This window comes from Dermochelys coriacea, chromosome 3 (genome assembly GCF_009764565.3).
Source record: "Dermochelys coriacea isolate rDerCor1 chromosome 3, rDerCor1.pri.v4, whole genome shotgun sequence".
In the NCBI taxonomy this organism is placed as follows: Eukaryota; Metazoa; Chordata; order Testudines; family Dermochelyidae; genus Dermochelys; species Dermochelys coriacea.
In genome coordinates, this window is record NC_050070.1 from 164824299 (window position 1) to 164926798 (window position 102500).

Genomic DNA, 102500 nt, shown 5'->3' on the forward strand with positions numbered 1-102500 from the left:
CCTGGCAGTTGGTTTAGAGCAGTGGTTCTCAAAGTCGGTCCACCGCTTGTTCAAGGAAAGCCCCTGGCGCGCTGGACCGGTTTATTTACCTGCTGTGTCCGCAGGTTTGGCCGATCGTGGCTCCCACTGGCTGCAGTTCACCGCTCCAGGCCAATGGGGGCTGCGGGAAGGGTGGCCAGCAGATCCCTTGGCCCGCGCTGCTTCCCGCAGACCCCATTGGCCTGGAGTGGTGAACCGCGGCTAGTGGGAGCTGCGATCGGCTGAACCTGTGGATGCAGCAGGTAAAAAAACCGGTCCGGCGCGCCAGGGGCTTTCCCTGAACAAGTGGCGGACCGGCTTTGAGAACCACTGATTTAGAGCATCACTATACCTTCAGAAGAAGCTCCCTACCCCCTTGGCCATAAGGGTATGTTTCAATATAGGTGCTGAGAAATTGGAAAGATGGATGAAGCTCATCTGGGAAAAAACAGTAGCCCAGAAGGAATTATTCACCACCTTAGCCCTATAGCCCCCTCTAAGACAGATCTAATAGTTGTTAAGACACTTCATTGGGATCCCTTATCCAAATGCACTTGCCAGTAGTGTGGATCAGCAAGTGGGAAACCCAGGGTTAGATCCCTGGAAGTTGCTAGAAAATAAAATCTTTAATTTATACCTAAATTATCTAAGTATTAGAGAACATCCATATCATTTCAGAATGACCTTGATGTTAGGACACATTGATATTTTAGGTGATGTTCTTTTAATTTTTGCAAATTTGTGACATTAGTTACGGTTCAGTACCAGTATCAAGATCATTAGTATTAAGTTAAATACTTCTGGATCCACAGGACAGTAATTGCAGTAGATTTTCTAACTAACTATTTATCTGCAAGTTTTATCTTTAGTTTGCCATCATTTAGACTCCTTTGGCCAAATTTTGTCTTTACTTACACTGTGACAACTCCGCTGCTAAGACAAAATTTGTTCACTCTCTCGCTGACCCCTACATGACCCCTAAGTGAAGCAGACCCATCATGAACCATCTAAACTTTTGTTTCCTGGTCTTTAAAAGGCATTCGTTTGGCTATGTCCCGATGTGTATGCAATCACAAAATAAATCTAAGGAGAAGATTTAAGGCCAGAGTCTGTTGAAATAAAGGTACAGATCTTGCAACAGTTCTAAAAATAGTATATTTCCTGAAAAAGGAAGAGAGGGAAGGGTGAAATAGTAAACTTGGGTAGATTAAACCACCACAATATATTGGTAATAACTGGCATACCATAATTTTAGAGTTACTATCATCCAAAAAAAAGATAGTGTATACTGAAGATCTTCACAGATAAACACATATAAACAGCAGCTTTCATGTAATGTAAAATACTCAAAATACATCTGTATTCACCGGAAATAATATGCACTGTTTTCATATTTTCAAAAAGAAAAGGAGTACTTGTGGCACCTTAGAGACTAACAAATTTATTAGAGCATAAGCTTTCGTGAGCTACAACTCACTTTTTTCCACCAAATGCATCCGATGAAGTGAGTTGTAGCTCACGAAAGCTTATGCTCTAATAAATTTGTTAGTCTCTAAGGTGCCACAAGTACTCCTTTTCTTTTTGAGAATACAGACTAACACGGCTGCTACTCTGAAACCTGTTTTCATATTTGTAACCTAACATCTCTCTCTCTCTCTCTCTCTCTCTCTATATATATATATATATATATACACACACACACACATTTTAGACAAAGAAAATGTGCTTAAAAAAGCAGAGAAAAGAGGATGGAGTTCTTTTAGTAATGCTGATTGCTGAAGAGAAAATAGAGAATCCATTAGGAATGCTTTCATATTCTTTAATTCTCTCCCTCCCCCTGCCCCAATCCCTCGACCTAACCTAGGCTATTACACACATGAGGACACACATCTTCAATCATTTCATATCCTCTACAGCACTTCAGAAGCCATACTTTACCCTCTTGCCTTTCAGCACCATGTATAAACAGCACACATATTCCCTCCGGGCAGTGCAGAACTCTCTCTCTCTCTCTCTCTCCTTTCTCAACAAGAATCACACACAGCAGCCACATGCTATCAGCTAGAGGGTTCAGTCAAGGTCACTTACATGACCTTAGGGCTACTTCCTTTTATCTGCCTCAGGAAATGTGCCATTGTATTTAGTTGGGGAAACAGCCTTCCTAGGCATTCTTCTGCCTCTTGGAGATGTCTTCTTCTGAAGGGGGCAGACAGAAGAGAAGATCTCAAGGAAAGAGAATTCTCTGTTAATTATGTATTTCCCCCCACTTCTATGTCAAATAATTATCATACATCTAGTACTTTGCCCGAAAATTCAAATCACATTCAACTTCATGTATCTTAATAATATTATTCACTTTATCTATTGCATGGTTATATATAAAAGGAGTCACTGGCTTGTTTTGTAACATGTCCAATGTGTTATATTAAGCTACTGTCTTCAGGGGTTGTCTGAAAAACATGACTTCAAAGGGAATACAAAATAAATACAGTCCTGGTTGTGACAAGGTTTTCTCTCTTTAATTTGAGAGTGAAATTAGCCCTCATGAAAGTTATGAACTAATAGCACTGATGAACCAAGTGCTGTGAAAGTTTCTCAATAGAAGCTTTACCAGTATGTCTTTATCCAGTGACCGGCAACACCCCTGCATAACAGGTTATGCTGGCCTTTAAGGACAGGCCACAAATCCAGCACTATCCCATTACAGTTTCAGCACAGAACCAAGCATTTATATGGGATTAATTCTCTGAGGGACCACAGGAATTGCTATAGTAAGGCTATAGTAAGGAATGCTGGGAAAGGATGAAGGGAAATATAGATATGTAGATACACACACACGCTTTTCTGATAACAGGGAGGGAAAAGGATGTGTTGTGATTCTCTCTGCTAAGTGGAAGACTGGAAAAGCAAAAGCTCAGGATCTCACTAGTCAAAAAGCTGGGGAAAGAGCCCAGGAGGTGTTTTGGGAAGAAGTCTGTGAAAGGGTTTGTGGGGAGGCCTAAGAAACAGGCAGACAGAAGATGAAGGAACCCTGGGGAAGTAGAAGTTCTGTGCATGTTGTTACAGAGCTCTGGGCTGGACTGAACTGTGGGGCTGGCAAGAAAGGGTTTCTTGAAGTAACCAAGGAGGTATATTGTTAGGTTAGAGAGTAAGACACAGCCAAATCCCCAGCGGGAAGCTAAGATATTGGCAGAGTGAAGGAAGAGGCATTGAGGAAAGAGAGCATAGGGGGCATAAGTTGCAAACTCAGCTGTGGCTTCTGAGACATGGCAGGTGGAGGCTTCCCTTTACTCCCTGAGATGTGAAACTGGGTAACGCATGAGCAGGGGCGGTGGCTGCCTCCACACAATGTCAGGTAAGAAATGCCCTTAAACATGTTTACTAGGCTCTCTGTACTTGGACAACAATGGAGAAGGTGCCCTGCTTCTGGGAACAGACACAGATTCCTTGCCTCAAACAGCACTTAGTATTTTTAAACGACTGAGAAAGAGGAGGGCAGTGTGGGCGAAGTAGCTAGCCTGTCGGAGGTTAACAGAGAAGATGCGCATTGTCTGCATTCCGTTGCCTACTGGTTGGCGGTCAGAATGGGCTTTCAAACTACATACACACAGTCAGATGTAAAGTCCTGAAGGAGACCTGAAAGCAAAAAAGGAAAGCTGAAAAGAAAAATATCTGATGAGTGGGATGGCAATGCTACCAAAGACTCGGCAATATTATTTACTAATGAAATTTCTTAATTTCCCTTCAATCGATTCACAATTTCAGTTTCTCTCTGTACCTTTCTGAAATCTGTCTTTGTTTGTTTGTTTTTAGGTATGGCAAAGGCAAAACAGCAGCAGCAGACTAGGCTGCCCTCCTTCAAATCATACAGGACCACTAAAGGCAACAGGAAGCACAGCTGGCTTCTGAAGAGCAGCAGTAGACGTTACCGCCAGCAGCAGAGGATAGGATACATGAAACCTACCAACACCAGCACAAGGTGTTCTGGGACAAGCTAGAGAGAAATCACCAGGTCCAGAGGCTTTCCTGACATGAGGGTGACCAAATCGCAAGAGTGAAGTATCAGGACACATTGGTCGAGCTGGGGGGAGGGGAGAGACAGACACAGGTGCATAGCCCCAACCAGAGCTGGAGGCACACTGGTCTGCCTGGCCCTGTGCTACCAGCTTGCCCCTCCCTGTGGGGTGGGCCCATGCTGCGCCACACAGCTCCCCTGCCCAGTGCCCCCTGGATCCACTATGCCCAGAGCCCCCCTACAACCCTTCCACCACAAATGCACAGTGCTGTGCACACACACACCCCACCCAGTGCCCCCCTGCCCACAGCCCCACCACAGCTGCCCAGCACCCCACACAGAACCCCCCATTTGCTAGTTTCCCAAGACACACAAATTTCTCCTCCCGCCCTTCCAGTGCCCTTCTCCACAGCCCCACCACCACAACTACACAATGCCCCACATAGACCCCCACTGCCCAGATCTCCCCCACTGCCCAGCACCCTCCAACAGGCCCCCACTGTCTAGCACCCCCAAACACACAAACCTCCCCCACTGCCCAGCACCCTCCACACACCTCCCAGACACTCACGATTACACCCTGCCCCCTTCCCTGGCCACACTCACCAGCCGTGCTGGAAGGTCTCTGGCTCCTAGGGTGAGAGTGGCGAGGGGAGTCTCCAGACTCTCCACGTGCTGTGCCCACCACAAGCGTGAGCTCCGTGGCTCCCATTGGCTGGGAAAAGCACCAATGGGAGCTGCCGGAGCCATGAAGAGGGGCTTGCAGGTGCTGGCAGCACGCAGAGCCCCCCACCCAAAAAGCCAGAGGGACCTGCCAGGGGGTGAGATGGGGAATCCCAGCGGTGCTTACTTGGGGCAGCTCCTGTCCAGGAAGCATCCGGCAGGCAGATCCCTCTGGCTTCTAGGGTCGCGGGTCGGGTGGGAGTGGGGGGGCGGAAGGCTCTCTGCCCGCTCCCAGCACCTGCAAGCCCCACCCCTGCAGCACACAGCGCTCCTACCGGCGGGCAGACACCAGGAGCTGCCCCAGGAGGCAGTGAGCAGCAGTGCTGCGGCTGCGGTCCAGACGGTCCCGATATTGGGACAAAGGGTGTCCCGACTGATGTAAGGTTGTGACACGGGACAAGTCCCCTAAAATCAGTCTGTCCCGATAAAATCAGGACATCTGGTCACCCTACCTGAAATGGTCCCCTAAGTGGTCCTGGGATGGCAGTCTCTGGGCCTGCAAATGGCAACTTGAGCTGTCTGAATCCCAGGCAAGTTCAAGGACACTGGTCAGGAAAAATGATAGGACATTCTTGAAAGAGGTATTCTTGGTACAAGTTCCAGCCCACTGAATATGGTTTTGAAAGACTTAATCCACCCCTTACCAGGACAGAAATTCACCAAAGGCCAGGAGGAGGGTCCTGGTAGTCTGCTTCTGGTGTGGAAGACCTGGGCACATAAGAGACACCATTCACTGTTTAAAGTCAAGGGCTTCATCTGAAAATCTGCCAGTCATGAGATAACCTTCTGATGTGTTAATGTATGAACTCATATGACTATCAAAACCATTTTCTCTTGTTATCTGAGCAAAGGTTTTACTGACATCACAAGGAATGAAAGAGTAGTGCACCCTCCAAACACCATTTTAAGAATCAAAAGGGTTTAGTTTAGTAATCGTTAGATACATAATTGTGTGAAAAACACATTTCTAAAGCTTTATTTCTGAAGTGTCTACTTACTAATTTTTTTTTCCACTTCGGAGCTCTGTGTTATGAACAAATTTCCAGCTACAACTTGTCCTAAGAGGAATGTCTGCACTATGGACATCCCACAATTTCTCTACTTTAGAGGAAGAGGAGAGAATTGGAAGAGTTTTTTCCTCAGAATAAAAAAAATAATAATAAAAATAAACCAACTGGATTTTATATCATACTATTTATTTAGAAACAATGTAATCTTCTTTCTTTCAAAGGGACACTTTGGTTTCCTGAATTCAGGTTTTGCTATAATATCCACACACACCATGATTAACACAGGCTTTCCATCTACTATTGAAGGAATGGGACTGTGTCCTTCACAAACATATTCACTGGCTTCCCTGGGTCATCAAAGATTTGAAAACTCATTAATGACCTCTGTGAAGTCAGATCAAGTGGTTGCTATATGAAGGTCATCACTGTTGCTTGACTAAAACAAATGGGTAAACTGTGTGATTGCTCAGAGTCAGACCCACCATTATTGGTACATATTTTAACCACGTGGATTTACCAAAAATGGGTTACTTTCTCCATCTTGTCATCGTGTTGATGCTCAGTTGTAGCTGAAAAGCTAATGGATTGGCAGTGTCCTCGCCATAGTGTTTGATTTAAAGTTCAAGCCTTTTAAAGTACTGTACATTGTCATTAAAATAAAATATTGGGTAGTGCTATCTCCTGGACACCGTATTTTTACAATATGTTTCATGCCTCATTTACCAGAAATGTATTGAGATTTTTCTGAGCCAATGTTCAAAGAATAACTTGACATTTTTCATAACCAAATGCCCTGTTTTTGTTAGTTTTTTTTCTTCCATGAGCACGTGCGACTGCTGTCATGAATGGTAATTTAGGTTTCTTCTATAGGTACATATAATGCATATACAAATACATAATCTATATGTTTACATATAACATATAATTTGAAACTGAAAATGTATTTCTGGATTTATTAAATGCACCCCCATTACTAGTGAAACAGGATTTTAATCGTTTTTTTTTAAAAGAGCAAGCAGGTGTTACAACTATTGGGTAAGTAATATAATGTGAACATAAAAATATAAAAATGGCCATATTGGGTCATACCAATGGTCCATCTAGTCCAGTATCCTGTCTTCCAAAAGTGGCCAATGCCAGATGCATCAGAGGGAATCAACAGAACATGCAATCATAAAATGATCCATCCCCTGTTGTCCATTCCCAGCTCCTGGCAATCAGAGGCTGGGGACACTCAGAGCATTGGGTTGCATCATCCCTGACTATCTTGGCTAATAAGCCATTGATACACCTATTCTCCAGGAACCTAGATAGTTCTTTTTTTAACCCTGTTATGGTTTTGGCCTTCTCAATATCTGCTAGCAATGAATTCCACAGGTTGACTATGTGCTGTGTGAAGAAGTACTTCCTTTTGTTTGCTGCCTATTAATTTCATCGGGTGACCCCCAGTTCTTGTGTTATGTGAAGAAGTAAATAACACTTCCTTATTCACTTTCTCCACACCAGTCACAATTTTATAGACCTCTGTCATATCCCCTCTTAGTTATCTCTTTTTCAAACTGAAAAGTTCCAGTCGTTCTAATCTGTCATTATACAGAAGCTGTTCCATACCTCAAATCATTTTAGTTGCCTTTCTCTGTACTTTTCCCAATTCTAATATATCTTTTTTGAGATGGAGTGACCAGAACTGCACACAGTATTCAAGGTGTGTGCATACCATGGATTTATATAGTGACATTATCATATTTTCTATTTTATTACTCATCCCTTTCCTAATGGTTGCTAATATGCTGTTAGCTTTTTTGACTGCTGCTGCACATTGAGCAGTTTTTTTCAGAGAACTATCCACGATGACTCCAAGATCTCTTTCTTGAGTGATAACAGCTAATTTAGACCCCATCATTTTATATGTATAGTTGGGATTATGTGTTCCAATGTGCACTACTTTGCATTTATGTGTATTTTTGCAGTAGTTATTAGGCACATAATATACCCACATATATAAAATGAAATACACACAGTGGTTAGTACAGTTAGTACTATTACATTTTATAGGGAGACCAATGTTTGACGACTGGCTATGAAAGCAATGTCAGGCTAAGTGGAAGCCTGGCATCTGGTGCTGGAATTTCCTAGCAATAATAGCTACCCTAAAGCCCCATTTCTACTTCGGTGGCAATTAGCACTAGGAAAGTTCACTGACTGCATCATTGGTAACTTAAAAGGAAAAAGCAGCAAGCAGTGGTTGTGGGACAGTGGAATCAGAGGTGACTACTTGAAGCAAAGGGATATAGATTCATAGATACTAAGGTCAGAAGGGACCATTATGATCATCTAGTCTGACCTTCTGCACAATGCAGACCACAGAATCTCACCCACCCACTCCTGCGAAAAACCTCTTACCTATATCTGAGCTACTGAAGTCCTCAAATCATGGTTTAAAGACTTCAAGGAGCAGAGAATCCTCCAGCAAGTGACCCATGCCCCATGCTTCAGAGGAAGGCAAAAAACCTCCAGGGCCTCTTCCAATCTGCCCTGGAGGAAAATTTCTTCCCGACCCCAAATATGGCGATCAGCTAAACCCTGAGCATATGGGCAAGATTCATCAGCCAGATACCCAGGAAAGAATTCTCTGTAGTAACTCAGATCCCACCCCATTTAGCATCCCATCACAGGCCATTGGGCCTATTTACCATGAATAATTAAAGATCAATTAATTGCCAAAATCATGTTATCCCATCATACCATTTCCTCCATAAACTTATCGAGTCTAATCTTAAAGCCAGATAGGTCTTTTACCCCCACTGCTTCCCTTTGAAGGCTATTCCAAAACTTCACTCCTCTGATGGTTAGAAACCTTCGTCTAATTTCAAGTCTAAACTTCCCAATGACCAGTTTATATCCATTTGTTCTTGTGTCTACATATATACCCTGCTAACCAGTCACATCCCAGCAGGGTATGGTTGAATTGTTTGAGGGTATTAGGATTGCTTCTCTCCCACAGTCATGGCATTAGACCACACATCAAGTCCCATAGGACACAGCACAAAATATTAGACTGAAATTTAGCCTAAAATATTGCTGTAGTAAAGTAGTAAAAGATGAAAGGAAAATTATTTCTTGAATTGAAATCAGTATAGTGCAAACTTGTTCATTTTCCTATACCTCAGGCATATTTTTAGTTGCTCTAGTTGCAAATTGTTTGTATATTTATGCCTGAATGAACTTCACTTTAATGTTATATTTTCAGGTTGGTTGAAAGGTCCTGTGTAGGCTGGTGTTGTGATGGTCATAAACTATATATTCAACAGACCATTATTGCACAGTTTATTTAACACTTCTGCCTTAGTGGCAGAACAGTGAACTGTAAAACTTGGGTATAAGTGCAACTCCTTCCCTCCTATACCTTCACTATATAAGACCTGGTCTACACCTAATACTTAGGTCAAAAGGAAAAGTTTCACACCCTGTGCAACGCAGTTAGGTTGTAAGTGTCTACACTACAAGCTCTATAACGGCACATCAGCTGCTTCGCCCATCCACCTAGTGGTCTCTACAGTGGGGGTTAGGTCAACGTAACTCTGTTGCTCAGGATGTGAAACTTTTCACAGCCCTACGCAATGCAGCGAGTTTGACCTAAACTTTAGGTGTAGACAAGGCCTAAATTGCTTGAGCCACAGATTGGAAGGAGGGAGAGATGTGAAAAGTCCAAGCTCTTTAAAAAGTCCAAGTTGTTGCTCGGACTTTGAAGTGAGAACCTATATTTTATAGTAGTGGTTCTCAACTCTGGTCCACTGCTTGTTCAGGGAAAGCCCCTGGTGCACCGGGTCGGTTTGTTTACCTGCTGCGTCCGCAGGTTCGGCCGATCACGGCTCCCACTGGCCGCAGTTCACTGCTCCAGGCCAATGGGGGCTGCGGGAAGGGTGGCCAGCACATCCCTCGGCCCGCGTCACTTCCCGCAGCTCCCATTGGCCTGGAGCAGTGAACCGTGGCCAGTGGGAGTCGCGATCAGCCAAACCTGTTGAGACGGGGCAAGGCCAGATGGCTATAGAAAAGTAGTGGGAGATAGATATATTAGCTCCAGGCTAAACAAATCCCGGGTATCAGGTTAAGTGAAATGGAAGCTGCTCCAGGTCAATTAAGACATCTGGGGCCAATTAAGAACTTTCCAGAAGGCAGGGAGAATGCTATGTTGATTGGGACACTTGAAGTCAATCAAGGGCTGGCTGAAACTAGTTAAAAGCCTCCCAGTTAGTCAGGTGGGTGTGCATGTCAGGAGCTGTGGGAAGAAGCTGTGCAGTTGGAGAGGCTGAGTAGTACACACCCTATCAGGCACAAGGAAGGAGGCCCTGAGGTAAGGGTGAAGTGGAGCTTGAGGAAGTGAGGGCTGCTGTGGGGGACATAGCCAGGGAATTGTACATGTCATGTTTCTAAAAGGTCAGCTACCATAGCTGATACTATTAGGGTCCCTGGGCTGGAGCCCGCAGTAGAGGGCAGGCCGGGCTTCACCCCCCCCCCACTTTTGCCCCCTGTTTAATCACTGAGACCAGGAGACAACAGAGACTGTGCAAGGAAGGATAACTTCTCCTCACCTCCCTCACTGGCTTATGATGAAAATGTCTCAGTAGACTGTGACACTTGTCTCTAGAGAAAGAAGGGTTACATGGAGGGTCACAGTGAGTCTCTGGGGCTAGCGAAATCTGCCAGGAAATGCGGGACCCACGGAGGGAAGGACAGAGCTTTGTCACACTGTGGACACGGCAGGTAGACAAACCGGCCCCGGCACACCAGGGGCTTTCCCTGAACAAGCGGTGGACCAGAGTTGAGAACCACTGTTTTACAGAGAATTGTTATCAACCCTAAGTATTATATGTTCAAAGTGCTGTACTGCTCCCTTTACTTCAACTGACTATTGATGTGCAGTCTGGAGTCTAACACATAGACTTACGTGTTTTGACAGCTCTGCTATCTTTCTTGCCTTAAGTTTTCAGTCAGTTACCACTGATGCAGCCTATGCAATTAATTAAATGACATATTTTGTTTGACTTTTCTCTGAAAAGTGCCAGAATATTGTCTAGGATATGATGCAAAGAAGAAAGATTGAGGAAACAGGTGGACAGAGTGGAGTGCCCAAGAAGCAGAAGTTCTTAAGGGAACAAATACATAAACAGGAATAGAATAAAAGATAGAATAAGAGAAATCCAGAGCATGATATGTGTATCACCTACTACATTTATTAAGAGAACAATGAGACTACTGCTCTACAGTACATCAATTTAGATTTACACACAAACAGGTTGTGTGAAGCTGATGAAACTACTCATGTGAGTAAGGCAAGCAGGATTTTGTTCTTTATCAATTCCTGTAGGACCAATAAAGAAAGCCCAGAAGAAAGAAGAAAAGCAAAAAAGTTGGAATAAATTGTCTGAGAATTTTAATCAATTCATAATTAAATAGTTCACGTTCAAGTCAGCAATCCCCAAGACAACATAGTTTTTTGATCCCGAAAGATCTGTGTTCAAGATTGGAGAGGTGATCCCAAGGCCTCTCTCGCACTATTTAAAGCGCTAGTTCATACTGTCTAAACTGCCACAAATATCCCATGCACACCAGAGGAGAATAAATAGCAACAGGTATTTTAAGCAAAAGAAATAGCTAGTATTAATTCAATATCATAGTGGGCTTTGATCTGAATTAAAAATATGTCTCAAATGCAAATAGAGAAAAATGATGGGCCTTCAAATGATTGACAGCCTTTCAAAATAGAAGTGTTGCTATAATTAAGCTATAATGTATGACTGAGTGTGCACTATGACAAATTGGAAGCTTGGTTGATTAGATTGAGCATATAAGATGTCAGTATAATTATCACATTTTAATCATTTTCCTCCATTTTTTATAACAGCATTGTCTTCAGCCTCATTTGGTGCTTATTAGATTGATATTCTAAGAGGAATTGTACAACATAAAACATGTCCTTTAACAGGATGAACTTTAGATAAGACTTTAGGTATGTCTATAAACATTTATAATGATGGCTGTTGTGTCTCTACTTTCTTCCTCATCCTATGTGTCATTTAATGTCAAGCTGGAGCTTCCTTTATCACGATCAAATATTTTAAACTGAACATGTACTATCTCACTAAGCAGTCACTATGTTTGTTGAACTGTAATAGACAAAACATTTCACATAGCTAGACTGAAGGATGAACTAATGATACCCATTACAATGATTAACAATATGCTGAATTAATCATTGATAGAGCTGGGTTTCACTGTTTTAATGTGGCTATACTGAAGTGTATGGCAGTTTTTAACAAGATGATATTCTGGATTAGTACCTCAGGAAACAATGACGTTTTTTAAAGAGCTGTTTTAAAAGATTAAATTTGATACAAATCACATTTCTAAAACTTATACAACACATGGAATAGCCTCTTAATAAATTACACTGTTGCAAGAAACTTAGTTTCAACCTGAAGTTATTAACACTGGCATGCTCTCACACCCTCACTCTCTCTCAAATTAAATCTGAGCATCTCTTCACCTTTATCAAAATAAGAAAGTGATATGTGGTCTAGTTGTGGAAGCACAAGACTGTCAAGCAGGACTCTGATGGTATGTTAAGATGAAATGGGCTACTAGGCTTGCCAACCCTCCAGGAATTAAAGATTAATCTTTAATTAATGATTATGTCATGTGATGAAACCTCCAGGAATATGTCCAACCAAAACTAGCAACCCTTTGGGCTATACCAGTGCAATTTATTATTCTAACTTTAAAAAAGAATTGATTATGAGCACTTCGCCAAAGATCCACTCAAAAAAAATCAATACATCAGAAATAATAACTCCCTTATCATCTTTAGTACATATTCAGTGAATTGGGACCATTCTCTCATGCCAAGGTATCTCGGTATAGTAAAGTTCATGCTGAAAAGCATAAAACAAGGGGATAATATCTATTTGCCTCAAACACTGTTCCACCTGGTGATATTCCAAAAGCCACAGCCTTACTCATAAACTCATAATTTGGTTTTACCTATAAATAGGTGGCTATTACAAAAATAAGTCCCACATTTTCATTTGAATTTTTAAGTTAACTTGTTTTCACTGCTTTTAGTTGCTTTCTAGAACAAATGTTCTAGAGCAGGAGTTTACAGACAGGGCTGTTCACATAACAAATGATTTTTAAGCACATTTTGGAAAACATTCACAGAAAGTAAATTTTGAATGCAGAAATGCAAGATTTCACACCATAAACCTGATTCTGAGATATATGCTTTTCCATCCTTGGAACAGAAATGTACCTTCTGACCTCACTTATACACCTCATAGAACCCCAAGAGTATATGTCAAAATGTCTATAATCTTCTTTAAGTTCAAGGTGAAGATGTTATTTCCAGTCTCGGATAATGCTGCCTGTGCAGAATGATCCTGTGCAATTTTTAATACTACTGTTACTACAGCTAATGACCCAGTTACCAGTAAAATGCATAAACGCAAGATTTTAGCATTGATTTTTGTCTTGGTCTTCTCTATAGCTTTTACAAACCTGAATTTAACATGCGTTTATCATACTTATAAGGGCATGATGTTGGCTCTTACCAGAGATGCCCTAGGTTTATTTAATATTTCAAAAGACTTGATAAAGTCCCTTCCCTGAGCCTCTTAAGGAACCTTAGTAATCACAGGGTGAGAGAGAAAGTCCTGTTGGGTTTTAAAAACTGGGTAACAGATAGGGAGGAAAAGTAGGAATAAATGGCCAGGTTCCAACATATAAGCAAGTTAACAGTCGAGTGCTACTGAGTTTAATATTAATACCAATGTTGTTCTATAGATTTACTGAATTATCAGTCTAAGGAATGAAGGAACAGTGAGGTGGGAATAAAGGCTGACCACACATATTATTTAGGTTAGTCATGACTAAGGTCATGTCTACACTACAGGCACTGTAATGGCACGTCTACAGTGCCGTAGCTATGCTGTTGTAACCCCATGATGTCGACGCAGACTATAGTGACAGAAGGGATATTTCTGTCACCATAGGAACACCTCCTCCTTGAGTGAAGGTCACTAGCTTGATGGAAGCATTCTTCCATTGACCTAGTTGCATCTACACTGGGGATTAGGTTGGCATAGCTCTACTGCTTAGCGATGTGAATTTTTCACACCCCTGAGCAGCATAGCGAATGCTGACCTAAGTTTTAAGTGTAGATCAGGCCTTAGGAACTCTGCCACTTGCAGCTCTCATCAGAGGACTCAGCAATGGGTGTTTTCCCTCCGGCAAACACAGCAGCTCCAATGTCCATTTGAAGTTTCTTCAGACTGCTGTACTGTAAAATGGTGGCAGTTAAGATAGACTGCTGTGTGTCAACAGTGCTATCCCTGCTATGCAATTCTATAGGCTGGTTTAAAAAAGGTTATTATTCTCTATTATATTCTCCAGGACTTTCTCATAGGTGAGCTGTTTCACTTTAGAGGGAAGATGTTGATTTTTCAACATGTAGGGTTAAATGAGGAAATGCTGTGATGAGGAAAACGTTAACAGGTTAGGAAGTTCAATACATTTTAGATAACCACCCCCTCCATCCTTAAGCCCTCAAAAGTTTATTTATTTGTACTCAGGTGCAGCACGGTTTAGTGGTTATAGCACATAGCTAGAAGTCACGACCAGAGACAAAGTCACAGTTCTGCCAAAGACTTAGTGTGTGACCTTGCACAAGCCATTTAACCTCTCTGGGCCTTATTTTCTGTAAAATGGGGTTAATAATAATGCACTTTTCTAAAACACTTCAACTAAAAAGTCCCAGGGCTTGAAAAACATATCCAACACCTACTAGTCCAAGGACTAAGCCTGTTCACCAGGCCAAAATACAGCTTTGCTCCAAACTGCATCTCCTCCCAAACCATACATTTGATCTTCCCTGGTCAGCGTTGACACATGCAAAGTAATGCACATTGGAAAACATAATCCCAACTAAATATATAAAATGATGGGGTCTAAATTAGTTTTACCACTCAAGAAAGAGATCTTGGAGTCATTGTGGATAGTTCTCTGAAAACATCCACTTAATATGCAGCGGCAGTCAAAAACGCAAACAGAATGTTGGGAATCATTAAGAAAGGGATAGACAATAAGACCGAAAATATCATATTGCCTCTATATAAATCCATAGTTTGCCCACATCTTGAATACTGTGTGCGTATGTGGTCGCCCAATCTCAAAAAAGATATATTGGAATTGGAAAAGGTTTAGAAAAGGTCAACAAAAATTATTAAGTGTATGGAATGGCTGCCATATGAGGAGAGATTAATAAAACTGGGACTTTTCATCTTGGAAAAAAGATGACTAAGTGGGGTTATGATAGAGGTCTATAAAATCATGTCTGGTGTGGAGAAAGTAAATAAGGAAGTGTTATTTTCTCCTTCTCATAACACAAGAATTAAGGATCACCAAATGAAATTAATAGGCAGCAGGTTTAAAACAAACAAAAGGGAGTATTTTTTTTTCTACACAACGCATAGTCAATCTACGGAACTCCTTGCCAGAGGATATTGTGAAGGCTAAGACTATAACAGGGTTCAAAAAAGAACAAGATAAATTCATGGAGGACAGGTCCATCAATGTCTGTTAGTCAGGATGGGCAGAGATGATGTCCCTAGCCTCTGTTTGCCAAAAGCTGGGAATGGGTGACAGGGGATGGATCATTTGATGAATACATGTTCTGTTCATTCCCTCTGGGGCACCTGGCATTGTCCACCACTGAAAGACAGGATACGGAGCTAGATGGACCTTTGGTCTGACCCAGTATGGCCATTCTTATGTCTCCTTGTAGTCATCTACACCCTAATGCTTGGGACTGAAGACACCAGTCTCCCACTACCTGAACTCTCAGATCTCATTTAGTGCCAGCCTGATACCACACAATCATTTATTAATGCTGCCTTCTCACAAAATAAATCAACTAATGCTGCCACCCCAATACATTAATGCTAGGCCACCTGCTCCATGCCTCAGTACAATTAACAATGCCATTCATAAATCAATTGCATGGGTAGATCCCACCCCTGACTACAATAACTTACACATTCTGGGCTGCTGTCCCCAGTAAATCAATTTATGTTAGCCCCACAGACAGAATCCTTTACTGTGGGGTTTGGCCCTCTCAGTGTTTCCTGCACCCCGGGGCAGAGGGATAGCCCCCACAGTGCTCCTAGCTCTGAACAGTGTCAGCAGCCTCTTCCCCACCACTTTCACAGCAGCAACAAGACCTGGGCCCTGCTCCTGCTGCAGAACTGTGGCAGCCAGTTTCCTCCTTCTTGCTGAACAGCAGCAGTTATGCACCGCCCCACTATTTCACCTAAGAGCAGCGTTAGGAGTATTGGAACTGTGTCTGCATATTTAAACTGCCTCAGTTTAACCTGGTCCATACCTGGCTCTCTTTGTGACCATGACGGTAAGAGGCTTTTTTAAAAGTAAAAGCTTAGAGTTTACAGAAGTAGATCACGTGTGTGGAAATTATTCCTGTTCACCATGGATGAGTGGCTTTTTTTAAGCTCTGAAAAGTACTATATTAGTGCAAAATACTATTATCTGAACCTGTTGGTTGCTTGGGAAATTCTGTTTGGGCATGACAGAGATGGTGGGTGCTTAGAGTTGCCACCTTTCTAATGGCTGGTAACCAGACCCTGGAGGCCCCGGACCTTGCTCCGCCTCTTCCACGAGGCCCCTGCTTTGACTCTTTCCCCCAAGGCTCCACCCCTGCTCTGACTCTTTCCGCTAAGGCCCTGTCGCTGCTCTGCCTCTTCCCCCCAGATAAAAAAGAAAACGGGCATTAGAGCTTGCTTAATGGCATCCGGATAAGCCGAAACCTGGACTGTCCATGGAAAACCGGATTGGTGGAAACCCTATGGGTGCAGGGGTCACCTGTTGTGGAGCAAGTGAGAGAGAAAGGGGGCATTTAGTCTTTCAGCGATGGAGAGCTAAATTCAGCTCTAGTGAAAGCAGGTACAACACTCTTACATCAGTGCTGAATTTGGCCCTATGGAGTTGGGGGTCTAGAACAAGAAGAGGCAATTTTTTTTATTCTGAAAAAATATTGGGATTTGGTTTACAGGAAGGACTGAATTTTGGATCAGTTCTTATTTTAAACAAACCACTTCACCTCTTGATAATTTAATGATCATGGGAGTTAGAAGATTAATTTACTTTCCTTTTGTCCCATATCAGCTTGTATTTGATAAAAGTAATATATTCCACAGACTCCGACAGCATCAGTTCAATGTCCATTGACATCAAAGTATCTGGGTGACATGCGGAACTGCTAATAAGGTTGCATTTTTTTCTATACTTGATGACTATTCAACAAAGGAGCCCATTTAGCACTCTTTTTCTATTTTTCTATTCCCCAATTTATTGAAGGGTCTGAATTTTTTTTTCCTGTGTCTTGCAAAAAAATTTAATGTTAATAAGTTTAGAGATCCCATTAAGACTTCCTTTGGAAGATATTAAATGACATTTTCTTTTGCACTGCCAGTATGGTCCATATACTGTAAATTATAGGCAAGGCTGGTAGAATGTCAACCAAAACAGCTCAGTTATTTCCAAGAATGAAGGTAGGAAAAAATACATTGATTTGCTTGTGTTAAAATGTTTTGAAATTTTCTTTGAAAAGCTCTAGCATTGCAATGCATTGGAGCAGGGACTTAAGATCTGGCTGGATGGTGACCTGTTGTCAGGGATGTGCCTTTTGCTGTCACTGTGAAAATCTACCTAAATTTGCCTCTGAAAAAAAATCACTAAATGCCAAAACAGAGACTTTAGATTTTGGCACCTACATTCACTGAAGAATCTGTCCACAATGAGCATGCTCCAGCCTGGGACTGAGCAGGACTTTTCCTGCAACTGCAACTTTGCGCTGTTCTGAGCTGGGGCCAGGTACCTGAACTCAGGACATGGAGATTGTCTCACCTGTGCTGAGTCCAGGCCACATGGACAAGGGAGTTGCCTGATTCAAAGGAAACCATAATATTGGAATTTTTAAACTTCTGACTGCTTGGCTCTGCAGCCTTAATGATGTTCTTTTAATGTAGTGGTGTATGTATGTGTGTGTGAGATATATTGAGTACTACCTATTTTAAACATCCTCAAAGGGGTTACCCCATTTGGGTTCTGATTCATCAACGTACTTAAGCACATGTGTAACTTTAAGCACGAGTAGTCCCATTTGCATGAGATTATTCACATGCCTAAAATTAGGCACATGCTTTAGAACTTTACTGAATTGGGGTCTTTGTCATATAGCTCTGTGACAAGCCTGTAATTCTGATCTTCATTGTCTCAAGCATAATTTTTCTTTTCCCCTGATGGTGACTATCTTATTTCAAAGACTCCATTTAAATTGGCATTGAGACTAGGGACAGACAAGCCTCCCAGCTATCAAACTTGTGATAATTATCTTAACCATGTGTTTTAGAAAGAGCAACATTTTTCTTGATATACCTTTAACTGAAAAGTTTACACAGACAATGGAACAGGGGTGGTTGCATATTCTATGAAAAGAGGCACATTCAAATATACGCTATTCCTTTTCTACAAGTATGCATGTAACATTGCTCTCCTCTACATAGAGCCAGATAGAACTCACCTTTTAGATGTGCATATATGTAGAATATACTTTTCTCGACAGGCACATAGAATTTACCATATATACATATGCTGTATGAAGGTAGAATTTGCTATTTCAACATTCATGGATGTAAAACATATATATTATATACATATGTGAGCAGATTGCATCTTTTCTGAACTTACACACGTGGAACGAACCTGTTCTACAAGTATACCAGTAGTATGCATCATTTCTAATTGTATGGTCAGCATGTGGAACTCCACAATTTCCCCCTAAAACTAATTTTGAGACGAGTTCTCTTTTCAAAGCAGTTTCCTATGTACTTGTACAACATTATTCCATAGATTTGCTGTTGAAATGAAATACTGCAGTGACCTTTTTAATTCCTCAGACTTTTTACAATCTTTGAAATTTAGCACAACAGCAGGAGTTTAATCATATTCACTGATGTAAAAGACAAAATAAGGCACTTCTACATTCAGTTAAAGAGATGACCTCCAAGGTGTCAGAGCCTTCAGAGACTCATTGGATGTCCCCAAGGACAATTACAGCAATGTTGCATGAAGTTTGCCTGTAATCTCCCACTTTGTCTCATGGTAACACAAAGAGGCATCTGCTGAAATTTTTTTGCATTGTAATTTAGATGGAGCATTTCTATGGGATTTCATTGTTTTCCTGGTAAAAGAATAATCCCATAGCTAATTTATACCCTTCTTTTACTCTATTTCTATTATTCAGACCAGCTTCTACTCTGAGTTCCTATGATGGCTGATTCTCACACCACTTCATGTTCTATGCCTTGGGTTTTATAGACATATCTTTTCTCTATCACACTATGAAAGTTTAGTAATGAAAAAAAAAAAGCACTCTTTTGCCTGTGGTGGTTGTGTCAGTGGTTTTGTCACTCCTGTTGATTGATGCCAGGTAGGCCAGAGGAAGATTTAAAAAAAAAAAAAAGCACCATGTTTATCCATTGCCCTAGAGTGACAGACCAGATCAGCTCTCTTAAATCCTCTGCCCATACAGCAACCATGATCAGGGTGATTGATGAAGAGTCCAATCAGCTCTGAGGTGATTTTCAGTGTCAAACCACTGTGGAGAAGCTGTACATGATCTCTTTACAAATGCTTTTGACAGCTTAACAATTAAAAGTACAGTGTGTGTGTGTCTGTGTGTGTGTGCGCGCACGCCTGCATACATACAAACATTCCAGGAACTCTACTGTAAACGACAGCAACACAGACAGACTTTTTAAAAACTGATTTTTAAAAATCATGGGAGCGCTCAGAGAACTGGTATTAGAATCTGAAGTAGAACACCAGTTCAAATATGGCAAAGGTCAGCAGTGGCAGGGGGGTTTCTACCATCCTGTGACTTTTTCTGACCCATGTGAAATAAGTTGGTTTTGGTTTAGATACTGAGAAACAGGAATCCATGCTACAAAACCCATCATCATAAGCTAGTAGCCCCCACAGAAAGAATAAGGAGACTGCAGAAACTGAAGAAGTATCTTGTCACCCTGGAAACTGTTCTCCCACGTCAGGATCACTGTTCCCTTGAAGCTGTACAAGCACACAGATCTTAAACCCCACGCACACAGCAAAACACCGTGCACAAAAATGTGCACAGAAGCACAATTTGCACAGAAGAAATTATTTGTGCTCACGGCATGTCAAAAATTAGAGGGAATGTTACATAGGACAGAGTGTGAAGCTTTGCACGGTCACTGCTCATTCTATAACTGTTCTGTGACAGAGGACTTTAATCACAAATGAAGTAAATTAAGCACCCTCCATGAACACTAAATTCACCAATGCATTAACAAATGTGCCCTACAAGAACTTAAACCTTGTTGAACATGGTTTTTAGCACATAGTGCTCAATCCTATAAAATCCTAAGCAACTTCCATGCTCACTGAAATGAATGGCACCTTGCAGGAGGTACTCAACATTAGAATTGCACTAATACTGCACTGCAGAAAATATTCCACAAATGTTCACTTGAGTTTTAAAATGAATTTGCTTTGACTAAGTCAGATCTTCCCGTGCTTTTTAATCCTTGTACAGATTGAGACACTACAGCAATAAGCACTGTATAAGCGCTGATAGAGAGCTAGGAAAGATGTTCACTCTCCTTCAATGTATGCTTGCCAAGAACATTCATGTAAACACGTTTTTACTACCACAAACATTTGGTGAAAGTGAATTTCAAAGTAATATGTGCAATTGTGCATGCAGACCTAATATTCAGTTTCTTTGAATGAATAATTGCACTGGAAGTCAAGGAACAGAATCAATAGCATGTAACTTACCTGAATGATCTCAACTAACCAACATACCTCCAATAACAAATAGCTAATCTTCACAAATAACTGCTTTCACTCAATCCACATAATTACAAAAATTGTCCCAAAATTGTTAAATAGTTCTGAATAATGACTACATTAGAGGAAATCATGATTTGCTCAATGATATTCCACTAGCAGAAAAAGAAGCTAACCTCATTGGATAAATTATTCACAGCAAGTTATTTGCTCTCTTCTATTTAGCACGTCGTGGGATTGGATTTATAGAGCTATGGTTCTCAACCAGGGGTACATATACCCCTGGGGGTATGCAGAAGTCTTCCAGGGGTACATTAACTCATTTAGCTATCTGCCTAGTTTTACAATAGGCTACATAAAAAGCACTAGCAAAGTAAGTACAAACTAAAATTTCATAGACAACGATTTGTTTATACTGCTCTGTATACTATACACTGAAATGTAAGTACAATCTTTATATTCCAATTGATTTATTTTATAATTGTATGGTAAAAATGAGAAAGTAAGCATTTTTTCAGTAGTAGTGTGCTGTGACACTTTTGTATTTTTAAAAAGAAAAGGAGTACTTGTGGCACCTTAGAGACTAACAAATTTATGTGAGCATAAGCTTTTGTGAGCTACAGCTCACTTCATCGGATGCATCACAAAAGCTTATGCTCAAATAAATTTGTTAATCTCTAAGGTGCCACAAGTACTCCTTTTCTTTTTGAGAATACAGATTAACACGACTGCTACTCTGAAATCTTTTGTATTTTTATGTCTGATTTTTTTAAGTGAGGTCAAACGTGGGGATACACAAGACAAATAAGAATCTTGAAAGGGGTACAGTAGTCTGGAAAGGTTGAGAGCCACTGTCAGAGAGGGCTCAGGCTGCTGATAGGATTCATGGTGAGTTTACAACTAGGTGACAAACCATTTGATAGACAGAAGCTGTGATCACCTTTTCATCTGAGATGGAGTGTTTATGCTAACCATTAAGTCATTTGCCTGTAGTTACATCTTCTTGACAACATTTTGGTAGGCTACAAATTATTGGAAAAGATACATCAGGTTAGTGATACCTTCTCTGAGACTTGACATCCACATAGGGATCTTTAACAAACCATTTGTGGCCTTCATTACAAAATTTACTGCACAATCCTTTATGTGCTTCTGTATCCTTCACATAAAGTACTCTACAATAGTTTCAATAAAATTTGTGTGAAGTGCTTTATGGAACTTAATCTTGGCAAGGTGGTTCCATCATGAAGACTGAGTATCACCGTATTAGACCTCTACTTGCAAGGATTTTCCTTGTAAATGGCTAAATCATTATTCAATTGAGTGACAACTTACTGTAAACAGTATATTGCTTCTGGATATATCACCTTTGATCAATAAACTTTCTCTCTGGCTCAGCACTTACTTGTGAATATTGTATAAAGGTTTGATTAAATGTTTAAGAATAGTTTTTAAGTGGCAGAATTTAAAAAGATGTATTCATTACAAAATGCATCAGCTTTTAATGCAAGTTTGTAAACACTTATTACTTCTGTATCATTTCAGGCTGTGATGTTATCATCTCTTCTAAGTTAAGCAAGTTTGGTTCTGAGTAGTACTTGGAGAGGAGAGACACACTGTCCCAGGAAAACCTAAATTCTGCAGGAAGGGGAATTGCTGAGTTTCCCAACATAATATGAAGCCATTTTCTTGCTCCCAAGATATTACTTGTTAATAGGGTGACCAGGTGTCCAGTTTTTGACTGGAACACCCAGTCGAAAAGGGATCCTGGTGTGCTGACTGGGCCATTGACTGTCCGGTTGGCGGCGCCACACAATGGGGCTAGCAGGCTTTCTGCTAGCCTCTGCGCCACGCGGCTCTTGGCAAGCAGCTGACATGTCCCTCGTCTGGCTTCTACAATAGGGGCAGCCAGGGGGTGCCACATGCTGCCCCCGCCCCAAGCGCTGCCCCTGCAGCTCCCATTGGCCGGGAACTGCAGCCAATGGGAACTGCAGGGGCAGCGCCTGTGGACGGGGCAGCACACAGAGCCTCCTGGCCACACCTCTGCATAGGAGGTGAAGCGGGGACATGCTGCTGCTTCTGGGAGCTACTTGAGGTAAGCACTGCCCGGAGCCTGCACCTGAGTCCCTCCCATTCCCCAACTCCCTGCCCCAGTTCTTATCCCTCAGTCCCAGCCTGGAGCACCCTCCTGCACCCCAAACCTCTCATCCCCATCCCCACCTCAGAGCCCACACCCCCAGGGGGAGTCCTCACCCCCTGCTCCAGACTTCATCCCCCTCCTGCTCTCTGAACCCCTCAGTCCCAGCCTGGAGCACCCTCCTACACCCCAAACACCTCATCCTCATCCCAGAGTCTGCACCCCCAGCCAGAGCCCTCATACCCCCCACACCCCAACCCCCTGCCTCCTGCTGGAGCCCCCTCCTGCATCCTGAACCCCTCATTTCTGGCCCCAACCCAGAACCCACACCCCTAGCCCAGAGCCCACACCTCCTTCCACACCCCAACCTCCTGCCTCAGCCCCAGCCTGGAGCCCCCTCCCATACTCCAAACTCCTTGGCTCCACCCCCCAGCCCTTAGCCCCCTTCTGCACCCCAAACCCATCATCCCTGGCCCCACTTCAGAGCCGACACCCCCAGCCAGAGCCCTCACCCCCTCTCGCATCCCAGCTCTCTGAGCCAGTTCAGTGAAAATGAGTGAGTGAGTGAGTGAGTGAGTGAGTGAGGATGGGGAGAGTGAACGACAGAGGAAGGGAGGATGGAGTGAGCAGGGTCAGGGCCTCGGAGAAGGGGTGGGGCATGGACAGGGCCTCGGGGGAGGGGCAGGGGAAGGGTGTTCAGTTTGGTGCGAGTAGAAAGTTGGCAACCCTATTTGTTAAGTTGACATCAACTATGTCCCCTCTAGAATTTCCTTCAAGATGCCACATTATTAACAGAATACATGTGTAGATTTAAAATTACATGCAGATACATATTTGAATAAATATTTGAAAAAGCTGTGTGTATAATGTGGTTTTGGATTAACTAGCAATTCCAAAAAATATAAAAGAACTTTAGTTTCTGGTCAAACCGAAAATGAATTTTTCAAAATTTTCAGCAAATCAAAAAGTCAGAAAACATTTTGAGTTGGGTTGAATGAATGGTTTGTTTGACTCGACCTGAAAATTTTGACTTCGATTTTGAGCTTTTTAACAAAAAGCATAGGAGGAGGTGGACTGGCACCGACTTATAGCTCACCTGAGATGTGAGAGAAAGAATTTTCTCTCTGCCTGATGTGGAGAAAGAATTTTCACTGGGGTTTCCCACATTGCAGGAGAGTATCTTAGCCACTGGGCTATGGGACAGGCTCGTGCGGGTCTTTCTCAGTCTTTCCTGTTGTGGCTGTTCCACTTTGTATAAATAATTAAATAGTTATTGAAGCAGGGACTGGGAATTTGTGTTTCCCAACACAGGCGCCGGATTCTTCTGGATCCGAGGCTGCTCCATCCTTCAACTCTGCTCCAGACCCTGCCCACCCCTCCCCAAACACGCCCCCTCCACACTCTTCCCGGTCCCTCCCAGTGCTTCCTGCATGCCATGGAACAGCTGATCATGGTGGGGTGCTGGGCTGGAGGGGGAGGAGTTGATCGGCGGGGCCGTCAGTGCGGGGGAGGCTTTGTTCCAGTGTCTAACTTCACCCTAGCCTGCAGCAGCCATTATAGGGAAAGAATGACTTCTACCATGTAGCTTTGGGCTGAAAGGATGATGCTTAGTCATTCTTGTTACAGGTAGGAGCTGTGAGGGGATGGAACACGTTCAGTTGCTCTGTGGTAATGGCACAAGCACAGTCTGGTTAGCACTAGGAGCTGTGAGAGGCTTACGCATGCTCAGTGAGGATTGAATCTTTGCATAGTTTAGCTGCTAAAATCAAAAAATTCTCTACTGAGCATATGTGAACTGTGATTTTTTTTAATAAATTGGCCAGATTTGGGCAGATTTTCAACAAAAGGCACATCCCTGACATAACAGCCACACCCTGGCAAATTTCAAGTCCTGGCTTCAAAGGATGGGCTGTAATTTTTCCTAGCCCATTCTTGCAAATGGCCAAACCATTTTGACTGGAACTGCCTAAAACATTCCTCCTGAGGGAGACATCTTATATGTAAATTTTCAGCCTGAACAGTTAAAATTTGGCAAAGTAAGAAGCAACTGAAAACCGGGTCTTGTACTGGAAAGTGTCAGGCAACCTTAAAACATACAGTTTTAACATACAGTTAAAACATGGAGTTGCTAGCCTTGCCTATAATAAATACTTCGTGACAAAAAGATAATATGCTGTAGTGAGCCATGGTAATAATTCAGTTATCTATATACATTTATTCGGACAAGGATAGATAAAGTTATTTTCTTAATAAAGAAACTTGTGATTGCACTCTATTATAAATTGTACAATGCAGTGATAAACCATAAAAAGGACAGAGACATGAATGCCTGAGGAGATAGGTCAACAGTCTTACTGTGGCCCATGTTGGTAGTTACAGGCCAAAAGTTGGTAGTAACTAGAAGCAATTGCTACTTATCTTCTGCATGGTAGTCTATGTGAAATAAATCGGTGGTCTCAGTCCTCTTCCCAGCAGAAAGTTATTAACATCACAGTTAAAACTCTTGCTGGCAATTTCAGCTGGGAGGTAAAAATTGGAATGTCCATGGTCAGATCAGGATGGGTTAGAAATGCACTGGCTGGGTGCTATGGGTACTTCAGCCACTCCTGAACTTATTTTATAGTTGATTTAAAAAAAAAAAGTCAAAATGGATATTTTCGATAGTCAAAAATTTCCACCAGCTTTACAGATAGTAAAAAAAACCAAAACAAACAAACAAACAACAACAAATTTGCTAACTTTTTATTGTAAACTTAAGTTTTTTACCACAAAACAAAAACTAACTTGCAATGAAAAGTTTTATTGAAAACTTTACATTCAGGAAATTTCTAACACATGTTCAGGAGCAAGATATTGTTATGTAAGATATAAGCATGGTGTCTAGTCAATGCACCCTCCTTTGCAGTTCAACCACTGGTCACGGAGTATTGTACTATTGTTTTTTGTTGTTGTACTGTAGATAAAAGCAGGGTTTCCCCAACATACAATTTGAAACACCCAACTGGGTTGTAGGAAGGCCTCAAGTGATAATGTGCTGAAGAAAATAAAAACAACTTTCAGATCTCAGTATTGCTAATCCTAAAGATTCACAAAAATCAAGAGCCAGCCCCCCATGATATTGGCTTTAAAATAATACATTTTAGATTCTTCTGCGATTTGAGCCTTTAAGATTCTAATTTTTAAGCTTTTCTCCACAACCATAAGAGCCAGGACCTTCTTCTTTTTTTCTTTTTCTTTTTTTTTTTTTTGCAATCAAAGGTGAGAGTTTACTCTAGGGACTGGGGCTTCCAGAAAAACATGAAGTATGCCAAGACTCAGGATAAAATTGCTAGAGGTGGTAGCTCAGAATCTGAGTTCTATGCTAGCTCCTTCCAAATTAGCTTCCTACCTTCTACTAGAGGCTTCTCTTCTCCAGGATGTGGAACTCTTTTTTTCCTGCAGGCTTCCTCTGTAGGCCACACCTCCAGCAGAGAACAGCTAGGCTCAGTAGAGAAAGGGCCAAGCTAGCTAGAAAAGGATTGAATCTGCCTGCAATACAAAACGTGAGGAAGTGAGCCCAGGTCTTCCTGCTTACAGTGAGTCAGATCCACTTGTGGAAGAGAGAATTGTTTAAAGGTTGGTCAGGGAGATTTTTCAGATTTGTCCTTCCAATGTTGCATTCAGAACCTCCCCACTTCCCCTTATGAATGTTTCAAACGTTTGTTTCTTGTAAGTATGTTTTAATGACAAAATATATTGAAAAATATAAATCCAACACTGCAAATAGAATTGCAGCTGATGAGTATGCCCATAATGTAGCTTGCCAGAGCATACAGGAGTACGTTATGGTATTGCCATCTCCAAGCATTCAAAAATGAGTCAGTCTCCAAAAGTTGTGTAAAAATCATGGTACTTTAAAAAAATAATATGGGGGGAAGGGGATTAAAATTTGTTTTCTGAGCCTTTTGGGTTTGCAAGCATAGATTTCCCCTCCCCTTCCCCCCAAAAGCTGAGGTGGCATTATTCTGGGAATTGGGCTTTTAAGAAAAAAACAAATATTGTGAGACTTGGAGCATTACTATTGACAGATACGCCCAGTTTACACAGTGGGAGGTATAACTTGGTGGTCACAATGGTTGTGGTTTGCACAAACCCACTGAGTACTTATGTTAGCACCCACAGCAAACACAAAATAGTACAAATGAGCATGTTTTGCCTGCAAAAAAAGAAGTAGCAAAAAACATCCCACCATGCATCAAGCCACCCTGACTCATAACATCTCCTGCAATGGAAGAATTTCTCTATAACATGGCACCTGCATGTTAGTGCTTATCCAGCAATATGCTGCTGCTAGTGCTGCCCAGACTGTTTGGTATAACGTGCTTAATGGACAAAAAGCTTATTTAATAGGCTTAATAATTTACCAGAGATTTGACTGTGTATAGCACAGCTATAAATTGGTTGTAAAGCACATATATGCATTTCACAAGATTTGTTATTTACCTGGTGTGACATTCACTGCATCATAGTTGGTATTACATGTTTTTATTTAGGTGGGCTGTTCTCTAAACAGTGCTTATTTTTAACAATTGGTTTGTCACTCACAAGGAGGTCATTAAATGACTGTTTAACCGTTTCTTTTCTGTACTGGGTGTTTGTATGCTACCTCGCTCAATGAAGTTTACATCAAGTAGGCTCACTGCATATTGAGGTAAAGCAGCCATCTAACAGCTAACTGAAATAAGAAAGCAGCTGGGTCCAATTGCTGTATTTAGTGGATTTTGTTGTGCCTAATTGGGGTGGAGTACTAAACTTTAGTCCACCTGTTAGCTGTTTGAGCAGTGCCTTGCATTGGCACCCTGATAGCAGGATTGTCTGGCTATATAGACTCCCTCCTCAGGCCCTACGTTACTAGCACTCCCAGCTATCTTCGAGACACCACTGACTTCCTGAGGAAACTACAGTCCATTGGTGATCTTCCTAAAAACACCATCCTGGCCACTATGGATGTAGAAGCCCTCTACACAACATTCCACACAAAGATGGGCTACAAGCCGTCAGGAACAGTATCCCCGATAATGTCACGGCTAACCTGGTGGATGAACTTTGTGACTTTGTCCTCACCCATCACTATTTCACATATGGGGACAATGTATAGCTTCAAATCAGCAGCACTGCGATGGGTACCCGCAAGGCCCACAGTATGCCAACATTGTTATGGCTGACTTAGAACAATGCTTCCTCAGCTCTTGTACCCTAAAAAACCTTCAAAAACAGACTCCAGCGAGAGACTGCTGAATTGGAATTAATTTGCAAACTGGATACAATTAACTTAGGCTTGAATAGAGACTGGGAATGGATGAGTCATTACACAAAGTAAAACTATTTCCCCATGGTATTTCTCCCCATCCCACCCCACCCGCCACTGTTCCTCAGATATTCTTGTTAACTGCTGGAAATAGCCTACCTTGCTTGTCACCATGAAAGGTTTTCCTCCTTTCCCCCCCCCCCCCCCGCTGCTGGTGATGGCTTATCTTAAGTGATCACTCTCCTTACAGTGTGTATGATAAACCCATTGTTTCATGTTCTCTGTGTGTGTATATCAATCTCCCCTCTGTTTTTTCCACCAGATGCATCCGATGAAGTGAGCTGTAGCTCACGAAAGCTTATGCTCTAATAAATTTGTTAGTCTCTAAGGTGCCACAAGTACTCCTTTTCTTTTTGCGAATACAGACTAACACAGCTGCTACTCTGAAACCTGCCTCCACTTGGAGGCAGTATAGGCTAGTCTTTGGGCTTTCATTAGGAAAGTATTCTCCTGCATAGGCTTTTTCTAGCAAAGACTTTGTTTCATATTGAAGCCAGAGGAAATTTTAAGGGGGTCTGTGAATAGCAAAAACATGAGCTGAGTTAAACCAATTAAATCCCCTGTTAGTGCAGTGTTGTCTGTTTGGAGATTTCTTGTTTTAATTGGAGAATTTGACTTAAAGGGAGTAAAGAATCCTGTTAATAATGCAATGTTTCTGTAAGTTTAAAGTAATATTAACTGGACAGTCAGGAAATGCTGTTTGCAGTAAATAAATAGTGCTGCACAAAGTGGTCTTCAGTAGGGAGAGCATGAAGTTACGACTACTGAGAAATCACTACTGGCTGTCTGGGGCAGGAACCATCTTTTTGTTGTGTGTTTGTAAAGTGTACAGCACAATTGTGTTCTGGTCCATGACTGGGATACCTAAGTGCAATAGCAATACAAAATAATATTAATAAAAAAGCGGAGGGGGTGGGTACAAGGAACCATGCTGAAACCCTAGATGTTTATGCATATAGCCCAGCAATCCAGAGATCTAGTCATGTGGTGTGACAGTCATATGTATTTGCTCTTGATGACACTCTTGTCCCTGCTAGCTAGAATGTCGGTGTCACTCACAAGGAAGTCTGCAAGCAGTCAGCAAAGGTATTCCCCTTAATTCCTCTTTCCCACTAGCAGAGGCTTCTTTTAGGGCTTCCTCACAGGTAACTAAGACTTTCTGCTCCTTCTCCACTGCTATCTAACCCCCATAGTGCCTCTTAGTGCAGCACAATGGGGCAGGAAGTAAGGAGGAATAGGTGGCCAGGAGTACTTCTTCCAGGACCTGAGAAGCAGTGCCTTCCAGCCCCAAGAAATGGTCATGTTATGAGGGAGACAGAAACAGAGAAGTTACAAAGAAACTCATTGCAGCGGGAGGAACATATAGGAGAGGTTGAACTATTGTAGGGAGAGGGCTGCTATAAAAGGGGGATGGAGGTGTAATATGGTGGCCTGCCCCTTTAAGGGCCAAGAGGCCTGGGGCCAGTCAGCCAAGTTCAGTGCGCCCTGCTCCACTAAACCTTTACAGAAGGGTGTAGGACTTCAAAGGAAGAAAGCTCAGTAGTTGAGTGCTGGCTGGGGAGGAGAGCAGATAGGCCTCAGGAATGGGGATGCTTGGGTTAGGAGGATGCTGGTGAGGTGTGTAAAGACTGAGCCCAAGAAGACCCAGAGGCTTGTGGGCTGAACTAGAACCTAGGGACTGAGGAGGAAAGCCCAGCAATGATGGGCTGGCTGGGGGAGAGCAGAAGCCTGTGGAAGACTCCAGTAGAAAGGCCTGGGAGCTTAGGGGAGAGTAGGAAACACCCCAAAAGAGCCCAGGAGGAGCTGAGGCGAGAAGACAGGTGTTTTGGTAAGGAGGAGCTTCGCCCAGCTTCAGACCAACGTGAAGATTTTGTGTTGGGATGTTGATACCCTGGAAAAGGTGAAATTCTTCAAAGTGGCTTGACCAGAGGGCCAGGTCATCTTTATAATGGGAGTTAGCTGAAGATTGTGGTGGGGAAACTGAGGCAGAATGTTGCAATACTGCAAGGGGGGAGGCTAGACAGTGAGTTTTGTAGCAATGGGGAAAAGGGGCCATGTGGCAAGGAGAGAGAAAGGACAGAGACTTCCTCTGAACAGAGGAAAGAAAACATTACAAGAATAAATAGGGGAAGGATGGTCTTGGGACTAGTACCGAGGACTAGGAATGAGGACTTTTGAATTCTAGTCCCAGCTCTGGCACTACCTCTGTGTGGCCATAACCAAGTCATATCCTCTCATTGCCTCAAAGTGCCCATCTGTAAAATAGGGATAATACAGTACTGATTAACTCACAGATAGGTAAAAGCACTTTAAGAGCTGGGACTGGAAATACTTGTTATATAAACCTTTGTGGGTTTTTGACTAAGAGATGGCTCCCTTCTCAGCATGCTGGCTTTTTTGGATCCCATTCTCAGGCCTCCCCCCCCCCTCCAGTATGTAGAGAGCCTAGGTGTCTAACTCAGGGATTGTGGATTCCACTGGGTGGTGAAGTTAGGTATTGCAACGCATAAGTGCTCTTTCACCATGGATACAGGCCTTATGCTCTTAATGGATCACACATCTAGACACAGGAATATGAGAAAGAAGAAACAGGGAAATACGCATTCATATAATACCAAACCAAAATATATTTTAGTGACTTTCTTTTTAAATTCTCATTTATTCTACAGCACCCAAATGGTCTCTCTCATTGTGCAAATTTAAAAACGTGGTCCCATGCCAGGGAGTTTAGGCCCCAATCATACAACTGGGTCCACGCAGGCAGACCTGTATTCTGGTTTCTGGGCTTGCCAGAAGAAATTGGCCTTAAGGAGGGATTTGAGTAAGGAGACAGTAGTAGGGTTGCCAGGCATCTGGTTTTCGACAGGAACACCCAGTCAAAAAGGGAAGCTGGCGGTTCCAGTCAGTACTGCTGACTGTGCTGTTAAAAGTCCAGTTGGCCACCTGCAGCAGGGCGGGCGGGCAGGCTCTCTGCTTGGTTCTGCGCCACTCCTGAAAATGGCTGTCTTGTCCCTCTGGCTCCTAGGCACAGGGGCGGGTAGGGAGGCTGCTATAAGGGGGGGTGGGTGGAGGTGTAATATGGTGGCCTGCCCCTTTAAGGGCCAAGAGGCCTGGGGCCAGTCAGCCAAGTTCAGTGAGTTCTGATCTGAGCACTGGCTCTGCAGCTTCCACTGGCTGGTAACCGCGGCCAATGACAGCTGCAGAGGTGGCACCTGCAGGCAGGGGCAGTGCATGGAGCTACCTGGTCGCCCCTGCACCTAGGAGACAGAGGAACATGCCGGCTGCTTCTGGGAGCCACCGGAGGTAAGCGGTGCATTGCTTGGAGCCTGCACCCCGACCCTCTCCCGCATCCCAAGCCCCTGCCCCAGCTTGGCTGCTCAGAGCCCGCACCCTGAACCCCCTCCCACACCTCAAACCCTCAGTCCTGAGCTTCCTCCTGCACCCAAACTCCCTCCTGGAGCCCACACCCTCTCGCATATCCAAGCCCCCCCTGCGCCCCAGCCTGGAGCACCCTCCTGCACCACAAACTCCTTGTCCGCAGCCCCATAACAGAGCCCGCACCCTTAGCCAGAACTCTCACCCACTCCTACAGCCCAACCCTCTGCCCCAGCCCAAAACCCCCTCCCATGTTCCAAACTCCTCAATCCCAGCCCCTCCAGCACCTTGAACCCTTCATTTCTGGCCCCACCACCCTGAGCCCAGAGTCTGTACCCTGTTCTACACCCCTGTCCCAGCCTGGAGCCCCCCCCCCGCACCCTGAGCCTCTCATTTCTGGCCCCACCCCAGAGCCTGCACCCCCAGTCCACAGACTGTACCTTCTCCCACACTATGAACTTCTTGGCCCCAGCCACCTCCTGAACCCCAGATCCCACACCCCCAGTTGGAGCCCCCAGCCCCCTGCCCAACCCCGATGACAATGATCAAGTGAGCGAGGGTGGGGAGAGTGAGCAACAGAGGGAAGGGGAATGGAGTGAGTGGAAGTGCGGCCTTGCAGAAACAATAGGGCGGTGCAGGGCCTTGGAGCAGGGGCGGGGCATTGGTGTTCAGTTTTCTGCAAATAGAAAGTTGGTAACCCTAGGAAGTAGTGCTTCACAGACCATATCAGGGACAGCATTCCACCCATAGGGTGCAGTGTGAACATGGCTACTTTGATATTTCCTTACTATTAACCCTGAATTCTTGCTTTCAAGCAGACATTGATATTATTGCATGTTATGGAGGAAATTATGAATCCTTAGTAAAATGGGGAGATCTTTTCCATCCATCAGTTTGAGCATTCAATACTTATAACCCCAAACCACCATTCATGATAAATTGAATTAGAATAAAATAAAAATAAAAAATAGAAAATGATTAGCTGAGAAAGAGAACAGGGAAATAAGACGTTTCAACAAAGCAAAAGATTTAAGAAATTCTTATTGTTAATATCAAAATAAACCATTTGAAGTCCATGATATTTTAATATGCAAGAATATTAGACACATCACTTCAAAAGTTACTTCATTCAAAATTAACTGATTTATTGTTTAGTTTCTACATGAATAATGGTTACTACAGTTATGTAGCAGCCCTATCACACAGTCTGAATTCACTCCTGGACAGCTGACCTCCATAATGTACAGTGGCTTAGGATATGTCACAACCATTTGAAACATTGCAATGCAAACTTTTGTGACTATTATGTAAAGTAATATAGCAAGCTGCTGAATATTTTATCTGCATTTATCAAGCAACAGATGAAAGTAAAAATTTTAAAACAGCAACTTCTGTTGTACATCCTGTGCCTTTTGTAGTTGCACTTCTTATTTAAAATTGGTCCCTTTTAGTAACTTGTTGCTTAAGTATTGTTGTGTTGGTGTTTCAGTCAAGGGTGGTGGTGTTTGTTTTGAATTGTTTGGTAGATTATGCTGTTTTTGTTGTTGTGATTTTTAGGGAGCAAGCCGTTGCTCAGCATACAATCCCAAATATGTGAGTGGTATGTTGAGGAGATATGTAGGGGTCGGGGGAAGAAAGCTCTAGCTCTTAAAAAAAAGGAGAAGGCTTGTGTGTGTGTGTGTGCGTGTGTGTGTGTGTGTGTACATATATGTTTGTACAGGCCCCACCACAATGGGGCCTGATCTTTGGTTGTGGCAGCTAAACACTATTGCTATATAAATAATATAGTAACCCCCTTGAGTCAACAATAACTCCTGCAACTATTGCTTACGTGTGGGTGGGTAGGTGGAGCAGAGGGGAGAGAATGGCCTTTATTGGTGCTCGATTCCCACTCTTGTTCCCTTCCCACTTAAACATTGAATTTTAGGAGCCATTGTGAAAGAGGTCACTAGCATGTATGGGGTGCAGGACCTGATACACCTCACTCATCTTCATGGTATCCACGTGCCTTTCAGAGTAACAAATATACATCATGACTGTCTGTCACGTGGGGGTTTCTCTCAGTACCTTTCTCTCAATATCTCTCTCCACATAGTGGACCCCCACTACCTCTGTGGGGTCAGGGCCCCCCAAAGCTGCAGGGGTGGGGGAAAAGGAATTCTTTATGAAATTTTCTGTGATAAAACACCTTAGTAAGCAAATTATGAGTCCTGTACTCATACTGAATGGTACGCCCCTTCCGCCCAAATGCTTCAGTTCTTCCTCTAATTAGTAACAGCATGCTTTATTTTCTCCCTCAACTTCCCTTCTTTTTTTTTCTTTTTTTTTTTTTGAAGCAATGATGGTGAAAGGTGGGACTATGTCAGAACTCTATATATCCCCCAGCTCCAATTCAGGGTTTAGGTGAGTCATTACCATAACTTTTGAGAAATTGGCAACATGGTCTTATGGTGGATATACATGCAAGTATTTCAACCTCTGTTTTTGAGAGGAGTAAGGGTGTTCTAGAACTTGAAAACAAAAACATGGTATAAAAATTGGGTGAGACTGGGAGAGTAAAATAAGAATCTTGAGTTGTGCTATACTTTGGAAAGGAATGTTCATTTATTCTAAATTGATACAGTCCTTCAAGCACTGACCATCTTGTTTATTATCTGAAATAGGTTGCCATTTCTTCTCTGAACCACCAGATGCCACACTTTTACTGCAAAATTCTGTTCCTCCACCTGCACAACAGAAACAAATGTTTATCTTTCTACATTTTGATATAGCCCTTCAGTTTTGCTTCCTTCAAAAGGTTTAATTTGTAAGTCTTTTAAGCAGTGTGCTTTCTGCCTTAGCTATACAATTTTACTGTAATTCTTAATTTTATATCGTTTGTAAACTAGTTGTAGATGGTTATTCAAACACCTCTTTTTAAACTCTCTTCTATTAGCCAGTTATGAATCTACCACCTATGAGCCATAATGACACAGGATGAAGATGTAAAAATCCCTACCCAAACATAAAAAAGGAAAGAACAATATGACACCTGGTGTGAAGCAGCAACAAAATGTTTAAAATCATTAGTGCAAAATTAAATGTAATCAACAATTTAGCTTCCATAACTTAGTAAACATCAAGATAATCATAATTTCTGTTCTTATATACAAGAAGGGCTGGAGGGGAAAATGTTTTTTCTAATACTTTTTTTAGTACTCTGCTCTTTAAAATGTAACTGATTCACGTCATTTATCTTACATCGACCTTTATTATCCAGATTAAACATTCTTCAGTTAGACGCTTTAAGATAGATACATTTTCTACAATTTGGTTAACTGAAAAATTACAGATTTACAATTTGATGTTCAGATAGCTACCATGATTTTGCTGTGAAATGTGATTTTTTTTTACTAAACCGTTTTAAGTAGATTCATAAATAATTCACACATTTGTAAATTAATTGATTGTTTAGTACAGAATGAAAAGATCAAAGCCTGAATCATCCATTTTGGACCAAAGAGACAGTGCATTGTGGCATAATCAGAGGAACACCAACACATTAATATAGAAAATAAACATAATTTTGGACAAACTATATGAAGGAATTGCAAGAGTTTAAATAAACAGGTAAATGTGTTAGCTGTGATAGATGTTGGATTTAGTTGTGGGTTTTTTTTTCTAACTTACATTACATTATTTGAGGGTATATTAAATGACATGATGTAGTGTTATTGCAGGCATTTTGAATTCCCTCATCCCAATGAACCGAAAGCACCCTTAGATCCATGTGATATCAATAGATAAAGGCAGCTTGCAAAAGCAAACCTTTCAGTATAAAAACAGATGCATATACTGAATATAAATAAACATCCCTATTGGAACTATATAAAAGGATAGTATACAAGTATAAAAGACATGAATAAAAATATTCTGACAGTTAAAGCAGAGGCTTTCATTCATAATTAAAATACAGATGATGACTTGGAAAACAATGCCTTTTATTTCTGTCAATGTTGCTGCTCAACAATTACCATACTACTGATTCTGTATTTCACATTACTGTATGGAAACTAAACTGAAAGACACAAAGCAGTAATGTTTTGGAAGTGGAATATATGGTAAAGGTATATGTTATATTTTATATAAAGCCTACTTTAAAGATACCTGCATCAAAACAACATGAACATTTTTCACAGCACTTAGCTATAAATTTAGACCACTGAATTCAATTTCAGTCTCAGTGCAAAAATATTAAACAAGGAATTATAATGAATGACACAGAGTAGTCCAGAGCCTTTTTTACATAATCCCTCGGTATAGAATCAGGATTTATTTGGACTTGACTGAATTGCCCATGGTTAGCAGAAATCACTGTTTGCTCTTGATTCAAGAAAGAATAGTCTTTTTCTTGACATAAAAATGTCAAAAAGTTTCAGAACAATATTTTATGATGTCATTATAATTCTTCTCCTTTCTTTAAAAATACAGCATTAAGTCATTCCATTACACTACCTTTTTCTTAATCTCTTTCTTTTTCTAAAAATTGACATATTTATCATTGATTTTCTAGCAGATGTTGTACTGGATGCCCTTTTTAAAAAAGTATCTCAGTTAATTTGACCTCTCTTAATGATTACTCACATATTCCTTAGTAAGTGAATAAAACTTTTCTTTCACAGGATCGTGGGTACTTAATCCTCATTATTGAGAATATGCTGAAACCTTGAATACTTGTCAAAGATTCATTTTATAATCCTGAGATTGGTTTGCCGTTCAGTGATTTACACTGGGACTACGCTTACAATAATTGATTCATTCCATACTTAGTCTACTGGTGTCATTAAAATAACAGTACTTCGTTTTCACTGTTGCAGTTTAGATTTACTTTAAAAACGTTTCATTTCCACCTAGAAATATGTAACACTTGAAGGAATAGGGCATTTTGTATGTCAAAATAAAACCCTAATGACTTAACTTTTTAGTCTAAAAATATTATACTTGAAACATATCTAAAACCACTAACTATATTGTATGTTTATTTGATAAAAGTTGAAATGTAAATACATGAACAGAATACATATTTTATGACCCTCTGGCAGTTTCTTGATTATGTAAACTGCATTTTTTCTTGATACTGTGTCTATTGTCCAAAAATTATCTGTAAAACTTAGTTTTAAAATATGGCTACTATAGTCAGTTTCTTTGATGAAAAACATACAGAAAGTAAGTTTCAAGAATATAGGTGGTCATTTGTAATTTAGTAGTAGGTGTAAATATGCATATGTACATAATGCATTTGTCTCGTTCCTTCACTATATATTGTCTTCTGTGGAAATAAAAAAAAGAATCAAATGAAAGGTGTCTAACCAATTCTTCACATTGACAATGTGACATGTAGCTTTCATTTTCTTGAGTGTGTTTGACTAGAGGATTAACTAAGTGCTAAGATACGGTAGGTTCCTCCAAAGGACACTGGAGTGTTTTCCCCCTTAGGTCCTGCTTTTGTGAAGCTATTAAGAAAAGAAAGAGCTCTCAATGAATGCACTAATTATTGCCCAGCAAACTGGAGTAAGTTATAATTTCTATTTAATAAAAAAATTAAAAGGTTATAAATGAAAAAGGTTTTGTGCAGCTCTTCCAGTAATATCATGTCATGTTAATTTTAATGAAGCTTCATTAAACTTTCCAGATAAGTAAAAAAGATAATTGTGGTTCATTAACATTGTGGGTCTATCCACAGCTGAAAAACATGTTGTAAAAAGTTAATAAAAAAAAGATTCAAATACAGTACATGACTGAATAGGAAGGAGACAGTGTAAAAGAATTAATTAACCACCAAAACTGTCATTGATGGTCTAGTAAACTAGCAAAAGCCAGGAAAAACTGAGTTAAGGCTGAAATAATATGCTTCACCAACCTTGATGATCTTGAGTAGTGCAACACACAGTACTGTATGTGATATCATCTAGGGCCCAATTCTGCCCTCAAATAACGCCCTGTTCCCCTCATGGAAATCAATGGTGTTTGTAAAAAGAAAAGGAGTACTTGTGGCACCTTAGAGACTAACAAATTTATTTGAACATAAGCTTTCATGAGCTACATATTTGTGTACATATTCAAGAGCAGAATTGGGCTCTTACAGTTTGCAGACACTTTTTGCACTGTGTGATTAAGGATGATGATTTGGGCCTGACTGATATTCTCTTTGATTTTTTTGAATTGTTTGACCCTGAATGTTCTTTAATGAAGTTTGCTGCTGTAGTTAAAATTCCTTTGTTTTCAATGTGGTCAAAATAAAGTGTTAAGGTGGGGGGAATCTCTGCATTTTCACTCAGATTGCATCAAGTCTGGATACGCCCACATGATCTATAGTTCAGTGACACAATAGCCAATTAGTAAACTATTGACAAAACAGAAAGCAGTGGCTTGATTAATCTTTGGTTGTTTTGTCTACTTCATTTTTTGATTTGAGTATTCATTGTGTTTGTATTCAAAACTCGGTATACTTTATTTTTAATTAAAAATAGTACTGAATATCTTGAACTAACTTTTAAATTAAACATTTTATATTTTGTTAATTTTCCCAAATCTGGATTAAAGCACAAAGCTAATTTCTTAGTTAATTTTAGAACTATTTGAGCTACAGTTGGAGAAAAAGCATTTGAAACTACTGTGTTAACTTGCATTTACATTTGTATATCTATGAACAATTTCAAAACAAATTTGGCAAAAAAGCAAATAGTTTCCAAACAAAGATCTGGTATTAAAATTTTCAGTTTGGAGAAAAATGTCTCTGACCAAATTATAAACCCTCCTTTCAGGTGATTATGTAAACAATCAATTAAACAATAACTGCTGTTGTGGGGAGAGTTCACTGTTTTTACCATACATTTCTCACATAACCTCCTTTATAAGTAGAGATTGAGCAATAAATTATTTCTTCTGCTAAAAAATATCCTCTAATTAAAATGTGATTTATAGTGCACTCACAAGTTTTTGGTGGATTGATCTAAACATTTCTCTTTAAACAGCATCTTTTATTTCTAAAACGGGAGAGTTCAAAGTGGCAGATTCCATTAGTGGTGTAACTAAAAGACCCCACATAATGTGACAAATCAATTTATTGAAGAAACTGGTAAGCAAGAAAAATAAGTATTTTGGCAGTATATTCCCCCTACTCCTTGAATTTAAGGAATCTTCAGAAGAAATCTACAAAATTGGTATAAGCATTGTCTCAAACAGACCTGCTGTAGGCCTGTACTTAAGTCATTAAAAAACCTAAGCAGTTTACTCTGTTGAAAACTAAGTAGTAATATTGGCCAAAAGTTAAATTATCTAGTGCTATTTTAGATTTAAATAAAATATTCTTAATCTATTGAAGCAAATACTTTAAGAACATTTTAAATAAGTTTGACATACACCACACTAATGAGCACAGATAATAGTTTCCTTATCCCTTACATAATTGGATGCTGTAGCTGGAAAATACCGTGGTATTTAGTAACCCTAGGAAATGCTTTATCATCATCCAGTTAGAATAAACAAAAACCCACCCCAGGCTAACTAAAACAGTCTGTTTTTTCAGATTATCAATAGGAGACTTACGTACTGCATAATACATGCAATAACAAATTTGTTATAGAAAGGTAAAAGTAAAAATTATAGATGTTGCAGAAAAGGTTTTTTTAAAGTAGTAACCGAAAAGGACATTTACCTTTTTATAGGTACGTAGATAGTCTTGGTGAGGTTACTGTATAGATAATGACTGAGTTATGTGTATGAATATTGTCTCTCTATTAAAAAATGTTAATTGTGTATGCAGATTGAATTATATAGGAAACTGAAACTCATATATTGACATTTTAAAAAATACACATTCTACTAGTCCTGTTTTTCTCAAGCCATTGTTTGTAGTTTCTCACTGTGCACTGCATAGTGGTCCACAGAGTGAAACATTTTGAATAAGGGACTGCGGTGTTGGGAGGAGAGGTGAAGATCTTTCTTTTGATATTGGGAAAGTAGTCTTCAGAATGAAAAATCTAGAAAACTAATGTCCTACTCTGCCATGGCTACTGAGTTCTAAATATGATATGTATAAGCAGTGCTGTCCTATTAGAAAATAGTAAGAGCACTGAACAAATTTACACATAATGAGATATGGCATTTCAGTTTCCTTGTGAAAATCCAGACAAGGTTTTCAACTTGTTTCACTGCATCAGGTAAATGTTCTACAGAGAGAAAAATAATAGGTCAATGTTCCACAGACAAGAAAAAAAGATTAACAAATTGTTAATCCAGTAATTGCAACAAATAATTAGCTTTCTAGTAATGAGATATCCAAGCACCGTGAATAGGAATTATATCAAACATGGACACACTCTTCTCCCCCCACTTATCTTCCTGGTTGAATTTTTTTTTTATCTGAGATGAAAGTAAGCAATTTTCTTGCTATTAAAAACTTTGTTTAAAAAAATAAATCCCTTCCTTGTAAACTTGTAAACCAAACATTTAAAAGGAAGAATAAGCAACAGTTTCTTTCTTTTTCTCTTCTTCTTACCTTCCTCATTATGGAAGGAAATTTACCTGTTTCATAAACACCTGTTATTCCTCTTATTACTGTAGATTGTTTTTTATCAGAAATGCTATAACTGAAGCTTAAGGCTTGGAACTGTTATTCACATTCAAATGAGTTTGAACTAAAATCCTGGTTCTAACCACTCCAGAAATTTGGGGAAGTTCACAATAGGATCCAAATCCAAACTTTGCTTTTTCGCCCATCTCCCATATCTGAATAATACTTTGTTTATATGCAGTACCTGCTATCTGTGGTTCTCAAAGCTCGTTACCAACAACATTCTTTAATAAAAATCCCACTGCATTTTACATTTCCAGTATTATGTGGGCCCTTGTATTCTTCTTATAAAACCATGTTACCTATAGCAGTTCTAAGGAGAGTTTAAAATACTTCAGGCTAAATATGTGAAAATGGTTTTGCTGGCCAAAGAAGACAGGACCCAACTGTGTTAAAACAGTCCTGTAAAGTCACTAGTTGGCTGAACTATACTAAAAATGTTTTAGACACTTAAAGTGACACTCAATACAAGATCAGGTGGGGCCATAGCCTTAGTTATATGTCCCTGGTTCTAGGCCTGGCTCCTGTATTTGGACCTTGGCAAGTTGAGAGCTAGTGCCTTCATATCTCATTTTTTCCCTTGGTCTGCCACCCAAGTATTAGAGCCTGCATTGCAAATTCCTCACCAGTGCAGGCCCTGTTTCAATGGGCTATCTGCCCAGGGGGTAGGAAGCAGCGTTGTGAGCAGAACTCAGCCAGCGCCCCCATCCCTCGTAACCTCTAAAAGAAGCTCCTTTGGAGTCTCCTCTCATTTGCATGGGGGGATTTAATTTCCATCTCTTAAATATGACGAATTGCTGAGATTTCCTTCAGTTAATGCTTTTAACAGCTCCCAATAAACTTCATTAATCAGGCCAGCTCTAGGCCCAATGTGCAGCCTGGAAGGAGCTAATTTGCCTGATGAGCCCCCGACTTTAGTGAATAAACAGGTGGATAAGCTGAAGGTTTTATGGCCTTAATTACACTCTAATCAGTTCAGTGCTTGGTGGGCAAAAGGGAAGAGGGATAAAGGAGGCCACAGCACTAGCAGCAGCTTTTCTCTTCCTTCTCCTTCATCTCTCTGCTTTTTCACCCTCCTCTGTGTCTCTGCTCCACTTTCATGTTCTCTCTTCCGCTTTTCCTTTGCATTCTCTCTCATTCTCATTCTGCTGCTTTTCCTTTTCTCTTGCCTTCCTTTTTGCGGTGGTGGGGGGAAGGGAATTTGCCCCCACGCCCCATTTCTTTCCCTTTCCATCTGTGTGAGGCACACAGGAGTTCCCGGTTTTGTTCTTTTCCTTTCTGTGCCTTTCTGACACACACTTTGTGCCCTGCCTTGTCTTCCTCTGTTCAGTCGGCCCCCCACTCCTCTTTCACCTTTTCCCCCTCCTCTCAATCTGTGCCTCTGCCCCCCCTTCTCTCCTCCTCTGCCACATATTCTCCCTGTCACAGTTAGGCCGCCTGACAAATCACTTCAAGGGCAGCCTAACTTTGAAGGACAAGACAAAGCTTTAGCATATGGTCCAATCCCCAGATGTTTGTCTTTCTCTCTCGCTCTCCCCCTCCAAGAAAGGCTAGTTGGGAAGCTGGGCTCTTTTCCCTTTCCACGCTCTAAGTTTTGCTTGGGGTCTCTAACTAGCAGCCTGGGCTGCATTTTCCCTTTATAGCCTCCCTGGCAGCAGAGGAGTGTGTGGGGGGGAGGGAGGGGAAATCACTGGTGCTTTCCCTGAACCTAGTGATTGTTTGTACAGCATGGCTTGGGGGAAGTCTCAGGCCTGTTAACCCAGAAGCGGGGGACCCCTTTCTCTCCTAGCCAGATACTGTGTGGTGTGGGGGAGGGGGTAACCTTATGGGCAAATGGCACCTGGATGCTCTTTTGTCACTGACAGGAGCATCCATGAGACTCAGCATAACCCAGGCCAGTAGGAAACTGTTGTAACTGGACCAAGGCGAGGGGGGGCGGGAAGGGTATGTGAAAGATGTTTACTGAGCCCGGAGGAAGAAAGCTCCTGGCTGCACCTCCTTCCCCTTCCTTTGCTCCCAGCTGCACGGAATCCGACTGCAAACAAATAAACCCGAATCAGGCACAAGAGTTAACACCCAGCTGTAGCAGCAGCGAGAGGGGTCGCAGGCTGCGAGCCTCGCTGCGGCCATTGCTCTGCAGCTGTGGGGGAGAACGCAGGAGGAGGAGGAGGAGGAACCTCCCCCCAAGCTCCCCAAGTCCTGCAAGAAACGGAGCTGAGCTCTGGCAGCAGCTGTCCCCTCTCACTGGCTTTTACTCCGGGAGTAGGGGCGGCTGCTCGCTCGGAGAGGCGCACACGCTATGTAGTGAGGCTTGTGTTGCTTCATGTTGGCCGCTTTTCCAGGCTGAGGGGCTACTGCCGCTCCGGGAGGGGGGGATGAGTGGGAAGCCGCAAGCACACACCAATTGCCACATACAAAGCCTTCCTTTAAAAACAAAAAACCCACCACCAAATTTTCATTGTTTCTGCTGATCTGCGAGCACAGGGGCTAGAAATGCTGAGCTGCAGACGAATCAGTAGAGGACAAAACTCTTTCAATAGCAGTGGTTTGACACACTGCGCCCCTCAGGGCTTTTTTTTGTTTTTCTTCCCTGAGGTCTTGTCCTCTGGTAACAATGTACCTTTAGTTCCCTTATACAATGGCCCAGCCATCACCATAACTTAAATATCCATTTCTTGATCCATTCTGTGAACTTCGAAAAAAGGCATCGAAGAGGCAATTGTGAAACGTTTATTAACAATGAGAAGAACCAACTGAAAAAAGGGGAGTTCAGACAAATGTTGGCGATTGACATGTAACTGGCGGGAGTAGCTCAGAACTTCTTGGAAGCACTTGTTGTCTTTTCAGATATATGAGCTTGAAAAGCCTTTGTTTCAGCATTTTAGTTTTCCAAAAATGCATCTGCAGTTGAAATGGCATAGAAGTATTAGGAAAATAAAAGCTTTTAATACTTAAGAACTCCTTCATATGGTTTCTAAGCATGTACAGGTAATAATATTGACTTTAAAATTAAATGCCACACATACATAGAATATCATTGTCTAATGTTTATATAGCAGCGATTACATTCTTCCTACTATTTCAGGGGTTGGCATGTTTTAGATTTGAAATTTCCCTGGCTGTGTTTAGATTGTTTCCTCCAATTTTTTAAGTGATCATTTTGTTTTAAAGTAAGCTAATAATTTTTTCACAGATTTGCATATAACAAATATTTGTAGAGTTGGATTGAATTACATATTTTTTTTAAACAGGAAACATATATGTACTATTATCTAAATTGTGTAGATTCCTTTTATATATCTAAAAGAAATATACACGGTATCCTGTACAAACATTTCTTCAGATAAAATGTTTTCTGTGCATATATTACAATATATTTTGCTTACATACATTTTTACAAAAAAGGGCAGAATTAGCACAATCATTGTAACTGTGGTTTCTTAAATTTAGGTTACTACTAAACTAAAGTCTTTCAAAAAAGTACTAAATTAAATCAAGTCCTTCTAAAAATTCTCCTGAAAAAAGGATTGCTTTGAAGCAAGTTATTTGATTCTCTCACTGGTTTCCTATATTTTATATTAAAGATCATCTTAAGGCTCTGAGTATTTCAGCTGTATTAAGTATTGGCTTTTTTTGTGTATCTGTTACATTATGATAAAGTGAAAACTTGTCACTTGTATTAACAGTTTAGGAGAAATCAAATGGATGTCAACAACCTGCAGTCTCTACTTACTGTATCTAGACTAAATTGTTTGCACCTTAATAAAATTACAACATGTATAGTTATGTTGCCTTGATAGAACTTAGGTCTTGTTACCCTGCAAGTCAGTTTTAGGTCTTTATATTGTGGTTTCATCCAATAATCAAACAGAATTAAAATATTTCTAAAATGCAAGATAATTTTCCCCCAAGTTCTGAAAATTCTTGAACTGGCCCTGGAGAAATACAAATGCACAAGCGACAGGCGAAGCAGGCCCTGTGTTCAGCACTCAATCATTTCCTGTCACAGGTGCAGCCACTATGCATTATCCTGCCATGATTGATAGAGTGGGTTTGTGCAGACTGGGGGAGCTGGGCATGGCTCAGATGGGGCCCTGTCATTCTGGCTCCATTTCATGCTACCTGTAGGGAAAAGAAAAAACTTTGTGAGGATTGGTTGTTCATTGATGTTTAGAAATTTTAGTTCTTCATATATAATGAAAAGGTCATATTTCCTAAAAGTTAAATATAGCTTCTAGCTCCATATTGTAACAATCCAAGTTGGGGCAGGGGGAGGGGAACGTCAAAGGACCTACTCAAATGAGTAATGTTAAAATAGTATAGCTGCTTGCAGCTTATCAAGTTTTACTTATTGAAAAATTCATTAGTGGGCTGTTTTACCTTGTATTTTTTTAACCAGATTCCTCAACAGAATTATTGGAAATAACCAAAGAGGGGAGCAGAATCCAGTTTCAGTATTGAGTCATATTTAAGATGAATTTGATATTGCTAACACTTGTGGAAAAATTAGATTAAAATATACATTAGCGTAGATCATTGTATATAAAATAAAATATATATTGAGATTCTATTCCCAGTGTATAACAGATGACCAGAAAGTCTACCTAAAGAAAATATTATTGCTTCTAGGATATAATGTAATAATTTATGCAGTTGGATTCTTTGACACATTTTTGTTCAGCTGGGGAGCAGATTTTAGGTTTTTTTTTACCTGTGATCATTCAAGATCTTGACTAATTGATGTAAGATCAAAGATGACAGCAATCTCACTAGTGTTATGTAAAATTATAATATCCTCCATTTCTTTCATTTTATTCTGAAATAGCCAAAGGCAAAATAATTTGCATAAAGAGTTTCATTTTAAATTGTAAAATTTCTTTCATTGGGACTGTTATGTGGGCCTCAATGAATTCTACAGACATTAAAAACCAAACCAAAATGAACATATAAACATTGTTTTATGTGATTCTGGGGAAAAACAGCTCCTTGTTTTGTTTTAAATATAGTAATAAGTTACAAAAAATGTATGGAAGGGAATTTTAAAAATATATTTTTGAATTAATCTTTACATTGGATTGATAGTATTGCTGGTAGAGACAAATCTTAGATACCAATTGATGGCTCCTTATTTATCTCGCTTCTCTCCCCCATTTTATTTTTTTGTATGCAAAACTGCCTCAAAATATAAAAAATAAATTAAGTGCTCAATCTATTTCTTTTGATTCTAGAAAGAGTTCCAAAAATCAGAATTTCTACCATAAGCTGCCTTCACTAAAACATTCTTGTAGCTTATATTTGGATTTTTTTTTCAAATTTTTGCATGTAAAAAGCAATATTAAGTAAAATATTAACCTAAATGAATTAAAACTTAGTTCATGATATTTATACTTTGAGGACCCTCACCATTATTTTTCAACACTGAAATGATTTGGAATGAATTTCAGAGGCTACAACACACATGAATAAAGCTCATTGCTACCCACCATGGACTGTGTGGTTTTGAAAATTGCATGTTTTTTCTATGAAAAACATTTAGGGAAGAGGGACGTTTTATCTCAGAGGTTTTTTTCAGTGGTGTAGAAATGTAATAGAGTACTTACCTATACACTAATGTATACATCTGTGTAGGTAGATAAGTAATGTTCTCTGTTACCTTTAAAATATAAGGTCAGTAGCACAAGATCATTTAAAAATAATCTCTCCTCCCCTCCCCCTATTTGCAGCATGTTGGAATACTTTTCTGCTAAAGAGTAAATCAAGACAGATTATTTAATTGCTTAAACGTTGTGTTTGCTCGTGTGTTATACCAAAGGATGTTAAAATGTAAAGAAGCTACATTTACAATGGTAAGCATTTTTTAACACCAGTCCTTAATAGTACATCATAGCTAATTCAGTGAGCCCTGCTTTAGAGTTGCCACAAAACAACAAGCAGTAGTTACAAAATGCTCACGTATCAGGATATTCCTTTAATATCTCATTTATTACTGTAACATGAAAAATGTTCCCTTCCATTTATTATGCTATCATTGCATTAAGAGTCTTATTCACAGAGAAATGACACACACATACAAAAATGTGCAGTTTTGTTGTATAACAGAGAATTTTTGTCTTGTGAATTATCTTTATTACAAATAAAACAGATGTTTACTGAGAATAAGATGGCTAAATTTAGGTGACACAGTTGTGTTCATAGGTAAGAGAGAACTTCTTTGATTATCATAAACTCGGTGATTTTTCTCTCTAGGTTTGATTCATATTTTCCATAAAGAAATGCAAACACGAAAAGGACCCATACACAAAAATGAGGTGCACACAAACAGAATGAGTGTAGGTTGACAGTTCGTTGCCTTTATAAACATATGATATACCCAGAGGCAAATCCAATGCTGCCAACACAACTACTAAATGAGTCTGCCAAATAGCCAGATGCTGCAGCTGGAAAAGCATTTTCATTGTCATAGCAGCTGCATACTGTGATTGGCATCCCAAAAGGAGAAGGAAGAGTTGGGGTATGGTTATCAAGTTAAATGATACCCAGTCATACTTTTGGTGTGGGTGTGTGTATGTGTCTATAGGTACATGTATATCTGAGTGGTGTTCTTTTCAACAGTGACTCAAAAATATATATTTTGATTACTAATAACTCATTAAAGGAAATAGGAGAAAATATATTTTTTTAAAAATGGTTGATGACAAATTTTAGTTTTGTATTTTTACCCTTTATTGGCTAACACAAATGGTGACCCAAAGACTAAGTTTCAATGGGATATTAGTGCTCACTTCAAAACTATCTGGGATATAGTGTGTGTGCACACACAGGTTATATGTAAACTACATGTAGTTACCAGTGAAAAGAATAAAACTTGGATCAAGTGCTTTTAAATCAAGTTATTATGGCTACCACTTTTACAGGTGAAGGCTCATCACAATCCTGTGATCTACTCGCATGGGACAATTCATGAGAGTAAAGATTGCAGGACAGCTTGGGGACAGCTCACATGAATAAGGGTTGCAGGATCTCTTCCATAGCTAGTATAGGTAATATAGCAAACTTCAGAAAATAATTGTCTCATATTCAAGAAAAACGGGGTCAGTGTAAGGCATCCCGTATACCATTGATTAGCAGCCTGTGGTCTCCGTTGGTGAAGAGCTCAATCCAACTAATTGTGATTGGTGGTGGAGCTCCTAGTCCTGTGTATTACAGCTTTGAATTTATAGTCACTTGCAGAGACGTGTGTTAGCTATACTTTGTATTGTGAGACTGCTTAATGGACACTTAAGAAACATATTGAAGTTCAACTGGACTTCCTGTTCTTAACTGATGCTTACTTCAGATTTGTAATCTAAACTAATGAAAAAGCCTTTATGTAAAATTTAAGATTTGAAGAATACATGGTAAAATTATCCTATATCTAGGGTTGCTAAATTTCTAATAGTTCAAAACTGAACACCCTTGCTCTGCCCTTGGCCCCACCCCTTCTCAGAACCCCCCCCTCCACCCCCGCCAATCACTTGGTCTCCCCCACCCTCACTCACTTTCACTGGGCTGGGGTGAGGGCTCTGGCTGGGGGTGCAGGCTCCAGGATGGGGCCAGAAATGAGGGGTTCAGGGTGCAGGAGCAGGCTTAGGGCTGGGGCAGGGGATGGGGGTGTGGGCTCTGGCTGAGGGTGTGGGCTCAGGGATAGGGTCAGGGGGCGTCTGGTTGTCTGCACAGCGGGGCTAAGGCAGGCTCCCTGCCTGCCTGCCCTGGCTCCTTGCGCCCCCTGGAAGCAGCTAGCATGTCCAGTTCCTAGGTGGAGGGGCCGGGGGGCTCTGAGTGCTGCCTATGCCCGCAGCTGCCACCCCCTCAGCTCCCATTGGTCGGGAGTAGGAGCTGTGGAGCTGGCGCTCAGAGTGGGGGCAGTGCGTGGAGCCCCCGTAGCCATCTCTGAACCTAGGAGCCAGCCATGCCAGCCGTTTCCAGGAGCCGCATGGAGCAGGGCAGGCAGGAAGCCTGCCTTAGCCCTGCTGCGCTGCCGACTGGACTTTTAGCAGCCCGACTGGAGCCACTAGGGTCCCTTTTCGACCAGGCGTTCCAGTTCAAAACAGGACTCCTGATAATTCTACCTATATCCTAACTATTTTCTATACTTATAATGGACTGTCTTACTATTGTATTGTTTTTTTAAGAGCTCGTCAGCTCTGTAAATGTCCATGAAGGGTCTCTAGAAGAAAATCATTGAAAATATTCTTTGTATATTATATATAACACATCCATACAACTGATTTTAGTTTGATTATAATTTTATCTCTGAATACTGTATTAAGATATGGAATCCAAAATAATGTTCAGTCAATTTATCTTTCCATTTTTCTTAAGAATGTAAAACAAAGTAACTAGTCTACAACGAGGTGGTTGTGGCACGTTTTTCCATTACAAGTTTTAATTGGGAGGTGGTAATGTAAGTGTATGGAATACAAATGACTGAAGAGTAGTTTTCTTTAAATAATGGTATATACAGAATTTAAGTGCCTTCATATAATGTCTAGCGGAAAAACACAGCTAGCCGGAGACTGGGACAGTACCACTTTCATATATTTGTGCGTTAATTTTTGGCTAAGATAGATATTTGGACTAGTTTGTTTGTCTCTCTCCACTGTAGTTGTGACTTTGAATGGGGGATGGGAGGAAATGGCTGAATTGCCAATTGTACTGGAATAAAATGGAATAAAAAAGAGAAGGAAACATCCTACAGAAGAAGTTGCACGGTAGATAAAGAACTTTTGTTTGTTGTTTGGTGGAATAGTTGTGTCTCCCAATAGGCTGAACAGGCTGGTTGATACATCCAGAGGGGACGGGTGTCAGACTGGTGCAGGTGTCAGTGGCTGCCAGTGAGTGATTGCACCATCAGCCTCCTACCGTGATCCATCATGCGGGCCCAGCCGGTGAGGAATCACAGCCTCAGCAAGGTGCTGAGCCCAGCAACATATCATTAAACAAGGTTACCACCAGCAGATTTGTTCCCATGATCAATCTGGTCAATAACCGTTCCACCTCACTGTACCTTCCACCCCCCTTCCTTTTAAAACATAAACAAGTGTTATGAAAGCACTGGCAAAACAAGGTAAAGCTTAAGAGGATTTCATTTCTCCTGTGGCATTTTGCAAGCTTCTTTTAAAACCCTTATAAATCTTGAAAAATAACGTTCAGTACAAAATATATCCTCAGGCTAGTTACTCTGCCCTAATTCTATATTTTAGTACTTGATACTGTTTTTCCCCCCTTTCAATTGATTATTGAATGGAATTTCTTATTATTTTTACCCCTGAAAAGAATGTGAGGATTGGAAGTACATATTAGGATGTAGTATGCTGTATAGTACCTATGTCAATTTAAATGAATCCTTAAGCCGTCTCCCATGAGAGAGAAATAAAACAATACTGTTATTGCCTCATTTTAGTTCTGGTCTCTTGTGTTAACTCTTCACTAGAGCTGTGTAAACCCACTCTCATCCCCCCTCACATAGCACGGCACCACTTACATACATCTCACACACACATGCAAAATCCCACATTCAAATTCACATAAATGCAGAAATCTCACGTGTGTGCTCACATGTACACGGGTTCCTGTTTTGCTGTATTCATTCATTGCAAACTCATATCCATGATCTGTGAGTTCTCAGCATTCCCCAGTTCCCATGTAGCCAGTGTGTTAATGAATCTAACCTTTGAACTGTACACACATAAGTCAAGACCGGAGATGAGAAGCCAAATCAAAGTTTTATAAAATAATAAGCTGCAGCAGCTAAGCCAGCCGTTCCAGTAGGCTATTGCAGATATTTCAGAGAATGGAGTCAAAGGAGCTAAAAGGGAAAAATGGAACCACACCTACTCAACTATGTAAAGATTATTTTCTGAATATAGATCAGCCAGATACAACTGCTGTTCATCAACACAAAAACAAAAATGTGAGGTCAAGAGTGCACTTGTATAGTAACTGGCACTGGAGGTGTTAAAACAAACTAGGAACTGAAGCCTCTCTGTCTCTGACAGTGATGCCAGGTAGCATATTAAATTATATTAAGTCAACTACTCACTAACTAGGGGAACTGAAGAAGAATTGTGTAGCTCGCTGTCTAGAAATAGTATACTATGCCTCATTTGATGGTAGATAAAATCACAGGTATTTTTAGTACAGTTTCCTGTATATTGACAGAAATAGCAAATAAGTCAGTACCCAGAGAAACTGCATGAGGTAATAAATGTTCAGGCCAATACACAGGAGCTAGAAGGATACTTTTTTCCTTCCAGATTTTTTCAGTTGGATAAGGGATCTCAACTAAAATATAGCCTCTAAGGTCTTGTCCACGAAAGAAAGTTGCACAGTTTTAACTAAACTGATTTATAAGGTGCAAAAGGCTGTATGGACAGGGGTGACAGATTTGCATAATTTTTGGTGTTGCCCAGAATGGGTCCAAGTTCCCCGCCTCCCCCCCACACCTGCCTTGTAAGCCGAGATATATATATATTTAAAATAATGTAAAAATGGATTGGAAACAGTAAGCATTTAACAGTTTCCCTATATTGCACAATGTGGGGGGTGTGGAGGGATGAGGGCTCCATCTGGGGCTGCGGGCTCTGGTGTTGGGCTGGGGATGAAGGGTTTGGGGTGTGGGAGGGGCTCAGGGCTGGGGCAGAGGGTTGGAGTGAGGGCTGTGGGGTGGAACCAGGGATGAGGGGTTCACCGTGCAGGAGAGGGCTCAGGGTGGGCCGAGGGTGCGGGGGTGTGGGCTCTGGGATGGGGCAGGTCTTGGGATGAGGACTCTGGGGTGCAGGCAGGCTGTTCCAGGGCTGGGGCCAGAGAGGACTGCACAGTTCCCCCAGCCGTCTCCCCTCCGGCAGCAGCGAGCTCCTGGGGAGGGGCCCCACTCTACCCCCCCCCCGGCAGCACACTCACCCAGCACCATCACTGTACATGCTCCTAGGGGCTGGGCCCCTCTCAGGTCCAGGAAGCCCCCTCACCTCCCCAGTGGTGAGTGCGGGGTGGAGGGGACTGCCATCACATGTGGCCTCCTTCCCTGCTGTAGCCTGCTGCCCCTCACCGTAGCCTCATGGGGGATGAGGCTGCTCCTTGCCTAGCGCGGGACAGGAGTGGTGGCTGCTGGCGGGGGGGAAGGGGGCGCAAATCACACAGTCGGACACTCACCCAAGCCCCAGCAGTTGTTCAGGTGAGGTCCCAGACTCCGTCTCTCGGAAGCCCCCTCGGCATCAGCTCCCGGTGGGTGTGGAGGAGGGGAGGGTTGCCAATCATGTGTACACCGCCTCCCTCCACTGGCGCAGCAGCCGCCTCAGCCTGCTGCCGGCGGCCCCAGGCCCTTGTGTTGTAGGGAGTAGCGGCCGGCGGCGAGGGAGTGCGTGGAGGCGGCAGACAGGGCCGGGGAAGAGACCTGGCTCCAAACATTGGTGGAGCCGGGCCCCCAGGCCCTGAATATTCCTGGAACCCACGCACCACGGACCCATACAACTCACCACCCCTGTGTATGGGCTCTCTTATTTTGGTTTAAGAGAGGTTCCAATGCATTGGAATCCACTCAAGCTAAGTCAAAATAAGACGCACACAAACTGGAATGTCTTCAATGTCTTGTTTCCATTGGTTTAACTAAATCAGTTTAAAAACTTGCTCATGTAGACAAAGCATAAGCAGCCAGATGTAAATGGCTATTAAGCAAAGCTGCCATTTTGATCACTTGGAATAAGATCAGCTAATCAAGGACCCTGGAGAAATGCCATGGACCAAATTTGCTACTTTTTTGCAGTTTGTGTAGTCATTTACACCTGTGGAAAGTGAGTGTAAATTAAGTTTAAACTGCCATCACCTCTGTGAGCAGGCAATTATTTGGTAGCATTTTACACACATGTTGCAGTTATTTTGCACAGATGTAAATGATTCTACAAGTCTCATGGCAGTAGAGAAATCAGGCGCCAGGCGACTTCCACTGTGTGGCATGCCTATATCACCTCAGTGAGTCAGTTTCAAATTTGAACTGCACAATCAATGGCCTAAAAGAGTTAATGGATATTGACACAGAGCCAAAAAAGAAATCTATGAACAGTTCATAAACGTGAAAAAAATTCGAGTAAATCACTGCTGTTTTACAGATGCAGTTCAAAATTGAACCAGCGCTAATTTCAAATACTTTTGTGAGTTGAGTTGAATAGTTCACACAGCTCTTCTATTCAAATTACACACTGGGCGATTCTTTACTCTGATCATTTGAAAATTGCCTAAATTAGTGATCGGCATCCATTAAAAGTTTAGAAATTCCATTTGGTTCATTAAATCTTATCTGATCTGTGGGGTTTTCAGGTCCTGATTTTCCTAATTCTTATACCTGTCTTATGGCTATAATGGGGTTACAATGGCATGTAACTGGCATAACACATTGAAGAATTAGGGCTATAATTAATAGCTTTTCTGCCATATATACCTACATTACATTACTGGATACTGTATACATGGTTTGCATTTCCTTACTGCAATAAATGTGCAGCCACTGTTAATGTGCTCTATGCAGTTATTTGTGTGTTCATATCAACATACATACTGAATGTGAATTAATATTTTTCACCTAATCAAATACTCTTTTAGGTCAAAATTGCAGTGCTAAATGTGCCTTTCCCCAAGGCTTTCTTAGCATCCCATTACCAGGCTGCTTCCCCAGTCTCTCTGCAGTTTCCTTTATGTCCTCTGGAGCAGCCCAAGAAAATTGCACCGGGGATGGGTATGAAGAGGTTGAATCAGCACCATGGGACTGCTTGGGCTGCAAGGGTGAAATTTTACCCTGTGCAGAGGACCACCACAAGGCTCTCCGCCACCAAAGTCATGGAGTGAAATCTTGGCCCCAAGGAGTCAGTGGGGCCAGCATTACAGCCCTGGACTTCAGTGAGACTTAAGTGGCGTACAGGGCTTGTACCACTGTACAGGAATTTGTTTCATCCCAAATGTGAAGCATTCAACGGGGTGGGGGGGGCAGGAGATTGGGAGGAATCCTACCTCTTTCATTAACCCTATCCAAATAGCGAGCACTCAAGAGGCCTGGTTGTGTCTGCAAAACTAGGCTGGAAAGCCCGTGGGAATAAGTTCTCCTATGAGATGCCTACTACTTTCTGGGCTAGATTCTCAGCTGGTGTAAATGGCTGTAGCTCCATTAAAGTCCCAGCTGAGGGTTTGCCTCCTTGTTTCTAGTCATTGTTTTTATTGTGTACAAGGTATTAAAATTATGTATTTCCTTAGATTTTAATGTAAAAATAGAGTATATGTAGTGTGTGTACATTTGAGGGGAGAGTTTCCATTATCTTATTACAGAATTCACTTACAGTGATATTATGAAACTACTGGGTTGTTTGGTTGTTTTGGTTTTTTTAGTCCACTGTAAATTCTTCCATGGCAATCATTGCTGGTAAAGCCAGTATCAGGACCTCATCCACCTGATCTGCCAATAGTGGACTTCTAGCCTATATTGGTATATGCACTAGAAAATTGATTGCCTGCCTTTGTAGATAAGAACATATATTGTTCTTCCAGTGGGTTAGTGCATTACTCTTTTCTGGCTAATGTGATCTCAGAATCCTTCTCAATAACACAATTTCACCAATCACACCAGATGGAAAAATATAAATTATATGGAGTTGTAGTCCTCAATTCATAATGCTTTGTAAAAGACAAATATGGATGAGTGAAGTTGCCTATAATAAAAACAATATAAAAATTCACAGACAGACAAAGCAGTGTTTTGATGTTTTCATATGGTCATTCTTTTAGACTTTCCATAGATTTCATTTACATTTTTTCTGACAATAATCCCGTGATTCTAGATGTAATTTTTAGGTTAGTAAATAAACAGTATGTCCCAGAATTGTAGAAGATACTTAATGTGGTTAACGCCTAGATGACTTATGGCTTTTTTGCTGTATCTGTGGCAGCTTCTTAATGTTGCTAGGTGGTTCTTATAGAATAATAATATCAAAGATTGAAGGAACGTATTGCTTCTAAAATACATAGTAATTTGACTTACTCAGTGGTTATATAGAGTCATCAATAACTCAGTAAAAGGTATTTCATACAAGAGCATTAATTATATTTACCCAAATGCTTTTATATGATGCTGTTTAAACAAATAATTTTGTTCTTCATCTGTGTTATTAATTAGGACAAAAATGGCATGTATAAAATATATTAGTAATATAGCAATTGTGTCAAAAGTGTACTTGCAAAGTTTCATAACAAGGTTATTTCTAACACTTCCTCTGTTACAAAATCGAATGATAACATGGTGATGAGTGAATTAGAAATAACTAGGAAGATAGAATTGTGTGTCCTGTTCCTAAAATGCCGATACACCTTTAATTATTCCCCAAAAAGGACATTGAGTTGGATGGGATATATATTACTCAAGGTCAGTCTGAAAACTCCTTGCAGTATATTCAAAACAGAATGACTGTGTTCCTCAATTCCCGACTGTAAACCTTAGTACTATGCAGCCCACAAATTAGAAATTCCTCAAAAGAAGCCCAACTACATCTTAGATAAAATTTATTCTCCATGGAAATTTTGTATGAAAAATCAATCAAGAAATTTTGCAGATTCGATAGGCACCTACCGCTCACTACAAATTTAACCCTAGCAGAATGTAATACACTCTGCATGATGTCTGAGCCAGTGTGTTCAACTGCTTGCATAATGTCTTGGTTATAAATAACTAGAAGACATGCAGAAAGTTAATAATGTAAAACATTTTTGAACTCACAATTAACTTTTATGATAAATGCACCTTTCCCCATTTATGCCAGCATTGAAAAATACACAAATTAATGACAGAGGCCATATTGCTAGTAATCTTTTCTTTTTTTCAAACCAGTCTAATAGGTTATACTGGCTGTAGAATGACTGTTCCTAATAGCGTACAAAATGTGAGCAAGGCCAAACAGCAAAAATTAAGATGTTTGTACACCAATGTGAGGAGCCTAGGTAACAAAATGGAGGAACTAGAGCTACTGGTGCAGGAAGTGAAACCAGATATTATAGGGATAACAGAAACATGGGGGAATAGTAGTCATGACTGGACTACAGGTATTGAAGGGTATGTGCTGTTTAGGAAAGACAGAAACAAAGGCAAAGGTGGTGGAGTAGCATTGTATATCAATGATGAGATAGAATGTAAAGAAATAAGAAGCGATGCAATGGATAAGACAGAGTCCGTCTGGGCAAAAATTACATTGGGGAAGATAACTAGTAAAGCCTCTCCTACGATGGTGCTTGGGGTGTGCTATAGATCTCCGGGATCTAATTTGGGTATGGATAGAGCCCTTTTTAATGTTTTTAATCAAGTAAATACTAATGGAAACTGCGTGATCATGGGAGACTTTAACTTCCCAGATATAGACTGGAGGACCAGTGCTAGTAATAATAATAGGGCTCAGATTTTCCTAGATGTGATAGCTGATGGATTCCTTCATCAAGAAGCTGCTGAACCGACTAGAAGGGATGTCATTTTAGATTTGGTTTTGGTAGGTAGCGAGGACCTCATAGAAGAAATGGTTGTAGGGGACAATCTTGGCTCAAGTGATCATGAGCTAATTCAGTTCAAACTAAATGGAAGGATTAACAAAAATAAATCTGCAACTAGAGTTTTTGATTTCAAAAGGGCTGACTTTCAAAAATTAAGGAAATTAGTTAGGGAAGTGGATTGGACTGAAGAACTTATGGATCTAAAGGTAGAGGAGGCCTGGGATTACTTTAAATCAAAGCTGTAGAAGCTATCGGAAGCCTGTATCCCAAGAAAGGGGAAAAATTCATAGGAAGGAATTGTAGACCAAGCTGGATGAGCAAGCATCTTAGAGAGGTGATTAAGAAGAAGCAGAAAGCATACAGGGAGTGGAAGATGGGAGGGATCAGCAAGGAAAGCTACCTAATTGAGGTCAGAACATGTAGGGATAAAGTGAGACAGGCTAAAAGTCAAGTAGAGTTGGACCTTGCAAAGGGAATTAAAACCAATAGTAAAAGGTTCTATAGCCATATAAATAAGAAGAAAACTAAAAAAGAAGAAGTGGGGCCGCTAAACACTGAGGATGGAGTGGAGGTTAAAGATAATCTAGGCTTGGCCCAATATCTAAACAAATACTTTGCCTCAGTCTTTAATAAGGCTAAAGAGGATCTTAGGGATAATGGTAGCATGACAAATGGGAATGAGGATATGGAGGTAGATATTACCATATCTGAGGTAGAAGCGAAACTCAAACAGCTTAATGGGACTAAATTGGGGTCCCAAATAATCTTCATCCAAGAATATTAAAGGAATTGGTACCTGAAATTGCAAGCCCATTAGCAAGAATTTTTAATGAATCTGTAAACTCAGGAGTTGTACCAAATGATTGGAGAATTGCTAATATAGTGCCTATTTTTAAGAAAGCAAAAAAAAGTGATCTGGGTAACTACAGGCCAGTTAGTTTGACATCTGTAGTATGCAAGGTCCTGGAAAAAATTTTGAAGGAGAAATTAGTTAAGGACATTGAAGTCAATGGTAAATGGGACAAAATACAACATGGTTTTACAAAAGGTAGATCGTGCCAAACCAACCTAATTTCCTTTTTTGAAAAAGTAACAGATTTTTTTAGATAAAGGAAATGCAGTGGATCTAATTTACCTAGATTTCAGTAAGGCATTTGATACCGTGCCACATGGGGAATCATTAGTTAAATTGGAGAAGATGGGGATCAATATGAACATCAAAAGGTGGATAAGGAATTGGTTAAAGGGGAGACTGCAACGGGTCCTACTGAAAGGCGAACTGTCAGGTTGGAGGGAGGTTACCAGTGGAGTTCCTCAGGGATCGGTTTTGGGACCAATCTTATTTAATCTTTTTATTACTGACCTTGGCACAAAAAGTGGGAGTTTGCTAATGAAGTTTGCAGATGATACAAAGCTGGGAGGTATTGCCAATTCAGAGAAGGATCAGGATATTATACAGGAGGATCTGGATGACCTTGTAAACTGGAGTAATAGTAATAGGATGAAATTTAATAGTGAGAAGTGTAAGGTTATGCATTTAGGGATTAATAACAAGAATTTTAGTTATAAGTTGGGGATGCATCAATTAGAAGTAACAGAAGAGGAGAAGGACCTTGGAGTATTGGTTGATCATAGGATGACTATGAGCTGCCAATGTGATATGGCTGTGAAAAAAGCTAATGCGGTTTTGGGATGCATCAGGAGAGGCATTTCCAGTAGGGATAACGAGGTTTTAGTACCATTATGCAAGGCACTGGTGAGCCCTCACCTAGAATACTGTGTGCAGTTCTGGTCTCCCATGTTTAAAAAGGATGAATTCAAACTGGAGCAGGTACAGAGAAGGGCTACTAGGATGATCCGAGGAATGGAAAACTTGTCTTATGAAAGGAGACTTAAGGAGCTTGGCTTGTTTAGCCTAACTAAAAGAAGGTTGAGGGGAGATATGATTGCTCTCTATAAATATATCAGAGGGATAAATACAGGAGAGGGAGAGGAATTATTTAAGCTCAGCACCAATGTGTACACAAGAACAAATGGGTATAAACTGGCCATTAGGAAGTTTAGATTTGAAATCAGACGAAGGTTTTTAACCATCAGAGGAGTGAAGTTTTGGAATAGCCTTCCAAGGGAAGCAGTGGGGACAAAAGATCTATCTGGCTTTAAGATTCTACTCGATAAGTTTATGGAGGAGATGGTATGATGGGATAATGGGATTTTGGTAAGTAATTGATCTTTAAATATTCAGGGTAAATCGGACTAATCCCCTGAGATGGGATATTAGATGGATGGGATCTGAGTTACCCAGGAAAGAATTTTCTATAGTAACTGGCTGGTGAATCTTGCCCATATGCTCAGGGTTTAGCTGATTGCCATATTTGGGGTCGGGAAGGAATTTTCTTCCAGGGCAGATTGGAGAGGCCCTGGAGGTTTTTCGCCTTCCTCTGTAGCATGGGCCATGGTTGACTTGAGGGAGGCGTCTCTGCTCCTTGAAGTCTTTAAACCATGATTTGAGGACTTCAATAGCTCAGACATAGGTGAGGTTTTTCGTAGGAGTGGGTGGGTGAGATTCTGTGGCCTGCGCTGTGCAGGAGGTCGGACTAGATGATCAGAATGGTCCCTTCTGACCTTAGTATCTATGAATCTATGAAACTGCTTTCTCATTGAATTCAGTGGAAAGTTCTGCTGAAAAATGAATGGCACAATATAGCCCTTGGAATGGCACGGTCTGGTTGCTGTTTGTTCTGCCCGTTTCATAGCATTCGTCATTACCTTTCAATGGCAATAAGGTTACAAAGAAACAGAGCTGTGCAAGATGTCCTTCCCAAAGGTGGCACATGGCTCCATGCCATACTCCATAGGCAACTGTGTTGTGGTTTTGAAGTTGTTTCTGATCCGGAGTGGGCTACAGTTTTCGGTTTTTAAAGGACTGCCATTGAAATAAATGAATAGTACCGCACAGTGATGCCTGGGGTTGTACCTCCTTGTACATACCCTTGTCCCAAATTCACTCCAAATGGACTAATTACACTCATGGTAATACAGTGGTCAGACAACTGAAGATGTAACCTAATGTGGACTGATTTTTCTTTTTTATAAATGTTTTTTCTGTCCTCTTTGGCTGTTTGAAAGAGCCACATAAATATATAGGAAACGACTGTTCAGCAGAAAGAGTACAAATGACTATACATAAGGTACTGTCATGTGCAAGAGTAAACAACCTGAAAAAAAGTCTTTAATTTCTTTCATTTATTGTAATCCAAGATGTTACTTGTAACATTAGTAGGTTAAAAAAAGGCAGTTATGAGTGTGCTGTCTCATTAAGTGAAATTAAAAAGGCCTTTGAAAACAGGAGGATAGAATCGATAGATCTTAACTAGTCAGATATTGGAACATGCTAAATAAGAAGCAGGTCAGGCAGCACATTTGTGGACATGGTAAATACCTGCTTCTTTGCATTGCACTGTATTTGTACAGTTTTAATGCACAAGGCATTTCAAAGAGAAATGGAAATGACAGGTCTCTGCCTGGATCTTACAGTCTAAATCAAAGTTAACAAAGCAAGTGGTGACAATAAACAAAAGATGGGTAAAAGGGCATGAGAGAAAGATGATTGCAACAACCAAAGATCACGAGATGTACTTATTGTTACGTAAATATCTGGTTACAGCCTCTAGATGTTTTTCAAAAATACCTTACTCTATTAAAATTTGGGGACAGTGTTTAAGTGAGCAAAGGAAGCTAACTGGAAGAGGTGAGTTTTGAGGAGGGATTTGAAGGAGAATAGACAGGTTGCATGGGGTAAAGGGGCTGTCCCAGAAATTGAGGTCAGCTAAGAAAGGACATGGAGTTCTTCATGGGTGAAGGAGGTGACATGTTGAGGTGACCTAAACCAGCTGAGCAGAATGCCAGAGCTCAAGAGCAGGGGGCAACTAGAGGTGAGATGTAGCTTGGGGTGCACCTGTGCAAAGTCTTGAAGGTGAAAATGTGAGTTTTGAACATGACACAGAAGATGAAAAGCCAGTGCAGGGTATAGGCATAGATCTTGCTTGACATGAATAAACTTGCATATAGCTTGATTTGAGTGCCAGGTTAAACTGTAAACAAGGGTGTGACAGGCTGTGTGCTGAAGATTGTGTTTTCTGTATAGTTGAAATAAATGGAAAGACCCTGAAGTGATAAGCTTGAAATGTAGATAGGTGAGGACATAAACAATTGGTCCTTACATGATCTGCAAAGTGATTGATCCTTACATGATCCATATGATGTCCAGACCAATAAGATCAAGAAGTCGAGATATTAGTAGGTAGCAAAAACTGTATATAAATGGTGTAGTTTATGAAATGGTTTGGAATTGTGGCATCACCTTTTGCCTAAAGCCCCAGCATCTGGGCTTAGCCAGCATCGACATAGAGCATTTACATGCCTAATAAAGTAATCTAAGTGATGAGTTGGAGTTCAACTGAGTTTTTGGATTCCAGAGAACTGGATGAAGTGTTATCCCAGAACTGGACTAGGTGTTCTGGATAAGCTGAGTGGAAAAGGTGCTTGAGGAAATCTCAACACCGAGATTCCAGGAAAGGGGTGATGTGAATGATTGAGAGGTAAAGTAGATGACATTATAGCTGCATGTTGACTAAACTTGAGAGGTACAATGTGAAAGTCAAAAAGGTAAGAGAGTAGGACTCTCTATTAATTGTAATATGATAGTACCTAGGAACTCCCATAAAGGATCAGGGCCCAATTGTCCTAGGTATAGTACAGACACATAACAAAGAGGACAGTCCCTGCCCAGAAAGTTCACAATCTACATGAAACAGAATGCAAGAGGAGGACAAAACAAGCAAGGTGGGAGGACTATGGAAATCCTCAATCTTTCATTAAGTAACCCAGAAGATGTGGTTGAAAAGATAAATGTAGAGGCCTGAGTGAGTCCTAGGGGGGGGAAAAAGAAAAAAAAATAAGGCAACTAAGGAAAATGTAAACAGTTCTATAAACATTTGTGTGCAGATTGTTACAAAACATATGCACTGCTGACCGGAACACAGTGGGAAACTGAAGTGAGTCAGAAACACAGTAAAAAGAAATGTGGAATTTGTTAAAGCAAGTTGCAGGTAGCCCAACCAAGTATGTATACTATTGAGAAATAAATACACTTTAGGAGCAGTGGAGAAAACAATGCAGGTAGCTATAGAAATACAGGGCACAATGAAAGACAAGAGGAAACTGTACAAAACATATAAATAATAGGGCCATAGCTGCAAGAGAGAGAGACCTCTACAATAAAAGGGTGATCAAGAAAATCAGGGTGAAAATGAAAAGAAGATTGCAAAGACAAACAATGATTTCAAAGTATTTGATGAGCAAGAGCCACTTGGAGATCGAGGCCCATAAAGAAATAATGAAGAGAACTTGACAACAGCGAAGTTAGATATTGCTAGATAGTAACATAATTTTTATTTTAGCATTGACCATGCAACGCAAGATAAACCTGTTAGAAACCGAGAGGTGTTGGTGAAGTATATGAAAATTAAGGGCGATAACAGAACAGGTCAATGAGAATTAGAGCAACTAGAAACAAAGAGAGGCCAAGGACTAAATCTCAGAATTCTGGAAAAATACAGGTGATCTATTAGAGGTTTTAGTTTCCAACAGGAAACGGGAATGTTATTTTGAGAGTAGAAAAGAGAGATATGTCACCCAGATTTTAAATGGACAAAACATTTGTATGGGGCAGGGAATGACTAGTGAGAGACAAAATGGACAGCTGCTAACTGGTAAGAGGCTTTTAACACAGATTTACAAAGGTAAGGCCATGTTTAATGTGAAAGTTGTTTATGCCTGACCATATTGATATCACTCCTAGTATATTCAGGTCCCCATACTTATTTGTTGTTGTACCTTAGGGGAAAAACACCAACTTTTCTATATAGAAAGGCTCACAAGCAAGAGGTCTGAGATATCTCTGAGTTTGAGCCTGCCTAAGCCTGATAAGTCATCCCTGAGACCGAGAGTGTGTTGAGTCATCAGAAGCAATTATCTGCAGGTCTTATGATAGGTCTCATGCCAGGCTTCAGCCAATCCACAGGCAAGGACCCACTCAGGTGATCCCAAAGCAAGTATATCGGCTCCTAAGGGAAGCAGTCTTTGTTCAATCTCACTGCCTGCCTAGGAACACTCTCTTTGCTGATAGTTTCCAGACTACTCCTGCATCCACACTAGTCAGCCCCTGCTCCAGCCTGTGTCTGTTCCTACCTCAGCCAGCTCCCTGGAGACTCTGACCGTGGGCAACAGGAACAAATCCTAACAGATGAGATAGTAAGTCTACACACTAGCACAGGAGGGGGCCTGTAGGAAGAATTAAAGAGCTGACATCACTTATATAGGAAAGTGTCACTTCCTGCAAGGCAGGTAACTGGACTTTTTGGGAGTACACAGAGACCAGCTCTTCTCCCAGCAGCCAGCTAGGCTGTGGAGAAAAAGCTAAAGCAAACATAGATTCTGACTTGTAAAGTAAATGACTGCTACCAGCTTTTGTCATTAAGATGCCCAGCCCTTGCTAGCAAGGCTTTGTGTGAAGTATTTGCCTAAATGAGGATCAAAGAAACAATTTTTTGGTGGGCCACAACAGACAGAACCTTAAACTCATCAGCTCGGTGTCTGGCGACAAGGCCCCTTTCGAGCTAAACAGTGTACTACCAGCTTGGGGTTATCCAAGTATCTAGAAATATCCAGGTGGCTAAACACAGACCTTGAACTTCGTACATGGCTAGAAAGGCTGCTTGATACCTTTATCACAGATGTTGTTTCCAATTTTTGGCCTAAATTCTTACCACCAAATGTGCTCTAAGCATGAATTACAGTAAGGGAGCTTAATTGTGGGGGTCTTATTTAAAGACTACTTGTATTCCATGTACACTTTTATTTTTATATGTATGTGTGTATTATATGAAATAGCTGAGCATTATATTTTTCTTGAGCAACATAAGCAAAGTTGCTATTTGTCACCACAGGCTTCCTAGTGCAGAGTGGGACTCTCTGCCAGCATGAGGCAGGGGACAGAATGAGCTGCAAAGAAAAGAGGTGACTAGTGAGAGATAAGGAAAAATGTTTGTTCATTCATGGTAAACTTGGGCAATATTCTAAGAAGTCAGATGGGAAAATTAGAGCTATGTCTGGCAGGCAGCCAATACTGCTACAGATACCTGCAGACATTGTCCTTGGCAATGTTTAAAGACTGTAATCTGTATACAAGAACATCCTTAGTGCATTAAGAACCAAAGCATATTCCTTAAACATTAGGTAATACATGCCTTTTTAAACAATATTTTTGAACAGCTATATGTATTGTGTAAAATCTAACAAGCTGTCAGCTATTCCATTTGAGCTCCTCAGAACCCGTCTTAGATTGTCACAGGATACTACTGAAATGTCAGAGGTTATACTGCAAACTTGACTTCTTTCTAGAAGATTCCCTTTCAAGACTCCAAAGCCCTGGAACCAGGAGGTTTCTTGCTTTACCTTCTTTCTATGAAGTAAGAAAAATGGGACAACAGGAGAGAAGAACTTCTTCCATCTCCCTAATAGTCAGGAGAGACGTCTTCCTTGCAGAGCTACCACTGGCTGAGCTAGACAGACGGAAACAGATGTGCAGATTAATGTTCTTCTGTGTCCAGGATGGGTGAAATGAATCTGTTTGCATCAAAAATGATTTGGCTGAATCAGATACCGCCTGTATTGAGCAGATTGTTTAGGAAAGTCATCTGCAGAACTCTAAGCTGCAGGACACTATTGAAACAAATGGTTTAGTAATCAAAAATAGTTTTAGGCACTTTTGACTAATGATAGAATTTGTGGTTAAATAGATGAGGATAAAAATAGCAAGGACTATAAATCTGCATGTTTCAGAACATAAGCTGACCACCAATTGGGGTCAGAAGAGAAAATTTTGGCCCATATTTGAATATTAGCTAATTTTCCAGGTGCATTGAGGGGTTTGTTTAGTCTTCCTCTGTGGTATTGTGTTGGCAACTACTAGAGGCAAGATTCTAAACTAGATGAATTGTTAATCAATTCTACAATGTCATGTCCTCCATTACAAGTATTTTGGAAATTCAGGGAATTCCTTCTTTAATTGAAAACCTCTATTCATAAAAACATAAACATAACATAAAAACGGCCATACTGGGTCAGACCAAAGGTTCATCTAGCCCTGTATCCTGTTTTACGACAGTAGCCAATGCCAGGTGCCCCAGAGGGAATGAACAGAACAGGTAATCATCCCCTGTTGCCCATTCCCAGCTTCTGGCAAACTGAGGCTAGGGATACGATCCCTGTCCATCCTGCCTAATAGCCATTGATGGACCTATCCTCCATGAATTTATGTAGATCTTTTTTGAACCCTGTTATAGTATTGGCCTTCACAACATCCTCTGGCAAGGAGTTCCACAAGTTGACTTTTTTGAGATGGGGCGACCACATCTGCATGCAGTATTCAAGATGTGGGCATACCATGGATTTATGCTCTATGATATGATATGATATGATATATGAAGAGGCAATATGATATTTTCTGTCTTATTATCTCCCTTTCTTAATGTTTCCCAACATTCTGTTCGCTTTCTTGATTACCACTGCACATTGCGTGGACTTTTTCAGAGAACTATCCGCAATGACTCCAAGATCTCTTTCTTGAGTGGTAACAGCTAATTTAGACCCCATCATATAGTGTGTGTGTATATACCAGTACATCCCTCAGCCCGCACCGCTTCTCACAGCCCCCATGGGCTGGGTACAGCGAACCGCTGCCAGTGGGAGCCGCGATCGGCCGAACTTGCGGACGCGGCAGGTAAACAAACCGGCCCGGCCCGCCAGGGGCTTTCCCTGAACAAGCGGCCTCCCAAGTTTGGGAAACACTGCTCTACATGATTAGACTTGATCGGGCATCTGAAATATTGCTTGATAATACCAGTCATTGATATCTAATTACTTTTAGGTCAAATTCTGTCTCTGAACTCCATTATACTGTAATGTCCATCAAAGAAGCATAGTGTTAAGAGTGCCTCCATATGCTGTTGGAAAAAGCTGCTCAGAGTAGGAATAATTTACATGGGGGACTGTACATCGTGGTCAGTGCTTTGGTCAGAGCAGCTTCACATGCATTTTGACATATATGTACAGACCATTCTCTGACCACTTGAACACGCCTGGTTCTAGCCTTCAGCACTTAAGTCACAGGGGATCTCTCCCTGTGTGTTTTATTGTGTTTGTTTTTTCAGGAGATAGAATCCAGGTTCCTGGGTCCTGTCCTGTATTTACACTGTTGGCTCTGTTTTCTCACTTGTGCATGTATATTCACTGCCAGACAAAATTTACCTACTACGGTTTTCACACAGACCTCATAATCACTCTGACAACATACGCCAACTATTATTTTATTGACTACCTTGTTTATGGAGAATTTTCCTTCTCTTTAGTCCAGTTCATGATTTCCACTTATGAGTTCATGATTTCAACCCCAAGAATTAACTTGGTTAGCCACCTTATACCACAGAGGAAAACACAAAGTCCAGTTAAAAATACCAAGTAAAAGAAGTAAAGTTACTGGAAAATAATAAGCATACACATGTTTCCAATTCTATTTATAGTGTTTAGGAACTCTGGCATTTAAATGTGCACATCAGACCATCAGTAAATTCAAGCAATAGAAATAAGAGCTCTGCTCCTTAATAAGATCAGTACTTCAATTTAATGGCTGCCTTTTGTCTAATCTAAATGCAGGATTCCACCACGTATGAATGAATGTTGTTATTAATTAAAGATTTCTGCTGATACTCTTACAGCAAATGCACTCTTATCATATTTTACAATTATATTAAAATAAAATACGTAAGGTACTTGCAGTTAACAGTCAGTGACTCTTGTCTATTAATAGCGGAGAAAGGAAGCTTTTTTTCTTTTCTTTTCTTTTTTTTTTAAATAAATACATTGCCTGGCATTTGCAAGTTAATTATAAATAAATGTTCTAGCACTTTCGTTGCATTTTGCTAGACTGCAAATTATCTTGTTTTATTTAACACTTTTGTTGTTTTTCCATGTTTGTAATCCACAATAAAGATGCGGCCACACTGATTCTAGTAATAAATGGAGACGATACTGAGTCAGGAAGCTCAGATTTAGAATTGGATCCTAATCCAAACTTCTCCAGTATTTAAAGTTGTTCATCTTTAGTATTCTGGTTTTGACCTATCATAGAAGGTCATGAAGTTCAAATCCATACCTTTGGAACATTATGCAGCTGGGGTACATTTTACCCCATGGGGGGGCAAGATGGGGCATATTGCATCATGCTCTTCCAGCATTATCTCTTGCTCTGTGTGTATTAGGATATGTCTAGATTGAAAGTGAAACTGTGAGGAGGAGGTAAAGGGGCTCAAAATTGTGCCAAGCTGCTGCGATGGAAGTGGAAGGGAACCTGAGGAGTAGCATGAAGGGGAAAACCCTCTTTGTGGATTCCCCAACACCAGTGGGATTTCTCTTTGGAACTTGGGACGTCTACACAAACCTCATCCCTCCACAGAAATGATGAATCCCTCCTTTTTTTTTTTAATAGGAGGGGGCATTTCCCTTCTTACCCGCACCTGCAATTTCCAAAGAAAATAGAGGCTGTGTGTAGGCAGAACTGGGGCATGTATATAAACTGAAGCATATGGCTTTAGTTCTATTCTGTATAGGTTTTTATACTGCGCTTATGCCTGTAATATCTGAGCTCCTTCCGATTAAGTGCATTAAGCCATGTGACTACACATCTATCACATGTTATTTGATCTCTCACCCTTTCCCCAGAGAGGCAGGGGGCACTACAGTCATGCCAGAGAAGCTGCCTGGGCTGGGCACTGGCTCCTTCAATTGGCAGCCCTACATACTGCTGCTTTTGCCCACTGCGGTTCCTGTTAGGGCGCTGCAGCTCCGCAGATATTCGCTTTATATCCATGGATATAAATTTTGTACCCCGCAGGGCTCTACAACTCTGGTTAACCAGGTCTGTCCTGCAGTGTGTAATTGGCGCTGCAGTGACCAGAGTGTGGGCTCAGCTGCTGTTGCCCAGAACTGTGTCACAGACATACTGTTATAAGGTTAGAAGTTTTTGACTGATGTATAAAAAAACTCAATGTAAAAACGTTTAATATAAAAACCATTCAGGGAAAATCTAGGGAAGGAGTAAATGTCACTGTGGTTAATCCTCTTCTCTAGAATCTGACCTCTGGGGGGTGAAAGCAAAATAAATTTAGTGAACTCTGCATAATTCCTAGTAGTTATTTGTCATAAAACCACCTCAGAATTCAGCCATCATTGGCAGTCTGTTTGAGGGATGTTCCACTGTAAGATTGTAGAGCTGCCTGGCTGTGGTAGATCAGGACCATGGTACAGTCCATTGATAGAGGTGCAAAGGCAAATTTGCACAGCTCCAGCCAATGTTCAGGCTTTTTCATACTACTGTCACTAGCCTCAAATTCTGAGTCTCTGGGAATACAACAGTTTGTTTTGCTTTAACTTTTAAGGGTGAATTTTTCAACTTTTGAAAAGGCCCTTAGAATCACATTGCAGTATAAAGGGTGTATTATAATTATCAATATCAATAGTAATAAAAGTTTATTAAAGGTCATTAAAATGAAAGGGGATGGCTATAGATGCCATCACTCTGAATTGACTCCCTCCTCTTGTGTTAATTAGAAAACTCAGATAATGGTTCTGTGTGGGAGTACAGGAGAAATTTAATTATGAAAGTTTAATGGGCCACTATCTACTTCCTGCCAGATTAAAAAATGATGATTTACACTATTTAGATACTACTGTGGGCTTTTCTAACAAAATATGTTGCAGAATAATGCAAGAGTTTACCCAGAATATTTTGTGCATTTCTTAAACAATGGTACATTCATATTAGAAAAATAACTGTGACAGGTCCGTCATTATCAAAGCTTTAAGAAACTACAACAGTAAATAATATTCATTAAGAAAATATTATCTTCTCCAATTTTACTTTTAAGACAGCATTTTAATAAAAAGAAAATATAATTTCTAAGTCAAGTGAAGATTCTTGAGCAGGTATACTTATCCCGTTGAAATGCTAAATATCATAGTAATATTGATGATCCAAACTAGCTCTACAGTTGTTTTTTTATTTATTAGGGAAAAACAAAAGGTGGTTTCGATTTTTAAAAATGTGTAGGTCAGGATTTGGGTCTGCAAATCAAAGTCACATTGGTTGGAACTTTTATTCCCTTGTATTCAAACTGGAGAGGTCACCAGAATGAGATAGGTTTGAGAGATTCTGGAGACAATTTCCGGTTTGAGCCCATTTCTATTGATTATAATAATAATTATTTATTATTATTATTATTATTTTATTAAAAATGAAGCAATCACAAAACACTTAATACTTTTCATGGCTTTTTTCAAAACTGGAGTCTCGGGCACTGAAATACCATGGTGCTGAGTATAGTGTCAGTGAGATAGAGATGTAAAGTGATATAAAATCACTTATTTTTGGAGGTGCTGAGCACATGCATCTCCCATTGACTTTAGCTAGAGTAATGGTTGTTCAGCACTTCTAAAATTATTCCCCTAATAGCAGTCTCAAATTTGGCATCTGAGATTGGTGATCATTTTTGAAAATGTCGTCCTAAATGCCTTGTTCATGGTAATGCTCAAGTCAGTGGCAGAGTGTGGGAAGAAGACAAAGATTATTCTTGGTCTTCTACTCCAGCATAGAGATTATTGTTTCCAATTTACATAATGGTGTAGTATAAAACTTTAAAAAATACTACATTCTTAACTGCAAATACCTTATCATGTTCAAGTTCCTTTTGGCATAGTAACCTTCAAGTAAATTACCCTATTTTAGAATAAAATCTTTAACTTTCAAGGGTTTTTATAACAAAAGAATAGGGCTAAAAAAGTTAATATTTCAAATGCTGTATTGGAAAAACAATGCCCAAAAGCAAAAAAAAAACCCCAAAAAAACAAAAACAAAAAAAAAATCTCATATGTGCTCTGTTTCCTCTTCTGGATTGGTTTTGGTGTCCAAAAGTTGAGGACTCAGCAGTATAAAACCAGGCTGGTTGTCAGTTCTAATTTAGGGAGATATAGACAGTTTTATACAGCAGCTTTGTGGCCTGGAGCTATCTGTGTTGCAGTTGGAGGCCCACTATGTCAATTGCATGTCCTTGAACATTTCAGGTAGAATGTAGTGCTGGGGATTGCCATCCTTGTAGATTTCAGGTGTGTAAACAAAATCTCTCAGCTTTACTCCATTTATTACCAGATAATGAGATAGCATTAAGGAGGAAGATATTCAAATATTATGTTCTTCATAATCTTCAAGGATCTCAAGCCACGCATATTGTCTGGATGGTCTAGGGGATTGGAAATAGTTACTTCTGTTGATCTTTGGCATAGAAACAGAGTTTACTTATATCTTCCGTGGTTCAAGACTTTATCGTCACCACTCTCACCCATCCGGATAGCATATGAATTTTCTCCAGAACTTCAGCTGGTGTAAATCAGCTTAGTTCCATTAATAGTTTTATAGATTTTGAGGCCTGAAGAAGCCATTAGGTCATCTGACTTCCTATATATCATAGGCCATTACATTTCACCCAAATACTTCTATATTAAGCCAAATGACTTAAATTTATGCATTTCAGTTCTCAGGAGACTAAACTGATGTGTGCCACAGACAGAGAAGAGAGACCCATGTGCCACCAATACCTGAGATCCCCACTATGGCAGGGAATTGATGATGTGAGAGATGCCCAGATGATCACAGCAGGTTGAACAAAGCCTCATGCTTCAGAGGAAGGCAACCCTTTCTCTCCCCACCCTGGTTCCCGACAATCTGACCTGGGGGCAGATTCCTTCCCAATCCCAAATCTGGTGATGAGTTTGACCAAAAGCATGGGAGCTAGGCACACTTGCTAAGCATTTAAGAAAGTAGAATCTCCATACCACCTCAGAACACTGGTCCGCCTTGTCCAGTGTGTCATCCCAAGCGGCGTCCAATCTCTGATGCTTCAGAGGAAGGTAAAAAAAAAATCCCCATCAGAGTACATCTGGCTAACTGTGCATTGGGGGGAAGAAATTCCTTCTTGACCCCTTATTTGAGTGACTGAAACTCTCAAGCATGTGCTTTGATTACAGTCATTGTCTTAATGCAGAGCTGCAAATCTTATGAGAATACTGAGGGCAACGTAGGCAATCCTGTGCTCTCCATGGTCTGTGAAGTAAAGGGATGAACCAGGGAGATTCACAGATTCCAAGGTCAGAAGGCAGTGCCATGACCATTGACTGCAATGGAGTGCCACCCATCTACACCAGCTGAGGATCTGGCCGTAAATCTACACATTAGCATGTTACATTCAAAAGAAATATCTAAGCCTGCCAACCCTTGTAAAATACATGGTAACAAATCATGACATATGTCTAGAATTTACCCAAATATTGGACAGATGTCATTAGCAACATAGTGGAGATAATGTATATGAATATTCTGCACACACTGTGTCTTTTACATCTGAGTGATTTCACAGTAGAGTTCTGTAAATATTAGTTCAGTCACATCATTATTTGCAACTATAAAAACCTCAGAAAACTTTGAATTAGAACTTGGAAGTGTTACACATTATCAAGATGTTCATCATATCATTCCACTGGAAAAGTAATATGTCAACTAAAGACAAGAGGATGATAGATTTCAAATGTATTGTATTATTATTTAATTATGGTGGTGTTATAATTGTGCTTGGTTCACCACTAATTCCTAGAGCCCAGATTTTTAAAGGTATCTAAGTGCTTAACTCCCACTGAAATAATTTTTAAAATTCTAGCTCAAGGTGCTTCCTAAACACTCAATATAGACAGCCTCTTCTTCAAGGGGCTCACAACCTGGAATACTTTTAAGGACTTTAAAAAAAGCCTGACCCTGCAGCAGAGGACAAAGAGAAAGAAAAAGAGATGAATTAACTTGGAAAAATGCCAGTTATTGTCTTGATCATGTGAGTGACCATATGCTAAATGACACAACAAAACAAATCGGTTCATAGGGTTTTTGTTTTTTAATTTTTATTCCTTCATATTCTTTCATGTGGCAGGACACAAATATCTCCCTATCCATGTCCAGGATTGCTGTTATAATTGGAGCTGTTCATTGAATGGTACTGTTCTTTAAAGTAAAAAAAGGATGGGAGAGGCAAATGCATAAAAAAAATCAGTGAGAAACAAATTAATGAAGTTCAGAGGTCTTTGACCAGGAGTAGAAGGGATTATGCAACCTTATAAAAACCTGCAGAGTTAGCACACAAATATTTATGCTATCTTCCTATTTACTCTGTAAAAGATGGTTATAGGTTCTGCAAAGGTTTAGACTGGTGCTTTCTTGTAGCCAGGAGGACTACAGTCATAGCTACAGTAATCAGTGCAATGTAATATTACAGACTAACTAAAATGATGCAAAGGGAGCAAAATGTATTTAATGTCAGCCCACCTGACATATTTACTCAAAGAAGGAATTAGGGGCCAGATGCTTAGCTGGTGTGAATTGATGTAGCTGTACTTTGCCTTCAGTGAAACTATGCCAGTTTACAGGCTAGTTGAGGATTTTTCCCTTTTATGCCATAGGATTGGTCTTGATAGCACAAATCTGAAAGATTTAAAAGCCAGGTTAGTGGTAGCTTCCTGGTAACTTCTGAAAATCTGGCCACTTAATTAGCCCCAAGTACAGATTTAGAAGTGTTTCTTTAGGCACCTGTTTTTGAAAATTTTGGCATAAGGATCTGATGCTGCAAGAGACTAAACAGGAGGGACGTATCTGTTATGATATCAGGCTCATAGATCTCCACAGTAAGTATACATGCATATGTTATGAGCCCAGTGGAAAGTCATTATGTAAATATTTGTGCTGGGAATTCAGGAATCACAGTAAGCATACAATGAAGTGTTTGTGTCCTAGTTGGTAGTAGAAGGAAAAGGGTTCTGTGTGTGGTATGAAAGACAAAATGGATATTGAGCTGTGACTGGATCAGTTAGATATGCATCTCTGCCAGTGCTAGTGCAAGATATGGAGAGTCATCTTTTCCAATATGCCAGTTTTGTTTTACACTGATGGTTAAGTTTACCTCAATATTTGGAGAAATGTCCATACTTGCCTATACTTCGTACTGTATAAGGAATACCTAGCAAATACTGCATATAATGAAGTCACATTATTGAGTTATCAAAGTAAACTTCAGCTGTCAGCACAACAATTTTTCAGCAGAACTTACTACAAAGGCAACTTGTAAAAGGGATGAATGAACAAATAAAATGTGCAAATTCTTTCACTTGAAAATGAATATGAAGCTTGTGCTGATACTGACCTGTATTCAAAGAATGAAAGTAACTCAAGAAATTGAACTTGGCATGATTCAAAATTATTGTTATTGTAAACTCTTTGGGGGCATGAACCATCTTTTTTTTATATGTTTGTACAGTGCCTAGTGCAATGGTGCTGGGTCCTTCAAGTGCCACTGCAATACGAATAATAAATATCAGGACTGCTTATAGACCATACATTTTAATACTCTTTTTATTGTAATATTCATTTTTAAACAAATAACAAGTTACCTGGATAATTTAACAGGTTAAGCAAAAATTTAGATAAGCCACTTAAAATAAGGCAACACTTGGATAGGAACTATGACGAGATAAGGAAGATAACAAGTTTATCCAAAGCTGGACAATCTCTGGTCTGTTTCAGACAATTTTCTTGATGCAATCCTTACCTTGGAAAACTTAAGAATTTCACATTTTATTACCCAAAATGTCAATAGAGAAATGTGATATTAACAGTTTCATACTCCATTACACTGTGTGTAGTCTGTATAATATTTGGTCAAGCCACCCATTAGATCGTATATAGTATTTAGGGAACATGAGTAGCTAACGCCCTGATTCAGGAAAACACCAAAGATGTGCTGAAGTCCATCTATATTCAGGAAAACCCATAAGCATGTGCTTAAAGTTAAGTCTGGGTTTAAGTTGCTTTTCTGAATAGAGATCTTCCTTAAATCAGGGCCTATATGTGAATCAAACTTTACATTTAGGCAGCTAACACTTCTTAAACAGCATTTTGACTCCTGGGTTTAAACAATTTAAGGTCCAATAATATTACAACGTCTTGCCGAAGCATATTATTGCAAGTGACTATTGAAGGATGAGCCAAATATGCTCGTTCACTTACCTGATTTCCTTTTTTATGAACCTAGCAAGAGTGGTGAATTATAAGGAATTTTGAAAGGTTTTCAAAAGCTTAGTTTATGAATTGGGAGTTACTGTACATGAAGGAAAAGGAGGAAGACCCTTTAAAATTGGATTCCCTAGCAGTGGAGTTTAGAATTCCCAGAGGAAATCTGGAAAAATCTATCAGCTATTGTAGAAAGTGCATTACAGTTGAAGGAGCTTAGCATGAAACACATGCAATCAATGATGGGTCACATGAACTTTGTTTGTACAGTTATCTCCTTAGGGATGGTATTGTGTAGGTGTTGAACAACTGCCTTTTCCTAGATCGGGAAGACACACGATTTAATGAAAGTTAATAAAAAAAAAATCTTGAAGGACAATCAAAGAGTTTGTCAACTTGTCCTGGAACACTGTAAAGGAATGGCATTATGGCAGCTTGAATGGCTCGAGCCATTGAATTTTCAGATATGTAATAAGCAAGTAAGTGTGGAACTGGGATCTCCCGAGTTAAAATCCTTTCTTCTAAACTGATTCTTTATTAGGTCTTGGGCATGTTGCTTGACTTCTCTGTAAAATGGAGAAAAGAGAGCTTAGAATAGAATCCATTAAAACATTTGCCAAATGTTACTGTATGGTTACCATGGATAATTGCTATTCTGGTTATATGTAAAAAATAGTTACATCAAATTAGATAAATGTTGGCAAATGATTACTTAATGGTGAGTGTCACACTTGCCAATCTCATAGAGTCATTCTGAAGAATAATTCATTCATGTTGTACTAGAGATGGGCCTAAATCAATACCAAATATCTAAACACTGCTAATCTTTTGGAAAGTTCAGATTTGAATCCAGAGTTTACAGCTTGCCTGCACCTTGAGTTTGAACAGAGCTTAGAAGATATAAAGTACAGAGTACATTATTATTTGGTGGGAACGGGTATGAGGTTCTGTTGTTAAGAACTGTGATGCTGGGAGCAATAAAAGCAGCGACTGTCCAATCAGGGGCATTAGGGTTTGAGAAAGGGACATAATTAACAAAGGATTCCTATCGATCCCCATCACGGCACCCAAAGTGCTATGGGCAAACAAAAGTTGTAAATTTTAATTCTTATTAGTGTCAACAGTGGTTATACGCTTTTCTATGGTACTTATCACCATATATATTGAAAGATGAATTGTCACAACATTGGTAGGTAATGAAGTAGTATTATCTGCATTTTACAGTGCAGATTGGGAACACAGAAAAAATAGGTATCTTGCCCAATAGAGTAATAGAGGAAGCCTGTGGCAGAACCAATAATAGATCTTAGACTTCCTGGGTACCAGCGCAGTGCTTTAACCACAAAACCATTCTAGGATTGCCATTTGTCTTGCAAGTCATAAAAGGCATTCTTAGTCTGAATTAATAATGTCTACATGGGGAGCTATGCCACTATAAATGCAGTATAGTCCTTCTGGTAAATTTTCCCATGTAGACAAACCTTTAGTGACTTAGGAGCACAAATCCCATGGGATTTATGCTCCTAAATCACTTAGGCACTTTTGAAAATCCCACCATAGGTAACAATAACAGAAATATTCACAGAATTCTACAGATTTTGGACTAATCCCCTTCTGCGTTGAGGAGAAAATCACTGCAAATGTTAGAAAGTTTAATGATATCTTTTGTGATGGAGTAGCGGCAGAATAGATATAATCATCACATGCCCCAAATGAAGATGATCACTCTCAATCTATTATTTATCTATTTAAGCTGAGGTTCTCAAAACTGTGAAGAGATTTGAATGCCAATCCCTTTATTTATTATCATTGCCATAAAAATGAACTGTTGGTGAAGTAGGCCATGAAAATACTATGTACAGATCTTTTATAAATGTTTTTTAAAAAAATCAAGTTTAAACTGGGTTTCATTCTAATAGCTTTTAAAATATATTTTCTCTCTCTAGATGAAAATTCTAGAAGGTAAACTATTTGACTTATAGCCCAGTTCCAAAATAGAAAGGTTATTGTAAATTGTCTTATTTCTGATGGATAAATGTTGCATGACTAGTTGTTGAAAAAGAACATCAGCTATTGTTACAGGAGTTTTGTGTTGAACTTTCCATAAACTGGTGAGACAATGTAATCTTTGGATTTCTCTACCCAAGTAAGACCATGCCAGCTTCCTCAAATTTGGTCTTGTGTCTAAAGTTCTGAGATTGGCAGGGCCTGGGGGGTAGCAATGTCTGTAGCGTGTAAAACAGTAAGTATTTTTTAAATTGATGATTTCGATGGGACTAAGGATGACCTAATTAAAATATGATTGGGACAAGTTGTATGGCTTCAAGGTAGATCTCTCACCTAATTTGTCTGAAGGCCTTGGAGGGAGGCACTGCAAAGTGGAGTATGCAAAGTTTGCAAAAGCATAAGAATCAAGATTAAGGCTGACAGCCCTTACCTTTTGGATCTACAAGCCTCCTGAAGTAAGACTGACATTCCAGAATCCCCAAGACCTGACTAGAAGAAGTGAAAGTATCAACATACAATCTGTGCCAGCCTTTCACCAGTGTCCTTGCACCTGAAGAAAGCCTACTAGCAAGAAGTGCTGTGCCTCCAGAACATGACTGTCTTCTTGCCTATAGTCTATGACAGTCCAGAAGACTGTAAGTATTGAAGAGTTTATAAACTCCCTGTTATCTAAGTATCTTATTTTGCCTTTTTTTTTTTTTTTGTTAGCTGGGAGGTACCCCAGTCTTTTTATATTGTCTAATTTTAAGGTGTGAAAGTGTTCTTGTGTGCATTCATGTGGCTGAGCAGCCATAAAGTCCACCCGAAAGAAAGTTCCCAAGGTCTAAATAGTGCCTCATAAAACTATTAATTAGACTAAAAGAAAAGGAGTACTTGTGGCACCTTAGAGACTAACAAATTTATTAGAGCATAAGCTTTCGTGAGCTACAGCTCACTTCATCGGATGCTGTAGCTCACGAAAGCTTATGCTCTAATAAATGTGTTAGTCTCTAAGGTGCCACAAGTACTCCTTTTCTTTTTGCAAATACAGACTAACACGGCTGCTACTCTGAAACCTATTAATTAGACTGTGTTCTATGTTGAAAACTACAGATGCTTGAAATTGTCAACTCCAATTTTGGGTATATAAGCTTTCAAACTTCTGTTTATCAAAAGTGTTCTGTTGTAGTCTATAACAGGGGTCTCAAACTCAAATGACCACGAGGGCCACATGAGGACTAGTACATTGGCCCGAGGGCCACACCACTGATCACCCCACGCCCCAGCTGCCCCGGCCCTGCCCCCACTCCACCCCTCCTGTGAGGCCCCACCTCTTCCCACCCCTTCCCTGCCCCCATTCCAACCCCTTCCCTGAAATCCCTACCCCAACTCCGCCCCCTCCCTGCCCCCAGGGGGTGGACAAGGGGTGCAGGGTGCATCAGGGGGCTCAGGGCAGGGGGTTGGGGTACAGGAGGGGTGCGGGGTGCATCAGGGGGCTCAGGGCAGGGGGTCAGGGTGCAGGGTGCGGCAGGGGGTTGGGGTGCAGGGGGGTTGCAGAGTGCAGCAGGGGGCTCAGGGCAGGGGGTTGGGGTGCAGGAGGTGGGCGGGATGCAGCAGGGGGCTCAGGGCAGGGGGTTGGGATGCGGGTGCAGTACGGGGCTCAGGTCGCGGTGCAGGAGGGGTGTGGTGTGCGGCAAGGGGTCAGGGCAGGGGGTTGGGGTGCAGGAGGGGTGTGGCAGAGGGCTTAGGCCAGCGGGTCAGGGTGCAGGAGGGTTGTGGGGTGCAGCAGGGGGCTCATAGCAGGGGGTCAGGGTGCAGGGTGCAGCAGGGGGCTCGGGGCAGGGGTTTGGGGTGCAGGAGGGGTGTGGGGTGCAGCAGGGGGCTCATAGCAGGGGGTCGGAGTGCAGGGTGCAGCAGGGGGCTCAGGGCAGGGGGTTGGGGTGTAGGAGGGGTGTGGGGTGCGGCAGGGGGCTCAGGGCAGGGGGTTCGGCTGCAGGAGCGGTGTGGCAGGGGGCTCAGGGCAGGGGGTCGAGTGCGGGGTGCAGCAGGGGGCTCAGGGCAGGGGGTTGGGGTGTAGGAGGGGTGTGGGGTGCGGCAGGGGGCTCAGGGCAGGGGGTTGGGGTGTAGGAGGGGTGTGGGGTGCGGCAGGGGGCTCAGGGCAGGGGGTTGGGGTGTAGGAGGGGTGTGGGGTGCGGCAGGGGGCTCAGGGCAGGGGGTTGGGGTGTAGGAGGGGTGTGGGGTGCGGCAGGGGGCTCAGGGCAGGGGGTTCGGCTGCAGGAGAGGTTCGGGGGCGGGTCTGGCCCGGCGCGCATCAGGGGCACAGGGCTCTGTGTGTTGCCCTGGCTGTGCCTTCAGGTACCTCCCCCGAAGTTCCCATTGGCCGGGAATGGGGAACAGCAGCCAATGAGAGCTGCAGGGGGCGGTGCCTGGAGGCGCCCCCAGGGCAACACACAGATTCCTGTGCCCTCTCTCTCCCCAGGTCCTGGCCGCTTCGTGGAGCGGCACGGGGGCAGGGCAGGCAGGCAGGCAGGGAGCCTGCCCTGCCCCTGGTGTGCGCCGGTCCAGAGCCGCTCTTGGTTAATACTGGGGGGCGGGGGAGGAACACGGGGAGCTGGTGGGCCACAGAAAATAACTCTGCGGGCTGCGGGTTTGAGACCCCTGGTCTATACTATAATATCTCTGTTGCAAGGGAGGGGGAGAAAGAGTGTGTGTGTGTGTGTGTGTGTGTGTTTTAATAAAATGTATACAAAGATACTGAGTCACATTTCTTTCATTAAACAACATGGGTACAGAACCTTTGAGGACATGGGTAGATATCAACCAGTCATTCTAAAAAGATCCCCCTAATTGGCCGTTGGTTCTCATACAAGGGGATTGAAGCCCCATTTGGGGAGTATTGATTTCCTTGAACTGACCACAATAAATATGTTTGTTCAGGGAAAAGTAAAAGAGGTGAAACAAAGGCTGGCATGCTCCTGAGGAGAAACCTGTTTTGTGTCTAATATATTTCAGAACTTGCTCAAGAACAGTTTGTCCTTGTGTAGGGATTGCCCTGTAATTGCTCCTAATAACCTAAGGTCTCAACCTAAGGACATCTGCTGTGTATGTGCCGATCATGCATGTGAAAGCTGATTTTTTTTCTGAAACATAGTCTTTATCTTTCTCCATTCTTACCATGTGTTTCTTGAACTAGATTCTCATCTTTCTCTTTTCTTTCTTCTTTTGGAGTGGCTTGTTTCCATTGTGGTTTGGACATGCTTCCCAATGGCAGTGAAGCATCCAGGTGGCATAATACCAATTTATTGTAAATTAAAAGAGGGGAGAAGTGCAAACCATCTAAATTCTTTAAGATTCAGGTTTGTAAAAGTTATTGATAAATTCGGTCAGACTGGGAAGATAGTTGTGTTTTGGAGAAATGCAGATAAGCCTTTATATCTAGTAGTTTATTGTTTTGTCATAAAATTATCATAAAGAAATATTTCTAGGGCTAAAGGAAGGATCCTTATTACAAAAAGGCAGATCCTGTAGAAAAGGAAATCCACAGTAGGGTCAGACAAATTTTGCTTTAATATACTGAACCAAATTCTTACATGAGTTACTCTCATTGTAGGCAATGGGAGCATTGCCTGTGTACAAGCTGCTGAATAAAATCCTCCATGCCAAGGCCTGTGGCTAGCCAAAATTCCAGTTAAAGACCATGAGAGTTTTTCCTCAATAAAGCCTAAGTGTTGGAGTCCTAAGTGATCCAGCCTGTTCACAAAGAATAACATATCAGTGCAATAAAGTAGATTCCTTTTAATTGGGATGTCCAGTAAACAGATTACCTTCAAGTGGAGTTCAAATTAAGAGATAATTAAACTAAAAAAAAACCCTGTATGAAAAAATTAAAAATGGGAAAAAAATGTACCTACTGTTCTGAATAAAAACAAAAGAATAAAAATGATGTTCTCTCCATTTCTTTTTTAACTGCAACTTCTACAACTGGAGTTCAGAATATTATGCCCCCTAATCACCTGGTTAAGCACCAAAATGTATCACTGTTAAGTGGAAGTTTTTTACTAATACTGTCCTGATTAATTAAGAAGCAATCATTCCCATTTACTGTCATCAGTGGCCTATCGTTCAATGTCACTATCCTTTACTGTCATTAAGGGGAATAGGTGTATGCTGTAGTAAATAAGATGATTTTGAAGACAACAATTGATCCTTTCTTGTTGGTCTATTACTAGTTTGTGACCATTAGATTCTTTAATTATGTTTAATGTTGGTGAGGGTTTTTTTTAAGTGATACATGGCCTGACCCTAGAAAGTACTGAGTTCCCTTAGCTCCCATTGACTGGTGAGGGTTGAGGGAATTCAACTTCTCCTACATCAGACCCACCCTTTTTCATTTGAAATTACGGCTAAAGCTATGATTTGCAGTCGGACATGGGCAGGCAATGCTCTCTAGCTAAAGTCTGGTATCCCAAGATATCAGATTTTAAAGCAATGTCACTTTTATATACAGAAAAGCTATTTTAGGTCCTTTTTCCAGAGGTTTGAAATTGTATTAATTTTTTCTTTCTCTGAAGCTTGTGTGATGCCTCTCATAATAACTAAGGCACCTGACTTTACCTGCAGAGGAATTCAAGAAGTAGTCTTAGTGAAAACAATTACAAACTCACTACAACATTTCTCAAATAGTTTTCCTGTAATACATGAGGCATGTATGGTCGTCTGGTATCATATAAAGATTCTACCCGAATTTGGGGGGAAATTTCACACATGGTCAGAGAAGGAGAAAACATTTCTGTGGTATGCGGATTTAGGAAAAAGGTGTGTGTTTGCTGCTGCTCAGGGGTTTGGAATGTTAAAATAAGTTCCAGAACAGGTGGACTAGCGGGCAGATGATGAGGTCATCGCTGTAAGCTAAGTTACACAGGCACGGGATATATTTATTTATCGAGCGTCTGTACAGTTTGTTGCATGGATATTATCTCCACTTATACCAGAATGGTATGTGGGTATGTGTATGTATATGATATAACTGTACTTAGAGATTTTTTCCTGTTTTCTTTTTGGTTTCTTCCATATGCATACTATAGACCAAACTTTCCCCTTTTATCTAGATGACATGTTAATTTTATTTTCATTTATCAAAATAACTATGAAAGTTGAGTACAGGGGCAAAGGGCTTGGAAGAGAGAAGAGAGCCTGCTGAAGTCACCTTTTTTTCTCTTTCGTCTTGCCATCAACTATTATTTTTCTATAGTAAATTCCTAGGACGGCCACTTTAATGGTGCTCAAGATTTCTCTACATCTGGCCTTTAATGTGTCACATCCAAGTGAGTGCCAAGACATGTTCTCAGCAGCCATTCTGACCAGTTCTCGCTCTAGGTAACGGGGCATGTTCTGGCTCAGTGATGATTTGCTGAAAAAACCTGGAAAGTGTTTTACTCCTAAAGATTGTTGTTGTCACCAATCTTAATGACTCCTTCAGATGAAAATTTACCTTGCAGGCCTACTAAACAGACCTAACTGATTCCAACATGGATCATAATAATTTGACAATGTCACTTATTTTAGATTCTGATTACCTTTTTACCTCCGGGTACTATTGAAAGGGAAAGGGGGGGGTTATGCTACAGAAAGGGTTAACTGGGCTTTTCTATAATGTGTTCCTATTTCATTTTCCTCCCTTCAGCTCCTTCACAAAATGTTAATCTAATTGTGATACTATCACTTTGATGACAATATGACAAGACAGACAAATTTGATTTTATTCTCCACAGAGCAAAGCATATGCTGCTTGGGAGACTTTGACAGAGAGAAGGACATAAAACAAATGGAGTTCATGAATATACAATTTTTATTGTACACAGTAGTGACATCCAAACTTCAGAGAATACGTGCGTGAGACTTATGCTTTACTATTGAGATTAATGGGTACGTAAAAAAGTGCCAACAGAGAGTACTACAGTTTATGTTAAAAATGTCGACGTGGATAAGAATAATTTTCTTCTCAAGATGAATGATGCATTTAATGGCCGTGAGACATTCATGCCCAGTAGCAGTTCCTCAAAAGTAATTTTTTGTTGTTATTGTAAATTATATAAACTTAACTGCAATTATAGCCCTGTTTAGGTAAAGGTCAAGTTAGTACAGTGGATGGTTATAAACTAAGAGGGAAATTGGTAAATTTATTCCCTTGATGATAGTTTATGAATGATTTTAAGCGAGATAATTTTTTGTAACTCTATTTCTACTTTAATGTGATATAGCAAGTAAAGACGGCACACATTAACAAAGGGTAAATTAGATTTGTCTAAGTAAACATGCCTCTACAATAGGAGTAGTGTTGCTGTAGTAAGGACAGTCTGAAGGTTAAGAACTCCATGTAAATGGTACAGATTCATTTTCATGGAAAGCAGAAGGAGGGGCAGTCTGTACTTTCATGACCAGCACAGTAATGCTGTAAACACATGAAACTGTGTCCACCTCTTGGTCGGAAGAAATTGGTTAAAGTCCTTTTGGTTTCAAAAGCCTGCTCTGAAACAATGCATTCTTCTTATCAATCCCCTTCAATACTGGATTATATTTGTTTTGTTAACGTAGAGGTTAACATATAGAGTGCAGTCCCCCATTTTTTGTTAATGGGCCATATTCGCTAAATTTGGATCCAAAGTGTGAATTTCAGTGTTTGTGTTTCATGTTTTGAAGTAAATCCCCAAACTAATAATCTAATGAGAATATATAAGAAGTGCCTTGGAAAAGCTTTTAAAACTTCATGGAAGCTTTTTGACTTCAGCGGCACGTACGTGCTCCAGAGGGGCGCCTACAAGGTATTATATCCCAGTATCTGAAATTTTTATAAAACTTAAATGCAATAGCAGCACAATAATACAATGTTGGCATTTTCCCCTGAGAACTTTCACTTACATTAACTGCTGCTGAGCGATCTATCCAGCTGTTCTAAGTACAACTTCGCTCTCTCAGACAGTGCAGATCTCTATTTCCATTTACTTCTCTACAGATATGTTTATTGTGAGAAATGCAGAGAAACTCCTGCCTCAGTTTGGTGCCAGACAGACTCAATTAATTTGCATGTAAATGTCCATGTATTTTAATAAAATTAAGTGTTCACATTTCTACAAGTTTGTGTCTTCCTTCACAGATGAACAGCAATTGCTTGTTCAAGTTCACTGTCCTTAAAATGCACAGTGGATTAGCATTGTCCTGTCACCTAGCATTACTGGGAGAAGGTGCCTCAGAGCAATATTTTAGAACTCTGTGGTTTTCACTTGGCCTCTGGTCCTCTCGGCTATATACAATGCACTGCTTAGGTACTACATTGTGTCTGAAGAAATTCAGCATAGTAAAGTATTCTGTACCCTTGTCTTTTGCGGGTTTTCCCTGACTTAGTTATATTTGCCATATCTAACTTTACTTCTGTTCTGGGGGAGAAGGGTGGGACAATCAAGATTATGTATCATTGTCTTTTCTCATATGAAGAAACAGGCAAAAATAGGTGTCGCTTTGCCTGTTTTGGATCAGATACAGTGTATCATGATCATTATGCATGGTTATAAATTGGTTTTGAGTGTGTCTTTTGGTTTCAAATTCACCTACCCATCATCAGCTACTTCCAGCATCTGCTGTGCCCAAGCATTTAAGACTAAAGAGACAACAGAAGTGGAAGATGTGGGTATGTCACAGGGGCTGGCTCTTTTAGGGAAGTCAGGGACAAACCTATCTGTCACAGGCTCTGCTAAGGAGAATGAGCCAACCCAGATCCACCTGTGAGTAGTTAATTACTCAGGTGGCTGGGTAGCAGTTAATTAGTTAAGGAAAAACTGGGCCTTATAAAGGGTTAGGAGGACTCAGGCAAAAGACCTAGAACATGCACAGGAAGTTTGAGAGGGACTTCTCAGGGGAGCTGGTTAGAGCGCTTACTACAAGAGGGGATCAAAGAAGGATACTCCTGGAGGGAGCGGAGTACCATGGCTTTGCCATGCATAACCCTTTCGGAAGGCCTGGTTCCAGTGAAAGGACTTTACTAGACAGTGGCAAGATGTCCAGATTGCTAGGGGAACTACACAGCACTCCAGAGAAGGGCTACAGGGTCCTGAGTCCAGAGAAGTACCTCTTCCCCAAGTGATGGCAGGAGGCTTGACTCCAGAAGAGGGTCCTGGTTCAAGAAGGCTTTACTGGTGATTAGTCTGGATGGAAGAGATGGATGGACTCAGGTGGGTTGGGAAGACTGACTAATATTAAGTCACCTCATCCCAGTTAGGAGAGTAGGGGTGAAGTTTCTTGCATGCCCGTTTGGCTGTTTGGCTTTTGGTTAAATAATGTAGACCTCTGAAGGGGCATGGTTTACTACATAGCAGTCTCATTGAACTTATTGAAAATCCATTGGGAAACTGAGGCAGGGATACACTCACTGCTCTGCACCAGGGCAGCAGGAGGCAAGTGAGGCAATGCTAGCAATGACATGAGGGGGTGCTTTGAAGGTGAGTGCTTACGCTAGTACAGGCTGCAGTACATGGATATTTTTTATTTTTGTTTTAATATTCAGAACTGAACTTTAATATACCTAGAAAGGCATTTTCCTCTGAAATGTTCAGGTAAATTTTCAGTTATTAGTATTTGGACTTGAATATCAACTGCTTTTTTCAGGTCTGAAAAGATGATACAGGATCCAGAGAAGGAAAAAACAAACCCGAGGCCTGCTTAAAACCATTTATGGGTCGTCACCAGGCACAGGGCTCTGCCTGCCTGGATGCAGTTGCAGGATTGGTGTTTGACTCTTTACAAATAATTGCCGGTATCTAACAAAATACTGCGTGGAATCTGACTCCAAACTCAATTTGAAATTCAATTAATAATTTGCTAAAATGTTTGGCTAACATTTTTCAGAACTGTTTACCAGTTTTCTGTGCCTTCATAATTGGGTGCCCAACTTAAGATACCCTGAGTTGCTGAGGACCCACAGTTCCAACTGAAGTCTCCTATTTGACACTTGCTTTACACAGGAGTATATGGCTGTATATGATGTAAGACAGTGGAGAAGGCAGTCCATCATTATTCATTACTTGTATTTTGGGGACAGTGTGCTCAGTAGTGTACACAAAGACAATCTTTGCCTCCAAGAGCTTACAACCTGAAAGACAGACAGACACAGGTAACACAATATGCACTGGAAGACTTAGAATAATTTTTGTTTGTTTCCATCAGTCTCCCTTTTTTAAGATGTTGGTGTAGTGGGTATTAGAAGGATATAGACTGGTGTCTGAAGCCCTAATGGGAGAAGAAAATCCCTTGTGTTTGAATAGAAGCATTGTAATGGACTGTCATGCAGGGGGCCTGGGCTCTCCCTTACTGAACCAGCAGATGTTGGGTTTACTCAGACCATGTCACTTCCCTGTTTGAACCCGTCCACTTTTGCTCACCATATTAAGTTTAAACTTCTTCTTCTTGCCTTTAGGTCCATGCCCAGGCCTTCATCTCTTAGCCAAGACATGGATACTTATTTACTTCCAGCAATGGAGACTAATTCTATCTACTTTCCATCTAAACAATCATTTTGCCAATCAACCCATCTTGATCCAAGGTCAAGGATGGCCACTGCCGTTCCATCCAGTTGTCACACACCTGGGAGTAATACTCAACCATAGCCTGACATACCAGCCTCTCCTAGAACACTTGACAATGAAGTTCTCTTCCTGTACCACTGTGATAAAAAAAACTCTCGAACCTCCTGCAGAACAGACTCTTCAGACCTTCATGCATCTGTCTTGATCCTGATATTTCATCCTGCTGAATACTGCTCTGCAGTCTTGGGGTGCAGCCACCTCTCTCAGCTGTTGACCTAGAACCGAATTTAGCCCCTTGTGTTATTGTTCAAAACACTGCACCCCAAAAAATATTTTATCTGAAAATTGCACAATTTACCACTGAAAAAGCAAAGGCCACATCTTGGACACTAGTTTTTTTGTTATGATCATTGGCTAGGCTTCCACTGACTACCCCAAGAAACATTTTGTATATATACACACATGAACTTTCTCTCTCACTCACACATACACACACCCACACCCACCATGAGAAAATCAACTGGAAAGTGAAGCAGTTTGAACAATCCTTGCTCATGGGGGGGGGGGGGAGAGAAAGTACCATAAATGGTATGCAGCAGTTCACCACTGGAGATAGATCTGCCTGGGGATAGCTTTAATTTACATTCTCAACACTTCCATTGGATTTTACTGTACTTTAGTGTTAATAAAAATGGCTAATTAACTGAAACACCCCCAATATTGATGGTATATTGTAAATGTCACCTCTGAAATACACAGCACATTCTTAAAGCAACACATTCCTGAAAGTGACTGCAGCTAGTGGGGCTTGTTCCTTTCATAAGGATTTGTTACAGTAGTCACACCATTGTATTTAATTATTAAACTGGCTTTTCCCCCCTCTTCTCTGGCCCCCTATCTCATTGGTCACAATAAAAGATCTGTGGGAAAATTTGTAGAAGGCCCACATAACTCATTGTTTCACTTGCAGAGTAATTAACAATTCAAATAGTAGCAAGGCAGCCCATTCCTATTCCTCTTGGCTGAATGTTAAGCTTGACCTACCCTCCCCTTTCCCCTCAGTTCAGAACTCTTCTCATCTTCCAAAATTATGTGAGAAATGATTTTTCATGCTATTTGCATGTTTTAGAGCATCCATCATTATCATGGGCACTGACAGCTTTATACTTCAGCTGTGACAGAGCTTGAAAAATGCTAGTTCTATCAATCAACATATTGTAGGTTTCCAAAATGAGATCTTTTGCATCTGCCCTTTCCTTTTGCTTTCTCCTTTGTTTGTTTTTTTCTGCAGCATTCTGTGGATTTGATTTGTTGTTTATCTAATTACACAGAGAGAGATTATTTGATACAGATTTCATACATTAGCATGAAATACTTCTGACCTGCTTCATATTGTTTGATTGAATTACTTCTCCATAAATCTTTTCCTTATTTTCATCACAAATACCCACCTCCAGAAGTAGTTTTAGCACCACTTTCTTGTTTGCTTCTGTTCTTTGCTTTACCGTATATATTATTTATGCACAGAAATTATAGTCTCACCTCTCTGCCTTAGCTAATATAAAATGTTTCCCTTAATTCTAGGGAACATTTGGTTCCACTTAATAATTCTGAAGTGGAAATAATACCAAATTCAACAATCTACTTATCCAGTGTTCCATATGTGAATGTTTATTAAAATGACTCTTCCTTTCAATATCCTACAATGTTTCAGAAGTAACTTTTAAACTGTACACTTTTTGGGACAGACACTGAAGGCTGGCTGGTCTACACTACAGCTGTATGTTGACTTAAGTTATGCTACTTCCATCACGTAAGTTACGTAACGGAAGTCGATGTAACTTAGGTCTACTTACAGCAGTGTCTACACCGCGCTGTGTCAATGGGAGATGCTCTCCCGCTGACTTACCTTACACTTCTCTGGGAGTCGAGTAAATGGGAGAGCGCTCTGCCATCAACTTAACTGGTCTTCACCAGACCTGCTAAATCAACCCAGCTGCATTGATTGCAGCAATGCAGATCTAGCCATAAGTATAGACCACTCCTGAGTCAGATCCTCAGCTATGACAATTATGTGCCACCCCATAGGTCCTTTTCCAAGTGCATGTCAATTTTTCAATGTCATTTATGCTTATCAAGTAATAAAGGAGACTTCCCATAACGAACATTACTTTCTGCTGCTAACATACTGAAGGTACAGGTTCATGGTTTATTTTTACAGTGTTTCAGTAGGCAAACCTCTTTAGGTGTAAGAACTTGTTTCGAAGAGTGACCTAAAAGAAAGATAGAACAGCAGAGATTAAGGCATTTTTGATGTAAGGGAACTCTTCTGTAAAGAAAATCAATCTCGCTCATAGAATTTTAGTGTTAGAAATTAATGAATTAATTATTGGAATCCAACTAAATTTAGCAAAAGCTACCACTGATGTTGAAAACGAACTTTTGTTTACATTTCAAAAAAACGTTGGTAGACTGATACAGCCGAGAAATAATAATCAAAGCCAAACATGCTTCAGGATTGTATTGTACACACCTCCCCACAAAGCTCTGACTGGGCAACCTACAGCAGTTCAGCTGTTTGTGAGATTGTTTCCTTCTAACCCAAAATTCCTCATTGCTCCAAACTGTTACATTTGCATCTACAAGTCATACCTGAACTAAATATAAATCCAGGTATCCAGTGCCAAAAGGCTAGTACTACTTCACTAGCTTTTTAAAATCCCATTTAGGATAAAATCACAGCCCCAGTGAGGCCAATAGGAGTTTTGCCATTGACTTCAGTGGGCCCAAGATTTCACTTTTGCAACCTGTCAAACATCATAAACTATAGCACAGGCTCTGTACTTCTAGAGTTAAAGAACACAGTCAGGAGGAGGGACAGTTTGGCTCAGGGTATTGTATGGGTTTAAAAAGCCGTTCATTTCTACATCGCTAGTTCGTTGTTTGTTTGCAGTGTTGTTGTAGCCATATTGGTTCCAGGATGTGAGAGAGACAAGCTAGGTGAGGCAATATCTTTTTCTGGACCAACATCTGCTGATGGGAGGGACAAGCTTTCAAGCTTCACCAAGCGCTTTCTCAGTCTGGAGAAAGTAATCAGAGTGTCTGAGCTAAATACAAATTGGGATGTATTGTTAAGCATAAGGATTTCACACATGCTGTAGGACAGTGGTTTTCAAACTTCTTTTTTTCCTCTGGGGACCCAGTTAAAGAAAATTGTTGATGCCCACGAACGAACAGAGCTGGGAATGAGGGGTTTGGGGTATGTGTGGGGGCTCAGGGCTGGGGCAGAGGGTTGGGGTGTGGGAGGGGGTCAGGGCTCTGGGCTGGGGGTGCAGGCTCTGGGGTGGGGCCATGGATGAGGAGTTTGGGATGAAGAAGGGGCTCTGGGTTTGGGGGGGGGCTCAGGGCTGGGGCAGGGGATTGGGGCATGGGGTTGAGGCACCGGACTTACCTTCAGCAGCTCCCGGTCAGCGGTGCAGCCAGGGTGCAGAGGCAAACTTCCTGTCTGTCCTGGCACTGTGGACTGTGCTGTGCCTGAAGCGGCTAGCAGCAGGTCCGGCTCCTAGATGGAGGCATGTGACGCTTGCCCGCAGGCATTGCCCCCTCCCCCCGCTCCCATTGGGCAATGGAAGTGCGCAGCCGCTGCTCAGGGCAGGGACAGCGCGCAGAGACTCGTGGCCCCCCTGTCTAGAAGTCGGATCCGGGGCTGGCCTCTTCCAAGGTGCAGCGTGATGTTGGAGCAGGTAGGCACTAGCCTGACTTAGCTGGGCAGTCCCCCACTGACGGGACTAGCCTGACGTACCGTAAGCCAGTACTGGGTCGCGATCCAAACTTTGAAAAATGCTGCTGTAGGAGACCACTTAAAAAGGAAGTGGGCAATTAAGGGTTAGCAGGAGTAGATTGTATTGCAAATTGTTGTAATGGCCCATAAAACCACTGTCTCTTTTAAGTCCTTGGTTTTTAGTGTCCAGCAAGAGATGAATTTAAATTTCCAGGCTCATCTTTTTAAGGTGTTGTGCAGGTTTCTTTTGAGAATGATTACTGAGATGTCGGATATTGAGTGATTGTTTTGTGAAAAGTGTTCCCCCACAGGAGATGTGGTGTTTTTGTCTTTTATCATTTTTCTGTGTGAGTTCATTCGAGAGCGTAGTAATTATCTGGTTTCGCATAGCAGTTGTGCATAGCAGTTGTTGGGGGCACTTAGTGCACTGGGTGAGATTCACTACATGTTGTGATAGATATGCGTAGGACCCATGGATCTTGAAAGGTGTGTTGTGCAGGGTATTGATCACTGTAGTAGTGCAAATTTGTCTGCAGGTTTTGCATCTGTTCTGGCAGAGTCCGATGCCACTTCGAGTTGGTGTATCCAGGTCTGCTGAGAGCTTGCTTTTGATGATGAGCTTGACAGAGTTGGAGGGTTGTTTGAAGGCCAGAAGAGGACATTCAGGAAAGATTTATTTGGGGATGTGGTTCCCATCAAGTATGGGTTGTAGTTGTTTAACGATACTCCACATGGGTTCTAGTGTGATGTAGTAGGTGACAACACAGGATATCACTTAGCAACCTTAATTGAAGGCTTGGTTTGAGATTTACAGTTACAGAATTGTTTTGTTGGCACGCAAGATAAGCACTGTCTACTGATATTATGGTGGAATCATACAAGGGGCTGAGTCCAAAAGTCTTTATTAAGGGATTATCCAGTTAAAATGCTCATTGAGATCCCTGCCAAGAACAGCTGATTCCACCATCTAAGTCAATGGAAATTTTGGCTGAGTAGGGACTACGAGGGCAAAAGGCCTGATCCTCCAGGACCCTTGGCTCCCGTTTGCTTTAGTGGCTTTAACACTGAAAGCACTTGGTGTTAACCCCATGATCAGGCTAACACCAGCTATTTTTTCTAATATTAAAAAAGATTTACAGCGGGCAAATTACTAAAATTACTGTAGATTGTTATGAAGAAGAACTTCGGAATAGCTTGTTTATTGTTTTTCATTGGCTTTTCTAATCAGAGGACACAACAAAGGTGAACAGGAACTCAAGAACAATAGATGAATTAGTCTTCTTTCTGCAGTTTACAAAGGTTTCACAAACGTACTGAACAATTGATTCCATGTAATGCTGGATTTTAATCAAATGGGAGAATAAGACAACTTTTAATCAAGACGTTCCATAATGGATTATTTTCGTAATTGAATGAATGCAGGATACAAATAAATACAACCTACTACTCAATGGTGTTCTTCAAATATTGGTAAGCTTTCAACCTCAACTTGTTGGGAAGGGCTTTGGAGATAAAATCTCTACAGAATTAAGACACAGCTGAAGGTTACATTCAGCTCCTTTAAAACAATCCACAGTGTGAGGGTGTGACCTCCAACAATTAAATTCAGATTCGGAGACAATTCTTCCTCTTCAGAAGGTTGACTAAGGGAGTCAACCATATGTGTCAGAAAGAGGACCTGAATGGGAACTTGAATAACTTTTTAAAAACAGAGAAAGGAATTTTAATAAGGAGAAATAATTCACAAAATATTGGAATAACTCTCCACAAGGATAGGAAAACATAAAAACCTGAGATAATTTCTCAGGTGAGATGGAAGACACACGGTCAGAAATGAAGAGAGCCATTAGACTGGAGCAATAATGTATCTGCATGACAAGAATGATTCTGAGAAAATAAAGAAGAGCCTTAATTTAAAGTTTATTTAAAAATGTACATGGTTTATATATGAACATAGTTGAGAGATATAAGTGTCACAGTTGTCTGGGAGGGCTTGCTATATCAATAGCTAAATAGTAAAGATGAAATTGTTGGTTTGGGTGAACAAAATATTTGATTTTATTGCAGTAACCTGAGCCATGGAGTGGAACATTTGTAAAGTGAAGTTGAAATAAGTGGGGATTCTTCTCAGGCTCTGTTCATAATATATCAGAGATGTTTTGGTAAGCACAAAAACCTGTGATTTAGTAAACTTTGTGACAATTTTATTTTGGTTAGGAACAATGACTTTGAAATGTACCCACCTCTGATGTGGAATGTAGCACCCATTCTGTACCAGTCACTCCCTATAACAGGGTTGTTTAGGATCACTTATGGAATTAAAATTACAGGGAATTTTGGTAGGCAGAATGCAATTACTTTTGTTAGACTCTGTCCAGGATACTAAAACTAATATTCCTGTCTTCAGAAAAAATGCCATGACCTCTTTAATGACCATATGTGGGCAGAGCCAAGGCTCTACAATTCATCCATAACACAGTGCCTCCACAAGCACAATGCTCTGACACCATACCAGCACTATAATTTTATATGACACTAATGGGAGAACACCACTACTGAATTACATATGCCGTTTACTATTGCACCCAAGTTTTCCTTGGATGTGTCTCATTCAAGTGCTGGACAATTTGTAGACTAGAAAATAGACTTAACATTTTAAAATATGCAAAATGACATTTTAAAAAACTTGACAAGAAGATACGTTCTGTCCAGAGAAAATACTTTGTAATGTAGAATGCCATGTGTCACACGCTTATGTAAAATTATCACCCTAAATGAATGTATGGTGCTGCCTTTTGGATTTTTACTTGAAAGCCAACAAAGACCAATCAAGTGGCAAGTAGTCTCTAGCTGCTTTGCCAAAACTTTGTGGCTGCTTGAGTCCATTTTAAATTGTTTCCCTTTTATTTGAATTTAAGTAGCACTAAAGAACTCAGCAAAAATTCCAACAAGATTTTAAAATGTTAATATTCTCTTAGAATTCTGTTACACTATCATGAACTTTTTCCACTCCTCCTTTCTCACAATGATTATGATTTCAGTTTGTGTATAATCATGTCAACCACTCCATAACCTTTCCAATCTCTTCTGCCTGGTTCATCCAATACTGCTACAATCTAGTGTTTAGTGTCATGCATGCAACTATGACATCTGTCACTGAATTGTGGCACCACTGAAAGAATCAGAAAGGTGAAGGCTGATTAGAAATGAGCTAGCTACAGTTCACATGCAATAATCAAAGATTACCATGACAATACAGCAAAGGGTTATTTGTATTCTAGTGGGATTTTTTTTTCAAAATATTATATTTTGCATGGTTTGCCTGCATGTGGCAGTGTTCCTGTAAATAAGGCATTGCATTCTACTGCCCGACCAGAATGCCATGTGCTGGCATTTGGTACTGTGGGTTAAAAATCTGCCCTTGAGTAAATGCAGTTTTGCTATTCAATTTAAATAGGAGCAAGATCATGCTCAGTATAAATAACACTGGTTAAAGCAAAATGGCTGCAAACTACATTCAAATATTAGTTTCAAAACTCAATTAATAATCAGAATCTATGTTAAAGATTAACATTTCTTGGATATTTTGCAATTTTTCTGCTTAGGAAAACTGTTCAGTTTTGGGATCTAATGCTCACTGGGATCATCATAATTAGAGATGGCAAAGACTTCTCCAAATTTGTATCATTGAGTCTATCTCCTGCCAGGTCAGGGTAGAGGACATATTAGATACTAAAGCCAAAAGATTAAGAACAGCATTTTAAAACAGATTTTTTCAAACAAATGTAAGGGGAGGGAGTGGAAATTCTTATTTGATAATCATTTAAATTGCTAGATGGTAAAAGATACATGTCCAATTTATGTATTATTGTTGTTAGAAGATGGAAATCCACCAGCAACTCTACAGCGGTATTCACATTTGAACTGGAAGGACTCTGCCTTCTGGAGTCTGGGATTAAATCTGAAGCCATATAATGTGTATTCAGTAAGTGTATTATAGAAAATGGTTACATTCTTTAGCAAACTCTATAAACAGATTCATTCTTAGGTTAATGGAAGAATTGGGGATAATTGTGTGGGCATGAAAAAATCTTGCATAAAAAATACTGAGTGCATTGTCTGGGGCAAAAATTAACCAGATGTGTGTGAAGAGCAGTCTAGTCCTCTACTGCAAAATGTCTGTAGTTTAACATTCTACCTGTGGCATTAGCTATAAAAAGGATACTTTAAAACCGCTAAGTAAGTAGGATAATAGTAACCTAAATCTAATAAAATGTGACATCAGATATCAGAAAATATGATTTTCTGCCAACCAGTCTGGTAAGCTACTTTATGTGACACTTTTCAAAAAGAGAACATTCTTCCTGTGTCTCTTAACATTGTGTTTGAGGGGGTAAACTGCCAGTTAGGGGACATGTGTGAGGATGAAGAGACCCTTTGTGCAGCTGACATGTTGTCCACTCATGTATGGCTGCATGTCACCTCATTTTGTTGTCACAGGGCCTGGGGCTAGTATTTGATGCAATACTGGCTTTTTTGCTTCTCACTCAATATTTGTTTTGTCTTTTTGCTGTTTCCAAAGCTCTGTAAAATTGCTTTGATGGAGAGAATATTTTCATTGGCTTGGGTGATTCTTTCAAAGGGGCTAAACTCCCAGAGATACGCAGTACTGAGCACCTCCAAAAATCAGTGGGAGCTGATGGCTCTCAGTACTTTGCAGGATTTGTGAGTGACTCATGCAGTTTATTTGTGCTATTGATTATAAGACTTATCCCTCTGAAGTTAAGGGGAGTATTTTTGGGTGTTCAAAGAGTACAGAATCAAACCTGGGTGGGGGGGAGGGGGAAGAGAGAGAGAGAGATACTAGCCTCAATGAAAAATAAAAAAATATAAGTAATTATAGTTGGAACTTCTATATTACTTTTCATCCACAGAGCTCAAAGCTCTTACAAAGATGGGTAAATACAATCGTCCTTGTTTTATCCATGATGCACCTGAGGTGTGCAGAGTGATTAAATGAGATGCCCAACTTTGCACAGTAAATCAGTGTCAGAGCTGGAATAGAATCCAGGGAACAAATTCACCCCTGACATAAGCCTATGAGGGTTTGCCTGCCTATGTCAGGAATACATGTGGTCCCCTTGCTGACTTCCCATCTTATCCCCTGTCCACTAATCACCCTGTCTCCAGTAGTGAAATCTCGTGTGTACCTTCAAGGAGATGCTTGTACCTATCTTGAGGTGATATCTATATAATCATAGCTGTGATTATTTGCTAACATAACATTATAATTCCATGATTAGGATGCATTGATCATTATGGCCCCTGAAGAGCAGTATTTTCTGTGATATAAGCATGTTGTGTGATAATTACATTTTAAACGTTTCCTGTTAAATTAATAGGAGAGAAGAAGCTGTTGAGTCAAAGTTCATTTTGTAGTTTTGGTTTATTGTGCCACAGTAACCAAATAGAAATGTAACCATTATTATTCTCTGCAATATTGGGAGCTTCCCCTTCTTGTCTCATTCGGTGTTTTTGTTGTCGTCTTTTTTCCTGGTTATGCCATAAACGCTTTCTTTTTTTGAAAATAAAATTGTTACATGCAGAAACATGTAACATCAAGATCAAAACAAGCTCAGTTATGCAAACTTTTCAATACAGACGTATACTTGAAGAGTTTCTTTGCAGTACTTAACAATTCCCATATTAAGAGAATGTATTGGGTCTGAATAGATAACAGCATATATGCAAATATGTTTGTGTAAGTTATATATACTGCATTATGGGCCATGCAGTTACTAACACCATAGTTAAGATGCTTGACACTTTCCATGATAAGATCCTATTTTCAGTTACTTATAATTTTGTATTTATATATATATATACTGCATATTCAGTATTGCAGCTATCGATGTGACAAATGTGAAATGTGATAAATTGCATTTATCATGCACGTTTGACCAGATCACTTGTGCCCTACTCACTAATCCATCTACCCCATGACTACTTCTAACACTGCAGAAACATCTAAACAGCTGCAAACAAGCTCTGTTGAAAATGTAGCCCCAGAAATGTCTTCTTTCCCGATAAATATGGAATTCCCCTTTACTGCATTATCAACTCATAGGCCTGTGATAGGTATAAGGCCCATGCTGGTATGTGACCCATCACTGAAGTAATAGAAACTTTGTACCTCTGGGATGGGAAAACTCCTGCTTTCCATTAGGATACACGTCATTTGTATCCATATATCTAACTTTGAAGTTGTGAGATAATTAAACGTGTAAAAAACATTTTAGGTCCTTTTCAGACTGTAGTTTCTGCCTCCCTCAGAGGCATGTGCATTTGGACTCAGAGTATTAATACAGCCTGGTTTTTTAGGGATAGGGATATGGAAAATAGTACTGGCACAATTTTCTAAAACTCTGTAAAACATTTCCAGAATATATTTTTCCATAAAATATATGACATAAACAGACTACCTGACGGTATGATACAGTATAAAGGTTTTGTTGATATTTATTTGATATGACCTCCAGAACTCCGTCATGGTGAAGGGGACTAGCCTAGATGACCTATCCAGGTCCCTTCCAGTCCTACATTTCTATGATTCTGTGGCTTCCCCACTTGTGAGCAATAGAGCTATTGCAAACTCATTCTGATAAACTTTTATCCCATGCAATCAGTTATCCCTCTGCATTATATAGTGATATGTCATGTACCAGAAATCATGGTCTACATCTGCCACCCTTAGTCATATGGAGTAGTATTTTACTCCACAAGTAATCCCATTGGGCTAGATGTTGAAACCATTACTCACACTAATTAGCAACTTATTCTGCAAGCAGTCTGTTTGTACAGCACCTTGCACAATTGAGTCCTGGTCTATGATAGATTAATAATATTTAATAATAGATAATAATCAGTCCCATTGCTCTACAGCAGTTAGACAAAAAGTATTTTGTATTTATTGTAACTTAGCTTAAAAAAAGTCCTTTCATGTCACCCCCATATTAAAGTTATCCTAACCACTTTTATACTTCAGGCACCTTAAAAGTTATCTTATACCCAATTATTTGACAGACCTTGGCAGCCAACTAAGAGGTATTGCCATATATGGAAAGAAACATTTTCCTACCAGATTCTCAAAAAGAAAAGGAGTACTGGTGGCACCTTAGAGACTAACAAATTTATTAGAGCAGATTCTGGAACTGATGATTCTCTTTGTAACACCTGTTGAGTGTGGATTCTGTACTGTGCCACAAAGAACCTGTGGCTTAGGTGGTGGAAGTCAGGCAGGAGGGCATTAACACAATTTAGAGCAACCCCAGGGCCTTTTCATAGCTGCTGATGGGCCACTCTGCATCCCAGAGTAGCTGGAGTGCAGTGTGCTCCTGCCACACTGTCACCTACTTACGTCACACCCCTATGCAGGGGTGGGTGCCGTAGGGTGTTGCATAGATGCTCTGCCAATCCTATGCCATTGTGGGAAGGTATTCCTGTGGGTCATTCAAGCTACTATAAAACCCTGCTGTAACACTGAAGTAGAGACCAGAATCTGGCCTGCAAACTTTAAAAGAAGTTGCCATACAGCAGTGGGGTTGAAATTATAGCTGGGGGGTGGGGTGTGCACACCCTGGGAGGGGATCTAATAGCCCCTGTAAAATAATTACTTAAAGGAAGATTTAGAGCTCCTTTCCTTCTGAAAGGCAATTTCCCCTGTCACAATAACAGAGAAGGGTTTCCCAAGTCAGTATTTCTTACAGAGAGCTTACCCAGAACAGGCTTGAAATGGCACTTCTTGCATTTGTCTGAAAGTACCACAGCCCTACGTTAGCCCTGTGGTCAGTGAGAAATAGTCTGTCGGAGCAGGGACATGAGGAAGAGGGGTCATGTTTTGACTTCACAGGCTTCAGTTGTTTCACACCATCTCTATTAGAAATTTGCATTTTTCCTTTTATGACCATTTTAATTATAGTTTCCCTATTTCGGTTCTACTAAATATGAATGAAGCAGGTGAAGTGTAGCCCAGTTGGAGCATTATACTGTTTAGTGCTGGTTACTATCTTTAGCAGAGATGCTGGAATTCATTCTCATCTCATTTGCTGAGCGCTCTATCATTAAAGTGTCATTGAGAACTGACACCACTTAATTTTAGCAGCTTTCAATTCTCGTTTGCAGCAAGAATAGCTTTAAATGGAGAGGAGTGCAAATTACAGAGAGAGGGATATTTTTACTCCGCACTCAGCATTTTATCAAACAAAGCAGCCTCACGGGGACTAGGGCACAATGCATTATAAAACCAAACTCTCCTCTGATGCTGGTAAATGGGTATTTAATCTTTCTATTGCAGGCATCCATTCTGATGAGCCTGTAATGAATATACTGCCAGGGACATTATCTGAGCTGTTGTGCTTTCCTATTCCCCCAAATATCCTTTAGTTTTTATTTTGGGTGTGGTCAAAAATAAATCTTGGAACTGAGCTGTTCCCTCCAGGCCACCAAGGAACCTGCACTTCTTTGCAAAGGAAGTTTTTTTTTCTCCTTTCCTATTAGTTGCATAATTGCTTTTCCTCCCAATGTAATTTGAACCCTTTGGGGGTTAAGAAAATCACTTACTTGGAAGCAGTGTTAGCAATTGTTAACCCATTCAGCTGGTTTGTCTACCTAATTAGATGTAAAATATCCTCTTTCACTGCACCCTGGGACATCTCCTTTGTTTTCCAAGTATGGTTCTGATTAGTAAAGAATGGCAGAGGCGACATTTAGTTCTAATACCCATTTGCTACTTTACTCACCATTTTTAATATATGTGAAAATTACTATTTTTCCCTTCAAAATTAAATCATGACCTAAGAATTTATGCATCTCTTGGATAAATTAAAAAATAATCCCTCCAAGAGCAAGTGAGGTTTAACAAAAATCCAGAAACACCAATAAATATGAATTTTGTGATTAAATGTTAAAATGTTTGAATATGTATACTTTTTCAAATTCATTTAAGGGTGTGTGTATATATATATTCATTTGTTTATATATATATATAATAAACAAATACTAATTGCCACAGAAAATATTATGTTAAGGTTAAGAGTGCCTCTGAGTAACTTAAGGCAAAAAAACTTTACGGGGATGTCGTAATCATTTCCAAAATAAGCACTACAAAGTCAGGAAACTCAGAGTTAAGGTTAAACTTAAAATAAATCTAAACATGGTAAGGCATGGAATTACAGTTAGGATACCAACACAACCTTAACTCTGCCCTGTAGTGACGCCATGAAATAGCTGTGCCATTATAACTCATGTATTTTTGTGTTTGTAATCCCAAAGTAGGGAAACTTATTTTTAAACTTTAGGGACTTTTCATATTTGTTTCCTCATGGTGTCACTACAGGGGAGAATTAAGAGTGATTGGTTTGTAATGCTTGGTTTTGGGATAATCACTACATTTCTGTGACTTACCTTTTTTATCCTTCTGTTACTGATCTATAGTATCAACCATACCTCCATCTTAACTGTTTTTACCTTGGAATTTCCTTGTTTGTTTTTTAATTATTAAAAATTATATGATACTCAGTGGGTGACTCTCCTCGTCTTATAATCACTAATGTTCCCAATGGGACTGTAGCAGGGGCTGTGTGATGAAATGGATCAGAAGCTCCTCTGCCATTGACTAACTCAGAGCCAGCCTGGTTCTGCTCATGTCAGATAGCTGCAGAGGGAGGAGTTGATGGCCTGTACTAGCATACAGCCATGGCACTGTTTCTATCTGGAATGCCAGGAGTTGGGGAGGAGAAGAGGCACCCACTGAGCGCCTCCTGACTTGGGTGGATATGGAATAAAGTTCACAGTTGGAAAAGTGGCTGATAGAAACCAGGCAAGGCTTGCAGCTGAGTAGTAAAGAGACAGTGAAAGGCAGAGGAGAATGAGCAGAGGCAGTCCAGGAATTCATGGTGCAATTAATTCTTCTAACTTGGTGTTTCTTTGGTTTAGGGAATTTTGACTTGATTGCCTTTTGGAGCACATTGGGAGTGCTATAATGGGAGTGCTGTGGGTAGAAGCTTAGAATACTTTATACACTGTTCAGTGAAGTTCTTATTAAATTGAGTGGATCAAATTCCACTTGAGTCACTCCTGTGTATAAAGCCAGAGTAATTCCATGACTCAGCTGAGTCCCCCTATATTTATTCTGTAACTGAGAGGACAATTTGTCCTATTTCTTATTATTTGGTGTATTCTTAATTACTTTCATTCCAAACACAATTATCTTGGATTTTTTTAACGATTTTAATTAGTTGTGCCTGTTGCTGTCTTTGGTAGTTTTCTTTTACGTTAACTTCTCCGTGTAAGATAATTCCGCCTAAATTCCTTCAGTGCTTGACTTTTTCATAGCATAATTGTGTGTCCCCTTGAGCTTGCATTTGACAGTGCTGGAGTAGCTGCATCTCTCTTCCCCAGTCCCTTTACAATTTAGTGTATTTCACTGCAGTCCCTCATAAGCTCCTCTTTTCCAAACAATGCAGACCTACTTTCGCTAGCCTTCTTTGAATATATAAGACCCTGGAGTCCCTGTATCATTCTGGCTGCCCTTTGTTTTGCCTCTTTCCATTTTTATAATAGCCTTCTTATAAGACCAGAACTATGCAGTGTATTCCACATGTGGCCTCATTATTTCCTTGTGCCATGTTGGAATAATTTTCTCTGATTTATGTACAATGCCTCTGTTTTTTTACATTACAGAATTATGTTTGTCTCTTTTAATTACTGCTCTTAAGAGCTTCACTGAGAAGATGATTTTGATGTTGGTTACACAGGTTTTATAATAATGAAATAATGTAGCTTCCATGACATCAGTGGGTGTACTCCAGATTTACATCACTGTAAGTGAGACAAGAATCAGGCCTTTCCAGTTTTGGAATTCTATTTCTCTCAGCACTCGGATTCTTCTGCTTCACATTGTGTTGTAGCACATCACCATTCAGGATACAAAGCCAATCCCTTTTCTTGTTTTGTCTTCTCAAAGGACACTATGGACTGGGCTGTGACTTTAAATCATGGCTTATGGTAGGGTGGGCTGCAAATGCACCCCAACCTGGGAGCTGTTCCTGGAGGTCTAATGCTCTGAGAGCACTGTGGGGGCACACAAAGTAGTGCCTACTGCGATGTAGATGCGATTACGGCAGAGGTCCTCAAAATGTGGGACATGCCCCCCGGGGGTGTGAGGATGACCATCTGGGAGGGCCCGGGGGGCCCAGGCCAACACCAACAGGGGGCAGGGAAGGAGTGCCTCCTAGCCCCCCTCCCTACGCCCAGCTCCTGGCCCCGTCCCCCGCCTTGGCACTGCTCCACTCCTGGCTCTGCCCCAGCCTCAGGCTCTGGCCGCAACTCTGTTCCCAGCCTAGGGCTGAGGCTGGGGCAAGGCTGGGAGCAAAGAACACCTAGCCATAGGCCCAGCTGCCAGCCCCCACCTCAACCTGACTGTGGGTTTGGTGCCCCCCCCCACAGACTCAGGCCCGCTCCCGGCCCCAGACCCACCTCCAGCTGTGGCCCCAATCTCGACTCCCTTACCCCTGTTGCATCCCTCCACCCCAGCCCCAGCTCTGAGGGCGGATGGGGGAGCACAGACTGGTAAGGGGGGGCGTGACCCTCAAAAGTTTGTGGACTGCTGCTTTAGGGCATAGTTGTAGTTAGCACTGTTATTTGTATTGCTGTAGCAGTCCCAGACATAGACTAGGATCCACATTGTGCTAGGATAACACAGAATAAAAGATGGTCCTTGCCCCATGTGCTGCCTACTTCAATAATGGCCTACCTCCAAGGAAGTTGGCATCTCTTTTGGCAGCAGAATCTCCTAATCTTTGTGCACTTGTTGCAAATTCTGCCCACGCTGCATGGTTCCGGGGAACCCTCCTGACAACAGAACTGGCATAGCCTCTGTAGGGCAGGAGTAAAAAAGCACAACAGGCCATGGGGGCAGGGAAAGGTTTTATACCAGGGTAAGCTGCACTGGTGCAACGTCATGATATTTATACCAAGGCACCACATATACAGTAGGGATCTGCATTGATCCAGTGTAGCTAAAGCCTCTATTTCTCTCAAAGAGAAATGGCTAATTGTGCCAAATTGTGGGATGGCTACATAGGGACGGAGAAGACCACCAACTCGCTTACAGTTTATGACTGAAGGCAGAATTTAAAGGGTCCCCATCAACTGAACATTGCCAGAGTGATGTAAAGGGGCAGTAATGTAAATGATAATCAGATCTCAATCTTTTTTTTCAAGTTACTCACTTTGTACGTTTGATAGTATTTTGGGTACAATTGTCTTCACTTTCCCCTGTATATTCAGTCATTTTTCACCGTGTTTCTGTGGATCATTCACAAAGCACATGGAAGATGCAAATGTTTTTTTTAATAGGTTTTACAGTTACATTTTACTGTCAGGGAGTTCAGGGGCAAGTGTAGTTCCTGATGGTACTTTTAACTTATTTACTAAATTGACTAGATTTCCTTTAAACTCAGGAATTAAAGAGGAAAGACCTTACCTAATCCAGCTTGAAACCTCAGCCAATGTATTTAAAAATAGCTGCTACAAGTTTCTGATCTCATTTTCATTTTCCCCCAGAATTCCCCAGAGGGATAGATTTGATTGTGACAACTGATTTTGTCAATTTTCATGTGCTCTAATCTCCCCCCCCCCAGTTTAAGTGAATTTAGTGCTGTTTAAAGGTTCTAGATTGACCACACCAGAAATTGGAGTGGTGTCCATAGAACAGGCACAACAGAGGTACTAGTGCTGCACGCTTTTCACATATACTGGTGGTGCAGTGTGTATCATAGCCATGGTCTGAAAGGATTACTTCTCAAAGTGAAAGGGTAACTGAATTTCTATGTCCAGTTAGCTCTTGGTTTCTCTCTGCTGAGAATGCCAACAAGGATTCCAATTATTGTCAGTCGTGATGGTAGTTTTTCTAACATGAGCACTGGATGTTGTACTGACAACCTTTTCACCGATGGTACTCACTTTCAGGCATTGCAGATCTGGGCTAGATTACCAGTCTCTTGAATAATCAGATCCTCCCAGCCACTCTTAATCTCTTGATCACCTCTTCTGATATGATTCTATTTCACAGGTATAATATTTCCTTCTCCATTGTAAAAGAAGCCTTATTCACGGCTGTGTCTGTGTGGGGCATTGGTCCCCCCACCTTCATTTGTGAACCCAAGAGAAAATAATTCACTGAATTGTTCAGCAATGTCTACATTTTTTCTCAATTTCCCATCTCTTAAGGCTTGTCTACACAGTGCTTTAATTCACTCGAAAGAGATGTGAATTTTAGTTTACACAAACATGTCACACACTAATTGGCCCATGTGCATTAATGTAGCACTGTTTGAAATGGGACTACATTAATGTGCACTAGGAAACTTTTAGTGCATGCCAGCAGGGTCTACATGGGCCAGTTAGTGCACTACTTGCTAGCGTGATCTAAAATTTACATCCCTCCGGTGCAGACTAAAGCAGTGTCTAGACAAGGCCTTAGAGGTCTTTTCTGTTGACCTTTTTCTCCTTAATAATCTTCAGGTTTCACTATTATTTTTCTTGACTTCCTGTGCAGTCTTTTCACTTACCTTTGCTTTTTCTTGTCTTTTTCCTACGTTTTCCTAGCTCCAGCCTATGACAATTTTATGCACTGCTTTGATCTCTAAAAAATGAATTTAATCATGAAAGGAGCTGGATGGATAGCACTGTTATTCACAAGACAGGTACATCAGAGGCAGCAGCAGTGTAAGCTTCTTCACATTGTCCTACCATTCACTCAGGCACAGACTGCACCTCAGGCACAGACAAACACATTGGGTAATAATGCAGTTCAGTTAACACCCATTCAGTCATTGGCCTTCTTGTTTAAACTGCCAACCAGGGTCCCAGGTACAATGAGCTGTGGTGGTGGCCTATATAAATGGATTTCTGTTCATTAGGAACTGGTTTAAGACCATCAGTTCAACACTTACCAATTTGTGATTACAAGTGGCCTGGACAGGATTTGAACCAATAACCCACTACTGAAAGCTTCCACATCCCCAAATCAATTTCCTGATCCATTTACTCCTCACACGTTTCTTTCTTA

General features: G+C 40.7%; 1 long non-coding RNA gene across 1 annotated transcript; it reads left to right on the plus strand.

Annotated features, from left to right (window-relative positions):
• The first annotated feature begins 25749 nt into the window (after positions 1–25749).
• Positions 25750–53876, plus strand: LOC122459119. The gene is made up of 3 exons (XR_006279586.1): positions 25750–26436; positions 48842–48947; positions 52831–53876. It is a non-coding gene; the product is annotated as an uncharacterized LOC122459119 (long non-coding RNA).
• The last annotated feature ends 48624 nt before the right edge of the window (positions 53877–102500 follow it).